At 41.1% G+C, this 140,917-nt stretch overlaps 3 protein-coding genes and 2 long non-coding RNA genes across 7 annotated transcripts; 2 read left to right on the plus strand and 3 right to left on the minus strand.

Moving 5' to 3' along the window:
• The first annotated feature begins 2,009 nt into the window (after positions 1–2,009).
• TMEM200C (transmembrane protein 200C) lies at positions 2,010–6,176 on the plus strand. The gene has a single exon (XM_015620044.3). It carries the CDS (start codon positions 2,089–2,091, stop codon positions 3,727–3,729), a length of 1,641 nt encoding a protein of 546 aa, XP_015475530.1. The 5' UTR covers positions 2,010–2,088; the 3' UTR covers positions 3,730–6,176.
• A 12,102-nt stretch (positions 6,177–18,278) lies between these two features.
• LOC117243936 (A-kinase anchor protein 7-like) lies at positions 18,279–32,036 on the minus strand. Its single transcript, XM_033512219.1, has 4 exons — positions 31,904–32,036; positions 28,799–28,956; positions 24,127–24,239; positions 18,279–19,463 (listed from the first exon to the last, which is right to left on the minus strand). Exons 1-4 carry the CDS (start codon positions 31,954–31,956, stop codon positions 18,897–18,899), a joined length of 891 nt encoding a protein of 296 aa, XP_033368110.1. The 5' UTR covers positions 31,957–32,036; the 3' UTR covers positions 18,279–18,896.
• Positions 32,037–36,614: 4,578 nt separating this feature from the next.
• On the minus strand, positions 36,615–51,633 carry LOC117245489 (chromatin modification-related protein eaf-1-like). Its single transcript, XM_033519663.1, has 2 exons — positions 51,575–51,633; positions 36,615–38,355 (listed from the first exon to the last, which is right to left on the minus strand). The coding sequence occupies exon 2, from the start codon at positions 38,268–38,270 to the stop codon at positions 37,182–37,184; it is 1,089 nt and encodes a 362-aa protein (XP_033375554.1). The 5' UTR covers positions 38,271–38,355; positions 51,575–51,633; the 3' UTR covers positions 36,615–37,181.
• Positions 51,634–51,890: 257 nt separating this feature from the next.
• LOC117245491 lies at positions 51,891–65,287 on the plus strand. Of its 3 annotated transcripts, none has more exons than XR_004500209.1 (3): positions 51,891–51,967; positions 58,525–58,665; positions 63,173–65,287. It is a non-coding gene; the product is annotated as an uncharacterized LOC117245491 (long non-coding RNA). The 3 variants fall into 3 exon arrangements; XR_004500211.1 differs by lacking the exon at positions 51,891–51,967 and adding an exon at positions 55,229–55,287; XR_004500212.1 differs by lacking the exon at positions 51,891–51,967 and adding an exon at positions 57,000–57,065.
• Positions 65,288–80,943: 15,656 nt separating this feature from the next.
• On the minus strand, positions 80,944–94,034 carry LOC107200923. Its single transcript, XR_004496059.1, has 3 exons — positions 93,177–94,034; positions 92,115–92,232; positions 80,944–90,536 (listed from the first exon to the last, which is right to left on the minus strand). It is a non-coding gene; the product is annotated as an uncharacterized LOC107200923 (long non-coding RNA).
• Positions 94,035–140,917: the final 46,883 nt, after the last annotated feature.

Here is a 140,917-nt window from a genome sequence, read left to right on the forward strand (position 1 = left end):
AGTGACCGCGGCACCCCCGGCTTGAGCGGCGGCTCCGTCCGTCCGTCCGTCCGGGGCTCGGCGCTGTGCCGGACCGGCCGGAGCCAGCGGCGCCCCAGCAGCCGGTGCCGGGCGTCCCGGCAGCCCGAGCCCGGTGAGTCCCGCCTGCGAGCCCGGGGACGGAGTTAAGCCGGGTCCTGTTAGGAGTGTTACAGAGGTGTTTGGGCTCTGCCGGGTTGGGTCGTGGTGCTTGCGGGACCGGCTGCCGGGGCTGAATGGGGGATCGCAGTCCGGCCGTGCGGGAGGGAGGTGGCTCCAGCCCCGCGGCTCCCGGCCGGAGGGTTTCGTGGCACCGCGGCCGCTGGCGGTGGCCGGCGGCCCGGCCGTGCCCTCCTTCGCCTGCCGAGCGCTGCTCTCGCCATCGCCGAAACTAAGTGCCGGGCGATGCCGGACTGGGAGCGTTCCTCGGAGCTGATGACCATCTGTTATCGCCGTGGAGAGGAGACGGGCAGCTGGCTAGTGGGGCAGCAGAGAATGAGATCAAAGAATCGGCAATTACAGCGAAGCATGCCCCGATAATTGCACTTTTGCATCAACAAAATGCGCTTTTTTTTTTTTTTTTTTTTCCTATTTTTAATAAATAGTTCAGGGATAGGAAAGAGAAATCTCTGTCCTTTGTTTTGAGCGTGCTATACCTCGGAGAGTAATTTAACAACGTCCTTGCTGACAACACCCATCTTTTTTTTCCTGGGAAAAATACAAACAGAGTAAATGGGACACAATATTACTGCATATGTGGCAATTCTGGCATTAGAACGGAAAAGAGATGAGATTTAAAGGCTGAACAGTCAAAGAGGAACAAGCAGGTTTTTTTTTTAGATGCTTACTTAATCGCCTTTCAGTGCAATTAATTGAACTTTGTGAGTCGTATTATATTCAGTGATGTCATCTTTTGCCCCGTCAAAGAAAAAATAATAGGATGCTAAGAAAGAGGAAAGGGGGAGGGGATCCTGCTTCTCAGTAGCATGAAGAAATAGGTTCCAAAAAGAATTGCACAGTGCAGAAATGCTCCTACACACTGTGTTGTTTAGCTCAGATCACGGGAACAGGGAGATGACTTCTGATGGTCCAGCAAGACAAAAGCCACAAATGCTCAGTGTTTAGTCCTCTGCCAATTTCTCTGCAAGCACTCGTTAGGGTTTCCCCGGGTGACTCATGGGGTTTCACTTCTCCTTTAATAGGATTTGACCTGCCATCTCTTACCTGCCAGCCATCTCCCCTTTCTGAGGGCAGGGGGGAGGGGGTTGTATTTGTCAGTGTTACATAACAGTTACCTGGAACATTGCACATGTTCCCAAACTAGGGATGCCTCTGGACCGCAGGCAAGAGATGAATTTCTAATATTGCAGATCAAGTGCAAATGGCTAGGAAAAAACTTTCACAAGGCACCACTTTGCAGTGTTTAAATGTTTCCTTTGTGCATTTCACAGCAATTCCTTTCCCACTCATTTAAGCAAGACAAGTAATACGTTTAACCCTCCCTCCAGTAATTTGTAAGTAGTGTAATGAAACAAATGGTATCTATAGATCAAATATACTGGCTCCCTGCTTTTATTTCTCTCATTGCCTCAAATCCTTCATGACATCACTAACCTGTCACTGTGCACTCTAACCCCAGAACATATCAAGGAGTGGGGCTTGGTATTCTCTGAGCTCTGGTGCTTTGCAAACTCCTTCTGAAATGAGCAAGATCTTTTTTTGGTTTGTTTACTCTAGTGGGTACTACTAGGTCTGTCATTTACCTGGAGTGTAAAGTAATTAGTTAGCTGTTTGGCAACAGCGTAGTGGGACACGTGACTGCTTTGATGCTGTTGGTCTGCATGTTTTTTGCTCTCACACAAGAGCTGTTTGGGCAAGGGAGATCTGCCTGTTGGTGTCACCTTCCATCCCACTTGTTCAGGGTTTTAATTACCAGGACTTTGAACGAGGAAGAGAAAGCAGAGACATCTCTTGTGCTGCAGGTCTGTACTTGGTTCTCATCTCCTTCTCTTCTCCCCTTCACTGCAGGAGCTGGAGTGGCCGTGGGGGGCAGTGTGCTGGTAGCCAGCCATGATTGCCACTGGAGGCCTCCTGAGGATCTCGGCCAGGAAACAGGACCCCTTGAAACCCCAGAGCCAACTCCCCAAACGCAAACGCAAGGCCAAAAAGAAGCGCAAAAATGACGTGGTGGTGGTGAAAGGCAAGCTCAAGCTGTGCTCCCTCTCAGGGTTCATTGCCCTCTGTGGCATCCTGGTACTGCTGGTGGGCATCGCCTTGGCTGTGGTGGGCTACTGGCCAAAACCCAGCCAGGTGTACAGAGAAAGCAGCTTTGGCAAGGGCCGGCACCCAGCACCACAGGGTGGCACCCACACGAACCGCTCCCAGAGCCAGGGAAGGGTGCAAGCAAGGATCCACCTGGAGTCTCCCCCTGGAGCCAATGCCTCCACCACTGCTACCACCGGTGGGTCCGCCCCTGCTTCCTCATCCCCCCAGGCCTCAGCTGGTTTCCTTTTCCGTCTTTTCTCCAGCTACTTGCATTCAGACAAGCTGAAGGTGCTGGGCCCTCTGATCATGGGTATCGGCATCTTCCTCTTCATCTGCGCCAATGCGGTGCTGCATGAAAACCGTGACAAGAAGACCAAGATCATCAACCTGCGTGACCTCTACTCCACCGTCATTGACGCCCATAGCCTGCGGGCCAAGGATGGAGGCACCCCGGCCTCAGCCCCTCTCAATGGCTTTGTCAACTACGTGCAATCCCGGGGCCTGGAGCTAAAGCCTGGTGGGGAAGGCCTGGGTGCTGCAGCCATGCTGGCCAAGAGCTCCTGGCCACCAGGACTGGGTGTCTCCCTTTCCCCACCGGATCTGGTGTCCTCACCGCAGCGCTCCTCTTTCTGCGCCCCACCACAGCCGCCCAGCCTGGCTGAGGCTGTGTACAGCATCTGCCAGGAGCGTGCTGCCCTTGCTGGCCACCCTGTCACCAGCCCACCCTGCAGCCCACCGGGGAGCTGCGAGAGGTGCAGCACGGCCAGCTCCATCATCGGCTCTTCACTGAGCACCTTCACCCTCCTGCCCTTGGGGCCAAGCAGTGGAGGCGGAGGCTGGCAGAGGCCACCTGGTGAACGGGGAGCCCAGGAGATCCCACGGGGGGAGTTTGAACTGAGCCTAACTGACCTCAGCAGCGGCTACATCAAGGGAAGCTGTGGGACAACGAGGCAAAAAGTGGTTCTCAGGCGGCAGAGCACCAGCTGCTTGCCTGATGCCAGGCGTCCCCTTTCCCCTGAGCCACCTCGGTCACCAGCTGTCAGGAGGGTCTTAGAATCCAGCCTCTTGGTAAAGGCATCTCCTAGTGACTCCAGACCTCTAGATCTGGGGGGATCACCCCCTTCAGCTCCTCCTGCCATCACCAGGACGGACTCCCAGAGCTCCCAGTCCGAGCCTTCCAGCAGCAATAAGGGCTACAGCCACTTGGAGGAGGCAGGCACCTCCTTGGAGTCAGTTGCCAATACCGCAGCCAGTAAAATTCAGGACTGTGAGGAGGCACCAGTTGAGCAGATGGACCCCCTCAAGGCTACCAGCAGAGAACAAACAGGGGAGCAATCCCAGGAAACTCAAAGACAGTATACAAATAAAGAGAAACTCTTTATGATTTCTAGGTCACATGCTGCATTAGGGCTGGAGGATGGGGAACTGGAGAGTACGGGCATCTAAATAAAACAGAGACGGCAGGAGGACACCTTGCATCCCTCCACACCTACCCTGCTTCTTCATCTCCTTGTGGACTTAGGAAACCAATCAATATCCAAAGAGCTGCACTATGTTACCCTTGAAAATTGAATTCCATAGATCCTGTAGATGACTTCAGGAAGAAAAAAAGAAAATCCTTTCTGTCTAATTGTGATTGTATGTTTCATGCAAGCCAAATTGTATTAAATATCCAGAGTCCAGCAAGTTCTTTGGATCAGATTAATACAATTTTGGATGGTATAGCTGTGCACTTTACTGTTTTGATTTTTAAGTGCCCCTTCTTCTCCTCTGATTTCTTTCTTGCTGATTTGCCACTAACTGCTTGAAAGCTGCAGGCACCTTTTTAAGCTCAAAAGCAACGTGGTCTTCAGAAAGAAAGTAGAGCTCTCTCTTTGTTTTGGTTCAATTACTAAAACATTTGTAAGGCCTTAAGGATGATGTACCTTGACAAAGAATGAGTTTGTTTAAATTCTGGGAAAAAAATGACAGCTTAGAAGAGACTGGAGCAGAACAGAGCTCTGATGATTTAGTTAAAACCATTACATTCCTGAATCCAAAATACATATTACTACATGATACTTTATCAAAGTATTATTACACATGTATTGACTAATAGCATTAAAAGATGTTTTTTAATAAAATATTTACAAACAAAACTTACAAAAAATTCCTTTATTTTGGTAAGTAATTACAGATATCAAAAATCGTTTCATTTTATACTGTGAAAGAGTATAGAAATGCTATGAAGTCAAAGGCTTGCTTATACTTTTAAGGAGGTAATTAATAATTTATGTGAAATTTCAAAATAAATACTGGTTCAGTCCTTGAGAAACCACACTGTAATTCAACCAGCAGATTCTGTCTCCATTTCTGACAGTTCTCTGTGACAGACAGCCTAAGAAATGTGAGATTTTGACATGCTAAGGGGAAAAAAAAATTAAACGTTTGATCTTCTATTCAGATTAGGTATTTTGTGAGATTAATCTTGAACTGCATCATCTTCTTTCTGTATTTTTCAGTTCCCTTATAACTGTTGCATTAAGTCTTTCTGCTGTTGAGGTCCCTATTTGTGAATGCATGTGCATAAGCTTAATTTTAAAGCATAATGAAAGCCCTTTCAGTCTCAGAGCAGTTGGCTGTGCTGAAGTCAGCAGCAGTTTCTCAATGAGTTCAGCATGATGAGGATTTCTTCCTTCATGAGGAAAAGCATCAGGTTTCCTGAAGCCTAGAGAATACCTTGTCTGTAGGCAGAGTTTTGGTAAATTGTTGAGCTGTTTCATTTTTGTAGCTGCAGCATGACAGGCACTCATGTTTTGTCAAAACAGCTTTATGCACTCAGTAGATTTTGTCAATACTTCTGATTTTAAATATGGATGTGGCATTTCTCCACTATGGGAAGAAAAATCTACATTAAACAAACACAATGTGTAGGCAGACAGAAATCTTTCTGTTGCAATTAAAATTTTTCTTGTGATTCCATGTTTTAAAGTGCTTAGCTACATATTTACTTACAGTACATTGTGACATGGACTATAACTATCTCTAAATACAATTGCATTTAGTAAGCCTGCAAAATTCTATAATAAATAAGGCTAATTTAAAAGAAAAGAAGAAAAGAAAAAAATAATTTTCCATTTAAGTGTCTTGAGACTGGAGAAACAGAAGGTGCTTGTGCTTGTTCTCTTGAGCAACAGAGACATCCAGGTGGTAATGTTTTTCCTCCTGTCATTGGCAACCAGTGCACTGACAGAACATCACTGTGGCATTTTTTGCTGTTAAACTGCGATCACACAGCTGGCAAAAATCTGCTGTGAAGCTGCCTGGATTGGCATGGGATTGGATTAGGCACCACAGGAAGTGGTGAGCAGGTGGCTCAGCTGGTGCTGGCATTTTTATGGATCTTTCAGTTCTCCACAGGCATGTGCTTCTGCTCCTTCTCCTGTGACTTCCAGCAAGATTTATGAGATACATGTGAGTAGAATTACCTGGTACTGATGCAGATTCTAGTTATTGACAGAGCTGAAGGCATCCTGTTTGTTATTTTCCACGCTAAAACCTTCCATGGAGGTGCAAGGGAAAAGGCAAGTTGTGTGCTACTTACCGGGGCATGGAATCTTCATGAAGGTGTGACAGGGGTTTGTTTTATTCTGAGAATGGGAAACATGCTTTTTAAAATATTAGTAAATATTTCTTCTCTCATCTGAAGTGTGCTCTGGGGAAAAAAAAAAAAAAAAAAAGAAAAAAAAAAGCAACTTTTAAAAGCTTCTGGTTACTCCTTAGATTGATTTAAATCAGAGCAGGCTAGTAATTATTCTGATGATTAATTTACTGCAAAGTCTTTTGAATGACAAAATTATAACAGTTTGTGTTTAATAAGTAAAATTATAGCTTGTTCCTGTGTTGCTAAAAAAAATTTGAAACGTGAATTTTGTCAGTTGAGCTGGATTTTTAATAACAGCAGCAAGAAGTGATTTTCTAGCATATAAATTAATAAGCAGAGAAAGTTGCCTCTCTGTCTTTGCAAATCCTTATTTTTGCAGATTTATTACTTAAAACTATTTGTTGAGCAATTTGTACAGAGGTGGAGTTGGAGTCAGAGAGCACTGTTTCAAATTCAAGCTAGGCAAGTTAGTCCAACACCTCAATGCTGGAAACCCACAGAGATTCAACCCCTGTGCAGCCTCTCTGCCTGCTGTTAGTACAAGCAGCTGGTAGAGAGCTGAGCTTTTCCTGGTGCTACCCACAGGCAATGAGGGTGGTGGGGTTTGTGCTTTGACTGGCTCTACAGTCTCTCTGAGCTGTCCCTGACTGCTTCCCAGGACTGCCAGGCTGCCTCTTGGCCATCATTTGCACATCCTGCCACCGGGTGTTTGTGCATCTTCCTCTAATCCAGTCTCTTCTAGCCTTCCTCTCTGGTGTCCTGCCACCTAGTGCTTCCTCCACAGCCCTTGACAAGCACCAGGAACTGCTTCTACTCGCCAGTATACAGCTGCCTGCAGGTTGCAGGAAGAGATGGGCTGTCACACAGGTTTATTAAGAAGTAATTAATTAATTAAAATTAACTGGTTTAGAAAAATTGTTAGTGTTTATTAAGAAGGCATCATTAGTCCCTATATTTGAGAAGTATTGTCTCTGAAGATATGTTAAGATGGCATACTTAGCCATACATTTCTGCTAGAGAAAATTCAGATTTTGGTTTAGAAATGTGTGCTTTAGTCTGATTTGGGTTTTTTAGCATAGAAGTGCTATGATATTTACATAAGATTTCCAGAGGAAAGTTGATTTCTGTCTGAACCCTGAGAATACCCCCGTACCTAGGAGGGAGGCTGTGTATGTTCAATATGACTGTTGTTGCTGTTTGGAACAGTCTGAGGACAGGCAAATGCCCTAATTGTACTTCAGTCATGCTGCTGTTTGTTACAAAATCCTCAGGACTCTGGAGAAGCTGCTGACGTGATCATACTGTAACCCAGTTCTGGCTCAGTTTTCACTGGCTAGCAAAGTATTTAGAATCCTTGCATTAACCTGGCTTGCTTGGCTGAATTGATTTGCTGAACTCTTCAGCTGTTGACATATCAGCTGATCTACTGCAAAAGTCTGTAACTCAGACTTATTAACCTGTATTGTTTAGATACATTTTAAGAGCTTTTCAAGGACTGATGCTGTCCAACACCGAGCAATAGCTCACTTAGAAACATCAAATTAAGTAACTGTTGACATAATTTGGGGTCTGCAATCTGAAATACAGATGTTATGGATTGTTGTAATTTTTTGTCACAGCCAAAACAGTTTACACAGAAGTAGCAATATGACTGCAATTAAACAACAGTTTTATTACAAGTAATGGAAGTGACAGAATGATAAATCTTACTGGGTTTCAGTTGGAAGAACAACAACCTTTGATAACGCTTAACAGTTTTTCTCTCTATACAAAACCCACACAAAATACTATGCTCACTGCTAGCTGACTTGTAACATCTTAGTAGAGAATAAAAGTACAGATGGGGGGTGGGGGTGCACTTTTTAACTCTAGGAAAAAAAAATTTCTATCACCTCTCCAAGACTGTCAGTATCAATAATGTCATGCTTTAGCCAGGTCACTCACTTACTGGTTTTAAGTTTGGGCTTACAAATAGTGAGTAAGATTTACAGCATGTGCAGGTACAATCTGAGAGGATAAACAGGTTATCACAGCCACAGGAAAAAAGTCTTTCATAGAAGAGTATACCATTGTTGTTTCATTTTAGAAGCCAGAATTTCTAGTTACCATTTTTAGAAGCTCCAAAACAGAAAAGTCTAAGTGAGGACACTAGAAATTTTCTTGTAGCATTTAGCTTTCACTCCAAACATGGAGACAGAAGGAACCCTGGAGATCTGACAGAGGCATACACAATCAGGTAAAATGGCATTGAAGTTTGGATGGGAAAATTATGCTTCTAGAAAGGATCTGACTGGATTGCAGGATAATTCAGGAAATAGAGGAACATGGCATGTGATTTTCTACTAGTAAGTCTCTTACCTGCATTTGAGTTAGACAGAGGTAATGAAGCCAAAATACTACTTTTAAAGGGATTTTTTTCCATTGTTATTCTTTTTAAATTACATCGCAATGAGACAGAAAACTTATTTGGGGGCAGTATGAAAAGAGATGCAAACTAAACAAAAGTCAAAAATCACTGTTAATAACTCAGTCTGTGAGGTTTCCTTCACCTTCATCTGCACAAAGAAGTTTCAGTCTATGGTTTCTGAGTATTGTTTTTCTTTTTTCCTTTCTCGTCTCCCACCATTTCTCCAGGCTGGGATTACAAAAAAACACTGGTATTCACTTTATTTAACAGTTTTGCTGAAACACAGTTCTATTGTTTTTATGGTAGCAGAGTTACCTGAGTATATGACAAGCTATACATACACATAGCTCAAACTGGAAGATAAAAATTGGTAGAGAGGGTTTGGTTTTAAATAAGCAGCCTGTTCGACACTAAACTTCATAGCTGGAGTTAAAAATAGCAAGTAAAAAGTGAATGTTCAGCATTCAAATTTCACCATCACATCAGATGATTTAATACCATCACACAGCCTCAGACTGCATTTTGTTCATCAGTCATAAGATTTGGCATGATCCTGCCTGACCTGCTTGAGAGCAGGCTGAGACGATGCCATACAGCTCCCATTTTGTTGCCAAAATCTAGATCAGCTCTATCTAAGGGAGCAGGACTTCAGAACATGTCTGTCAGTTCTGGCAAGTCTTGCAGCTGCTGAAGACTTGGCAGAAAGGTGGCTTGGTAAAGGGTGCAGTGCAGCTCCCTTCTCACCTTGGAGCAGCAAAGAAACCTGTGGCAGGCAGGGTCTCACAGAAAACTCCTTGCAAAGGCACATGAAAGTCACCAGAGCCAGCTCCATAGGGCTAAATCCCTAATGAGATGATACTTTGCTACACCATAGACTAGCCTTCCTCTCTCATTCCTGGAGTATACTTTAGGTCTCCCTGGGAGGTATAGCAGTTTTTTAATTCACTGACTTTACAGTCATTTTAAAGAAATGCAGTTTGGTCTCAGAGCCTAATAGAAACTACTATTTAAAATGCTTATAGAGTCCCCATTAAATTAGTATCAGATGACCTCTTAATGTACTTCTCTCTATCATGCCTTGTGTACCAAGCACAAGTATCTTCCTCTGTGAAAACAAGACAGAGATACAGCCACAGACAAAGTGTGCAAAGATCAGATTTTTGTTTTCTTTAAATGGAGACAAGTATAGGCACCAGTATGCAATGATGATGCTGTTCAGGTATCTGCCTCTGAAAGATGTTTCCAAACCATGCAAGTAGCCTGCTGTGAAACAGAACCTTGAACACATCCTCCAACAGGAGATCCATCCTTCAGCTTTAACAGAGCCTCTTTCTGCATGTGAGGCACTGGAGTGCTAGTTTAGTTCACTGTCTTTCAGACTCATCACATCCAGTATTACACAAAATAACTAGCAAGACCTCCCTGCAGTATATTTAAGGGCATAAATGACACTAGGCAGCTGATAACATTCTATTTCAAATGAGAAACTTAAAATGAGAGCAGGTAAGGTCTGGCACTGCTTATTACCTTATTGTGGTAACACAGCATAAGATGATGATAGTAGCAGCTCTTCAGGTTTCAGAAACAAAGCTGTCTGCTGGCACTACTAACATAATTCACACTACAGGCTACCTCAAGGCTTGAAAATGCAAACAGAACAGTTCCTGTCCTCATGTCTGTCTTTGCAATGTGTCTGGAGCAGCAGCACTGAAACAAGGATGAGTGAGTGCTGAGGCTGCATCTCTCACCATAAGCAGGCTGTGGAAGGAAGTAATTTCTTTTAGACCATTCAACCAGAGTTGGTGCAGTCACCTTAATGAAGCACTTCCACTCTTTAGAGTACTGCTTGCGCCCAATGTGCCAAGGAAAGGTGAGGGTGCCTTCCTAGCAATGTTCTCTGCAGGGATGTATTGCCTCCTCCCTGGCACACAGAGAGGAAAACCTGAACAGAAGCTGTAGCATAGTTCTGGGATCAGTGAGCTTCTAATGCTGCAGCAGTGTTGTGTGTTGGTAGCCATTTGGCTGGTACATGCTTGTCACTGACAGTCTTGGAAGAGAGAAAAGGGTTGAAAAATGAGCTATGGAAGGTCAGTGGCTTCTAGCCATCAAAAGTACAGGTTGCATCATCTCTGATGCCACCAAGAAGGCAGTATTGACGATGGCAAGCACAGAAACAAGTCCCTGAGTTTCTATTGTACTTGTCCTTGCAGTTTTGGGTTGTCAAATGTGGGCAAGAAGAGGAACCACAAAATGTTGCAGTTCTACTAGGACAGGTGAATAGCATTTGGCTGCACCTATGGCTGCCTCTGAGTTCACTCACGACACTCTCCATAAAAGCTCTCTGCACTTCACTGGCCAATGCAGTCCTCATCTCAAATAAACATTTTAGGCTGCCTAATGATTCACCAAAAGGTTGAATTCTCATATAGGCAACAGATTTCTCAACAGCAATGTTTTCTGGCCAAGAGATTGGGTAAGTATCTGTCATGGCTCAACACCTGCTGGCAACTAAGTACCTTACAAAATGTTCTGCAAAATGTCTTGGCTTAGTTTAGAGCTCTAGATAAATCTCAATAATAAGTCTGCAATTTAGGCAGATATACTCAGGTAACTCTGCCACTATAAAAATAATAGACATATGTGCTTCAGCAAAATTGATAAAGTGAACACAAGTGTCTTGTTTAATCCCAGCCTGAGGAAATGGTGGGAGATAAGAATCAGGTTTGGATCGACAACAGATACTTTATTTAGAATTGCCACCCTAAAATTCAGTTTCTTGTTAGAAATGAAATTTTCACACCATCAGTTCATACATTCCAATATACTTTTGTAAATTCAAGATGTCAAAACATTAGGGAATTAAAGCATAAGTTATTCAAATTATTTTAAAATGAGTGTTTCCTGTGAGCAGTTGGAATGCTTAAAAAGTGCAGGGAAAATAAAGATGCCTCCCTAAATATCTTTAGATGTTCACAAGACATTTATATTTTAACATGAAAACAGAATACATGTGGCAATGTGGGGGATGGAGAAGCTTTTTTGTTAGCAGGAGATTCAAAAGTGAGTAATATATCCATTTAAAACACATGCTGATAAACATTCCATACTATGATGCTGGATTGTTTAATCTCTTTTGTTTTCCTTCCAATGACATGAGATGATAGACTATTTATATAACACATAGTAAATGGAAGCAATATCCAGTATGGAGTCTTCTCTTGAAAAATCTGTGTTTGATCAGCCTAGGGAGTGGGTAGTTTTCATGACTTTGAAACAGTAAGTGATGCACTAGTTTTACTCTCTTAAAATATAGAAGCATCATCAAGTCTCGGTCTATCAAGGAGAGTTCTGAGAATTGCTCTGTTTCTCCTCTGTCAAGGGCTACAACTTAATCAGCTTTTGTTTAATTGAATAATTCTGTTATGGTAGTGAGTGTAAGTAATTGTTACACATGCTTGAATCTGCATCAACTGCAGCAACATAACATAAATAAATCAGCATGGTTATGCTCATTGAAAAGACATTACTTCTACATAGCCCAGAGAACAGCCAAATGCTAAAAACTGAAGTTCTGGTGCAACACATGGGGTAACATATGCACTCAGAGCAAAACAGGTGTCCTAGATGGGGATGGCAATGAGGAAATAGCTGATTTCAGTGCAGCAGGATTTAAAACCACAGACCTGGTAATCTGAGCTGGTTGAAATGGGATGTTAGATTGAACCTGCTACAAGTTGCCAAAAAAAAAAAATTAAAAGGAGAAAAAAAACAAGTAGTAACTGAAGGCAATGTCAAGGACCCCACCTACAGCCCATGAAAGCTGCTCAAAAGGAGAGAGAAACTCTTCTTATCAGTACCTCATCATAAGTCAAGCACAGGGGAAAGGGCCCAACTTAAGGCAGGAGTTATTCCCAAGGAAGGACATCCTTAGTGCCAACTTGCTGTTTCCAGGCCCCAAATTACTGTTAGTATGTCCTGAGTGGATGTTCTCCCTCCAGGGGCTGGTGGAACATTTCCTACAATTGCAGGCTGCAGCAGAGCCCCTCCCTTAGCCAGTGAGGAGCAGGGACACTGGTGACAGCAGCAGCCTTGGCATGGCAGCTCCCCCTGCAGAGGAGCCCAGCATCCTCAGGAACAGGAGCATGGAAGAACCATTACATAAAAATAAAATAGTTTCAGTTAAAGGATTAAATGATTTAAGGAAGGGACTTTCAAGCACATCCAGTTTCAACCCTTTTTCTGTGGGCAGGGACACTTCCACTAGACCAGATTGCTCAGGGCCCCATCCATCTTGGCACTGGACACTTCCAGGGATGAGGCATGGACAAGTGGTGGCTGATATGCTTACATGTCCAAGGTTAGAGCCAGCCTGACACAGGACAGCCCAAGACACTAAATCCTGCAATTTGCTGCTGCTTCTCTGAGTCATCTGAGTAAATTAGAGACTACAGGGAGAACTTGTGCCCCTTCTGCCTGATCTTAAACAGCCAGCATCTGCAAAGGAAAGTGTAAGTGCTGCTCTGTGAGACCCTGATGTACACTTGATGCTACATTTACTGCAGTCGTATTTTGTGCTGGCTCTGCTTTCCATTTGCAGTAAGTCAGCAATACACTTCCTCAGTTATTCCAAGCAGGATTACAGCAGCTCAGAGACTTCAGGGTGGCTCAGTGCCCCCACTGCAAGAGGGGCTCTGCAAACCAGAGCAGCAGACTGACAGCTGCCAAGGCGAGCTAGCCCAGAGCCCTTACCAGCCCAAAGGGGTGACAGTGGGCAACATGTTCCAGCTGGGAAATGCAGCCAAGCACAGAAGAATCATGGAAGACTCAGAAGTGTATTTATCCACGTTAGAAGTGAATTTATCCATGCCCAACTGGATAAATGCATCAGAAGAAGAATAAGCTAAGAGTAGAATAGAAAATAAACAGTGACAGAAAAAGCAGTGCTAAAAAAGGTGGTCTAGTGATGCAGCAGTGAATCAACTTAGCAAATTCTACTTAAAGCAAAACTCAAGATTCATTTGGGTTTTGACTGATAATATATTAGCATCATAATGTATTTTATTTATAACTCACTTTGTAAAGGGTTTCATAACAGTACCTAAAGGGTTTCAATTATCCAGGCTGAAATTATATTGCTTCAATATAATTTTATTTCAATTATGTTTTATTTGTTTCAATATAATTTGATTATTTCTGCAAATAATTATTTCTGGGGTTTTTATGTGTGAAATTAGTAGATGGAGTAATTTCAGTATCAGATTCAGAGGCTAGTTAGTGGGTTTTTTTAAAGCAAATCAAGAGCAAAAAGATCTTTTTCATGAAGTTAAAGGTGAGAGAAGAAAATATTTCTGTCAGCAGAGCTGCTAAATCTCCCAGAGTCCCCTTGGCCTCCTTGTCTGGCCAAGGTCCCTCTTGGGGCTGGATTTCCCACCACCTGAGACAAGGAAATAGCATCCCCTGGGATAAGACTCCAGAATCCATAGGTGCATAAATTTTATACAGACAGAAGAATTAATTATTCTGTGAGGCAGCACGTTCACATCAGAGTGCTGTACTTGGAGGCAAAGCCTTAAAAAAGATATGATTGTGCAGAAGAATCTCTGCACTTCTCTATTTAATTTATTTCAGCAAACAGTATTCCCAGTAACTCTCAATAACAACCTTTATCATGCAGAAAACTGGGGGTTTGATTTGGTCTCAGCAGCATTAGATAAGACCTCAGTGTCACTGATGGCACTTCCTCCACTGCAGTCTGAGGGAGATTTAACCTCAAGTCAACTCAATTCTGAAAAACACCTATGGAGCACATGGCATCCTAAGCTTAGGCCTCTACCCAAAGGGAATTCATGAAAAGAAAAATCCTCTACAGATCTTTGACTCCAGTTCACTACTGACAAGCACTTGAGAAGACTGTTTGACTTGTCCCCTTCTAACATCTCATAAACATTACAAGTGTATTAGAAACTCAGTGTGATCACTCTAACACACTTACTTGCCACTATTTAATTCTTATTCAGTAATACTGTTTTCTTACTCAACAGCATAAAGGTGGAAATAGGCACCTACCAGCAAATAAATAAATAGCAGTTTATATCCCTCTTTGCTGAAAATGCAGCATCTGTCCCATATTGGTGCTCATCTCTCTTTTTTACATTAAAAAAACTGAAGGTTCAAAGGGTAGCAAAACAGCCAGGAAGCAATTTACTGGTTTGTTTTTTGGTTTGTTTTTTTTTTTTTCATTTCAAAGACAGAATTATCTAAGTGCTATGTCCAGTCTAAAACCAGGATTTGTTTTTCCACCTCTGATCCAAGTGCTGACACCCCACATCTTGCAACCTGGATAAAAATAATTTTGAATAAAATTTCTAAAAGAAGGTTTTAATGTTTTCAAGCACTTTTCAGATTAGAAGAAAATCAAAAGTCACAATGAAAAAGAAAGACCTTTGGGGGGACATTCAATACTTTTTTTTTAAAAAATATATTTTTAATTTTTTTTTTTTTTCATGAGTCAGAAAAGTATGCTCCCATGCAATATATGGTCTTTTTTAGACTTTATTTATGAGATTTGCTTCATGTTTCTGCTGCACAGGTCAGTGACCAAAAGCCATGTTTGGAAGCCAGCTTCAGAGGTGTTAAGGCAACACAGTGCTTGGATTTAAGCCCATCTGGGAATGGTTTTGAGAATAAAACACATACAGCTACACTAACTTTCCTAGGATTTATGGGCCCCCAGACATGTTCTTCTCAATAGCCACTTCTCCAAAGAAGGTATTTACCAACATTTGTAGCTTTTTCAACAGGAATACTTATTGAATTTGTCTTTCATTCCAACAACTACTTTTAGTTCCAAGACAATATGATGAGAAATGAATGGAAGATTTCCTAACAGAGAAAATGCATAGCTTTCTCTGATCTCCAAAGTGCCATAAAACAAGCTTCTCTCCTGGCTCAGCCTGCAGCTTTGCAGCTGAGGGTTAGGGTGACATTGCAAGGAGTGTGGGCCTGTGCAAAAATCTGCTTCAAGTTTTGTGCCAATTGAATAGAAGATTTGGTAAAGGATTTTTTTTTGCCTTTGTGTTGGTGTTTTTTACATAAGAGTTCATGTCAAACAACAGCAAGTGGTGGTAAATGTTTTAAACTGGGGGATTATTCCTTCTACCTGCACACAAAGAAACAATGTAGGACTTCTGCCTCAGTGATACACTACACCATAGAAACTGTGGCTAACAACAGCAGAAAAAAGCAAATTAAAATTCTTCAAGGAGGTGCAGTTTACTACTCACTCCCCATATAACTTCCTGCTCCTAGTTGAGGGATCAGGCAAGATGGTTTTAGGGCTTCTGCCTGAAGCTGTCACCTTCCTGCTGGCTCTGCTGCTCCAGCTGAAGAGGCTGGCATCTTCCTGACATGAAATGTAGGTAAACAAGGAGGTGTCTCTGCTTTCTTCTGCAGGTGTGCAATGTACAAGACTACAGAAAGGGAAAGCCAGCTGAACTAACCAATATAATTTGCATTTGTTTTAACACAGAGACATACAGCTCTTGCTTAGTTGCGTCTGACCTGCAAAATATGTAACATCCAGGAAAAAACTGACCCATGGGATGTTTAGTGCCTACCACTGACCATGGTATTCATGATGAGGTATTTATAGAACATTATTTCCATTGGCTTTGGCATCCTGTTTATTAGAATAGCTCATTTAACGAGCATCCAGTTAAAACCAGCCGAGATACAGGGAGATGCTGTAGTCAAAGCCACCTCTCAACTTGCTTGGAAAGTACTTATTGCAGTGCAATTCATCATTGAATACTTACACAAAAAGTCACAATGGGTAATATTTATTGTAAGTTCTCCCCAACCCCAATGTAGTATCATTACTTCAATAACTCAAGTTACATTCAACTAAATTCAATTACAAGATAGTAGTAGGTTACATTTCTACATAAACTATTCATCCTTATAAAGAAAATTACTCAAAGGAAAAAACAGGCAAGTTACAGACCATAAATAGGAAAAAAAAACAACATAGGAAAAGAATAGCAAAGGCAAGGATCATAAAGAGTGAATCAAACTACCTTCTGAATCTGAATTTCACAGTGTAATTTCCCTACAGTAGTCATAAAGAAGGACAATTAATCTTCAGCAGTATAAAGATATTTTCTTTTCAGAAACTCACTCTCTCCCTCTTATTTTACATTATGTCTAATAATCAAACTTTTAAATTAATTTGAATAAAGACATACCAGGGAACAAAACTCTTGGCTAAAGCAGAGCACTAATAAAATTTAAAACTTAATACTTTTTATATTCTCCACCACAAAGCTGAAAATAATGTTCTTATTATTTGAACAGCATTACAAAAGCTTATTTTAACTTGATTGTCATTAGAGACTAAACAGATGAATTTGGTAGATATTTGGTTTCAAGTACTATTCTGAATTGTCAAGATTAATCACAATGATACAACTTAAGTATATATTTTTACTTAATGTCCCAAAACAAGTTATTCTACTCCCAAGATAAGTGAAATTAATTACCCTACTATCATTATAATAACCTTAAAACAGAATTAAACTAAATTGGAACTTGAACAGACTAAGTCCCCAAATGTTTACGAGTGCAGGTTCACCATGCTTTTGCTACACTCCAGCGCCATCTGTCTATAAAAAGATAATTAACATTTTCAATAAGAAATACAGCATGTTGTAAAGTGTATTTGGTTCTGGGCCATTGAATCCACTTCTGTTCTTACAATGAATGATGCTGCTAATCCTTTTCTGAATTGGGAAAAAAAAAACAACCAAAACCACAAACCAAGAAAAAAACAAAAAACAAAACCAGTGTCCTCAGTGTATATTTGAGGAAAGTTTTCCTGAAAAAAAAAAAGGAAGCATCCAGAATGCCTTGATATAGGGATATTCCCTGAGGTGTCACTCTTAAGTCCTCCTCAAAATAACCTTGAAGTCTTCCTCTAACAATTTAGCTGCCTTTTGAAGACCCCAGAGAAGCTGGGAATAGCTACTCTGGAATTTGTATTTAGAAGACCATTTGGGGACAGCCTTTTCAAAGTCCACAATCTTCAGTGGAGGGACATAAAAATAAATGCTCTGCCAAGCACTGCAACACAAGGGATCTGACACAGACCCCAGTGTGAGGACAAAGCAGGTTCATTAAATGCAGAGCCTTCCCTTTCCTCCTGCACAGTGGCTGGCTGGGGAGGGTTGTTTCCCCCCACTCCCTGTGAAAATTGTACAAATGCAGCTCTTTGTTTTTTCAAAAGTTTGGTAACAAGTTTTAAACGAGCCTGATGTTAATTTAACGGAGTGCATATCCCGGCCATTCTGCCTAAACGTGTATTCCCACACGCCTCGTAGGGAAGCAGAACACCGTATGCTTGATGCTACTACACTTTTTGCGTGTGTGTATGTGTGTGGAAGAGGGGCTACTTCTTGATCACACACACTCTTTTTTAAATGCACGCTTTTTTTTTTTACTTCCACGGAAAAAAAAATAATACAAAGAAAGAAAAATAAAATAGCTTTTAAAATACAAAGTATCCCTTTTCAATGGGCATTTAGAGTAGAATAAGGGAAGCAAGAGGTTTTCCAGGTGCCCGACGGAGCCCTGTCGGTCCCTGCGCGGCACATGTGGCTCTCCAGCGGTGCCATCTGCTGGTGCCGCTGCCGCGGGGCTCCGCCGCCAGCCGGGCCGGGAGCGCAGCGGGCACAGCCCCGCTGGGGCTCGGCCAGCAAAGGGCAAGGCCAGGAAACGCCAGCCCCGGCCAAAACCTCGGCTTAGAAAAGCGCTCTTGTCCCTTGTGTCCTCCTCGAGGCATTTTGTAAAGACAATTCTTTAGATAAAGGAGAGGAAGAGGAAAACAAAGGAAAGCATTTGGTGCCATACGTAATTTTCTTCCAAAAAAAAAAAAAAAAGCTATTTCCATAAGTCAGGCAAAATAATTTTATCATTAAGTAGCTACTAGGTCAAAGGAAAGCATGTGCTTCATAATAGTGTGCTAACAGCTAACACCATCTACCTGTTACAGACATGCAATGAATGATTGTGTTGCAATCATGGCTTTCACAAAGGAGAGCAGATGTAGGGAATTAAGCAAGGAGAGGTGTCTCTAGGCAGTAATCAAAGAGAAGGCAGTCAGGCAAAGGATAAAAGCTGAGGGTGCAGGCCCAGGGCAGGGGGTGAAGCAGGGCAGAAAGAAGCTCAACCAAGGTAGCAATGTGCACCAAGGCATCTGGCAACAGCATTTGTATCAATGGGCAACTGCTGAAGGGTCTGATTCTGTAAACCACAGCTCACTTTGCAGTACAATGCTCACAATACACTGATGGTATAGGTTTTGGACTAGGCATTTCACCATTACAATATTCAGTCATGTTCCCCTCAGATTTTGCTCTACTTTTTTTATCAGACTCCAAAAAAGATAGTCTCCTGATAAAGATGAATTCACCATCCCCACCCTTCTGACCTCAGCCCAGTGCAGGTCAGCCCCACTGTACCCCTCTGCCTTCTCCACCCTCACCAAGTTCACCAAGGACTGCAACAACTTTATCCCAAACTTGTCTGACCAGGTGCATATTCTGTTGCTTCAGTTTTTCGCAAACTACCATCTGCTATCTTTGCTTTTTCTTGTTCCACTTCCAAGCTTTTCAACACATCTGAACTTGCTGGCAGCAGACCAAGTACTGACTTCGAGCAGATATCTCCAGCTGTAGGAAAAGTTCCATCTGTAGCTTCAGGCTGTCCCTTTGCCTCATTGATTTCTTTTTCTTTAATTGCAATTGAGGCCTCAGCAACAATTTCAGATGGTTTATCATCAGCTACTACTGTTGAGGCAAGCTTACAGCTTGCAGCAGTTGCTCCTATTTCAGCCTTCACTACATTGTTTGTGAGGTCTTCACTGCCTGTTTCTCCCACATCTTCTGTCTGCATTTCTTGTTCTTTGCTCTCTTCTGTATCTCTGGAGCCCACATAGATTGAACACTCACAATAATAGTAACCAGATTCCTGCTTCTTCTTACGCATGGCACAGAGATCAATTCGACTGACAGCCTCTGTGCCAAAGTGGCTCTCTTCATATTCCTTATACAGATCCGTACAAATTTTCCTGAAGCCCTATTTATTGAAAGAGCAATATGACATTGTATGTCTAATGTATGTGTACAATTACACATGCAGTTTAGGAAGGTGTGTCAAGTATTATCTTAACAAAACCCAGCAAAAAAAATACCCACCCTCACCTCACCCCTGATAACAGCATCAACTTCATGTGGCAGTATTTAAGTTGATGCTGAGAAAAGCCAGCCAGTACAAATTAAAGTTATAGGAAGCTTGGCTTTTGCCAAATCCTCCATCTACCCCACCCTCCTCAAGAATAAAGACATGCCAAAGAACAAAATCATGTCAATTTAACCAACTGTTGTTTAAATGCATCCACCTAGTTTTAGTTAGATACTTCAGGCAAGTTCACAGTCACCATATATAATTATTCTCACCATATATAATTATTCTGAATTGCCTTTAGGAGGGATTGCTTGATTTCACCTAGAGTTTACTTTGCTCAGTTTCAGCTTACAGGTGCCTTAACAGACTGAAAAGTTGACCCTTTTCCTTGGTGCTTATACTCTACAACAGTAATTAAATTGTGTGCTAAAGATGGGTTAGAAATACAGTTCATGCACCTTCATCCCTGTGAGCGAAGTAGTATTCAAAATAAATTTAATTCAGTGACTTACTGGGAAAACAAGCTCATTTCAGCAAGCCAGAAAAGAAAAAGAAAACCTCAGCAGCACTTAGATATCTACCAAGCACTGTCAGTATCTCAATGGCCAAATGCTACAACAGTCACAGCACACAAATGAAAGGGTGAGCTCCTAGAGATGTGTTTTCAAATGCTGACACATTCTTTTCAGATGAAGAAAAGTAACTTCTCTTGCTGTTAGCAAAGCATATGCTTAGAAATCATTGCAATATATGACTGTCAGGACCAAAAAGCAGCAGTTCCTCAAAGTGATTCCTTTGCTCTTCTTCTCTCCCTCAACAATTTTGGGCACAGTAGCACTAGCTGCCCTGAATGGGTGTCACCAGGGATGGGTGAGCAACCTGACAATTCCATGGTTCCTGGGTCTTTAATTCAAGCAGCAACAGGCTGCCAATTTATAGAAGGGGCTGCCACAAAGCATTTAGCCTATAGCAGACCACATATGCTAGGGGCACATATGGAGATGTAATGAAGGACAGATGAACCATTAAGCAACAGATAATAGTCCCACCTTCTCTTAGCCTAATGAGTATGTGAGCTAACAAGGCTCCAAGGAGCTCCTTGCAGCACATTGCCTCAAAGAACTCTCAATCAGTTTGTTCAGACCTGCTCCCAAACACCAGAGAAAGAACAAAAAAGAAAGCATTTTTACAAGATTTTTTCCTCATAATGAGAGACTTATTAGCAGGTGGATATGTACAGTTCACAGCATGGAGATTGTGGGAGGACAGCCAGTGCCACCTGGATAAAAGCAGATATAAATAGCTTCATAACCAAATACATCAAACCATTTGGCACTGCTGCCCAAGGCAACTAAAACACTTGAAAGTTTAAATAAACCACCAGCGCACTTTTCCTGTGCCCCAGAGACACCCATGTGTCAGTCAGAGCCAGGCTGATCAGGAGCCAGCAGCTACATGTCACCTAAATGCCACGAGGTTCTAGTTCTGCTGAAATGCAGAGAAACACTGCGCATGGGCTGTTTTCTAGGTAATTTGGGAGGATAATGGAAACTTGAGTAAGGTCACATCATTGAAGATAACTTATCAAGCAGCCAGAAGAGGGCAGGATTAGGACTGCCCTTCCATTAAAAAGCACCAAATATTTTAATACAAGTATGTGGCTTGTTAATACTTTTTAAATAACACATACGCTCTCTTACAACCCAGGGTAGACCACAGCTACTTCCAGACCTGCACTGAATCTTAGTGAATCTACTTAAAAACAGCATAAAAGGAAACAAACATTTTCCACTTTAGCACAGAGGCACTTGATCCACAGCTTTGCTCTGGCAGAGGTGAGACCAGGCAGTGCCCAGCACAAAAGGCTAACAGCCCACACTGCAACAGTTCTTTGTCTGTGTGCTAGAGAGGGCTCTTACTACAAGTAATGACATGGATTCTCTTAAGAGGTGAACTGTTTCCCTTTTGGCTCATTGGAAAGGTAGATGTCAAAAACACCTGAAGAACCCATATTTTTTATTTATTCCAGGGTCACTCCACCCATTTTGAACCTGATCTTCAAACAGCACATACTACTCCTTTGGTAGCTATTCAGAATAAAAAGCACACAGTCCAAGAGCTCTCCGGCCCTTTGGGATATTTAAACACACAACCAATGCCAAAGATGCACAGCTTCTCAGGGTGAAAGTTTACAGTTGTATTAGTTTTAAAGAGAACCAGCTCCTCTTCCCCTACAAATGAGAACAAGGTCTGCAGCTACACCACTGGTATCATCACATACCTCTCATTAGCAAAGTATTCTTGAGATACTTAGCAATTACCTCTCAAGCTTCATATAAGAAGCACTTCAACTGTGTGAAATATTAAAACAGTACCCTTCCTACAGGGAAACAGTTATTTATGGTATAAAGAAAGTAATTACAGCCAGTAGATGGCATCATAATAACTTAAGTGATATTTTGTCTTACTCATACTTCAGCATCTTCTAATATTTAGGAAGGCTGATTTTTCTCCTGTACTTAGGAATGGGATATATAAAAGTAATCAGTTTCCTCCATTTATTTGTATTATATTTTGAAAGAAATGCAGTAAGCTGACAGTGTCAATCTCATCTCCAAACACATAAACAGTAATCTTCCAGTCTCGTCTTTGAAATAATGTCTTATGTCTAGGGTTGTTTTGTCTTACTAACTTTAGGGAGATTTGTACATGGATTTACAGAGTTCACATGCCCCTAATAATCAACTCAACATATGGCCCTACACCAGTTTCAGAGTCCTGGCCTGAAAAATAATATTTTAGGAGCAAAGATTTTATTGTGAAAACAGATTTGCACTGAAACAAGTAACACTTGGTAAACAAGGGAAGAGCAGTGAATATCAACTAGCTGAAGTCCAGGAGGGTTTTTGTCACTGTTTCCTGTGAGATCAGCATAAAGAAGGCTGGTGAATTATTGGCTGACTGAACAGGTGGATTGAAAATTGGTTGAGCAGCCAGTTCCATATGGCAGTGATTGGTGGCACAAGGTCTAGTTGGAGGCTGTTAACTAGAGATGTATCCAAGGGACCAATACTGGGTCCAGTACTGTTTAGCGTCTTTAGTGATGATCTATATATTGGGGCAGAATGCACCCTCAACAACTTAACTAATAACAAACTGGGAGGAGTGCCTGATTTGCTAGAGGGTACTGCCAACCAGAGGTATCTCAATAGGCTGGAGAAATGGACTGACAGAACTCACGAGGCTGAACAAGAAGCACAAAGGTCAGCCATAGGGGGCAAGTATGAACCCAGGCACGAGTACAGCCTGACAGCTGACTGTGAAAGAGTTTTGCAGAAAAAGGACCTGGAGGTCCTGGTGGATACCAGGTTGACCATTAGCCTGTAGTTTCTCCTTGCTACAAAGGCAGCCAGTGGTATCCTGGGCTGCATTAGGAGGCATGCTGCCAGTAGATGGAAAGATAATTCCCCTCTGCTCAACACTGGTGAAGCCACACCAGGAATACTGCATCCACTTCTGGGCACACCACATGATATTCTAACGTTCAAAGAACTATACACTTGCATATTTATATACATATACGCAAGGAGATGGCACAAATACATATACATAAATCATGTTATGTGAGATTAAGCTATATTTAGTGCTAGAGATCAAAAGAGAAGAGCATGCAGGAAATTACAATTCTATTTTTTAATTTTAAATTTCATAGTAAGAGGAAGTGTGAAAATACTCCAGACAAGAGTCAACAGTAATTCCTACGTGCCTTCTCTATAGTTTCCTTTTGCATTAGACATTGCAGATGCATCTGCTCGTGAAAATCCCTATAGGCAGTATAAAAGAAAGAGCCTCCAGCACAGAACTATCAGTCCTAGCCAACTTTGATTTTATCATGTATACAAAAGGCTAATATCAAGTCAATATTAAGTACTTGAACAAGGTCATTTTCTTCAGCTATTATAGCTTTTTCTGTTTTTCTTTCTGCATGTTCCTCTAGTGTTTCAGGTTTGCCATATATTGACCTCATAAATACAAGTATTATTCCTGGAAACAAGCAGGACAGTATTCCACTGGGAAATGAGCAATCTAATCAGTTGTTTTTTACTTTATTTGTGATCAATGCCATACGATGCTACAGTGAAAGTTAGAAAAGAACGTCACACATTTCTAGTATTAATCAAGACACCAGCCTGACTTCCAACAGGACATTAATCTTGTTCTAAGGTAAATATTACTCAGAATACAAATATTGCTCAGAAGCCATCCTCCCCTATGGAAGCAACTTGATATTGCTTTTGTGCAGATGTGACCAGCCACAATGGAAGGGAAGCAGTCTGTACTCCACAAGAGAGCCATATACAGTATTAGCAATAGACTCCATTTCTTCCAGTCAGCTATGAACAAGCACAACTGCATTGACCAGGCTATATCCAAACTTGGTTAAATAAGAGAAGTTATATTGTTCTTTGGTTGCAATGATTATTGCTTAGATCCCTAGGATCTCATTGAAAGGAAAGTAATCCCAGGAAAAATATTTTTAAATCCAGTTACTTACCCTTCTTCTCAACCTTGATGCTTTTGAGAGCTTCAAGAAAGTTAGATGTGGTTTAAAGTCCTTGCTTCCTGAAATGTCGAGATTCATTTCAATAAAGCATTCTTCTACAGCTGCTGGAAAAAGATAATATAAGAAAAATTAGTTACAGTGGGGAGGTAGGGAAAAAATAGTTACAGGAAGGCTAGACAAAAAGTCACTATCCCTGTCTTGAGCAAGACAGTTAACACAGACCCCATGTAACCAGTTGCTGCACGATCACAGGCAACAGAAAAATTTGTGAAAAGTACTCAAAATGAATGCTCTGCATGACATACAGACATATGTTGTAAACCTGAGACTGGATCAGAAAAACTGAAGTTTTTCTGTGTTTGCAATGCAATTCCTTCTGAATTCACAAATCCCCTATCAAATGGTGAGAAGAAAGTATTTGTCCATGGCAGCCCTGCCAGGAGCAAGATGCAGCCACCACCAGTGGCAACAGCTAGGGTCTGTGGCAGAACAGATTATCCCCAGCTATTGCAAACAGCAATGCGAGAAGCACAGGGCTTCCAGGAAAAAAAAGTGTGGCTAGATTCCCCAAACAAATAGAACTCCACAGCACTTAACGCAATTCAGGAGGGGACACCACACAAACATAATACTCCTTCCCCAGATACAAATGTGATACAAAGCTTTTATGATGGCATTGGATTAAAAACTTCAGTCACATTTATAAAGCCATAAGGTTTTATCCTTCAAAAGGAAAAAGTGTCTGTGAGTAACTCCAGGATTTACATTCTTCAAGGCCTTTTAGCTAAGGATTTTCATGACAAGTTGAATCAAGCTGAACTGTTCCTGGTTTTCATGAACTTTGGGGATGCAGAGTCTCAAGGTAAGATTTGCATGAGGCAGATCCCTACAAGTCTGGCAAAACCAGAAGACAATGTCTTGTTCAAGAGTTAAGCTTAAACAGTAAGTAACTCCAAAATTACACTTAAAGCCTTGGCTAAGGCTGGAGTACTCCCCAGCAATTTCTTACTGACAGATCTTTATACCTTGTTTATATAAAGCAGAAAAAAATAGGGTGGGGGGGAGGAAATCAACATTTTAAAATAGAAACCTGCAGCATTTGTGGCTCTTCCAGTAATATCCCCCTGTCTTGACACCTGTCTTTGTTCTGCTTAATTTCTTAGGCACTGAAAGAAGGAGGCTCAATGTTGAAACTGTGTAAAAACCAGCATATTACATACCTGATGAGGGCCTTTTTTAAAATTCCCCTGCTTCCATTTTATTTTTCCACCTATCAAAGTTTAACTACATGTGTGCTCACTAGTTTGTCATACGCATTTGTAATCAAGGCCAGGTCTCTGGCTTGGATTTTAGCTAATTAGTAGTTTAAAATGTTTCTTCTCAGTATTTATGAAGGAACAGCAGCAGGGGCTGTCTGATCACTTTGCCAAGGCAACTGTTTGTTATATTTTCCATCTGGAAAACTCAAAGAATAGGATCCAGTTGTCCAAAAAAGCATCTAATGCACTTTTAGATGCCCTACAGGATGTCCACCTAGCCCCCAGCTGCTGCTGCAGAAGGTACAGCCTGGCTGTAGGTCCAGTGTGAGTGCTGCAAATACTTTAGGATATCTGAAAATGGTCCTAGGTGATTATGGTTAGGTATCAAACAACCCCTATAATGCCCCTGGTACTTTGTAAAATACAACACATTAACATGAAGAATTTATGCATATTAAGTCTTTTTGTTCACTTAACAGTTAGTCAAAGCACAGCAATCCCCAGAGAATAAAAACAGAAGAGTGTCTAAGCTCCTTCTAGAAAATAAAAAGCCCTTCCCCATGTATCATCCAGCATATAACCTCCCCTAGCTGCATGAAAAGAAACCAGGTAGATATTAACCTAAGAAAGAAAAACTGAAAATAACACCTCCTCTTGGTTACCACCCAGCACCAAGTCTACAGAACAGCAGGAAAGGGTTCTGACTTAAAGGTGAGGGTCTTACTGCCATGGGTAGATTTTCATCAGAAAAGTAGATGATGGAAGAAATGTCAAGGCCAGCAATCTTCTTCAAGAAGTCAGTATAAGAACAAGGCTCCTGAATGGTGTGTCCTGCCCATGAAAGTTTGGCACTCAATTTTGCAGACACTGTCTTCTCCAGCTCATTTGAAAAATATCCTACAAAAGTTCCAAGACATCTTAAGCAGTATCTTTTCTCCAAAGTGGATCTTTAGGTCACTAGGAGCAAGATAAACCCAGTAGCGCTCAGTAATTGCTGTTCATTGATCTAGAGATAGATCCAACTCTCCACTTTGAAACTGAAGTCCATGATGTAGGACCAAAAGCATATGGAGGGCCAGTCACCTGGCTAATGTCAGGAGCACTTCAGGGGCTAAAAGATTTCATTAGAGCAGGCAGAACTCAAACTTGCTGACAAACTATCAATAAGGGCATGATGAGGCAGAGACAGCTGTCAGAAGTGTCTTGACCTTTCCTAGACAAATCATTGGCCCATCATGCTGCTCAGAAAGACCACATTTAAAATTCACACCTAGCTCATGACAACCAAAAATATTGAGTAAAAGGTAAGGAAAAATTCCCTATTCATTGTAAAACAATTAATTCAATTGCTTTGCTGAGAGAGGGGGAGACAAAAACCCATCTCTTTGGAGATGTCATGAAAGGATAGACTTTGATACATATTTGCATAATTCCCAGACTCATTAAGTTCTAGAAATGGTCAGAAGTTATGCAGAATAGAACAACACTGGAAGCTACAACTCTCTGAATTGCAAAATCATTGGTAATGGAGTTAACAGCTTGAAAAATGTCAGCTTGTCTCCAAGTCAAGGAATTATTTCAGGCAATCAGTCAACAATCATATTGCATTAAAAGCACAAGTGCTGGCAGAATATTCCCAGGGTTTGCAATCAAGATTTTTCTCCTCCAACTAATTAAGGGGTTCAGATCAGAAGCTGAAGATGCAGGTTATCCAGGCAGAGAACATGAAGGATCTGCCACCCACTACTGCAATGGCTTTTAGAGCTAATGCAGGTCCAAGATGATATTTAAAGAGCATCAATAGCACACATTCTGCAGAACCAAAATTAAACATTTCTGATGGTGATAAAATAGAATGATAAATATTGCCCTTGTATGGTATGACTCATTGGGAACAAAATTCTCAGTTAAGCAAGACAATGAGTCGAGGGAAAACCAACCACTTTCAGATGAGGACTGAGGTATTAATTTCTGTATCTTTTAGGATTGATGAGAGAGCCAAGGCAGTGCTGTCAAAACAGTCAAATCCAGTATCAAAAGAGTCAATCAGTCCCATATTTCAATAGTACTGAATTGTATATATGCTGTAGACAGGCATGTACCAAATAAAATCTTATAGGAAACTGCATCATCTGCCTTCTACTTTGCTATCTTCCAGACAAGATTATTTCCACTTAAAGCCTTGAGAAGAAGCCTTTCATGTATGGACAAGTTGGTTGAGGCTGTAATGCTAATAAATAGGGACAATATCAGAGTACTTTCAAAAAAAAGCACAGCTGTTTTGGGTCAAAATTAGCTTTGAGATGGATGGAACAATAAGAGAAGCAAAGGCCAGAGTCAAGCAAGAGGTAATGGATAGTGAAGTGGCTAATTTTACATAGCTGAGGCAAAGAAGCTGTTCATAAGAGGCATCCCCTGTCTAGTTATAACACTGACTACTTAAGAGGTAAAACAAACAGGAGGATAAGAGGGCAGAACTATTATATCAAAGCTGAGAACTGGAGGAGGTTGGAAACAGCATCAACAAAAAGAAAAACAGACTGTTCTGAGAATCATTCTTTGAAGTTTACACATTGTATTGCATGCCTTTTTAAGAAGCATTAGTTAAACTATCCTTCCTTTTTGTTTAGTATGAAAATGGCAAGGAAAAATAATGTATATTGATTCTCTTCTCTCAGCAGAAGCCCAGAACACATTAGGTTCTGCATTGCAGGCTAAAGCAGGTCCTAAAAGCAGAATTGGACAAGGAGGAAGAGGAGAGTATCATGCCCTTCTGAAACTGTACTCAGATGCAGGTAAGCAGATCAAAGGTCTGAAACATCAAAAAAACCCATCAGTGCTTTGGGAAATTAGAGCAGAGGACAAGCTCTTCTTACACTTCTGTTTCATCTTCTACAGTTGAAGCAGAACATAGATTTGCTGGTGCTACACACATGCAGAAAAATACTGATTTTTGTCACCTCCCATCCCAGAGGTACTTCTGATTTCATGCATACTCCAGTTTAAAGAAGGTTCTTGTATACTCGAGCTGAGGCCAGCACTTAATAGGCTTTCAGATTATTAGAGTGAGCAGAGTCTCAGCTAGAGGTGTCACTGAACACTGTGCACACCTCAGGCCTGTGAGATTCCAGCTGCAGGGCAGGTTAAGTTAGCCTTGCTATGTGATCTTTACATGAATGTCTGTGCATCTCACCTGTCCCATATTAGTTCAGACAACCTATTTTAGGCCTAATGCTCTGCAGGAAGCCAGTTGTTGGCTTCATATTTAACAATTAAGAGAGAAGAGATGAGGGGAAAGGCAGCACATCAGTCAGGCACCACAGCTTGGGCCAGTGCTTGCAGGAACAGACTGACTCTACAAACTGGTTTATCATGAGCGCTAGAGAATGAGGCTTTGTACTTACCTGCAATTCTGTTAAGCATTTCCTGGTCTTCTTCCAACATTTTCACATACAGCACTTGGTTATTAAACTCTCCAATCCCATGGAATGTCAAATTAAGGTCTTTACCCTGCAAGATGTCTTCCACTTTAGCCTTGCTTAGCTTCAGTGCCAAGACAGCCCTTAAAAATAATCAATACAAAAATGCTGAAAGTATTATGGTTTTTTACATACAGAAGCATTGTTTTATTTTTAATACCAGCCAATATACCCAATTTTGACTATTCTGCAGTACTATGCAAAGTATTACAGGCACACTGTATTTCATTGCTAATTCTTTTGTAATAGTTAGAAGATTTCAAATACACTACATCTTTCACTTCAACCTTAGCTTATATATTAGAAGTGAATTTTGTTAGTAAACATTCAAAATACTAACATTCCAGAAAAGCTACAAGTATATGCTACTGAAGAGTCAAGAGGGATAAAACTGATCTTATATTTGTGTTATGTAGTTTAAAAACTTTATCACTGTAATTTTCAGCTGGTTGACTAACTTTAATCTTAAACTGTAACAAATTCATTCTCCCACCTGAAGCACAATTAACATTTTTTCCATTATATCCTCCTATTCCAGGCTAGGTAACAAAACATTGAAGTGATGGTTATGTTCTCAGCTCTGCATCCCATGTTAATAAAGTTTAGATATGCACCTTGCACAGAAATCTCAAAAAAGCAAATTACCCAAAGACATTAATACTTCAAATTAAAACATTTTTTTTAAAGACACAGAAAAAGTATAACAGATTTCTAAATGTAGACACAAGAATTCTAGCAACTTAATACCTGCTGAGGTTTTACACATGCCCTTCTTCCTGGTGTCTCCTGTCAGTCTTCAAACAGAGTTTGACCAGAAGCCTTCTACTAAGACTTCCTACTGCTAACAAACTGCAGCACAACTAAGGACTGAAGGACACCATCCCAAAGGTTACTGGGTCTTCTACAGTCACATTTATCATCACACCTAACACAAGTTTTGACTGCATTCATTCCACTCTAAAACTTACTCTGTGTAACATCCAAACAGAAACCAGGCAGTAAAATCCATACAGCACAAACTAATGCCCTTTGGAAAGGGTGTTTAATGCATAAAGAGGCCACTTCACCCAACATGATAAACAGTCCCCACTACTACATTGGAGTTATTTCAGGTAAAGAGCAGCTTCTTTCAAAGACTCATCAAGACTCAGCAGATCAAGATATAGCAAGGACAGGACTTGTTGGAAAGAGATTAAATTCTTTCAGAGGATTTTGATTTTCCCACCTCAAACATTGCTAAACTAGGCCTTCATTTAAGTTAATAATGTCTAAGCAAAGATTAAATACTGCTAAGACAACTTCTCCCATCAACTGGTTTCTATTGGAAGGAACCTTAAATATCATCTAGTTCCAACCTTCCTGCCATAGCTGGGGGAACCTTCCTGTAGACCAGGGTACTCAAAGCCCCATCCAGACTGCTTGAGTACTTCTAGGGATGGGTCATCCACATCTCTCTGTTCAGGGCCTCACTGTAATAAAGAATTTCTCACCAGCATCTAATCTAAACCTGCCTTTTTTCAGCTTGAAACCATTCCCCCTTGTCCTATGTCAACATAAAAAGTTCTGTTCCAGCTTCTGCCCTGAGAAGATGCCTCCCTCACACTGTAAAGGGCTGGGCCAGCTTCACCAGCAGTGCTTTATCACTCAGAAGTGAGAAATAGTCAGGTTTTCATATGACAGCACAGAGCAGTAGCCACTGAACTACAGCCTCATTTAGAAGACCTCTGGAGGTAGGTAAAGGATACAGGATGAAAAGCATTTGGCAAGACAGATCTGCTTTTCATTAGGTATGTCCATTATTTTTACATTACAGACACACATCCACTCTTAAGTTCATTAACACTACTTAGCTCCACTCACCTCCCTAACCAATTGATTCCCATTTTGATTGCTTCTCTCAACTAACTTCCTATCCTCTTGGACATCAGCCTGCCCAGTCAGCAGCACTGGCACAGCATTTTATTACTGAATTGCTGTACACTGCCTTCTGCACATCTCCTTAGCCCATATAACACTCCTATTTTTTTCTCCTCAGACCCTCCAAAAAAGTCCCTGGAATGAAAAATAAGGCAGGTGATTTTAAAATAAGAGACATACAAGCCTGTCACATGCATCTTAATCATGCTTAACTGGTGCTGCCTGTATGGGCAGAAGAGGCTTTTTCTAGTCATGTTGGGTTTTTTGGCACCTTTCTGCTAGGCATTCTGCTTTACACCCAAGCAGATCCTGTGTGACACTCATATGGTGTTGAGGCCTGTTTTTCATTCCCGTGCTGATATGTGCCAGGGCTCCTGCAGAAAGGGCTGTTCTCACCAGGTTCCCACCTCTACCACATGATGCCTTCCCAGGCACATAAGGGCCTTTCCTTTCTGCCTCCTTATGTCAAGGAGTTCCAGGTTTCCCAGGGTGGTGCAGTAAGATAAGGCTTAGAGAAAAAACTCCAGCAGACTGGCATTATTTTCTGGACCTATCAATTCTAGCCTTCTTGACCACAGAGTAGCTTTCTTTAGTCATCTGTCAATAGCTCCATCTTAATACAAAGCACCCCAGCAGCAGCCCTCAGCTTGAATTCAACAGGAGAGCAGCTTGAGAAGGAGCTCGGCAATTTTTTTTTGTTTTGTTTTCTTCTGAATGCAATACATCTTAACAGCTAACATCTTCCAGCTGATAAAAGTATGGCTGATCAGAAAAGCTGTGGTTTCTCAAAAGACAGCAGCTCAGGGAACCTTACATCTGCTGAGCTAATTTGTGGTAGCAACACAGTAAGGAAGCAGTAATACTATTTACAGCCAAACTACTTTTCCTCTTCACCCTACGGCAGATAAGAAAATTTCAATCTCTGATGCATCACAGATAGCTTTTGTAAAGATCTTTCCCCACAGGTACTGAAAGCAAGCCAGAAACTGATCAAAAAAAAGCTTAAGAGAAATTGTGTGTAGGCTCTAATAAAACATAATGATTCACAATAGCAGCAGTAAGGCTACCACATACAGAAAAATTAGCTGCTCTTGAACTTGGCAGCATTCTTACTTTTTCACTTCTTCCTCTGTTCCCAGATGAGCTACTATTATAGTAAGGTGCATAGTTTGAACAGGAAGAAGAGCTCTTGACAGGTCAGGTTCTTTAGAGAATATGAGTTCTTGAACATCTTCAATTCTGTCCAAAATCTGCAGTGGAGTAAACAGGAAACAAATTTTCATTTTGGAATGTCTACACATTCAAAAAATTCAAAATGCTGACACTTTACACACCCCAAAACGCAACTCAATGCTTAAGCCAGGAATCCACAAAGCCACCTTCCTCTCCTCCTCATCCACCCCAGTTTTATCATATAGTAACTTTCAGTTTTATACTTAATTTTTCAGGAATTGATTTATCTGTTTTCCTTTTTTAAAGCCTACAGGCTAAATTCATAGCTCTCCTGTGAGACAGAAGCCCTAGATCTTAAAGTAGGTGTGAATCTGACCCTAATCATATTAGATTAAAGCTCACAGCACTGTGTAAATATTAATGGGATCTTCATGCAGTTGTCAGTTGTTAATAGACTGTGGAAATTGAATAGCATTTCCATAATTAATCTTATACCATTTTCTGATTACAAGTTTGATCACAGATTAAACTGATATCTCATCCTAAAAGGAAAATGTAGCAGAAAAGAAAGTAGATCGACTGAATAAACACACTGTTTTCTGAGCTAGTGTTTCCCAGAACTGTGTGGTCAGTTTCTGGCTCTTGTGGATCTGTGTCTTGACACAATTGACTCCAAAGATTTTTATTTTTTTTTTTTCAATATGTGCTGTTAAGGTTTATAAGCCAGTCATGGGAACAGGCAGGAGAGAGAAGAATTCATTCATACAGGTACTAAGTACCTGGTGGAAGCCCAAGTTACAGGGAAATCATTTATAGATTTTCAGATTATTTCACTGAGAAAAACACTGCCTTACATGCCTAGGTGTTCACACATGTTAGAGCTCCCCTTTATTCTTACACAGATCGAAACAGCTGGGTCAATATGCTTTTGTTTTGCAATCTTTGTCCATTAAGCCCAGCCATCATTGTGCAGCCCAGTAAATAGTCCCACAACCTGCACATCAGAAGAGATTAGCATAACAAGTTCCCAATAAACATGAGGATAAAAGCCACACACAGTTAAAATAACCATTTGAAGATACAAACTCCCTGAATTCACCAGCCCTTATGTACGTTTGTCACCATGAAAAACACATCACTGACTCTTACATTAAGTTAATTCCTACTGCAACTGAAGCACAATTTGTTGCAGCCTGATATTTACAGCATGTGTTTAGATTGTGAAAACATTGAGCAGGAATAAAGCCATCAAGCTGTCTGACCACACAAGCTACAACCTTTGCTTCAACAGACTAGGCTAAGTATTAACAGTAATTCTACAAAAGAGCCTCCTGTTGTTCTCTCTTAGCCAGTCTTTCCAAAAACATCCTTCAAATAAAGATCCTTTTGCATTTCAGTTTGAGGCTTAGACATCTGGGAAACTGAGCTTGAGTGAAATTCTCTCAACACAGAAATTTAACTATCACAGAGCAGTGTTAAGGTAGTTTCTTACCTCTTCCTCTTATCTTCACACATGATTCTTCACAACTTCCTGGTCCTACTCCCATGGGAGCAGCCTACCCTATCACTACCCTTTATTTTTTTTTTTGGTGCATCAGTCTTTAGCACTTTTCTGTCAATGCTCTGTAATTGCTGGGATAGCTGGGGGCTGAGAAGTGAGGGGCAAGAAGGAAGCACTTAAAATGGAGTACTAAAAGCCTGAGACCATAACATTCTTAGATTCAATCGAGTACAAGCCTGGTGTCCAGCCTCCAGGAGCCCTGCTTTGACACAAAGGAAAAAGGGCTGTGCACCCACCAGGACTGGAATAGGGTTTTTCCTTTGTCCTCTTGAAAGGCAGAAAAATGTTGACAGCCCTAGGCCCTGACATCTGGAGAGCTCTTTTAAATAATTAAGGCAAAATAATTATTCCCAAAACACTAACAACATCTTTAAAACCCTTCTGCAGTAGACAATGTCTACAGAGTAGCAGACAACTGAATTGTATGGTCAGCGAGGTCAAGAATCTCTGCTTTAGAGGTAAAAGCATCTAAATTTCAAAACACTACTATATGTGCACATACATGTGTGTATATCCACACAAATTTGGCCACAAGGTCGAGGGAGGTGATTCCACCCCTCCACTCCATTTGGTGAGACCCCACCTGTAGTGCTGCATCAAGCTCTGGGTGCTGCCCATCGAGCTCTGGGGTCCCCAGCACAGAAAAGACATGGACTTGATGGGAAGAGCCATGGGGAGATACACCAAGATTTCTAGAAGGGATAGAGCACCTGTTCTGTGAGGAAAGGCTGAGACAACTCTGTTTGTTCAGCCTGGAAAAGAAAGGGCTTCAGAGTAATCTGATTGCTGTCTTTCAGGACCTGAAGCAAGACTACAAGGAAGATGGAGAGGCACTTCTTAGAAGAGCATAGAGTGACAGTACAATGAAAAAGTGTATTCAAACTGGAAGAGAGTAGGTTTAGATTAGATATTATGGAAGAATTACTGATTGTGAGGGTGGTGAAGTGCTGGAGCAGATTGCCCAGAGGTTGTGGATGCCCTACTCCTGGAAGTATTCACAGCCAGGCTGAATGGAGCACTGAGAAACTTGGTCTAGTGGAAGCTGTCTTTGCCTGTGGCAGAGGGGTTGGAACTAGATGACTTTTAAGATCCCTTTGAACTCAAACCATTCTGTGATTTCTTTACTCACGCTCTTTACATATACCTGCCAACCTCATAGCACTGCATTCTTCAGTATTTCTTTCAAGGCATCACACAGGACTGCCTCAGGTCACTGCCACCCTTAAGGATAGCACTTAAAAGGAACACAAATTAGAAATATTGTGGGCAGAACATCCAAACAGGAATGTCAGAGCTGCCAGATTACCAGAGCTGGTGTGAGTGCAGGGCAACCTGTAAGACCAGAATTGAGAGAAGAAAAAAAGAAGGGAAATATATTCATTGGGCAGCACAGGATGTGGTCTCAGGCTATATATTAAGACACTCAAATATCATTAAAATAGCAGAATAAGTTAAGCATTCATGACCCTTCAAGCTGTTCCATGATCTCATGCCTCAGATGGCAGGAAACTTTCCAGTTTCCAGCTTAGATTTATTCTTTGCCCACTTCATACCCATTTGTTCATCTGCCAGCATTGTCTTCAGCTTACAAAGTTATTTTCCCTTCCTGGCATTTATCTTCCTGATGTGCTCTGCACTTTTGTTCACCTCTCAAAAGCCAGTCATATGTAGGAATCACTAAAGTTATATGAGGCCATCCTCCAGATAACCTTCAAAGATCATTCTGCTGAGCACAAAGCCAGAGCAAATAATTGCCTACCAAGAGGAAGGCACCTTTGACGCCTCCCTCTAACACATGCATAAGTGTTTTTACACTTAGGTAAAAACAAAAACCGAGAAGCCTGCCAAAGCAAGCTACTGTACCACAACTTCTTGTCACACTGGAGAAAAAAAAAAAAGTTCTGTACAACAGATGCATCAATCCTACTTAACTATTGCCTTTCAGCAGCATGCCAGACACTGCATGAATGCTTAAGCTAGGGGAAAAAAGGAATCAAGTTATATATTGCAACAAGCAATATCTGTTTGGTTCATTGGAAAATGCACCATAAACTACTAGCAGAAGCTGATAGTAGGATGTTGCATTTTCACTCTGTTCATGCAAGTTAATATTCAGGTTTTGCCTTTTACATTTTCTTTATAGGAAAAGATAGCAAGATACATATATACAATATAAATAATAATTTACAAAATTTTTGTACTGTTTCCCTGTTCTGCCCATGCTAGTTGGACACAATTTCTGAATTCAAATTAACACTTTCTCCTGCCTGTCTCTGCCAGGTGGAATTGTCTGCTCATTGTCTTGGCATCTCAAGGCTTTCCTTTCTCTTCATAATATATTTGAGTGCATAGTCATCTGCTGCCCCTACATAAAGGGCATGGGGCATGTCCCACCTCACAATGCTGCTGTTCCACAATGCTGGAAACAGAATCCCATTTAAGCTGACTTGGGATAACAACAGATACTGGGACAAAGTGAGAGCTCTGCCTGCTTTTTCATACCTTGAGCAGCTGCAAACAAAACATTGCCATCAGCAGGTCACAGCTGTCTGTGAGAGGTTAAAAATTAAAAAAAAACAACCCTCCATAAAGGCACTGACAGTACTGCCTTGGAAATAAGACACTCCATAGTCTTTCAGAAATCTTTGCATGAGCTTCAAAATTCATAGCAGCAGAATGGGAATAAGAAGTTCAAGGTAAGCCAGTATCTTCCCAATTTCTTTGCAAGTACTAAGTTGTGCAGAAGTTATGTAAGGCTTATTTGCAGCCCTTAACTAGTAAATAAAGGGTGAAATCTGTCTCTCCAGCTACTGTATCATTTTTGATATTTACTTCTATGGATCATAAGGCAGGGCCTGTAGCAGCCAAACCCTGAAAGACTGTATGAGATACTTCAGAAGCAGCACTTATTGTTGTGGTAACTGGAATGCTTTAGATTCCCCACAAAGCCTCTAGAAAAGAATGTCTATTTGTATTTCCACTGTTTGCTGCACTTTGGTTTAACATTATGGAGGTTAAATGATCTGTTGCTTTTTCCAACACTGCTTAAACATGAGAGTCACAGAATATAGCACACCTTGAAGTATGAGCATATAGACTGCACGTATGGGTTCTTGAAATTAACCATCTCTCTAGGATCTCAGGGCAACTTTATTGGCTAAAAGACAAAGAAAAAACAGATCAATTCTCTATAACCTTCTGCAGAGGAGAAGGAAATTCTCATTCTCCATTGTGAACTTCAGTGGAAAAGGAGATGAACAAACAAATCAATATCCTTGTACTGAATACAGCCCTAAGAAAATGTAGGGTGGTACAACACAAAATGATGAAAGCCAGTCTTGTATTTGAAAAATATTACAGAATTGGAGATACTAGTAATGAGAGACACCTCCTTAGACCATATAGAAAGGGCAGTGGCAATCATGGAAGTGATTAATTTCTTTCCTAGCAGTAGCTGAAACATGGATATGTATAAACACAGCTCTAGCCACAAAAACAAAGCACAGTACCTAAGGGCTGCTATGAGGAAGTTAACTCCATCCCAGACACAACAAACCATTTGGGGTAAGCAGGCAGAATTTGATCACTCTTGGCTTGTTACAATCCTTGCCATCAAGATAAGAAATTAAACCTAAGGTTTTTAGTAGAACAGCTACTTCAAAGTACCTTATCATCTGTTATTGGAATAGCAACAAAATAATTTGGAGCCTGTCTTGGACGTTTCTTAGGCAGTTCTTGTCCTAGGTATTCCTTCTGGTCTTCTTCAATCCCTCTGGGGTTTTCTTGGATATTACCTTGCTTCTGTCTCATCTCTGTACTTCTTTGGTCTTCCTTTTGCAGAGGCAGGTCTGCTTTTAGCTGCTCCTGCTCTTGGTTCTGGTGCTGCAGCTGTTCCTCTGTCACCATCCTATTCAGGTCTGCTTTGGCTCCAGCCTGCATGTCATGCAGTTCCACCACTTCTGTTCTTTCCTCTTGGCTCTGGTCTGGCTGGGCTTTTTCCACTTTTCCTCCTTGATCCTCTTTTTGGCTCAGAACCCCCTGTGGCACCAGTTCCACCACAGCAAGCTCTCTCCCACCTTCAGATCTTCTCTGTCCCTGATTTTTCTGAGGGGTCCACTGTTCTCCATTATCTAGCACTCCCTCACCTTGGTTCTGGAAGCAAGTTATCACTTCTGGGTCACAGCCCAACTGCAGCTGCACCGTGACCTTGATGCCAGCAGAGCCTTGTCCCTGCTCCTGGGGCTGCACCTGCACAGTAACTTGTGGGAGAGATGGCCCTGGACCCCCCTGCTGTAACTGCACCTGCACAGTCACTGGTGGGGCCTCCCATCTCAGGCTTGGCCTCTGGGGCTGCACCTGCACAGTCACCTCTGGGGAGTCCCACCCCTGGCTCATGTTCTGGGGCTGCACCTTGACAGTCACTTTTGGGAGCTCCCACCCTGAGTCTGCTGGCTGTGCTCCCATGTTTGGGGCCATGCCTCCTTGGACTGGCTGGCTCTGTGGGTGCACATGGATATCATTCCTTCCCTGTGGCTCTTGAGCAGTGGGCAGTAGCTGTGCTGCTGAGGGATGGTGTCCTTGTTCCAGCTGTACTGGTGAACGGAGTTGCTGAGTTCCTTCTGGGCTTTCATTCACCTGAATGTGTTCCTGGACCACCCCTTGAGGCTGAGCTCCATCTGGGTTTCCATCTACCTGAACCACCTCTTGATCCTGACTCCCATGCAACTCCTGTTTTATCACCATCATCCTGTAACACCAAAGCTTTCTTCTTCTAGGCTGGGGATTCTCCGAGATACTCCTCTTTGGGTCTTGAGGTACTTTTAAAAAGGAACTGGGGGGGAAAAAAAGAAAAAAGCCTAACAGTTATCAAAAATATTTCTTGCAGTAGTTCAGTCTGGGTTCAGCTCTGCAGTTGGACTCAGTACAAGGGAGCTTCAACCCAGTCATCAAACAGCTCAGGCTAAAAACCTCTGGAGAGCCTGGCTGAAGATTGAACTGTAGCTTCTAGTCACTATACTGTGCTCTTATCTTCTGCTCTTGCCCTGATTAGGTCTCCCATGCTTTAAAGCACAAGTACACCATTTCACAGCATGCAGCACCACAGAGACAGAGACCTTATCAAGGGACTGCAGGTGTGTTGCCTAGAGGTAGTTACTCACAGAGACTGAGAATAACCTGAGCCAGACTCAGAAGCTGAACACATACAGAAACAAGATTGCCTGTGAACCTCTGGTCTGTAACTGCAGCACGTCACCATCCAATCATACCTGCACATACTTCTTTTCTTCTTTCCTAAGTATATATTACAGTTGTTTCTACAGCAAACTCCTGCCACATCTTCATTTGTCTTAACATCTCCCATTCATCCCCTCATTCCCCTTTCCTTTTCAGTAAAATTGCAGAGGGAGATCCATCCCTATCCATGCTGTTTAGATGGAAGCAGTCAAGGCACTGAGAGAAAAGGGATTTTCTTTTTTCCCCTCCTCAATTCAGAGGTTAATTCCACAGAATCCCAAAAAAACAAGAACATTTCGTAGTTGATCAATGCAGCTCAATTGCACTCAACAGAAACAGCACTTTTTGGAGAGGATATCTAAGCAGATAAATTTACAGACCAAACAGGATTCATCTGTATGAGAAAAAAATATTTCACACCCCAGGTTATGACTGGCCTTGACTAAGTCCTTCCAAGTCATGGCAATATTGAGGGCTTTTTCCCCCAAAGCTATAAGAGGTAGGCAGATATTTTTTATAAATCTTCTCTCCAAGACAACCAAAATGTTTGTTCAAATTTTGCAGGAAAACTAGATCCCTTCCCACCCCCACAAAGCCCACAACCATGAAAAAAGTAAAAAATTAAATAGAAAAAGTGTAAAAAAATTGACACACAACCTACATGTTTTAATATTGGGCAATCCGAGAAAGTTAGTACAGTATCTTATTAAAAAAAAACCAACAAAACAAAAACAAACAAAAAAACAACAAATGCAAATTATTTTTGTAGTGGGGTAAAGATGAAAAGCTTAAGAAACTCATGTTGAATTCATATGAAGGTTTTTATACGTTCTCTCCAGAATTCAGATGTTGGTACTTTGTTCCATAGTAGTTTTTGAAAGGATATTCAAATGCTTGCATATATTTCACATGCAATTTCACCAATCAGATAGCTACATTTCTTATATTCTATTCTACTTTAAGATTTTTGTTGACTATTTCAAATCAAAGACTTAAAGAAACTACTAAAGGTTTTTGAAATGTAAGAAGCCAAGTGCTTATGGAAGTAGACCAATCTTATCTCTCTGGAGGCAAAGCACTGTGGTCATGAACTAGCTATAAAATCAGCTACTACCCATGGTGTTTGGGTCAGGACTCCTAAAGACCATTTTGCCCTCTGGAAGAGTGTTTAATCAGGGGTATGAAGAATCCCTGATCAGCTCAATGATCCTTAATACAGATACAATCTAACATAGTACTTCATCCTGAAACAGCACAAAACTTCCAAATACCTCTCTGACATCAGCTCTGACAAAAACAAGCTCTGCCCTTACTTTCATGTCTTCAGTGTCCAAGTGAGGAAGTAGAAGGAAAGAACAATGTGGAAGTCTCCCAGAGAACCCCTTTCAACCATGTAACTGCTGTAAAACACACCTTGATTTTCTTAAGTACTTGTAATAGCACAGCATCTCCTGAGACACCATTACACTCCCCTGCCTTCCTCACAGTCAAGGTACTTGAGAAAGCAAGCCATTTTTCTCTTTCAGAAGTCATTTAATTAAGCTTCAAACCACTGCAAGCCTTGGTAAGTACCTATAACAATAGTTCAGTCAGCTCCAGAGAATGCAGCATCTAAATTCTTTGTAAACAAGTAGGTGAGTCAGAAAGTTTCATGTGCCTAGAGTGACAGGATTCATGCCACTGAAACATCATAAACCCCACTGCAATATTTGTCTTATTAGCAGTGTGTAGCTGAAACATAATAGAAGTTTAAAAAAAAAAAACAAACCCTCTCTTGCACTCAGCCCAAGCTGCTCTGTGAAAAATCATTAAAACAGGTAACAATTTGTAACAAGTTGCCCTGGTGGTGGACATCTGTTGTTGGCTTTGTTAGGCATCCCCCCCAAAGTACCATTGAAAACCATACTGTCTTTCTTGCATTTGTGCCTGCACAGTAACCTTCAGTAGGGATTCCACAGACTGTCATCAGCCTAGCAAAGACAATGCAAAAGCTGAGGTTGAGAATAGAAGAATCACATAGAAAGAAGCATCAATGCCCTTTACAAGATAATCGACTGTTTTTATGGTTTTCAATACATAGCATCAAGGGAGTCTCATCAATTTCACACAGTTCTTTCCCTACACTATTTTGCTTTTAAGCCTGTATTGCTTCATTTGTGCACATCTCCCACAAAACTTTGATTAGATAATCCCACCACCTACAAAGAGCTAGAGATGCAGCTGTTACCCAGCCATCCCTACAACTATTTGAAAGTCCTTGTGTGGCTGTCATCAAATTGATAATTAAGAGCTCAGATGTTTTATGCCTCAACTTAGTACACCCTAAACTCAGAGGTTAATGAGGTGGCAGCATCTTGGTCTTTGAAACACCTCAGCACCTGTATGAAATAAAAAGTCTCTGGAAATCCTGAGTGCTAGAAGCATCCCAGAGAGCCCCAGGCTTTTGCCAAGCCTTCCCTCCACCTGCTATTCAGAGCCCTGCCATGTCATTTAGCCCAGGTGACAGCATCAAATACTCGTCCACCCACAGCAAGGTCCAGTGCAAGTTGGGCAGCCAAGGGCTGAAGACTGCAGTCTATACAAATAAGAAAGATTCCTGCTCCTGTAGCTCAGAAATATGCTCTTAGGAGGTCCTGAAAAAGGCAGGAAGACCACCCACCTGCATCCAAAACATCTAAACCTCAAAAAAAGCTCTTGCTTCAAATAAATAGTTTGTTCCATTTTCAGCCTTTTGACAGGCAGAACTAATGCAGACCCTTTTACCCCAGCCAGCAGCTCTGCAACAACACACAAGCTCCAAAGGCAAGCTCCCCCCATCCTCAGTCCCATGCCAAAGGCTGGGAACAGATAGTAACTCTGCCTTAAACCTTGATCAAAAGTGTCCAGGAACATGCAAGAAAAAGTTGACCTGTCCCCTGAAGATGTAGGCAGCATTTTTCCCAAGGGCCTGTTTTTTCTGCTTCAGACCTCAGTCTGATACTCCTCACCTCCTCAATCTCAGAAGCATCAAATGCCCAATGTGGATGGCAACAGAAAAATCAGCTCTGCTGCTCTTAAGTTTAATTCTAGTGCAAAGCAATTCCCTTTGGCCCAGCTGGCTGCACTGCCAGCATTAAGCTCCCATACCACAGAGAAACCCTGGAAGCCAGGCAATATTCACTTCTACCCGGAAATAGATTTTTTGCTCCAAAGAAGTGCTGCAGGGAACTGCTGACTGGCTAGCATTGCCTCAGTGTCACTGAAGGATGATGTTGAAGTCTGCTTACATCCACTCTGATGTATGCAAAACAGCCTCTCTGCACAGAAAATAAGCCATGGGAAGAGTTTTTACACAGTTCTGCTTCATCAGATAGGTCAGAAACTCCTCAGCTGTGACAGTGACATGCAAGTTTGCTGGCATTGATCTGGGAAGCCCAAAAAGGTCTATTTATGGGCCTTGCTTTCTGCAAAAGTCTCTCCCTTGTCACTCAGCTGCTGGAGAGCATGATGCAGCTGCAGCTCAGTAGCTGAAGGGCAGATCTGCATCTCAGGTCCAGAGAGAATGCTTAAAATGAAGGAGATAAAGGGAAGATTTACCAGCTCCTGGCCAAGCATAGACACACATCTACTACAATAATTCACTTCTTGTGTTTTGCCCAAGATCTGAACGACTTCCTGGGCCTTTGGAACTCCCCCTGTTCCTCTTCCTGACGAAGCTAGCAATTTACTGAAGTAATCTGATGTACATGAAGCAAAAGGCACTTGAAGCAAACAACCTTTCCTGCAGCACCCAGGTCTTTTCTCTAAGCAATACTGCCCTCTGGCAACCCATGCCTAAAACATCCACCTCATCCTGCCATGCTAGAAGGCTGTAATTATACAGGTCACTTTCCTCAGTCTTATGATATATTTACATGGGTACCAGGCCTTATTTCTCCTCTCCTGTCCCACCAAAATAATTGCATGCTTTGCAGACTGGACATCTCAGATACCTGTTCTTCCTGCTAAGATGCCTTTTCAGCATTCAGCTATCACAATGTTAGAGGAGAAGAAACATGTCAAGGAACCTGCCACAAAAACTCTTAGAAACAACATTTCTATATGAAGTTGCATCCTTTAAGGCATCACAGTATGCCAAAATCTCTTCATTTTATTCCCTATCAAAACTAAATTAAGTTCGATCAAGAGAAAACACATAGAAATTTTTGGGGCTGAGTTTCTCCCTCTTACCAGTTTATTGTACCTTCATAAGTGGGAAATTTTTTTGCAGTTGATGAGAAATGGTAACAAGAAGAGGAAACAAGTTTCAGTACTCAGTAATCAGAAATCATCTGTAAAACATGGCTTGAGCCAGAGAACTGTTTTATTGAGATGTATTTGGTCCTGTCTCATTGTCCCTTTTGCTAGAGGTTTAATACAGGGCTAGGAAGAAGGGTAAAGGTGGGAGGGAATACAGAGCCACAGTTAATTAACCCAAAGTAGCAAATAGATGACATAAAAGAGTGTTCCATGGTCTGTACCTATACGTTTCCTCCAGTTTAAACCCAAACCCTTCAGATTGAAGTAAATACTTCAGTTGCCTTATTTGTTTGTAACATTAAGATTTAAAAGGCACGAAAGTTCCAGAATTTCTTGACATGTTCATTTATTAGCTCCATTTTCCCAGTATAAAAGCAGTAAAATCAGGCAACTCACACCTCTTAAAACTGATACTGTATTTGTCTATTTTTCTCTGATTAGTCACCAAAGTAACCAATGAACATTCCAAAAGCAGTATTCCAAGCTGCTATTTAGCAGTAGGCAACTAATTCCTTACCAGGGCTAAATTCAAGAAGTTTGTCCACCTACAAAGGGGAAGCCAAGGAAGATGGGTGGAGGGCAAAAATAGGAGAAATAGGAGCTCTGAAATGATCAATAGTTATGTTTGGTGGAAAGACATCAGAGGCAGAAACAACACCATTGATAGGAGCAACACATACTTTATAAAGCTGCTTTTTCCTTAGTGGCTCATTAGGATTCCACACTTTGTCAGACCACACTGAATGAATTGTTCCCAGAGTACAGATGAAAGATAAAAAAAAGGCTTGACTTATATTTAATGATCCACCATTACCATATCTGTATGTGGACAGAGTTTCAGCATTAACACACAGTATACACATAATAGTGACTACAGTGTCTCAGAGACCACCACTGCCTGGTGGAGAAGGAAAGCTGACACCACCATTCCTCTGAAGAGGAATGCAGTTATTACCTTTTCAATGACTGTGTGTAGCTTGCTTTATTAGCCATTGTTTAAAGCACTATAATTAGAAAAAGTGTTAGATATGCAAGATAAACCATCCTCCCTCGAATAATACATGCTCCCCTGTGAGTTATAATCATTACACATCGTGTTAAAGAGGTTTTGTAGAAGTTTCTTCACTGACTAGAACCATACAATCATTGTGCCACTTTCACATTGCAGCAAAAAACCAATACATCCATAAAATGTGCCCCAGTCATTGCTTTTCTTTATGAGGATCTCTGAGCAGCTATTAAACAGCAATTATCTTGGATGTTGTACTAATCTTTTAGGTGTAACAGAGGCAGATATTCTGTACATTGTCAGCTGGTTCAATTGTAATCCCTGCTGCCCTTATTCCCCTTAGCCCTAACTGAAGCAGAACTCTGGCTATAATTCATCAAGCCACATTAGTCTGCATTTCAAAGTGCATCTTTATACTACCTAAAATGAAACAAGTGTGTTACCCAAGATAAGCTTAAAATTATTTGCATAAGATAATCAGCACACTCTTAAGATTACTTTGATTTTTGGTAGGCATATCATTTATGTGAGCAAACATCATTCTTTAAAAAGGTAATATTCATCACTTCTGATACATCAAAAACTAAAATACTGTGACTAAAGTTATAATTAAAAAGGATGATGTTACAAACAATTAGCTCATCTCCAGCACATGTTGCAGGGATGTCCTGACTTCATTATTCCTTCACAAAGGCAGCACCAAAGACCCCATTAAACAGAGGTGGGAGGGCTAAACTCAAGACTGATTTGAAAAAACCCTGTTCTTGTAACCCTTCATTCTGGCAGAATCTCCAGGTCAAATCCTCCACACCTGGACACCCTGAGCTGCCACCAGTTCAGCCAAACCTGGCACTCCCATCACCCTTTGGCACCAGCACTTCTGAGGCACTCATGGACCAAGCGAACATCACACAGGAGAGACATTTCTTGCACGAGTGCTTCTGTCTTTATTGGAAAGCACTTTTGTGTGCAGAGCAGATTTGCAAAGCCTGCAGCTGTGGGTTTGTGACAGCATAGTCCAGGTATTGCCCCCTTACTCTATCACAATTTCTCATTGCACTTATACAGATTCCACTATCTCAGCAATATTTCACAGCTCAGAATAGTTAAAGTGTCTGCTTTCCAGCTATCAATTGAGGAGAATCTTTAATCCAAAATACAGTGCATTACATCATCTCATCTTCTGCTTATGATGGTCTCCTGCATTATCCAGCCAGAGCAACTGTCTGCAGCCTAAAGGATTTACCCAGTAAATTAATGGCTCTTCTTAAGTATCTCATATCCACTTAGAAACACAAATATGGATTATTTGTTCCATTAAAAAATTTATTCTACAGGCACACAAGAAGTCTGTCTTAAGTGATTGAGTATCCAACCTTGGAGAGACAGAACACTGTATCTGAACAGCTAAGCCCTCACAAATTTTAACTGATATACATATTTCCAAACCCTGCCTGAGCATCCAAGCCACTCACTGTCAGATCCTTAGTTCACACCTCCCGAAGCCTTTCTAATCAGAAAATTAAGCACTTTTCAGACAATAAGAGGATACAAAGAAGACATTATTTAGGACCAAAGGATACAGGCAGAAATCAATATAATCTGAGTACCTGTCAACTGTGCAGTAAGTGCTACAAGAGAAAGTGCTACAGAGCATCCAGTCCTCCTCCACCCACAGCAGCCTGGGCTGCAAGCAGGGCTAGAGGCAGGCACAGAGCTGCTAAAGGTCAGCATGCTCCCCTCCAAAGGAGTATAGTTATACTGTACTAAGGAACAGAAAAAGCATTGCTCAAGACCATTGAAAAAAACAAAACAAAAAACCCAAAACACCTCAACTTAGTTCTTTTTACTTGCTTGGATACTGGAAGTCATTTTAGGGAAATAAAACTGCAAATATCCTTTAAAAAACATCTGCCCTTTAAATAAAGAATAAGAAATTATTTTAATCTTGAGGTCAGTTATTAGAGATAAAACTGCCTAAAGGAACTAGCAAGTCACTGGTTTTGACACAAGGTATAATAGGTATATAATACTGTACTCAAAGTCGGTACCTATTGTATAAAATTATACAGAATTCACATTGGGAAAATTAAAACTTGTTCAAATACAAAAAGTATAAATTGGTAGCTTATATAGTTAATTTGTAAAGAAATATTTCACTTCTTTACTGAAGTGTTTCAAACTGTGCTTTCCACTCTTCTGTTGAAGAAACATAATATGTCCTTAACTGCAAACCTGAATATTTTTCAATAAGGACCTGTATTACATACACACCTCCTTAGGAAATTTTTAAGCATGTTGAATAAAAATGATCTTGTGTATTGCTGTATGTAAACAGAATGAACCATTGAGTCACAACTGGGATGATTTTTTTCTGCCATGTAAACACACTTCTGCAAAGTCATGCTCATCTTGCAGTTCACCCTGCACTGAGGGACTGCAGATCTAGCCAGACATGAAAAGGTAATGTGTTTTGGGTTTTCCTTTTCCCAGCCTCCCTATTTGTACCCTCAAAGGAGGGCTCTGGAAAATCAGTATATATGTACAGTCCAAGAAACTGCTTCTATTTCAATAAGTAGCTCACATTATGCATGCCTTCTGTCAGATGAACACAGATCCCTCTTCCAAAAACGATATAAAAGCATCTGAGCAGGGGGATGGGAATTGTGACGTAAGAGGCAGCCAGTGGAAAGACATATGGAGGCAGAGAAATCAGAAAGATATCAGCAGTTGGCAAATCTCCCCTAACATTTCACATTCATATGCTCACCACATTTAGGCACAAAGACAGTATCTAATACTCCAGCACCAGAAGAGAGGCTGTTTCCAGCATTCTCCAAAGAAGCACATTCCATTATAGACATAGCCCTGTGCAGCACAATAATCCTACATTGCTCATCTGAATTTTGTATTTAAGCCAGACATAGTGGCAACACACTGGACTGTAGTGAAATCACACAACACATTACTATTACACCATCATACAAGTATAAATTGTCAACTTATATTTATACATTGCCTTTGTGTCCTGGGAAATGAGCAGAGCAAAAAGCGTTAGTGATACTTGACTGTCATCAAGACATTTTCTTCTCAAATTGAAAAATAATTGAGTACAAAGAAAACTTTCCCCTGAAGCACCTTCCTGTATTCACTCTAGTAAGATGATACTAATAAAGTTCTCAACATTTTCTCTGTGTTTTAGTCTGTCTTATTTTAGGGTTTGTTTTAGTGGTTTGGGGGGATTTTGGTTGTTTGGGGGTTTGTTTTGTTGTCTTTGTGGTTTTTTGGTTTTTTTGAGAAGGATTGAGGATTTTTTCTTTTGTGTTTGCCTAGGGCTTTTTAGTGGGGTGGGAAAGGTGTGTGCAGGATAGTGTTGCAGGACATTTTCACCTACATTACTGCCATATTCCTAATGAATAGAGTCAAGAATTACTGCTTTCATGCCACAAAACACATACTGTAACATGCCTCTACCAAACATGCCTTGTGGTGCTTATGCCCTTTTACTTGGAGGAGAAATAAAAGTCATTTTCCTCAATGACAACAAAAGAGCTTAGAGCAACATACTCACAGATATCACTGTGAAAGCTGTACTTAGACTGGTAATTGTCAAAAAAACCCCACAAAAACAACAAAAGAGGCAAACCTGCTTTGTCCTAGTTTCTCTTTTAGCAAGATGTATTGAGCTGGAATGACCCCTGCATGTACACTAGGAAGTGACAACCCATAGCATCTGCACCAGTAATCTTGGGATGGGTTAGAGAGCTTGCAGCAGGACAGGGCAGAACACTACCTCTGACTGCCCCCACAACAACCTGCCACAAGGAAATGAAAGTTTGCTGCACAAATTTCATCTGGTACTGCACAAAGTTTTATTAAACTATACAATCTACCCAGACTTACGAGTCATAGGAGCAAACATTACTTTGGATAGAGCTCGATTCTGTACTTAGTTATCCAACTTAATGTTATCTGCTGCTGAAGGTCAGTAAATGCAGAGCTTTTCTCCTTTCTATCCCTCAAGATTTTTTTAAGAAACACATTGGGACATCCCAGGTAACAAGTCTTTGACAGTGAATTCCCAAATGTGACAGAAAAAAGCCAACCTCTCACGGCAGCCTATTAAACCTATTAACTAAACTCATGGGTAATTATCAGCCATAAAGGGTTGAGAGCTCTGTTGGTTGGACACGGACAGAATTTCTTAAGCATCCATTAAGAAGCTATTAAGACACACGCAGGCACTTGAGTACAGCAGGAACAAATTAAATGCTTTGATATATTTTGTGATTGTTGTCGAGTCTTCAAAGACACAGCAATCCTAAAAGATAACTTTTCCATCTTAATTTGCTAGGGTTCTCTCAGGGAGGAACAACAGCTCTAGGTATGTATTATGCAAACATTACTTACATGCTGTGGCTTGTGCAGCATGTCAGAACTATTGTAAGCAATTACTACCCTCATATTCAAACAAAATTAACATGGCACAAACATCGTAGAGATGTTGTAATTTTTTATGGCTGAAGTGCTCTTGTGCACTTGCAGGCAGGTCAGAGATGCTCAAAGAAGAGGCAGCTTTCTTTCAGGTCAGTTTATCTGCATTTCAAATGTGATGCCAACACACAAGAGACTAGCAGGAGCAGAAAAAGAAATGCAGAGCACTTGCTAGATGAGATACTCCAGGGAACAAATAAATGGGGATTTTTGAAATGTCAAGCTTGTTTCTGCAGAAGTTCTAACAAGGCTATTACTCAGATGCATTCACAGGAAAAGAAAATATTACCTAATGCTACAAGATAAGTAATTGTAATGTATTTGTGGAATGCATCTTCAGCATATATATAGGCTCACACTTTCTTTAGAAACTGCTTTGAGTTTTGTTCAGTTGCTGAAAAGAGAAACCACACTTTACTTAATTAACTGCTCAAACAATCTATAAAGAAGGTATTTGCAGGAGCTATTTTGTCTTTATTATGGATTTTTAGGAAGCAGTAATTCACCTTTCTATATCAAGAAGGAGGCAGAAGAGAGTACATAAAGCTATAAATACTATTAATTGCAGCAGAGTAAGGCACAATATCATTAAGAGTTATGGAAACTGTCCCATCTTCTTTATTCCTTTTGCATCTGACTATCACGTTTAAGAGAAAGAGTAATTGAACCATTCCATCAAAACCCTGGTGTGGATTAAACCCTTGCCAAGAATGAGCTAGCATTGATTACATATAAGAGCTAGCAGTTTTAGAGGCACAGAATAATCCCAGAACCTCAGAAACTGGGCCTTGAATGAGCAGACAGCTGTGCCACCAGCATGAAGGAGACAAAAGCATATGATCAGTAGCTTCAGAAGCAATTCAAGTAGATCAAGAGGAGACATCAACTGTAGTTGATCTATTTAAATTCATGAGATCATATTTGGAAACATGGAAGAGAGCTGCAGGAATAATACATCTCTTTGAATTAACTCTTGCAGAAAATTTATCTTTTGATGGTCTGTCTTAACATCTCAAGGCAGACTGACACCATTAGATGCAACGTCAATAAAAGGAATAAAGAACACAAAAACTAATGATTAATAAAGGAGCTCTGAAAAAAAACCATTCTGGGTTGGGAGAGGGCTTTTTTTTAGAATGAAACACTATGGCAACAAGAATCTTTAGTTACAGCTTGTATACATATATATATACACACACACTGTATGTGTGTATACATACATACATTTTTGTAACCTAAACATGCATTTACTTACACAGGCTGCTAATATGTGTCAACATAAGAGTATAAATCAAATCACTCCTTCACTGTGTATACCCTTTACACTGCATATCCATAACTTCCTTTCAGCACTAAAAGGATCCCACAAGCAGGGAAAGATTATCTAACAGAGAACAGCAAGGACTTATCCCTGTTAGCAGCCTGCAGAGGACCCACAAATCCACTCTGCAGATCAGAGCCAGCAACTTAAGGAAGCAATTTTCCCCTCACAATATCCCCCTTTTGGCTTCCCAGATTAAGATATCACCCAAGGCCATGCTCTTATTAAAGCAGTTAGAAAGCCTAAAGAAAGTCACAGCAGACTTGCTGCATAGCTAAGTGGAAGAGAGGCAAATTGGATTTAAGACAGTTATTCCATAGGTGAAAAAGAACAACAGCCACAGACAGGCTCTTGGTGCTGCAAGACAGAACAGGCAGAACATGGTCAGCAGGGGACAAGGGCAAAGTGATCATCACTTTTCATTGCATCTTGCCCAAGGAGAGCTCCCCAGCCCCTCAGCGATGTTGTAGAGCCACAAGACATCCTTCCAGAGGGGAGGAAATGCTCCCAGCTCAGGCTACCATCCCTCAGGCACACTACTAAGCACTCCCAGGGCAAGGTAGACCTGCATTACAGGGCTCATCTGCACTTCTGGAGCAAACAAAACAGGAGATTTACACTTCAAAGCTACTGACCTGGCATTGTTCCAATAAACACCAAGTTCCTATTCAAGCTGTTACCAAAATCACATGCTAGACCCAAAGGACAACCTTAAGGCTGAGAGAAACTTTACTATCCTATTTCTCTGAGGAGCATCATGACAGCAAATGCTAAAAGCATAAACAAAAATAATATACACCAGTTACAAAGAAGTGGGACACTTTTGTCATTAACTAGTCCCAGTGGTGAAACTGATTAGGCCTTATAGACACTTGATAACCACCTCAGATTTAGGTTATCATTCAAGCTGCGTGTCTTTGAAGGCCTATTAAAGGCAACGACAGAATAGCTCAGCACACTAAGTAGCTATATCTTACAAGGTCAGGTTTCTAAAATCATGCATTAACTGGCAATTTGATGCCTTGGGTCAGTTTACTTCAAGGACAAATATTAGTAAAATAAAATGAAAAAAAACAAATAAAAGTAAAAATAAATCATTTTTTATGGTCATTCCCCCTCCTAAAGAATGGGATAAAGATTCAGTTCAAGTAGACTTGAGCTTTGTTTCTCCTTAGTTTTCTAGTCACTTTAGCATCACAAATAGACATAGGCAAAAAAAAAAAACCCTAAGAAATTATTTAAAATAGGATACACATAAACAATTCATAACTCAAATTTATAGCAGACTGTTACGTCCTGCTACATAAGCCAACACTAATGGACAGTACTACAATAATTTTATACCTCAAAGAACACATTTCAAAGGGAGATCCCCTTAGAAGTAAAAACAGTATTAAGTCATGAGGTAGAATACAGAACCATCATAAAAAGCCCCAACACAAACCTGCTGAGCAATTAGATTTTTCTGCCCATAATAGCTACATTTTTACCCTCACTAATATCAAATTAACTGAGACCACACCATCCCCTGTCCTCTCTCCCAGCCCACAAAGTCCCATTACCCCTATTTCCCAGCACATCATCAGAAGCCATGACTTGCCATTTCTCAGTGCACAGCACATTTGCTTAAGCAAACAGAGCTCTTCAAACTGCCACGCTATAACCACAAAAAGAGTTACAACGTAAAATTTTGCCATCTATTAATTTACCTACCTGCTAATAACAGCACCAACAGCTTACATAGAAGTCCTTTAAAGTGCTTCAGTCAGCAACAACTATGACACTAGATGTAAATCTCCTTTCCTAAAACTTTCAGTGCTTATACACAGAACACAGAGAGTTCTGGGGTGGGTTTTTATACCAAATCCAATTCACATGACTGAGGCTTTCTCATGAGTGTGACTCATCTGCACCTGTGATGAATAAAGTGATTTAAGCTGAAGCTGAACTACTTACTGAACTTACAAGTTACTGCTTATCTGATAAAATTGGGAAGGCAGCAGGGCAAACATTGATATAGCAGAAATACCAAATGTTTTTTCAATAGATTTACTGCTTTGGCCTGTTTTCTTACACTGAATACCTAAGGATTTTGGACACTCTCAGGTAATTGTTAATGAATAAGTGACTAGAGCTCATTATGACCTACTTGTAGAAAAGCTTCTTCACCTTGCTATCTTTCTTTTTTATTGTTGCTCTGCATGTGCTTTGAAACTGGCTGAGAAGATGTTTGCTGTCTTGGTAGCACTTAGAGATGAAATTAAGGTGTGTGTGATAAATCTTTGTAGACAATGTAGTTTCTCTAGCATGTTGCTTTTGAAAGAAAGGATCTAATTGATTTGAGATGAGGCATTTCCAGCATTTTAAAATTAATAAATTGACTACTATTAAATACGTGCCCCTAAGCAAGCAGTACGACTGGATGAACATTGAGTGTTTAGGTAAAAATTCTTAGAAGAAAAGTTTGACCTTTGAGAAGGCAAGAAAGCTAAAGCAGCTGTTTGCAGCTTTCTGATACTACCAAATGTGCTTTTCTCAAATCATGCCTCAAAAGGAGAATGCAGATTACAGTGCAGATGCTACTGAGTCTTGCACTAAAATCTCTATTGATAACTCTCTTCCGAGTGTGTTAGGGCCCCTGCATTTTTTTAATCATAAAAAATTACGTTGCACATCATTGGGTCACGATAACTGATATCTTTACACAGTGTTGACAAGTATTTTATGCAAAACATTTCATTTGAGATTTTCTATGAACTGAAAGATGGATTGACCAGTAAAACAGGAAGACTCTAAAATCTTCTGACATAATATATCCAGAAAATGAGGCTATTTTCTTTCCCTAAGGAAGTCCAGTTATTGACAGTTGTGTCACTACTGTAGTTGTGGGCCCAGCTGATTTATGTAAGTCACAATTGGGTTGTTTTCTTCTTATCCTGATCCCTTCAGCAGCTTTTCCTCTGGTTGTGGAAGAGTCTGCACCACCATCCTTCAGCACCCTATTCCTTGCTGGAGACAAGGGATAAGGACTGGATGACCCATGTGATGTTCAGCACAGGCGCACTGCTGGTATAAACCCTACTCTGTGAATTAAATCTTGTGGGAGCAGATCCTTATGGAAGGAAACACTGGACCCTCATAGCTGGATCTGAGATGAAGCTCCTGCTGTTTGGAGTGTGGCTGGCATGACCTTATCCCTACCACTGTCCTAAGCCAGGGCACCCTCCCCTGGCTCCCTGTTGGGGCAGAGTGGGGAGCCCTGACCACCCTGGGCCCATCACAGGCTGTAGCTGTAATGGCTCATTGTACAAGTGGGAAGTATCACTTCTTCTGAGTGCTATCAAGGGTTATTCAGGTAGGTGTTTTCTTTAGAATTATTACTTTGTGAAGTTTGACTATAGTGTTTTTTATCAGTTTTGTAGACAAATGTGTATTTGAAGCGAGCAAAGGTCTATATCTGCCCCTAGTTCTGTCACAGCCCTGATAATTGGTCTCCTGTAGGAATACAGTAATGAAATTTGGTGCCTGCTGCATGGGCAGAAGGCACTCACAGTTTCAAGAGGCAAGAAGGGACAGCCTGGTGGGCAGTAAGAGGCAGTAATGTCCCATGACAAGTTTCTGTATCAGAAATAGCCAACAATTTTCAAACGCTCACAAGAAAGAAGAAACATATTCCAAAGCCTTGTATTAATTGTTTTTTATTTTACTCTTCTTTTGTCCCATGACAAACATATTCTTCATTTTGGACTAAATCTGCAATAAAATTTTTTATGGTTATCTAAATGGGTTGCTTCAGACTTTAATCACTCACCAAAGACTCGTCCTTTCCCTGTTGTGAATGCTGTCACTTGAACAGCTGACTCTATTACATTTTCAGAAAGGTAGTTTTTAAAAAAGGAACAGTGTTGGAATAAAGTGTTTCTATTTCTCTGTGGTTTAGTTTAAATTAACTATGCAGGGTGTCCTCCAGAAAACTATAATGATTAGCTGTTTTGTTGTGCTGTCTTGAAAATATCAGAATGCTCCTTGCCCAGAGAGACTGTTTTGGTAGGAATCCCTTGCTTTTGTGTGGAGATTGCATGACCTTTAAAGATTTGATATCCTTCTCTACCATTTACAAATGCTGTGGTGTACATTTAATCTCAGGGATGTTAACCTAACTAAACTTTGAAGTGTAAAAATCTTCTGTTTACAGACTGGTCTCTCCTCAAAGGAAATCTTTAAGTTTTTGCTCATTTGGTGCCTGAGCTAGCATTTTTCTGTCCAAACCAAGCCTCTGATGGGTTCTGGCTAGGATGACCTCAGCTCTTTTACTTAAGTGACTCCCAACTACTCATCTCACTCCTCCCACTGGGCCTGCAGAACAGCTGATGGCAGATGGGCAGTTAGCTGGGACTCACCAGTCTCTGCTCTGGACTGGGGATGGGCTTGATTGCTTCTCCACCAGCAGACACAGGGCAGGACATGTTTGGTGGCCTAAGCCTAGGGATTTCTGTGTGTAGAACATGCAGTTTTGGGCACAAATCTGGACTTTGGGCTGCAGCAGGTGCACAGCACAAACCAGACATTGCAATGTGCCCAGTGGAGCACATTGCAGGAATGGGGATGTTGATGATGAGTTTCCTATGTATTTTCCCACCAAGCACTTGTGCAGGCTGTGTGAAAGTGCTATCAAATTAGATGTCTCCTACCCATAGCTGGTCTTGATTCAAGCATCTGTGCAAGGACTAACAGAATTATTTTTCAATATTTTCTAGCTTCTGGAGGCGGTAAAGGCCTAAACAATAAAATACACTGGGGATGTATACAAAGCTAAAGTAATTGCCAAGAAACAGGGAAAAAAATTCCTAACCCTCATTCCTTCACTCAAAAGCATATTCATTTCTTAATTAGTCTTGTGAGATTATCCTTTAAAAAGCAGCTGGTTTGAAACTGCCAGCCAGTAATACCTGGTATCTTTTCCTTTCTACTGTGAGTCCATGCTCACAGTATTCTTAACAGCATATTCTCTTGGAGTGTATTTCTTTGCTTTGGCTAACTGGAGGGAAACATTCATATATTCATATATATATACATGTGTGTGTATATACATATATATACACGCACACACACAGACGTATATATGTACACACACACAGACGTATATATATATGAGATATGAAAGGTCCTTGAGGTCTGCCATCCAGGTAAAAAGAGTCAAAAATCACATAGGAGATCTAATAGTTAATTCTTCTTTAATGGTCTGTCTCTAGGAATATCATTCTCTGATTTTCTCCAGTTCCTAAAGAATAATTTGGCTGCCTGAGCAAGCTCAATTTTAGTGTGATTCCACAGCTGCAGAAACCCATTGATGTGTGGTAGTGAGCAAATCACTGCATTTTTTTCAGTGCTCAGCTGTTTAAAATATACTGAATGCAAAATCACTGGTAAGTTACAATGTGTTTTAATTACTCTAATTAAAGCTTCTGTAGTATGGCACAGTTCATGATATTTCATTGCAAATTATAGCTCATGTACCTACCATGGCAAGCAGGCGTTTTCCCTTATCTCTTTATTCAAAAACTAGGAAGAATGGGAAGAAACAAACTTTTCAAGCTAAATTGCAGACTAACTAGCTAAAGTCTTTTGACACATTTTTTAGCACCTCTACAATGAGACAAACATTTAAATTATGGGTCTGAAGAGCTTCATCTGATGGTAGGAGAATAAGAAATCCTTCCTTAGGCTTTCGTCTGCTTCTATTTTTACCAGGTTGACTACACCGTACAAAAGGGTGCACTTAATATTGCTCATCACACTGTGTACCATAACGTGCAGATTGCAAGTCTTTCTGCTGCAGACAGGAGCAAATCAAACTCATTAATGGCAAGTAGATGTTAAACTAGTTTGGGAAGTGTTAATTTCCATTAAGACTAAGACCAGCAGGGAGAGTCTTAGAAAATGTTTTTCTGACTTCACTGGATATATATTATGGATTTCCTGGGGTTCCTCTTCCATGTTTCCTGCTAAAGCTTGAATTGCTTTTTGTGTCTCAGTGTGGCCAAAGACAGGCCTGTGTAACTTAATGGTTTTTTTCAAAGAAGTTCCAAGTACATCTCAGCTGTGGTTTCCATCCAGCCTGGTCACAGTCACCCAAACTGGGTATGGACCTCCCTATTTCTGCTGGATTTGATCAAGTACAGCAATTGAGCAAAGCTGCCTGAAAGAGGCCTCACAGCCACAAGGGATACCGCCCTGAAAGGCAGAGGAACTTAAAAGAGCTGGTTGACCTTCCTAAGCAACCTTCTTAAAGGGTAAGAAGGCTCTGTTTCTGTGCTCAAGAAAATGAACGTGTGTCAGGACGCCAGCTTGGCTGAGGATGTAACTCCCAATGAGTTCAAGCCACAGGAGTTGGAGGCAGGGACAGATGATCCACAGACACTGCAGAGTTACTACCCAGTATTATTTCAGGGAGAAAGTTTGGAAGGCCAAGCACGACTGGATTTGACACCACACAGATATGAAGGCTAAGAAGACAACCTTCTCTAAGTACTTCAGCAGCAAAAGGAATACCAAGGAATATGGCACTTACTGCTGTCTAGGAGCAGACAAACTAATGGCAAAGGGCACTGATGAAGGTTTCATTATCAAGTTCCTCTACTCATTGCTCTTTATTAACAGGTTTTGATCTCAGGCCTCACAGCTTCTGCTCCTAGTAGCAGCACTTAGAAAATTGAGGGAGAGGAAATGAACATATATGTCCCCACTGTGACAGGGGAGAATTGAATTCAAGGATGGAACTGAAGAAGGTGGTCCATGTCATGCAAAATTGCAATTGGTGTTCAGGAGAGGTTTCTCATTACTGGGAAAAGAGGAATCTTATTTCCATTAAAAAAGAAAAAGAAAGAAAGAAAAAACAACAAAGAACCAGCTACAGAACCTGGCCAGCCTCACATCAGTAAGTAAGAACATTACAATGCAGGTCCTCACAGAAGTCCTGTCCAAGTACGTGACAATCTGAAAGTTTCTGGAAGCAACCAACACAGATTCATCATGAGCAAATAGAAATTGATTGACCTGATTTCATTCTGCAGCAAAAATGTGGGGCTCTGTCAATGAAGGGAGAACAGTGTACATTGCATACCTTTACTTTGGCTTTTACTTTGACAGGTTCTTCCACAATAAACTTGTAGGCAAACTGGGAAAACTGAGGATTCACTGGAAGGTAAACAAAAAATTGGCTGGGCTTTCTTGACTAACAACAGTAGTCATAGTCAGTCATTGAAAGGCTAGGCAGCCATGTACATGTAGTATTTCTCAGGTATCACACTCTATTGGTTATGATACCATTTGGGTTTTGCCTTTTTTTCTTTTATATGTTCTCTGTATTCTTCACACATATATTTATAACTCTGTCACCTACTGCAATAGTGGCTAGTTTTCCCAGTACTTTTCCATGGCCTTTCCCTAAACAGAAAGACAAAACAAATTCCAGAGCTCCAAGCCCTGGGAAGTCCAAGGCGCCTATCCTATCTTGGTTCTTCCTGGGAACCAAGGCTGAGAACAACTCTTCCAGATACATTTTCATGGATAAAGTGAATTAGTGCTGAAGGGGAGGCTCCAGAGAAGGGGCTTGACCTGGGGGGGAATTGCATCGCCACTTGTCCTCCTAATTGGTGCTTTTATTTATTATGCTAATTTTTCAAAACCTATAAAAATGTACTCACTTCTGGGGTGGGCTTTTGTGGATGTCTTTCCAGATCTGACTCTGGAGGCTTTCAAATAAAGATCCCCTTTTATATTGCCTCTTTACTAAAATTATCTCAAGTTCCGTTTCCTGGCTGAGAAACAGGCAACAGTTTTCTTGGATGAGAGGATGGAGTGTGCTTTTAGCAAATTAGTGGGTAATACAAAATTAGGGCCATAGCTGAAGGACTGAAATGAAAGACTCTTAAACTGAGTACCTTCTTCAAGCTATAGCAGTGGGCTGACAGCAAGCTCGTGATGCTCAGTCAAAACGAGCGTGGAGTCTTGTACCTGGGATGTATCTGGGATAATCCATCTCATGCATTGGGGCTGACTGGCTGTGGAGCAGCTCTGCTGGATGGCACCTGGAAATCCTGACAGACAAGCTTAACATGAGTCAGCCACGTGCTGTTGTGGTATGGGAACCATCTACACACATGCTTTGGGAGAGCATGTGCTTCTTCCTTTCCTCTTGGCACTTGTGAGACCACATCTGGAGAGCTGTGACCAGTTTTGGTCTCCCCAATACAAAGCAGTACATGAATGTGCTGGAGAGTGTCAAAAAGATGTCTGGAGCACAAGACATAGGAGAGGAGTAGGAACTGGATTTCTCAATCCTAAAAAGCAAAGGGCAAAGAGATTAAATTGCTGTCTACAGCCACACATGAGGGTGGTTACAGTGGAGATGAGGATTGATTTAGCAGTATATAGTGACAGGGCAACAGGATATGCTGCAGCCTTTGTAAACCTCAGTGGTCAAACTCTGGAGCAAGCTGCCCAGGAGTTCTGACCAGACTCCATTCTTGGAAAATGCTAAATATCAGGGTTTATTATTTCCTGTTGTAGTCCAAAAAAGCATTCAGAGCGTTTGCTGATGAACATCTATATAGCAAAACCTTTACTTGTTATGATAGTCTCTTCTCTCTTGTCTTTCTCAGGTGTGTTTAATCCCTTCATCCTTTCAACACCAGGTATTTTAAACTGCTTTTCCCTGGGTATCTTCTCTCTCCTTGGAATTGTATGCACTTGGTGGCTTCCAGAACTGGATCCTTTACTACTGATCCCAGGCACCACATGAGGTTAAAAAAAAAAAAAAAAGCCAACCTTATTCTTACAACTTAGGTATGATTCTTAGGTTGCAGGATACGAAAAGTTAGTTTGGTTTTTGTTAAAGTAACATCACAACATCAGCATGTAGGTAGTTAGGGATCAACAGTATGAGCTAGGTCAGCTTCTGTAGTGGTGGTGTTTGGCTGCATGGTTCATACTCTGTTTTTTTCATTTCCTCTCTCGCTCCCTGCAGTTTCATGTAATGAAATTAATTTTAAAATTTTCAGGCAGTTATATCTTGTTTTCAAAGGTGTCTGAGGCTCCCTTTCCAGAGTGCCCCAAATTGGCATTTGTTTCTTCTCTGAGATGGAATTTATTAACAGAAATATTGGATTGTGGCACTGTATTACCCACTACACCAAATCTGTAGCTAACTTCATATTCAATTGTATTAACAGACCTCTTCAGCACTGGGGGCAAATAACCAAGACCAAAAAAAGCCCCAGCATTTCTTGACACTATTAACTTGTTCTTCCTAGGTCTTAAAGTTAAGCTTTCTGGTTTGTTCCACACATTTCTTTTTCAGAGATGCATTCTGAACTTTTCCTGTTCTCAGACCTTCTTTGTCCTCAATGAATATTCAAAGAGAATTGTTTCAAGATTACTTTGGCTTATTTCCCTAGACTCCTTCCTGGAATTTCAGCTATCCTGACAATTAAAATACTTTTAACTCTTTATGAGTATTAAATATGTTCTTCCAGATTATGGCCTGTGTCTTAGTCTTCTGCTTAAAACTGCATTAAATATCTGGCCACAAATAACCCTAATTGCAGGTGAGATACAGATCCAAAGTACACACTCACTTTCACTAACACTTAAAAAAATGTCAACTTAAAAGCTACTGGTTTTGCAGATAACTGTTATTTATGTAAACACTTAAAACTGACTTGGTTCTCCTGAAGCCTTCTTCTTACCTTTTTTCTCCATACAATCTATATTAAATGTGTAATTGTATTTCTTTTTACTGACCTTTGCTTTTTCTGTTTCGCTTCAGAAATACCCTTCACTTCACATTGGTCAACGCCTAATTTCCACATTGATATTCAATTCAAACTGGACACTTCTTCACTGTTCCAGTACAGACATTCACTAAAGCCTTCTCCAGAAAGTAATCTGACATAATGGATATTTTACAAGCTTCATGTAGGCTGACATTACTGAAACTGTGCTATAGGTTGTTAAGGTAGAAATTATGCACTTGTTTTCAAAACAAAAGCTTGTTCTTAGAAGTGATCTTAATTTTTTAGGACAGAGATTTGGTCTAAATATTCATAACTGAGCCAGCTTCTGCAAGAAGAGTGACAAAGAAAAAATCATGGGCATCCTAAAGACTGAAATTACATATTTTTTAAATCAAACATTCTGATTAGATAGTAAATATGCAAAGGCTATAAACAGGTATTGTTTAGCAATGTATTACTTAAATGCAAATGTTCAGATGCTAGTATTTGCATTACACTTCTTTCTATCCCCTGAACAGGTGCAATATAATAGCTAAGGAGAAAAAACTGGTAGAAGGGAAGCAGTCTGTCCTTCATGGCTAGCTTAACATGAAGCAGAAGGAAATCGAGAAATAATCTTCATAGTTCTTATTGATCTCTTTATATTATTACAAGCTAGAAAGTCAAGCTATTTATTGACTGAACTTTGGATAGCCACCTCTGATTAGCTCAGCTTTCATGAGCAAACCTTACAGTTCAGTGAAAATGCTGCATACTGTCAGAAAGTGTAGGAAGATGTGAGGTTACAAAACAGATGTCATTTTTCTTCTTTACCAAATAAATTCAAAAATATTCAAGGTTAACCTTATCACAGTTGATGACAAAACAGAAGGTGTTGACATGCTTCTGAACTTATATTTTTTGCATTTTTATTGACAAATGATTTAAGATATTTGTCAAAGATCGACAAAATATAGACTCACAACAAGGGAAATATTCAAACTATAAGATTTTTTTCTGGATGAAATCCTACTTGCTTACTGAAGTCTCAGACCAAATGTAATGATGCTTCTACATTCATGTTGCCTTTGGCAAACATACCTGCAGAGTAGTACCACTTAAGTTCCACCCTGGCTTCCTCTTGTCACAGAGGTTTCTCCCTGGACAACTTTGAATTTGCAAGACTGGCAAGCTTGGATTCTTCACTGGCACATCAAAAAGGGCTGAGGGACCCTCTCTGGGGTGCTGTCCAGTGACATCGTTAGCACAGTCTTTAGGTTCAGACAGAGGACAATGCAGGCCTTGATGTCCCACATTCTGTAACTTCTCAGCAGTCTATACCAAATTCATGGAAAAAACATGCAAATATGAGACCAAGAAAATCTAGGGTCATGTGTGTTTCCAGACCTGTACCATGAAAGAAAACCTCTTATCTGAAGACCATTGGTCAGAAACTATTCTGTGCTCCCCATTCAGTGAAAACAGATCTCTAATACACCTTTGGTGATGTGTTCAGACAAGGCGGAAGTTTTCTTCAGGCTCCAGATCTAGAGGTAGGTGTAACCATGAACTTTTGAGCAAGACACATTAGCTAGGTGCCTGGTAACTTGGATTTTACTTGAAATAAAGATATACTCTCATTTTCAAGCTTCTTTCTAGAATAGGAAGGCTTCAAAATATTAAATCTCAATTCAACAGGTATGAGAATAGAGGAAAATTGAACTGACAAAAAAGTGGAGTAAAGTAAGAAAAAAAAAAGTGGAATGAAGACAACATACAAGTTAAAGTATTCTCAGGTGACAGGGATTAAGTCTTCTTTTAGAGTTCCATAATCAGACACTCATAATCTCACATACCCAGCTTTAGCTGCACAGAATAGACCCAGAAGTTAAAAGTTAAAGGCAGCTAATCCGTACTAGTTCTCTTCATGATGCTTTTCCACAGATGATCTGAAATACCAAGCAGCCACTGCATTCTTTGGATAACAAAAAACCACGATCGAGTCTAAAATCTAACCTTAATGACCAGTCATATTGACCCTATTGGATAAAAGATTAAGGCCTAGGGATTTTCTTTCTCCAGGGGATGCAGAGCACCCAGTTCCTTCCGCTGAAATGATCAGGCATGAGGGATAATGGCAGAATCACAACTTTTTTCCCCTCTTCCTTTGGCCCTGCAAAGAGAGTATTACTTCCAAAGCAAGCCCTCTCTTCTGAAAGAAATTAATTTCCAATTTATGTTGTATCAGTTGCAGTGCTAGAAAGCACTGGTTGGACTTTTGCTGGCATTTTCCTAAGCTTCTTAAAATCATCACGTCTGAAATCCAGAAGATAAATATTCGCAGGGGTTTTGGTTTTAAACTAGTCATTTTGGGGTGCTTTTTATGAGCAAACTTATAAAAGTTTGCTGCCTGGAATGAAATGCAAAGTAAGAGCATCTTGGATTAACAAACAGCCATTTTAAAAATAGCTGCTTTTAATTACTGAGCTCTAAATCAAAAAGTCAGTGCAACATCAAGGGGTGCTTTTCTTTATTGAATGTGAACACCATTTAAAAGTGAGATGTCTTCTAACCCTTTAATTTACACCTTCTAGGGATGGTTCTGAGTCATAGGTTTAATTTCTTCCTATTTTTTCCTCCATGGGTTGCAAAACACATTTCAAAGTCTCAAATAAATGAAGAGACCTGATCCAAAATTCCTTGGCAAACCTCCCTCCTATTGTGAGGAATATTGGCTGCCAAGAGTCCAAGACTGAACTCTGTAAGGATGGAGTTTTTCCAGCACTCCTGGGTCACTTCAAATATCTTTTGAAAATCTGGTCTTTGTATATCGGGTGGCTGAAGTGTTGCCATCTGTATTTTCCTACAGTAACATTCCTTTATCCTTAACACTGGGATAAATGTTGTCTTTTTTTTTTTTTTTTGTCATTTTGACATTTCAGAAAATTAGAAAAATGTTTGGTTTCTGTGTGCTCCTTGTGCCCAGAACAGAACCTCCATGTGCTCCAAACCCATACAGAAGAAAGGGACTTCATTAAATGTAGCCACCCCTGAGCTCTGGTGTTCCTCCTGAAAACGTAGTGGAAGACTATCATAATTATGTAAAACTTTTTACAAGGCTCATAGTGTTACTACCACAACACTGCTTCTGACATGAATGAGATCAGTTTCATTCACAAGAGAGATAAATTTCATTCAGGTATTTCTTACATCCTACTGATGACTTGTAGCTTCCAGTATGTGAGTTTTTTATCTTAGCTAATGGGAAAAGGATTTCTTGACTATGATATTTTCTGAAGCCAATTTACCCAAGAGGTGCAAAAGGCAAGCAGTTTGGTGGGTGATTGCTAATGTTCTGACAGTACATGGTGTGGTATGGGGGAACATTTATTAAACAAACAATGTTAACTTGACCTAAGAATGAAGTTTGATCTCTAACAGGAAGCCCTATCTAATGATTAAACCATGGAATTAGGCTGTTAGGACTATAGCTAATAAATGCTTATAACTGAGATTCTGCAATTCTTCATTCTAGACACATGCTGACCGCAACGAAATCCAAAGACCAAAGGGAGGTGATTTAAAGCCACTCACTGAGAAAAGAGCTGCTTCCAGCCAGCCCAAGGAAAGGATAAATACAAGGAAAGGCTGGACTTTGACCTCTTTTGAGGCTAGGTGCCTGAGGGAAGCATATGAGGTGATTCACAGCAGGGCAAGATTCACTGAACCAGAAGGGAGGTCTTAAGGAAGCTGACTCCACTTTTCTTAGCTCTGTGGTTTTCAGCTGAGAGCAGGCAGGCAACTTCTGCTTTTGGAGAGCTGTTTTGCCCTAGGCAATCACAGAAGAGTTGGAATGACACAGAGACCAGAGATAAGTGGGCATCCTCACCCCAACAGGGCTGTGATTTATAAAGTGAGACACTGCCCAGGAGAGTGGGCTTTGTTGGGAGAAGAGGGAAAAAGGAGGGTCGCTTCTTACCCCTTGACACAGCAGATTGATTTGTCTGAATGAATGAGACTACATAATGCTGCCACTCTTTCTCTCAGCTACCTGTAACACAGGCCTTTAAACATTAGAGAAGCCATGATCCTGCAGTGACTAGTAAGATTCTGAAAAACACTTAGCCCAAGAGGAATGAAGCACTGTCAGAGCACAATGTTTAATGTGTTCTGATCATTCTTTAAATATTTTTCTGTAGCCAAACATACTAGCTCTTAACATGAGCTACAATGATTACAGTAAAGCCAAGGAGAGAGCCTTGGAGTTTAACAAAACCAGCTTAAAATACACAAATTTGGTGAGTTTTTTGCAGTGGGTTTAGAAATAGCTGTCAGAATGTCCTTACAATTTGTGCTGTGGTGCTGCACAGTGAATTTGGTGCCACCATCAAACTTTAAATACTGACGCCTAGATATTTGAAGCAATTTAGGTAGTCAGTCCTATGAATATAGAGGAGGCTTGGGATGAGAGCCAGCTGCCTACGATCAGATGGACAGAGACCTTCCAGGTGCCTGATGGTACCCAAATAATCTGCACTTGGCAGGCAGACATGATGTGGTCCTGACAGGACCTGCAGGAATCCCATGCTCTGCTGGAGAGGCCTTTGAGGAGGATACACTATGGGACATCCAGGGAACTCTGAACATCCACGACAAGGCACTTAAACCACTTGGTCAGTTTTTGGAGCAGTGTTTGCTGTGCACACAGAGATGCCCTGTGGGCTCTATCTGCTCAGCCCTTGCTGAGGAGTTCCACACCCTGTGGGACAAGACCATTGTGGGGCAAGACCATTACAGTGGTAACGTGGATACAGACAATATCCATGTTGAAATGAGCTGTTTTCCAAGGGAGGAATATGTTTTTTCTATTCTGATCTGTGACACCTAAGTGAAAATTGAATCCTAAAATTGTATTTTATTATGTGTTGGTAAAGCACAGCAAAGATTTTCAATGCTTTATTAAAGGTTTTTAATATGCTTGATTGCATATATCCCAGCCAAAATCTTCTCTATCCTACATAGGTATTTATCTCAGCCAGCAGATTTTGTTTGCTCAGATCCAAATTAGAAAGTATTTAAAGCAGATAGCACATCTCTAAAAATATACTGAATTTACAATGAAGCTTTAACATTCTCTTGCTAAATTTCACACATCTGATTTGATTTCTGAAAAGAAAAGGTAAACACAGAAATTTTCTTCACTAGTTCTCATGGACTGCTTGCAACAATACAAGAAGAATATTTCCTGTTTTACTACCATGTATTTGAAGTAGAGAACAAATGCCCATTCCCTTTACAGGCAAGAAAGTCAAGTTTCCAACTGCAGTTAATGCCATGTTTTGTTCTATTTCTTGGTAATGTAAGTTCTTATGCAAATTGAATGTCTGCTGTTCAGACCCAGTTGAATACAACAGGGGAGGCTGGAACCAAATTGCTTCTGTCTGTCTTAACAGGACTTTTAAATAAAATCTACTTTACATAGCTACAAATCTTGCCAGGTTAAATTCTCACTTTAGCCGTGTTCACATTCTTGTTAATTTATTTTAACTGCAGCAGAGAAGGTTAGGGTAATGGGAAGAGCTGAAAGTGGAATGTTACAGTGAAACCTGCTGCCTGTATTTAGATAATATTCTTTCGAAGTGACAGACCATTAAACCTCTAAATTGTTTTATTTGTTATTAAAAAATGTCTTTGCTTAGTCTTTGAGTCCCAGGAACTAATGAAAGAAGCCTTAGAAGAAAGTCAGCAGATTCTGTAAAACTAATATTATGTGCAGAGCTTGTACAATACTATAACTTTTGACTTTGTAGAAAATGAAATAGTGCATCAAAAAATACAGGTTTTATAGTTTAAAAATTCAGGTTTAACAAATTGTTCTGGTCACTACTTTAAAAAATCTATCTCCACATTAAATATATTTGGTATCTTATACCAATTCTATTATGTTTTGTATTGAGCAACAGAATATAAAAAGGGTTTAAGTTTTAGTGTCAGACAGGTCAACCTTGATTTTTACCACAGAATTCAATATGAATGAAGTTTTGAAATATTCGGTTATCCAAAACTTTCAAGAAATTCTGCAAATCAGTTTATATGACATCTTCTCTTTTCTACCCCTTTTTTCTCTTCACCTGATACAGCCTGGTAGCTCTTCACTTCTTCTCCCTCTCTTGGTTGGTTCAACTACTGCAAATACTCAAACTAATTGTGAAGATAACAGGAATCACTGCAATAATAGGATACACATCTCCCAAGTTATGTGCTTGTAACCAAATGTTATATAGCACTCATCAGCTAAAGAGTTAAAGCTGTCATTATGCTTTTGTGCTTGAATACATTATGCTGTCATATCTGTGTAATTTTCCTGTGTATTTGTGGTGATGTCCCACTTGTTAAGAAATAAAACATTTTTCTACTTCTATGAACATTAATGTTTGGTGAGAGAGCCCAGGCTGTCCAAGTGTATTGGGGCTTTCACATTTCATACACAGTTCTGGCTTTTAAAAACTGCTAAGAACATACTCCTGGGCAAAAGTGAACCCTGAGCTATCCTAATGTCTGTACTTGGGAGTATGAGTGATTTCAGACAAGGAAAACAAAGGGTGACAATATGATAAAAGAAAATATATGCAGCAGTTTTTAAAAGGATTCTTAGTTCACTGCAGGAAGAAACTATTTAAAATACCTGTTCCAGGCTGCACAAGAAAATTTAAGCCATTATGTTAAAAGGAACCAAAAAAACCCTTCTTTTTTATTTCAAAATGGGAGAGATTTAGCTTTGTTTACAGTTCCAGAAATAGCTCAAATTTATAGGATAGTTTTAGTTGTAGCAATTCTTTTTAAAAGAGTCTGGCCCTAAAAATGTAACAAGTCAGTAAAGAAGTTGTTAGGAAATACGATTATCTTCATATTTAACACAGGATTCGGTTTGATGCATGCATTACACATTGGACTCAATTTCTTTCCTAGAACATGTGGTGTCTTTTACTATCCATCAAGGCAGATCTTGTAGTAGGAATGTAGTGTCTTGGCTAAGCATTGGCAAGGAATTTTTCAGGTAAAATACAAAATACCGTTGTTAAATATATATTTTATTTAATCTTCTGTCATGACACCTGAAGCTATGGATGTTAATGAAGCACCACAAATCAACAGAGTACATTGAAGGAAGAGAATTGGGTTTTGACCAATTTTTTTTTCCTTCTTTCTTTTTTTAAAATTTCCATACAGCATGAGTCATTTAAAGTTATGATGACTGAAAGACAAAAATTTCCATGTTTTTACACCCTAACTGAATGCTGATCTGGGGTATGATTCCTACAACTGGTACTTCAGTAGTCACTGGCTGAAATTTAATACAAAATTTTAGCAATATGTAAATATTTGAACAGGACCAAAAAACCAATACTATTCTAGAAATTTTGGGTATGACCTCTGAAGACCTTGTGGCCTGACCTCCCTGCTCAAGTGAAGATGCTCAGAGCCTGTTGCCCAGTGCTATGTCCCAATGGCCTTTGAAACTCCACAAATGGCTGGAAAGCCCACAACCTCCCTGGACAACCTGGGTCAGTGCTCACGGTAGAGAAGTGTTTCCTGCTGATCAGAGGGAATCTCCTGTGTTTCATGTTGTGCCCCTTGCCTCAGGTCCTCATCACTGGAAAGAGCCCAGCTCCATCTTCCTGGCACCCTCCCCTCAGGTGTTTGTAGACATTGATGAGGTTCCTCTGAGTTGAGTCTTTTCCAGGCTGAGGAACCCCAGCTCTCCCAGCCTTTCCTCAAAGGAGGGATGCTCCAATCCCTTCAACTCTGTGGCACTGTGCTGGACTCTCCAGTATGTTTATATTTCTCTTATACTGGGAAGTCCAGAGCTGGATCCAACACTCCTGCTGTGGCCTCACCAGCGCTGATCGCTTTGGCACAGACTCTGCAGCAGAAGCCTTTGATAGGCAGCTCTGGGGCAACTCAGGGACAGTCTGTCTTCTTATCATAAAGATCACTTACTGCTGTTTGAGGATTAGTAATGCCCAAATGCTCAGCCCAAGGGGTAGGAGGAGAAAACAAAGGGGCTGCAGATTTCAGCATTGATAGGACTGTCTTGTCAAAAACAAAATCCTCTCTTCCTTAGTTGTACTTGGATTTTTTTTAACATTCTGAAGTTATTATTCAACTTCAGAATGTTAAAAAAAATTATTCAGTTCAACCTGACCAGCCAGGTCTTCAAGAGGTTGGATTCCTTGTAGGCTTACCACAGAGCTGTCTGAACTGCTGAGGGTTTTTGGGTTTTTTTCCTTTTAAGTATGAAGCAACCGCTAGCTAATGCTGTGTGCCATTTTTTTAAATCTATATAGACTAACATACTAATTTGTATGAGATCCTTAATATTTTGCTATGTGAACCAATTTCATGAACCATGAAACCCGAGAGTCTGAAGACAGTCAAATTCACTTCCTCAGAGCAAAGTTTTGTTACTCAAACACATGTTCAAATACGTTACTGAATTTTAAAGGAGCATACAGTATATTGTCCCTGAGTTAACCCCTCACCAGAAAAACACAGGATGGAATTCTCAGTTAAGACAAGTTTCTACCAGCAGGATCCCCATATCCCACACTTGCGAAATTTTATCTTTTTTTCAGAGTTTGGAGCATTTAATAGGAGCATCCTGATCAAGAGTGGTGCCCCACTATTCTATCCTCCCATGAAAGGAGGACCTCCCCCACTGCCCTGGTTTTCCACAAAAGTGGCCACTGCGGAGTTGTATTGGATGGAAATCCCATTCCCCTGAGAGGACAAAGCCTTGGGGGAACTATCTCATGGTACCTGTAGCTGCTGAAGGCTGAGGCTGCCGTGCACCTGGTCCCCAGAGCTGCTCCACCAGCCAGCTCATTCAGCTGGGCATGCTGCTCACAGTGATAATGGCATTTAATCAGCTTCTGCAATTAGGCCCATGGAGATGTTCTGGAGTGTTGGGATCTTTTATTTCCCTCTAGGCACAGTATGGATAATTTGTTCTGTAAATTACATGGCAAAATGACCTGACCAAATTTCTGCCCACACTTTCCTTTTATGTAGCAGCAGACTGGATGCTACAACATTTGTTAGCACTCCAGTGAGCAGCCAGCACTGTTAGGTGCTCCACACACCACAAGAAGTGAAGTGGGCAATGCATCATATTTGCCCAGCTAATATTATGCTGAGAAAGAAATCATCCTTTCAGAGTTTTATTTTAATAGCCCAATTTCCCACCCCCCCTTGGAAAAGATAATCAGGCCATATAACCTTACTGCTCACAATGCAAGTAGCATGGAGCCTTTCCTGCATGAAAGCTGTGCCACTGTCTCTACATGTATCTTGGAATTAAAAACCCGACAAACTAATACCAGCCCAATAATTGGAACTGTATTTATCTCACCAATAACACCTTCTTTGTGATACACCATTTTCCTTTCCCCCTTGCAACTTCAGAAGCTTTGAAAAACATGTTCTTGAAATACCTCTGTGTGTGAAGCTTATTAAATTAGTCTGTTCCCTTCAGTATTAAAAAAAAAAAGTAGATTAAAACTCAAGTCATTTCATGGTCTGAAAAGAGTGTCAATAAAAGTGAAATAATGTTTGTACAGTTTAGTAAGGTGGGTTAACCTTTCTAAGAACATAGCAAATGCTTTGTGGAAAAAGAAATTACATTCACATGTCCTCTTGGCTTTGCAGAGGTAGTTTTCTAATGTATCATGAAAGAGCTGCAAATACATGTATTGAATAGCAAGTATGCTGATAGTTGCCCTGTGGCAGGTTTAAGAAAGGCGACAGCCAGAGTACAGAGCAGAATGGTTGCTGTGTCAGTTTTGACATCTGTTTTGGAAGAATTTTGTCTGTCTCTAAAGCAGTGTGATCCTCAGTGTACAGTCACTTTGGAAGTGTTAGCTAGTCCACGTTGTGCTGAGCACACTGATGCTTTGAAGTGTCAAAAGCTGCTCAAGATATTTTAGCAATATATAAGCCCATTTCCTTTGACAGAAGATTCAAGACAAGGCTGTGGGAGAGTGAAATTTCTTCTGGAAGATTACACCCATTTCTATATTAAGTGGCAGAAAATCTTCCAGTCGCTCTAGCCTTTGAAATTATGATCTAAATTCTGAATCTGCTTCCCCTTACTGGGTGGCTGAAGCTCAGTAATTGTATCCACTGAAACAAACTGACTGTAGAAGTAGATGAGGAAAGCTCTGGGCTTGAAAGAGCCTAGAAGAGTAACCAAAATGGGGAAGGCAGAGGAATGTGGTACAGCATGGAAAACTCCATGCAGTTTAATCATTTTCCTGCACACATTTGTTCTGTTCCCTGTAATAGCTTATTGTAATCTAAAATTCAGTTCATTATGAACATATTTTTTTTTTCCATTCTGTTAATTTGAAAGACTTTTACAATTAGAATTCTTAAACCAAACTCATTTAATGTTCAAAAAGACAGAATTGTGGCTAATTAAGATAACAGCAAATCAACCACATAAAACAATCACATGCTGTACTGAGTATGATTACAACAGCCAATGTATTGAGCACTGTGAGATATATCCTCTGTTGCTGACAGGGAAATATGCTGTGTTTTCTCTGATATTGCAACTCCACCATCCCCCCCCCACCCTTTGCTCAGGTAGCATTTATCCATTTTTTAAAATGCTGTCATCCTGCAGATTAGTTGCAGGCAACAAGGCTTTTCATAGTCTGGCTCTAATTCCCCATTATGATACAGCACTGTGCCTTAGGCATTGCACTGCAAGCAATAGCAAAGATTTACTTTCTACCAGTCAATGCTGCACAGGCACCCAAGTCAATCCCTCTATCGACACTGCCTGCTTAAACAGCTATGGATGGTTCATCAACCCCCCCTGTGCTAACAGAGAACAGCACACAGCTCTCATCATTACTTTTCTTCAGTTTTCTTTATCCTTCAGTTTTGTTTTCCTTACTGAAGATTTTAGCAGGCCAAAATGGAGCATAACTGGTTAATAGGCAAGGCAAAAAATGAGTTTGGAAACATGTTAATCAATTTGAGAGGAATTTTTAGGTACTGAAATAACTGATTAACATCCAAACTTGTGCATAGGCGGAGACACATATTATCAGCATCAAACTAGATGTCAATTTAAACCTGCTAGCTGAACTCAAGCTCCCCTTCAAGTAAATCTTGGGTTGTACAGACAGATATTCAAAAATAAAAAGCCTTGAATTATGTTGTTATAATAGGGATGACACTGAGAGTTCCTGGACTAAACTTATTCCAGTCAAGATTCCACCATTAACCTTAAAGCCCAAGATTAATCTCACTTTATATAAATTAAATGAGGATCTGGAGAGTCAGATAGAAGTGGTCAAGAGGGTCTACTTTTGTTTCAAGAGTGACCCTCATTTATGAGGTTGTGGATATAGACTGGAGCTGGCATAACATGAATAGTCACACTAAAGTGTGAATTTTTGGAGTGTCAGTGACCTTCGTATTTCAGACCATTGCTACTAGCACGGAAATAAAACAATGGAACAAGGATACAGCTCATCTCTTGGAGGATTTAGCAATGTTTTAGGATACTTTGGCTGCTGGCAGATGCTAACTAAGCTAGAATAGTAAATGTAAACTTCAATTACTCCCCTTTGTAGAGAGTGTTTTTCTGCCCAGCTGAACCAGGGCAAAAGCCAAAGCTCTGCTGAGGACATATAAGGCTCCTGTGCAAAGAATATCCATGTTCTCTTCTAAGAAGCAAAGCTAACTTTATTCTCACTTATAATGGACTTGTTCTGAAATTATGGGAGCATGAAAAAGAATTGCAAAATTCTCTTGCCAGTTTTGCTCACTTTCAGGGATTCTTGAGCTGTCAGAAGCGGACAGAAACTTATTGTTCATGAGAATCAGGCCCACTATTTATAACAGCACAGAATAACATTTGAAAACTGTTCAAGAATTAATAAATCTAGTGAAAAAAAAAGGGTAATCATTAATTAGATTTGGAATATGTCACACCAGACCAAAGACCTTTAATTAAAAATGAGTTTACAGGTTTCAGTTTTCCCTGTATGAAAAATCATACACTTTATTTTTATCTACAATTGTTCTTGGCAATCCATGCCATTCTGTAAATACTCTGGATTTTGTCCCAAAACCCTCCAGTAAATGACCTCATTAAAAATATAGCAGTATAGAATAAATTGGCAGAAAATGATTGCAGCTTCCAAAAGGCTTAATCTTTTAATATGCACAATTACTTAAGTAACTGGGGGCCAAACACAGATATAGGTGGAGAGTCTCTGCTACTTAATAGAAGTATTAGTATTTAATATCTATTTGTGTCTAGATTTAGTCTGGCTTACACTGTCAATTGGCTTAACAAAGGTACTGCTATGGCATTTTTTCCAAAGTGAGTGTTTAAAATCTGTGAGGGTAATCTGGGAAAACTCATTATTTTGTAGACATAGCCTTATTTTTGTAGCTACTTTTAGTCACCAGGATATGTCTGGACGTTTCTGAATCTCCCAGATTCAGAAACATATGAAACACCATTTGTACCAGAGGTCCCAGTTCACATCTCTCTACAGAAAACAGCAACAAAATCAGAGTTGATTTCATTCACATTTCTCAGCATGAGAATTTTGAACTAGAAATGTTACTATAAATAGCAACAACAAAAAAAAAGTAGATTTTTACTAAAAGCTAAGGACTAATTTTGCCTTAGAGTAGGATCACAATCATTCCTGTATTTCTGGTCTTCTGTTGCTTAGAGCACTGAGATATTACATCTTCAGTGCAAACTGCTCCAAATTAAGAAGTTGGGATAGCATTTAAAAATATTTTGTATCAAGTCAAGTACCTTCCGATATTTTTATAGGTATAAAGGAAAGGATTTTTTTTTAAAGACCATGATAAAAGCTTCATTTGGAAGATGTATGTTTGCACCTTCAAACAGAAGTGCCTATGATTCTGATTATGTGAAGCAATTTTTTTCTGCAATATTTATTCAGCGTTCTTGACAGTCACTTTGGCACCATCTCCTTCAGCATTCCCATTACAGCCAATTATTTTAGTATGACAGAGTAATACCCTGGAATCCCTTTGGCATGGAGATCTCCCTGGGTTTGGGGTCTGTTCTTGCTGCAAGCTGCTGATTTCATTAAGCAGGATGGACTAAAGGCTCCAATGCAGTCTTGCTGTTGCTGTCCATGGCAATCCCAAGGAAAACCCTGGGGGGCCCAGCTGCTAAAGCAGGAGCACCTGGTTTCCTGCCAGGGAGAGAGTGCATGGCTTCCTTCACACTCCAGCTTGGTGCTCTGGATTCAGCCTGGAGGGGTTGAAGTTGACAGCCCAGGTCCATGTGACTGCCTGCTTGTTCCAGCACCTTGTGCTGAAGGGACAGGCTGGATAGCTCCATGCTTGTTATCCAACATTCACTATGTGGTAGTGCTGGTTTTGGTGTGCACAAGTGCTGATGCCCTAGTCTCAAAGTGTGGTGGGTCAACTTTGGCTGCAAAGCCACGTTCTTCTCTCTCCTCAACAGTGAAGCAGGGAATGGATTAGTGCCAGGTGTGATGAAGCCAGGGCAGCAGCAGGTTTCTTCTTCAGTTGCATTTTTTTAATTTTCCCCTCAGACTCCTGTCACTCTTCTCACTTTATTAAAATTAAATCTGTTTAAAAATGTTTTTACTGTTAGTTGAGCTGAAAACTGAGCTGGGGCCTCAGAGTGCTTTAGTCAAGTTCATGCACAGTCATTTCTCTTTCTTCATTTTGTTTTTTTTTTAATGGGGCTCTTGTGTAATACGCTCTCCTTTCCTCCGCATAGAGCAATAATCCTCCATCACTCAAGGCAAGAACTACCCCCATTCTCCTTTCTCCACGTGAAATCCCATGCAGTATGGATATGCTTTAAAGTTTAAATGTCAGCACTCTTCCACAATGCCTATTGCTGATCAGGAATGGCAAGATGAGATCTTCATGAGTGCCAGACAGAAAGAGACAGCATACATTTGGTGTTTCTAAAAAGGGAGAATATGGCTGCAGGGTATCTGTCCTGTGATCATCTACGTGCCCTCCTACCCTCCCTGCCTCCCTCCCCTATCTCCCCAATTTTCCTAGTCCATGACAAAGGTGAATGAGCAACAAGCTTTTAGGCAGCAAAGGCAGGAAAGAAAGACGGAAGGCTTGGAGGGTGATGGATCTGGTGCTACTCCTTCAGAATCTGACTACCAAAAGTAATGGCCCACAGGGCATAGTCCCATCCCTTAGGATTTGCAGGGGAAAAAAAACCCCAGTCTTTCCACCTTGTGGAAGAAGGGTTTACCTTCACCTTCAGCAGTGATGTGCTGATCCATGCTGAGTGGCAGAGGGAGCCTTGGCTTAGGGACTCCTGGTAGAGTGTGAACATTACAGGTGGAGGACCACAGCTGGGGTCAGAGCAAGGGAGGTGTAGGTTGTCTCTATTCAAGCACACAGTTTTTAGGAAAGACACATGCCTTGTATGTGTATTGACTTTTTCATGGCATGTCCCAGGGGAGGTAGAGCCACAGCTGCTGTGCTGGGTGAGTGCCTGTCTGGATTGCATTTGCTCCACCACCTGTTGTAAGTGGGAAATCATATTGTCTATTGTAGAGCCAAAGACAGACTTCAATTGCAAGCAAATAAGCAAGAGCATGGCTGCAGCTCTGCTGGCTCTATTTTTACTAGCTTCAGCTCCATGAAGAGAATGCTCAGGGGAGAAGAGAGGACCTAAACCCTGGTAAAGAGACTTTTCAGTAAAAGCAGAAGAGGGAATTCAATGTTTGCCCATACAGGTAACAGATAAGGAAGTAAGTAAATAAATAAATAAATATAATAGCTCTCTTTTAATTATTTTCTTCTATCTCTATATAAGAGATATATCTGAAACCCTGTTTTAGTTCAGAGGATTGCAGCTTATTTCTAGACACTGAAATTTATACAGAAACCAACAGGTTTTCCTGTCTAAATAAAGTATGGGCAAAAAAGCTGCAAGCATACGGTAGCCTTAGAAATCTTATATGTTGCAGTGAAGATGGGAGAAAAACAGCTACTCTTGCTGAACACGTCACTGAATAATCCACTCCGTTACCATGATAGCCACACTGCTACCTTGAAAGAAATTGTGCTAGTGTTAATGTGGCATGATGGATGAAAAAAATAACCTTGGATCCACAAGGAGCTGGAGAAAGAACTAATCAATCATGTTCTGTTTCATTCTTTCTAAACAACTATAGTTGCTGATAACAGGTAAGTAAATAGAATTTATTATCCCAGTGGAGGAAAGCTGAATTAGTTGTCTGATGATAAGCTTCCACACCATGAGCAAATTGCCTGTTTGCAGACACTCCAAGCTCGAGGGAATGTGTAAGGTCAGAGGTATTCCTTCTGATGAAACAGTGCACTTTAAGTTTTAAAGGCTGTGCAGCTGGTGATCCTCACCCAGCCGGGATTCACAGGCTGCATTTTGGGGCCTCCCTCACTTGCAAACTTGGCTTGGCAGCACCAGTGCTCTTCATGTGGCCAGGCATTCCCTGCCCAGGAACCTAGGCTAAGGCTTCACAAATGCAGGACTCAAACCTTTCTGAGCAAATCTAATGCTCTATACACTGGGAAAAAAAAACAAAAAAACTTGTGCAAGCTGCCATATGGGGAATGAATCCGTTTGGCCTGGAGGAACAGGGCTTGGGTGCTCATGTGACTGATTGAGTGACTGTGGGTGTGAGTGTGAATGTGGGCTGGGGGAGTGTGTCTCAGCTCACATACTTGCCACTGGCCAGATCTGACAGCAGGTCCAAAGTTATGCAATCTTCACATCCTGAAAGTTTCGTGGAAATAAACTGTAATACAGGTCCAAAAGCCATTTTAGTGCTTCCTCCAAGGAGAAGGCTGCAATGTAATTACACCTCTTATATACATATATACCAGACAAAGTAAATAATGACCGGGTTGCTCACTTAAAAAAAAAAAAAATCACACCCACAGTGAAGATGAGGTAACTCACAAATTCAAAAATCTCTGTAGGAACTGTCACTACAAGAATATTATGAGTGATTACTTACTCATCAAGTTATTCCTCCCTTCTGCTTTTCCTCAGATAGTTCCCCTGTTAACCTACTACAACTCTATAAATACATTTAATTACTGTGGAGCAAAATAAAATGTCTGCTACAGAAATGTGTTTTACAAGAGGTGCAAAAAGTTGAAGACTCATTGCCCTATGTGTGGGATCAGGCAAAGGTCATGTGAATGAAATATAACATGATCACCTATTTAAACACTGTCTCACAGAGAGCACACACATGAACACTGTTCTGAGCCTCTGTTAACTTTGTATGCTTTTCTTAAATTTTGAGTGCTTTGCTCTGAAGTACTTTTTTCTTTTTGTCTCCTTAATAAAAAGGCTTGTTTTGATTTGTTCTGGAGGGCTTAATGATTTCTTCAAAAAACAGGCATGCAACATTTGAACTTCAGCATTAGCATTGTTTATACCCACAAGTACAACATAAACCTTGGCTTCCTGATCACTTTTGCTTCTGGAATAGTGGAGGGTTGTGCTAGACTGCAAGCCAGCCATTTGGAAATGAGGGAAGGTGAGATTCACAAGTTATTGGATTTCTTAGATATCGACCAGTAGCAGAAGGGTGGAGGTGCTCCTGGGGTCAGCCTGTTTTCCTGGAGGGCAGAATACCCCAGTGGCTACAGGCTGTCTGCTTCCATTATCTCCCTCTTCAATTTGCTCTTACCCACATAATTTGGTGTTTTATCCATCTATCTCTACCACACACCCCAGTGTCCCCAAGATTCATGCCATGTGCACTTTTTCTGCCTCTCCAGTCCTACTCTAGCCATCTTTTCCCTCTTTTCCAGCAAATGGATCCTCCCTCAGCCTTGACATTTCCTCAGATGCACCTCCTTCAACTCTCCTTCTTACCTTCGATCCCAGGCAGAGGTTTCTGCCCCTTCAGCTGGCAGGAGCCCCCACAGCAAGGTGATGAACTCCCTGCTTACAGGGTTTTGACTTGAACACAGCCACACCTGGCTGTGGAGTAAGCTGGCTGCAGGCAGCGTTTCAGAAGACAAGCTGCCTCCCCCAAAGCTGTGACAAGGACATTTAAACTAATAATTCATTTGTCAAGTGAGCCAAAAGAACTCACTGGTGAGGCCAGTCCCCTGCCCACAGGAGAAAAAGAGGATTATCATAATATTTCTTAAATGAACAGGAAAGTAGACTCTTTCCTCATCCCATCCACCAAAGTTGTTCTGTTGCAAAAACTCTTAAGGAGGGAAAACTCAGCTGGCGGAAGATGTATTTTTACGTGGGTTGCTGCCCCACAATTACTGCTCAAGGCAGCAAAACTGGCTGTCAGATGGAGTCTGTCAGTCTGTGTCATGGTGGGGGTAGCTTTCCGTTCTGCCTGGTGTAGCAAACCTCTGCCAGCAAGGGTAAAATTCTCTTGGAGAGGAAATAATGGCAAGCATTTACTCTGCTTCTGCCACAATGCTTTTGCAAAGAAAATGTTCTCCATTCAAATGCCCAGTGTACCTTCTAAGACACCTGGATAACCTCCCTTCCCTTGAAAGGGCGGTGTCCTGCCATATTTGCAGACCAGTATTTGCAGAGGTAATGCCTTGTGCAGCTATCTCACTAGAGGAGATCCAAGCTTGGCTGGAAGCAAGCCTTTTGTGATTCCCATCCTCACAGAGCCACATAATAGAAGAGGACTGTGATCCAAAAGCTAAGCTTTCATTAGCGCCAAAATAAAACTCATATATAAATAGAATGTGAACCAGGTCATTCTTGCCAATCCAAGTTTGTAGACAGTCTGAAATAATAGCTCTGAGCAGTATATAAACTGTTCCCATTCTTCTCAATGTGGTGCTAACTAGGAAATCTAATTATCACAATTTAAATGTCAGCATCATTAAATATTTTGCTACTGAATACTCTAACAGAAACATCCAGCTGATATGCTCTTATTGCATTCCCAAACCTTCTCCCATATTTTTCACCATATGCCAGATATACCACCTGTCCTCTGCCCAGCCACCAAAACCTTCAGATTTCTCCCTACAGTTTTTACTACAAAGTAATTTAGCATTGTCAATCTGACAGCCTAGGATGCATCTCAAAAAGCCTGGGAGAAGGTAAATAAAATTTGGTGTTGAAATGAAGACAGCAATCCTTTGCATGCAGTAATACTAATTTAATTGAATATAATACTGATTTTAAAATTCTTTTCTGCATTCACTTTGACACAGTAAGATGTTCATGATTGCGATCATCTGGATCTGATGGCATTTCAGACAGTCACATTCCAGTTTGGGGAGCTGGTAATAAAGATGTTGGCTAGAAGGATGAGGCAACACATAAGGGTAAATATTTGTCAGAAGAATAGTTGCTGCTGGTTCCTCAGTACAAGCACTTTTCACTGGTTGTTGCATATGCTGTGCCAGAGGCAATATTGAGCAAATGGCTGTTAAAAAGTTGCAAATAAAGTCGTAATTTATTTCACTATTCACCAAATCTATGTTGTTTTGGTTTATTTTTTTTTTATAAGAGCCTTTGTTGAAACACTTGCATCAAATGGTTAAAATAAAAATTGAACTTTCAGACTTACTCATGACAGAATCATAGAATCATTAAGGCTGGAAAAGACCTTCAATATCAGAGTCCAGCTGTTAATAGAACACTGCAAGCCCACCACTAAACCACATCCCCAAGTGCCCCATTTATACACCTTTTAAACACCTCCAGGGAGATGACCACCACTTCCCTGGGCAGCCTGTTCCAATGCCTGACAGCCCTTCTCATGAAAAAGTTTTTCTAAACCTCCTCTGGCACAATTTGAGGCCATTTCTTCTTTTCCTCTTGACTGGTATTTTGGAGAGGAGACTGACCACCACCTCATTACAGCTTCCTTTCTGTTAGTTGTAGAGAAAGACGAGGTCTCTCATGAGACTCCTTTTCTCCATCTCCCTCAGCCTCTTCTCATAGGACTTGTGCTCCAGATCCTTCCCCAGCTCCATTGCCCTTCTCTGGACATGCTCCAGCCCCTCACTGACCTTCCTGAACTGAAGGGCCCAGAACTGACACAGGAATTGAGGTGCAGCCTCACCAGTGTCGAGGGGGATGGTCACTGCCTTGGTCCTGGTGGCCACTATTGCTGATACAGGCCAGGATGGCACTGGCCTTCTTGGCCACCTGAGCACACACACAGGGGTTCATATTCAGCCACTGTCAAACAGCTCCCCAAGGTCCTTTTCCCCCAAGCTGCTTTCCAGCTACTCTGTCCCAGCCTGTAGTTCTGCAGGGGTGCAGGACCCAGCACTTGGTCTCAACAGAAGGGCAATGAATCTGGGGAAGGTGTGAGCACCCATCTTCATCCATGGGAAATCAGTTGCTCTGTAAGTATGTTGTAGGAAACAAACTCTTAACAAAAGTGTAGGTAGACAATATCCACAGCCTCCCCCTCGTCCACTAAGCAGGTCATCTTTTTATAGAAGGAGACTGGGTTAGGCAATCACAAACCCCTGCTGGCTGGGCCTGATCCCCTGGCTGTCCTGCATGTGTCATGGCATTCAAGATGGTCTGCTTGCTCCATGAGTTTCTGCAGCACTCAGATCAGACTGACAGACTGACAGAACTCTAGCAGCAAGCTTCTAATGACCTAGGGTTCATATGCTCAAAGTGTGGACAGAAATTATTATCATGAAATGCACATTCTATGCATGAAAAAATCAAGAGATGAAGAGATGGGTTGATGTAAAACTGCAGTAGTATGGCTCTGAGCTGCTGAAGAGGTTTTTACCTTGAAAACCCAATGGTCAGAAGTGCACAATTCTGGCTTTTCTGTCTGCTGCCTTGCCCAAAGGCTGCCCATGCACAGCAGCTCGTGTGCCAAAGCAAGTCCTGTGGCTGGAGCAGGCTGAGCTCCCACACAGCTCCTGAACATGTCTGTAGCCAGTAGGTGAATGGTTCTGCCCAGGACACAAGCTGGCATCTGTTCCAGGCAGATCTGATCCCAAACATATCACTGGTCAGTAAGACAGACAGATACAGCAGCAGTAGCCAAGGCTGCTTGAGGAAAGGCACTGACACCTAACTTTGGCTGCTGGCAGAGGAATGTGTCCATAGAACCGCAGCCTGAAGGATCTGTGAACAGAGCACCCATCCTCATGGGTCCTCCACTAATCACCACAGGTATCTCTCATGGCAAGCCATTACTTCCCTGAGTGGTTGCTATTGCTTCTCTGAGTGATGGCAATGTCCCTAAAATAACAAAATATATTATAGAATTTATCTCTGGAGATCATGGGTTTGAGGTAAGACTATGAGCTAGAGTTGCAGTCCTGATGAGAAAGGCTGTATATGAATTCCTGATGGCAAAACATATTTAATGTGAATCACACTAGACTTCATGGCTGGCAGCAGTTGATGACACTTTAGACTGATTCTCCAGTGTCTCTTGCATCAATAGATCTATAAACAACTGCTCCAGGAACTGTGCAAATGGAGCAAAATGAACAACCATGTCTCTGAACTTTCTTTCCAGATGTTCAGGTGAGATATGAGTTATAAAAAATGTCTCCTTGATGATGTCATCCTGGACAGGAAAATAAAAGAGAACTTCATATGTCAAGGCAGCCGTACTAACCACATTCTCTCTGTCCTTTAGATAATATCACTGCTGTCAAAATCAAATTAAATACTCATAGTTTTAAAACAGGAAACACGAGTGTTCTCTCAGAACAATCTCTAGGTGAGATTAAAATTACAGTTCCCTTTAAAATGTAGACCACTGCAGTCTGTGTTGTTGTTTCAAAGTTTTCCAACTCAACAATTTGCTCAAAAAAGGGAAGGCACAGTTTTCACTGGTACCCACTGTAGACTTCAAATAGATGCTAATTGTGATTTTGGAAACAACTAATCAATGAGCACATTAGCATAGGGATTTTGCCATATAACTGGCAAATAACTTCAATAATTCCCTCATTTGGTACTCCAAAGAGGTCCTCTATCAACTCAGGTTGATCAGCTCAATACCTCCCTTTCTCAACTTGGTGTCTCAACCAAAAAGTATAGTGTGGGCTACTGCTTGATTTGGGCTACCTCCAAGAGCTAATCAATAGTTCTTTGGGTGCAGATTTGCCATCACTTTTGGAATGATACACCAATGGAAAAAAAAAAAAAAAAAAAAAATAGAACATATGAAAATGAAACAACATACCTACTCAGAATACACTTGTCATCCTCTGAACATTCTTCTTTGGTTTAATTACACCAAAAAAAAAAAAAAAAAAAAAAAATAATAGACAGTCCACAGAGACCAAAGATTTCTGGTGAGGAACTTGGTGAGGAACCATGAGAGAACAATTCAGATGGAAACAGCATTGGATTTCTAATGGTATTTTGTTCTTCTTATGTCTTTTCATCTCTTTCCAGTCTGCTGATGCTCGGAGTGGAGAGTGTGTGGTCTCATTGCAGCCATCCAGAAGGAGAGAATTAGTGGTCTCTTCCATGACAAGATTAAAGAAAACAGACTTGTAAAATAAATAAAATTTAGTTGGATACGAGCATTGCCAGTGGGAATGAAAACCAACCCAAATTTTAAAGTACTATTTTAAAAGCTACCCATTCATAGAGGAAAAAATTAGAAAAATAACTAGATATTCTGTAGTGGGTCAGATCTTAAGCCTCTCTAGGGAGCAATAGTCTCCAGAGGTGAGTGGAATCTTAGCTCCCGGAGCAAGTCTGCAGCAGGATATGGAGCTCATCTGTGAGTCTCACAGGATGGTGCTGGCTGGAAGTGCAGTATTTCCAAGCAGGCAGTGCTTTCTTGTGTGCCATACTGCAAATACTTTTGCTGTTCTGATCTTACCAGACTGTGAAATATTTTCTTTCCTGCTCCTGGGGGATCTCACAAAGGAAAATTATAAGCAAACAAACAAAACCCTTCTCTTTGTTCCCATGTCCTTTGACTGTTCAGTGAAGTTCTCCTGTGAAGAAGAAGCTGAACTGGAGCTGAATGGACAAGCTGAGCTGAATAAATATCTTTTGATAAGCTGAGATCTCAGAAGTCCTCAGTGGTAGAAAATGCATTGATATAGATCCATCAAAGCATTTAAAAACTATGTCCAAGGCTCTTAGGTACTGGTGATATTTGACCTATAATGAAAGTAATTTACTTGGCATCATCCCTTCCAGAAAGAAAACACACTAATGGCTTATTATTTGATAAGTGATTTCAGTGGAAACATTTCTCATTCTTGAATAAGGTTTTCATCCATAAAGAGAGTATCAAATCAATGGTAAAGGTCTTTTCTAAAGTGAAAAAGAATTTGGAGACTCTATGTAAAGTCCTTCCCTTGGCTCAGATATTTTGTAGAAAGCGACATGATGAGGTTTCCACTTTGAAAACTATTTTGTCTGAAAACAGGAGAAAATTTTAACCAAGAAAGATCTTTTACCTGATATAGCTTTTACCCTAATAAATTATTTCTTCTTGCAAATGGTCTACTAATCAAAATAAAAAATGAATGTACTTTTTATTCTACCCATGTATGCTATTGTAATTTTACTTTGTTCAGCTACTATAAAAGGGAATTCTTTTTTTCCTCAATTGTCTTTCTTTCCATTTGAATAAATATATAAATAAAATATGTGATACAAAACACATACTGGAACATAAAAAGCTTAAATGAAGAAATTATAGGAATTAATATGGTTACTGCATTATTTATTTTGCAAGGAGCAAAAATATACTGTCCAGGAAGTAGCTGAGTCATATTCACCTCTGCCAACCTGAAAGCTGGAGACACCCAGAATTGAGTGTAGGCAGCTCTAAAGTTATCCCAGGTAACTGCAGTGCAGAGCTGGATGAGGTCAACTTTAGTGAAAGGAAAAATACATAATGTCTGGAAAAATGAGGGATGCAATGGCTATTTCTTGGTGTTTGAAGAAATACTTTTTTCCCTAAAACCCCATGTTTGTGTTTACCAGCAGTACCAAAATTCACTGGTGGAATATTTTACGAAAACATGGTTCTTAAGTAAGTATTGCAAAATTTTCAAAGAAAGGCATTTTGAAAAAAAGGAACAGTAGTATTTGTAATTGCTAGGGAACAGAAACCACTTAGGTACCTCACAGTATTTGCCTTAACTGCTAGTGGAGAGGATTCAGATGTATGAACTTTATCAATTCACTTTTCTTTCTTAACAAACGCTATTTTCTTATCATTTTTACATGGTTTAATTAATCAAGACTAGTGAGAATAGCCCTATTTCTATTCAGGAAAAAAAGAAAGATAAGAACCAACCACCAGAGTCATCATCATCCTGGTAAGAGTTACTCAGATGTGCTGTTTGCTTAATAACCGGAGAGGATAAAGTTTTCCATTTTACTGGAAGCATGCACTGTTTGGGAACATTCCTTATCTCTCTATGTCCTAAATACCAATGTGGAAATTGAGAAATGGCCCCTCCTATTACACCCATATGGGAGATGATCTGCAGCCTGCAGGATGCATTTGGTCGTGCCAAACAGTTCCCGCTACTCTTAAATCCTGAAGGATTATTGTTCAAAGGAAACTGGAGACATCCAAACCCATGTCTCACATCCTGGAAGTTTTAGAGTTTCCCACAGGATTAATTATTTACTGAGACCTAGTTTGGGTCTGGAGTACGGTGAGGGAAATTGCATTTGAGTCTGATAGCACAATATTCACCTCTCTCAAGTCTGAACTCGGCCATCGGTGTCTGCATCGGCCGCATCAGCCAGTCAGCAACTGGAACAAAATTTGAAATACTTTAGGAGCAATTGCTGATGGTTTTCTGCCTAGAAGCAAGATAAAACAGATTATATCTATAGTTCTGTGGCACTATTTTAATTCTGAAATGGTAACATTTTCTACACCAAAGTACAGTTAAACTGAGGGACAGATAAAAATGGATAATAAATTATCCTAGTTTATTGCATTGTCTTTTGATAGCATTTTCTAGAGATATGTTTGTAGGACTGAGGTTATAAATCCACAGTTTTAATTATAGATTCTGAAAGAAAGAAAGAATATTGAGTCTATGCTGTCAAATCTTTAATTCTGAGATGTTTCTCCCCTGTTAATAAACTGAAAGATTTTTTTTCCATTTTGCATTTCATTCATTACTACTTTCATTTTTCCAGAAAAAAAAAAAAACATTTCTGCAACAACAAAATATGTTGGAGAGTTGAAATTCTACTTACTTTTACTGCACCATCCTTCTTACTTCATGGTAAAGTTATGCCATAGGATTTTCTCTCTGTGTTGTGACTTACTTTAAAAAGGATAATGGACAGAAAAATCATGCAATTCTTAAAAATCTCTGATATTGATGTAGAATGATTTAATGCAATATAAATGGAAAGTTTCTGTGTAAGACTTCGAAAAAATTATCCTGTTTAGACTGCATGAGTCCAGTCACAAATGCATCTTCAATGCATTTAGCATCACAAATTCATCTTCAATGAGGAAAGTGCCTCAGCTGCTTGAATTCTCTCTTAGTCTTTATCTTTCATCACAATAACCTTTGGTACTCGGTACATATTAACCATTTTCCTTCTGTTTATTATAAATCTGAATTAAAATCTCAAATCCTGTTCAAATAACCTGCTTTATTAGCTTTATTGTAGGCATGAAATCTAGTCCACAATGCTCTAATAGAGGGGAGCACTTAATGGTTGTATATAAAAGTAATTTCATTCTTTTAAATGCTTTACTGAGCAAGGTGCTTGAGGATTAAAATCGCCCATAATGTTATCAAAAGAATGTAAAACATATTAAAAAAGTTTCATAAACAGCACAAAAATGTGCATGTTTCTGTTATCAAGATAAAAGGTAACAGAGTAAATGTGAACTGACAAGTTTGACTCAAATATTAACTTTGAAGGCACAATACAACCTCTGAAGTGGCACAGTCACAGGCTTATCAGAGAAATGGTGACACATCAACCACATAACTGATCCTCTTCCCAAACTGCTGATCACAGTTTTCAATGGCTCTCTAGTTTCCTGCACAGGTGTCGGGCTCTGCTCCATGCCAGGACAGATCATGGGGTCTCCACCAAAACCAGTGCCACACACCCCTTTACACTACCCATGACTCTGGCATATGGCATATATGAGTGGGATGGCAGGTGTGGCTGCAAGCAGTTTGGAATGGTTTTCTTAGAATATAAATTCATTTGTGAATAACAGACTGACAAAAGTCTTAACCACTGCAAGTAAGACAGCCTGCTAGATTACGTGTGTAAGTAATGGTGTAGTGGGACTGAATGCCATAAATTATCATAGAAAAAGTTATGGCTTTCACTAAAATAATACCTACATGGAGATGTATATTCATTTTTACTCTTTAAGGATTTTATATATTCTCTAGTCTGCATACAGGTAACACTTGGAAGTCAGAAAACATATGACGCTTCCTGCACTGCTAATATCCCAGAATACAAGCTCCCTGCTCTTTATCTGCTCTTTTCAGTTGCCTCACTGGAGTGATGACCGCAAGAAATAATCATTCAGTCTCACCCATAAATCCCACACTATTTACAGATAGGGTTTGGCTGTGTAGTTGGGCATTTTTTTATGCCTAGTCTCTACATTAATACCCATGCTAGAAGTCATAATTAAAACTAATTGCTGTCTTCTGTTGGGCCGAGACTCCGAAGTGGGCAAGCTGTATCCTTTGCTTACCGCTTCATTGTCTTTACAGCAACACTTGAAAAATAAGGCCCTCAGTTATGAAAAGCTATTTTCCTCCACTCATATGATTAAGAATGATGCTACAAGTGTTAAAGAATTACTGAACTTAGACATATCCATTCTGCTGCTTTTGCAGTTGTTTGCATTTGATTTCAGAGTGTGGAGTTAATAAATTGTATAAAAGCAGTTAAATATGTCAACATATTTGTAGTTATTGAGTCTAATTGATGCTATTCTGTATTTCTTTATGTATTACCTATTGTTTGCAGGAGCTGTTTCATCTTTCAGCTCATTTAAAGTATTTTGTTTTCTAAGTAGGGCCCTCATGAATGTTAATAATCTTATTTTTTTTTACTGTAATAAGTAAGAAGTTATTTGAGGTCCTATTTTAATCATTAGTTTTGATCCTTTTAGTTAAAATTGAAAACAAGATTAAAAACAGATTTCATGTTGATACTCTCCCAAGACAAACGTTATCACACTAAGGAATTACCATCTTCTCTCCTTCAGTCACTACTGTGAAAGGGCTGAACTGATTTTCTGGATTTTTTTAATGATATATGTACCACTTGTCTTGTGATAACTTTTGCAGCTGTCAGGAAGTTTAACCCTTCCTCTCCAGAATTTTAAATCCATGGTCTAATGAGGGATAATAGTATGGTCTAAAAACACATGTAAGTTCATTAGACAGTCTTGCTTGAAGCATTTTTTATTTTTGCATATAACATGCCCTGCAGATTATGAATCTTAAGTATGTGCAATGGCTCTTTTGCAATCAATCCATGATCCATGCTGCTAAATCACATACAATAATCAAAATGGTTTTAATAACAACTGTCACAGTAAGTGTCATTGATGAATGACATAGCCATAATATAAAGGCTTTCAGGAAGCACCTTTACAAATTTTCTGATCACCAGAATGTTTTCAGTTCGCTTGTCATCTTTATTTTTACAACTATAAAAGCTAAAGCTTTAAAAGAAAACAGTGAAAAGGCAGCTACACAAGCATGCTCTGCTCAATGTCTTCTAGGCTTCTGGCAGCTCAGATCAAAACAAGCCCAGCCTTACCTACAGCTGGATCTGGCCCTCCACATCCATCCTAGCCCACCTGTGTCAGCAGATTGAGTGCTCATCTGGCTGGAGGCTGTCCTTCGAGGGCCACCCAGCAGGAGATGTGGCCAGGAACTGCGAGAGGGAGAGCACAGACTTGGCAGAGCAGGGCAAGCCCCACAAATCTTCCGTGGAACTAACTCTGATTCCCAGCTACAGCAAAGTGCAGTTATAAGCCACTTCTACTGCATATTGTCAAGAAAAACAAAGAAAGGGAGAAAGAAAAGCAAAGGAGAAGAAAAAAATAAACCAAGGGAATCTGCAGCTTGCAAATGTTTTTAATATTTCAGTCTGTAGGCTCATCCCAAACTCCTGATGATCTGAATCCTTCTACCTCTCCTCCCCTCTCCCTACACGTCAAAGTTTACCTCCCACTTCCAAGAGCTATGTACCCTTCCCAACTCAGCCCTTGGCAAAAACCAGTGCACAAGAAGACAAAAATGGGGGAGCTGCCATGCTGTGCTTTGGGTATGAGTGCCTAGCATTGCAATGGGGTGGTAAAAGGCAGTGACCTATAGTGGATATGCCAAATAATATTCCAAATAAGCATTCATCTGTCTTTAACTATGAGGCACCTGTTCATTCAGAGGATTAAGGCATATGTTTGTATCCCTCTGCGTTGCTAGACTTCTTCTGTGAGAGTTGGCACAGAAATGCAGGCTAGAATTTTCACCTTCAGATTGGAGCTATTTTTGTTGTATCAGTGAAAAAGACCAAATTACAAACAGCCAGCTAAGAGTACAGAAGCATAATTTCCACCATCAAATTAAAAAAGGTTTAGTCAGACATGACAAAAAGCATTTTATGTGAGCTTCATGAACATGTTCAGAAGAAAGGATGGATTTTCAACGAACTGAAAAGGGACACATTAAAAGCAAATGTAATGAAGCTTTGCTGCTCTGGTATTGTATAGCATCCTGAAGGGATCTTTCATGTCACTGGGGTAGAGAGCAGTGCTTCTCTTGAAGCATTTCCCTAGACAGCCTCAGGAAATCAAGCTGTGACACACATCTGGATAGCTCTATACACAAATGGCATTGCATTTAGAGATGGAGTTGGCACAGAAAAAATCAGAGTCCATGCACCATTACGCATTTCTGCAAATTCTCAGTTCAACAAGAGCCATAAGCAGACTGAACAGCTTTGTCAGCAAGTGAATATTTTTCCATGCCACAGACCATCAGACAAAAAGCCTTACCTGGAGAACCATCTACAGGACAGCTGGCTAATATTTTACCATTTTGAAGAAGATATAAAATCACAAATCTTCAAAAAAGCACAGTAGGAAATGTGAAGCATGGCATGATCCACTGTTTTCACTAAAATAATAGGTGTGGAAGATTCAGAGAAATCAGAACAGCTATAAAATTTGTCAGACTGGAAGTATTTAAGCAGCTGAAAGGGTTATTCATACAAATTAGTTGTTGCTTTACTGTTTATCCCTAAAGGAAGAAAGGTTTCATAACTTTGTGGGAGAAGCTGTATTGCTCCAAGGCTGCAATACACATCTTTTTCAGTCTGTTTTGTGAGAGGAGTTCTAATTGACAGCGGGATGGGACTCTAGCCTGCTTTATGGAAGACTGATTTAAGTGCTGTAGGTTATATGGTGTTGCAGTTAGATAAGGCTGCTCCTTGCAGGAAGCCAAAGTTCACAGAGTTCAAGGGTTGCTTCAAGTCGACATTGTTTTTACAAGTTGGGGAAAATCTGTTTGTTAAAATAGAATTATTTTTTTTTCCACTGAAACACAGAAGCACAAGATAGTTAGAAGCTGTCTTCCTGTCTCTGAGATCTTTTTCTGGGCTTTTCATGGTTGGAAAGAAAAAAAAGTCATTTGTTCTTGGCTACCTTTCTGGGGCCACACACATATTCTGCCTGTCTGGTTGCCTGCTTGGTTTGTGCTTCTTTCCACCCACAAGCTAATGCAAAGCTTCAACCAAATCAATGCCCCGTTTCCTGGTTTTGCAACCAATTTCCAGTGAAATCCCTCTAGCCACATGGCTGAGCTTCCAATCCAGCCTTCCTATATTGTGTTGCACCTTGGGCGGTGTCTTGGCTTGTTTCAATTACCACCAAATAAATGAGGCTTTAATTCCTCTTTCATTTCATCTAAAAGAAAGACGATCAGCATGCCCTTCCACTTCAGTGTGGTCTGGGATTGTCCAGATTTCACACTTGCAGGCAGCCACCAGTTCTGTCCAAAAATACAATATGCCTCCTGCATATTCACGTCAACCAGACCAAGGACAGATGTTTCTCTGGTTTTACTGCACTTTTGGCCTGGACTGATGAGCCATTTTAAGGGAGAATGGCCAATCTGCAATACTGCCATCTCCTTCACTTTGACATAGTTTTCCAATTGAAAATCATCTAATTTGTTTTAATTTGAAACACGGGAGTGCATGTGTTCCATCCCAAACTTTGAAAAGAAGCATTTTCATTTCAAACTAAAGAATATACATACTTGGCAGCACTAACTGGGAGATCCATGTGGACTTATTTATTCTTCAGATTAACTCAGAAATAAATTTGATGGCAATGGATGAAAAAAATGCTCTTTATTTTACAAGCATAATATGGTTTTAATATGCTGGCATGTTGTTAATGATGCGTAACATATTTCCGTTCATCAAAGTCAGAAAATGGAATTGCAGTGGAGCCATTTGCTGTTTTCTCATTGAGCAGTAGGAAGAATGTGCTCTGTGCAGTATCTGAATTACTCACAGAATCACAGAAAGGCTGATGCTGGAAAGGACCTCTGGAGGTCACCTTGTCCAACCCCCTTGCTCTAGCAGGGACACCTACACCAGATTGCCCAAGGCCCTGTCCAGATGGCTTTTAAATATTTTCAAGGAGGGAGACTCCACAACCTTTCTGGGCAACATGTGCCAGTATTTGACTGCCATCACTGTAAAAAATGTTGGTTTTTTTTTTTTTTTGTTTTCAGGAATTCTTTGTGATTTAATTTGTGTCAGCTGCCTCTTGTGCTGGCACTGAGAATCACTGAAGAGGCCTGTCTGTCTCATCTTTATTCCTTCACATCAGGTATTGACATACATATGTAAGATGCCCTTTCTCTTCACCAGACTGAGCTCTCTGAGCCTCTCCTCCCACCTCAGAAACTCAGATGCATTAGTGATCTTTAGGGCCATTAGCCGGACCTCCCTGCAGTACATTTGTATCTTTCCTGTACTGGGGAGCCCAGAGCTGGACCCAGAACTCCAGCTGTGGCCTCACCAGTGCTGAGCAGAGGGCAAGGACCACTGTCCTTGACCTGCTGGCAACTCTCCTCATCATGCTGCCCAAGGTGCCGCTGACTGACCATCTTTGCGGCAAGGGCCAGTTGCTGCAATGAAGATCACATCACTGGCTGGTAATCAGCTGCTCATATATCAGAACCTCCAGGCCCTTCTCTGCTCATGCATCAGAACCTCCAGGCCCATTAGAACCTCCAGGGTGATCCAGCTGATCAGCTCCCAGCCTGTACTGGTGCTTGGGGTTGATCCTCCCTAGTTACAACACTTTGTTTTTTATTTTTATTGAAGTACATGAGATCCTTACCTGTCCATTTCTCCAGCCTGTCAGGGTCCCTCTGGGTGGCCACACAACCTTCTGTGGTACCTGCCTCTCCTCCCAACTTTGTCTCATCTGCAAAGTTGCATTCTGCCCCGTCATCCCAATCATTAATGAAGAGGTTACGGGGCGCTCCGGCACCAAACACTGAGCCCTTGTGTGCACTGCTAGGGACTTGTCCTCAACTGCCATTGACCACAGCACTCTGCATCTGGTCACTCAGACAGTTTTCAGTCCACCTTCCTGTCCTTTTGCCTAAAGTATATATTGACAGCTTATTTATGAGGGTTCTTAAAGGAAATAATGTCAAATGCCTTTATTACCTTGAAATGTTCCAGGATAAAGCAGTGTCCACTGCTCTGTCTTCATCCACTGAGCAGGTCACCTCATTGCAGAAATCTGTCAGTCCACTTAAAATGTCAAATAATGTATTTCTTGCTATTCTTTTTAGGGGTCAAGCTTTGGAGGCTGAAAAAGCAGCATTTCATGACATTATGACAAGATCATAATTCACAATATTTAAAGTCTTTTCTGTACAATTTGATATATATGTGCTATAGATTGTTATTATTATAAAATTAATTGAAATTATTCACTAAATTACAAGACAATCAATAAATAAAAGCTCAGGAGACATAGAAATGGCTTTTTCATTTGCAATTTTAAACCAGAAAATGACATTTTCTTATCAGCAATGAAAAATTGCTCTCCTGACATGGGCAAAGAATGATTCTAAAGTAAATTCCTTTGACTGAATGAAAATATGGTGTGGGTTGAATTTAAAATTTTAAACAGTATGATGTGGACATGCAATTATAGTCACAGATAGCAATAAACGACCAGTTACATCATCTGGTCAAGTCCCTTGCCAATGCTAAATTGAATTTTGCATGCAGTTCTTATTTTTTTTAGGCAGTTTGGACACATTCAGTAAATGTGATAAATACACTTCAAAATAAAAGTTATTTTGCAGTGTGTCAGAAGCCTGGAGAGAGAGGAAGAGAGAGAGGAAGAGAGAGAAAGACAAGTATCACTTCAAAGTACTCGCTGTTGATACATCAGGTTAGTCTCCTTTCAGCTTTACAAGAAAAAGCTGACAAGCTTTAAAGGAGGCCTCAGTGCACAAAGAAATCGATGGTAAAGTGCACATTGATTTCAATAAATCTCTTTCAGTCACCAAACCGTATATTAGCTGGGGAACGGATGCGGCCTCTTCCTGTCTTTCTGTCTTTAAACATCATGTGCTCTGATGATGGTGTAAAAATAAAGCTGGGGATAGCTCTAATCTCAGGTAATAATGGTCTCCAATTTGAAAGCAATCCTCAGGGACTGGCAAATTATAACAAACACTGCCCTGGCCCCTCTAACAAACCCCAATTTAAAATGACCAGGCAGGGACAAAGCTGCTTCTGTGGTGTAGAGTTTCCTTTACTGGAAACAATTTGAACAAGAGCTCTTGGATTTTGCCGTAAGCAGGTGAGTTGTCACACCAGGATAACTTTTCAGGAACCTATTGCCATGGCACAGCAGTGAGGATCAGTGCCATGGTGGAAGGTCTGCAGGATGCCCCTGGCGCCAGAGGATGCCAATAGCCAGTGCTGCTGGCTGATGTGCTAGTGATGGTGGGGGTGCAGGAAGGTCTTTCTGCAAAGAAAACACTCTTTGCACGGTATATTACTATAGTATTCATTGACACTTTAATGTGAACCTAAACCTGCTTGCAAATCTACACCTCTGGCCTCACCCTCGGAGCACAGATCTCAGGAAAATATTGGACTCCTCCTTCAGAGTATGAAGTTCAGCTGCTGCCAGCCCCTCTCCCACCACTTGATCTCACAGAGGTGTGTTAATAAGCAGTGGCAGATGAAGCATTATTAATTGGGTTCATTTAAAGTAAAAAAACCCAGCACTGCCACACAAATGATAGAGTGACCATAAAATTTTGTAAATATGAGGCCAGCCCACACTAGGAACTGCTGAAATGTGTGGAAATAATGATGCTCCCTCGTGCAAATGGCTCTTTAGAGTGATGCTGCAAATTCTTACCTTCATTCATCACCCTGTGCTCTGTGCTTCCCTGAGCCAGCCCCCTGGGACATCCTGCGTTCATATCATGGTCAGACATGAACATCCTCTCCGTCGCCAGGTTTCAACTTTTTATCACCTATTACCACAAGTTGTCATGTCAGGTTACTGTAAATCAGATTAACATTCCTCTAATGCAGACTTTGCAGGGAATACTTGGCAGGAGAACTTCAGAGAGGGGTGCTTAGGACGGTAATTTTAGTAAGGAGAGACTCCTATACAATGTGCTAAAAGCATTAACCACAATATAAGCAAAAAAAAAATAATAAATACTTAGAGCTGTTAAATCCTATTAAGTAACGATGTAACAAATGTATGTAAGCCACCTCCTGAAATGTGGCTTTGGAAATAGGAGCAGAAAGCACCAGAGGAGGGTCAGCGTGATTTATTTCTGTTTTACCTGCCCCAGAACACCCTCATTTCCTGATGAACACAATGACTTGGCACAACTTGAAGCCCAGCAAGTCAGATTTCTCTCAGCAGACATCCTGATCACTCCAATAGATATTTTAGGAACTCACCATTAGTTCCTTTAATTAATGCCTCTCCGACAGGGACTGGCGCGGCCTTTTCCCACATCAGCAGAACAAAACACGCTTCAGCCATTTTGTCCCAGGGCTGGGCGATCACTTATGAATTACCTGAAGCTAGTTCCCCTAAAGTCCCAGGTACCTGCTGCCACCCTAGAAAAGCACCAGCTTCCCCAAGAGCCTTCCCAAACATAGCACTCACTTTATAGCGCTTGATCTACACACGTGGCTCCTTCCTAGAGCCCACCTCGACCTTAGCAGAGATAAGAAACCCCTTATATTGTCAGGTGGGCTGTCAGCCCATTCTGCAGTAACCAGTGGAAGTCTGCGTGGCAGGACAAAGCCACTTTCCTGCTCACAGCATCACTGCTTGCCGCAGCCCTGCTCCTGCCGGGCAGCCCGGCCTCACCGTTCCCAGCTGGAGCCGTGTCTCTGCTGACATCACTGGATTCCTGCTGATGCATCAGCCGGGGTCGTGTCCCAACTCACTCACCTCGTCCTGTGCACCTCTTGCATATCAATTTGCAAAGCTGTAAAAGTCAATAGCTGTACATAGATCCACAGTTTAAAAAAAAATAAATAAAAAAATATATATAAAAAAAGCAGACGCCCAGGAAATTTGCTTGCCACACAACTCCCGTCAATAGCAGGATGTTCTCGCTGAGCCGACCTAAGCATAACTTATCACAGAAAATTATCTCATGTGCTGAACAAAAATTTCCCCATCGGAACTTCAACCTTTGCCACTGGCAGCTGGCACACGGTGCCCCGCCTCCCAAGAAGCTCTCCCCCACGGGTATCCTTTGAACTCTTAAGTCTACATGTGATGGATCTCAGCAATCGCTTGTGCTGTGGGCAAACTTCAGGCGGAGGTGCCGGCAGGGGCTGCTGGCCGCACGCCAAGGGATGCCACAGCCCCTCCTACCGCCGCCTTGCACCGCGGCCCATGGGACACAGCCCTGCCTTCCCTGCTGTCGAGCAGAGGGATTTGCTGGGCACTGCCTAGCCAGCAGGCTTTCTAAATGCAGCAATTCTGGCTGCCTCCCACGGCGGATAAGTCAGCCTCGGCGTGATTTACAGACCTTGGCAGGGTCAGGTATAATCTTGGTGTTAATGACTTAGGCATGACACCCAAAGCTCCTGGTCTGGGAACAGTCTTCCACTTGTCTGGGAGGACATCTCACTACCATTTTGCCAAAGACAAGTCAGCTGAGAGTGGTTCTGGTTCTTCCCCGGTAAGCTTTGCTCCAGGAAATTCTCACTTCTGTATGGGTAATCTCATCGCCTCCAAATGTGGCTGAAAATTTCCCGTCCTGAGACAGCTGTGTTCTCAGGAACTGGAACCTCACTTCCCCAGAATTTCAGAGTGGTTGCTCCCAGATCTAAGGGGGAATTTCCTTTATTTGGAAACTGCTTTTTCAGAGTCCCAGCAGTGCAGCTGCATTCTTGTTTCTGTCCCACAGCTCCCAAATGCTGTCCTTCTATGTGTCTAGAGTGCACTTGTGAAGGGGCTACCTATGACTTAAAGAGAAAAACAAAACAGTACGAAAAAGCCAGAAATTGCTGCAAGTTGTTGAGGGAAGCAGGCTGAAAGGACGAGGTGCTCAGGCTTGTTTTGTTTTGGGGGTTTTTTTGAGAGCAGTATTGCTCGGGAAGCCCGACCAACCCTATCCTCCAGCTGTTGCACAGAAGTTTGTGGTTTCCCTGGATCTGTCACGGACTACTCACCCTGTGACATCCTGCCTGAGCTGCCGCTGCCTGCTCGGGGCATTAGTGACCGTGTTCAGATGGTTCGGACCGGGCGGCAGTGCCTGCATCAAAGCCTCTCAGCGCCTGCTGCGGCAAAGAGCTCCGCTTAAGCCTAACAGCACAAACCATTGGCATAAAGTAACCTCACAAACCCGCTTTTAGTATTTGCCTTCTTCCCCCAGAAAAAAAAAAAAAAAAAAAAAGAAACAAAAAACCAAAAAGCAAACCAAAGCAGGCACCGTGGTGGGGTGGCAAGAGGGGCTGATGCCTCGCACGACCCCTCAGCTGCCCCGGCCGGAGCTCGGAGGGCAGGAGGGTCGGCAGCGCTGCCCACCGCGGGCGCTCCGGGCGGGCGGGCGGGCGGGCGGAGGCGGGGCGGCGGCGGCTCCAATGGGGAGGAGGGGGGCGGGCCGAGCCGTGCGGTGCCGAGCCGAGCCAAACCGAGCCGTGCCGGCTGCCGGAGTCTGACGGGCGCTGCAGGTGGGAGCCCGGCTCCGCGACGGCGCCTAACTTCGCCGGGCCGGGGCTGTCCGCGCCAGCCTTCTTTGTGGAGAGAAGCGGGAGCCGCGTCCCTCTGGCAGCGGCGGCGGAGAGCACCTCCCGGGACAGGCTCAGGTGAGGAGTCCCCGCTCCCCTCGCCTCTCCGGCCGCCCTTGCTGCCGCCCTGGCCTGGCTCCGTTCTGCGGAGCCCGCGGGTGGCGATGCGCAGCGGGACCGCCGAGCTGTCCTTGGCTTGAGGTCAGCGGGGAGGGCGGAGGGGCGTGCGCTGCCCCCGCGGGGCGCGCTGCCGCTGCGCATCGCTCCGCGCCGCTGCGCGGGGAGGGAGGGCTGGGGCGGCGGGACTGCGGCGAGGGGGCATCTCTTCTCTTCTTTCCATTCCCTCCTCCGCGCTTTTCCTCTTGGCTGTCCCGTGGTCGCAGCCGTCCCCTGCCGTGGGTCGTTCGGGGGTCCCCGCGCAGTGTTTGCCCCCGCTCCGGTGGCGGGGCGGACTTGCTGCCCGCGGTGCGGCGCGGGATGCGCGGCGCCAGGCGGTGCGGTGCGGGAATGCCGCAGGCGGGGTATGGCTGCTGCCGGACCCTGTCCCTCAGCCGCCCTTCCCGCCTTTCTGCCCTCCGCGGAGCGCAGCATCTCCCGCGGAAGATCCGCCTGGGCGCTGGGACGCGGGGGCGCCCGCAAAGTTACGGGCGGTGCGCGGCGGGGGTGGGTTGCGGGGGCGCGGAGGGGCCGCGCTGCGCAAGCCGGAGCGCGGCCGGGGGAGCATCCGCTGGTATGCCCAGTCGGTGTTGGTGGGGCGATGAAACCCCTTTTTGGGGTTTGGAGCCAGCCCTGATGAAGCCGCAAGGTTTTGCGAGCGGCGGGGTTGGTGCTGCTCTAGCGTTAAAAATGTTCAATAGTGGATATTAATGAGGTGTTCCCCACCTCCCCTCCCCCCCTTTTCCCTACCTTTTCGGATGTTTAAAAAAAACCACGAACTGTTCAGCTGCCGACATTTACATTTCTGTAGTAACAGCAATTCATTAGAAAAGTCATGCTAGCAGGAAAATTAGAAGTAGTAGTAATGGAGCCCGGGGGTGGCTGCAGATAGCGCCGAGGGACCGTAGCCCCCCCGCTCCTCGGCAGTGGACAGCGGTGTGGGGGAGCCGGGGGCGTTCGGGAGCCTGTGGGAATGCAGGGGGCTGGGAGCGCAGGGTGCAATGCAGAACTGGAAGCGCCGAAACTCTGCATTTTGTGCATAGTTCAGTGCTGGGTGGCCATTTTTCTAATCTTTTTCCTGTCAGGCTATTGGACCCCCCAAAATACTCATTTGGGACTTGAAAAAGCACCCCCTTAGGCTCCCCTACCCTTTTGTTAGGGCTATTTCCATGCCAAATACTTGTATTTTTGTATTCCAAACGGGTGATCCTTTATCCAGCTTTAAACCACGTTAAGATGTAGCTAACCATTTGCCAGGAGAATCTTTTTCCCCCCTTCTCTCTGGAGTTTACATGTTTGTTCCTCTGTTACTTCCAGGGAAGGATTTAGTCCCTAGTACGATGGCTGAAATGGTGGCACGCAATTCAGTGTGCTGCCAGACACGCTTACCTTCTTTCAGAGTTTGGGATAGGCTCAGGCAGTATTAAAACCTTGCTAAGAGGATACTGTTATACGGTTTCCTCCATTTTTGGGATCTTTTGGAAGCAGTCTAAAAATACTGTACCATCATTCCTCACACAGTAACTACAAGACTTTCAAAGAACTGTTCTTAGATATGCACCTATTCTTTTTTTCCCCCCCTTTTATAATTTTGCAAATTATCAGTCTTGATACTTAATAGGGAACTACTCCTGTATCCTTGTTCTTATAACTTGAAGGCATCAATATTGATTCTGAATTGAGCAGTTTTTAGCATCAAATCCTCCTTATTACACATAGTTGGGTATTTTAACTTGCTGAAGAGATACCCCCTAATGTTCCTAGAAGCACCCAACCTTTGCTAAGTGCCATAAATGTGTGCAGTTTGTGCAGACTTGTCATGAAAATGGCCTTTTCTTTGTTGTTTCCTTTTTTTTTTTAATTGGGAAACAGGTTACTACTATCTCAGTACTACTTCTGTCCTTCCTGCAGCGGCATTTATTTCAGCATATGAAGTTTCTTCAAGTCCCTTGCTCAAATATTGGTTGCACATTACTGCCCAGAACTAGCTTAGGAAGGCACTTTACTATCTCATGCAACCTTATCTGCCATTCCACAACTTCATAACAAACCCATTGGAACATGAAACGACCTTGGAAAGGTATCTTTCAATCTGACACGAAGCATTCTCTTAACGGGGAACAGCACTGCTCCACGAAGAGCTGATATTTTCAAATTGATGCTTCTAAACTGATTTTATTGGGTTTTTTTTTAAGAGGGAAGGGAGATGGGTGGAATATTGAATTGGAAAGGAAAATATTTTTTTAAAAACAAACCCACTCAGCTGAAGTTGAAGCACCACTCAGCTTTAGAAGGAGGTGTATTAAGAATGTACATATGATATTGACACTTAAGTCTAGGGTGAAAACAAGTCTTTAATTTTAATCAAAGGAAAACAGCATTTCCTCTGCCAGTTCTGATTTGCTCATTCATAAGATATTCAAAAGCCCAAATTATTAGTGGGACTAATTGAAAGCTAGTTGGGTGTGTCAAATGGAGAAAAGAAGTGATGAAGTCTGAAGGAAGCTTTACATTGAGTTGTATTGTTCTTGATATCATAATGTGATGCTTCTATATGGAAAATATTTCAGGACCTTTTCAGTCCCCAAAATGCTGCTCCTCTGGAAAGGCTGCAAGAGCACTTGAGAATCAGCAGCAGTCAAGGGGGAGTCTTGCAGCTGTCGGGGGAATGAATGGAGGGGGTGCCTGGCCAGTAAGCTAAATGGGACTTTGGCCCAGATGCTGGACTTGACACACATCAGGCCTTGCACAGGGGTGGTGAGTTCTTTCATGCCCGTGGTGTTCTTACCTCTCAGGAAGATGGTGCCTCCTGTAGAGCAGTGCTGAGTCCCAGCCTCGGGAGCTCAGGGTATGAGTGCCACCTGCTGGGTGATGAGCCACTTGATATCAATTATACATCATTTATACATATGCATATGTGCATTTGTGTTTACGTGCATATGCTATGTTTATGGACGTGTTTATTTGCATACACGTGTACAGCTTTTCCACAGACGTGTTCTTGGGTGAAACTGTGAAACTTGCTAAGACCTGAAGTTCTTCACCTTCTGAGAACTTAGCACAGCTTGTGTTTGGTGACACTCAAACAGAACTTGGGCTTTGTATTTCGAGGGTAAAGGGGAAATTCTCATGTTTAGTGCTGCCTTTGTTTTACTGAAGGCAAGTGGGAATTTCCAGCTGTATAGCTTATGGCTCATGGTGTGGTAAGCTTTCATAAGCACCTCAGCAGTCAGATAGCAGGCTGGTGAGGTAGACCTGAAATGGAGGCCCAACAAACCAAACTCAGCTCTGTCATGTATTGCTTAAGATGAAAAAAAAACAGTTGAAATCAGCAGTGCTATGAAGATTTTACATTTAACTCACATATGTCCAAAAGATTTATGATAGAAAATGGATAGGAAATACCACTTCTCATTTAAATCAACTAAAGAACTACAGAACTTGCAGAATATATCTGGACCTTTTTTTAAAAAAAGAAAAAAATGCATTTTTTGTATTCATCTCTAACATTTGCATAGAAGAGTATAACAATTTGATTCTGACCTAGAATTGCTACTGAAGGTGACACAATAAATCCAAATCTGACATCATTCCCAGTAATGACTTTCCAATTTCCACTAGCTTCCATCTCTCCTAGCCTGCTGGGACATTGACTGGAATGATGTTTAAACACCAGTTTGATTCAGCTGTATACAGAGTGATATCAGTTGCAGCACCAAGGCTTGTAGCTATTCTGTGTTGTACTGGCAGTATTAGGGAAAGATGCACAGCCCTGGGTATTGGGGCTTTGTTGGACAGCTGACCTCATTAAGGCTTTATTGCTTACTTATTTTGTGGTGTGCTGGTGCCAGATGAGTCTTTTTTACCTTGTCTGTGGATTAGGAGCGGGTCCAAGCTGAACTATAAAAGTTTTCAGGAAACTTTCAAATCCTTTCAGCTGGAAAACCTATATTGATGTACTCTTGTGATAAATGGATAAAACGCTTCACATGGTTTTGAAAGCGTATTCCACCACTTGAGATCTGTACTTTTGAGAGTGCATACAAGTCAGGAATGAGTTGATGGAGCAAAAAGCAAGTAGTGTAATTGCAGAGTTCATCTTGAAGTGTGATTCTAGTGAAAAAAAAGAAGGCACTTGCCATATCAAGAGGGATTACAAGATAGGCTTTTGAGGAAGGGGACCCAATAATAATGCATAACTCAAGTTCACTGTCCCCTAAAATGTTCACAGTTAATTTGATGCTTGACAAATTGTGATTTCAGTGTCTGGTGAAGAAGCAATTGACCCTAAAATTGCTGCCTGAAGCTGAACCAACGTTTTCAGTTTCATAACCAGTGTCATGCAAAAATAGTATGTGCAGAGGAACGGGGGAAATGCAGAATGTCCCTTTGGTCTTGCTCTTGTGTATCTCTCCTCCCACTGACCCAAGCAAGCAGTGTAGGCAGTGGATGCTGCTGGAATGCTCAAGGCAATTTACATCTCATTCTTTCATCCATCCCCTTATGGCATATTTTGACTTCCTTTTCCCCCCACAAACCTTTTGAACTGATAATGGAAATCTGCTCCTTATAATATGTCCAACAATCAGCTCTTGTTTTTACTCAGAAGGGTATTTACAGTATTGTCAACAGGCTGCTCTCCTGTCCCATCCCCACTCTAAATAAACCAGTTCAGCAGCTCTGCTGCACGAATTCTGCCAGCTCTGAGTCATCCATACATTTTTGTTTTGTTCCTTCCTTGTGTTTTTGCACACATTTCCCGCCATTCCCACCTACTCAACATCTGCTTTCATGTGACCTCTCGTATCCTGAGAACTTCATTAATGTTAAGTTTGCTCCATGCCATCATCAAAATCTCACTTTCCTTAATATGAAGTCCAGTGTCCAGTCAGGTGACTCAATGACCTTTACAGTTCTTGGGACTACCTTGGAGTTATGCCTGCTCCAGTAAAACTGTTCTCCCAGTAATCTCAGCTTCCCCTGCAGAGGTAAAGGACAGGTAATATCCTGAGGGTAATCTGTCACTACAGTCACACTGGCAGTAATGGTGCATGGTTGCAGCTCTGGGGAATGACTGGGGTACAGAAGACTGACAAAAAAAATCAGAAATGAAGGCAAATATTTTGCAATCTTTTTTCCCTTTCCTCTCCAATATTCTTCACATAGAGGCATTGGAAAGGCTCTTACTGTAAAAGGACTCCTACAAAAACAGCAATAAAAAAAATGTGGTTTGCTAGCAAAGTGGTAAATATGTGAGTAATCGTCTTCCTTTTTCTGCAGTCTTTCATGCTGTCTTATTAATGGGCCGTGAAGCCTGAGGAGGAGGTAACTCATCAGCCATTATCCATAGAGTAGGGGGGAGCTGCAAATTAGTTGCTTGTGCCATTTTTTGGGGGTTTTTTGGTTTTTTGGTTGGTTTTTTTTATTTTTGTTTTTGACACCAACAGAGAAATTTGCGTTCCTATGGAATAGTTGCTCCAGAGATCAAACAGAAACCACATCAGAGGCTGTGCTGGTGGCTCACTGTCCTCCTGAGTTACCTTGAGATTCATGGAGGTGAAAATGCTGCTCTGGCCTCAGGACCCTTTGCTGGGACCCAACAGAAGAACATTGAGTTGTGAGGATGACTGTTCCTGAGAACAGTTGGTTTGGAGAACTTGGATAGGTGAAACATGTGAACTGAGAGGATATATCCCAGTCTGTTGAAAGAGACTTTGTAATGGCCTTTGGCTTTTTGGCATCTTGTCAGCCTTGGCCTGGTGATCAATCTGATGGTCACAGAGCTGCTGGGAGAAGATGACAGCATTTCCTTCACTGCCTCCTTTCGTTCCACTGCAGGCTTCAGCACTCTCCTTGTCTGCTTGTCTATGCTCAGGACCTTGTGCACTTCCTGAACTTGCACATGCAATTGATTTCTCTTCTCAAAAGAAGAGCATGCCTTTGTCTGCCCTTACATACACACATGCAGTTTGTTTAGGTTAACCCACAGCAATTGGCATTTTGTACTGATCTCTTTGAAGCATTTCCTCTCCAAAGGAATAATAATGAAAAAAACCCCAACCAAACAGAAAAGAAAAAAAAAAAAAAAAACCCAAACGCTAAATTGGTCGGCTGTTTTGGAACAGTTGCCAAAAGAAATCAATGCTGAGCCTGGGAAAGCTGTAAAATTCTTTCTTGGGTTTTTATTAGTAGGAGAGAAGTGACACACACTGAGTTTGGTCACTCAGACACTGTTCAAAGTCCAAACTGAAAAAAAAGTTGTTTCAGCTTGGGTGTTCTTGATGGTTTGCAGATGTGTAACAGTGTGTAGATACTCAGCTGTGGGGGTAGGCTGCAGGCCCCCTTAATTGCAAAGAATAAATTACCAATCCCCCATCCTTGACTGAGGATTCTGAAACTGAGCAGTTGCTGTGGTGGCTTTGCCTTACTTTCTTGCCAAACGTTACATCTCCTCATCAACAATTTTGAAATGTCAGCAGTATAAGAGAAAATAATATACCTTTTTCTATTTGTGATATGCACACCTGTTACTGCCTGATAGGGGAAGTACAGCAGAAGGTTTGTTTTCTCTTAAAAATAATTTTCTCCCCCTTCCTTCTGAGGTTAGCCATGACAGATCTTTATTAGACAATAATTACTACTCCTTTATTAACATTGATATTGTGGGGTCTTTTATTTCTTTTTAGAGTAAATTGGAGGGCGGGGGGGGATTGTTTTTGTTCAGTCCATTTAATGAGTTACCTGAAACAGTTTTGTAATGCATTCTTAATAGGAAGCAGTAGTGTTGTGTTGTTCATTGAATCTCAAGAGGTGTTTTTTCTTCTTTTTCCTTTCATTTTCCTGCTGATGGCTATGATGTGCCGAAACCATGGACTTTACAAACTGGATGAATGGCTGCCTCCTGGAACATGGATAATTTTGGTGAGTCTGTAAAATGAGTTTCACTTACTTCTGCTTGCTTGGGAGAAAGAGGAAGAGTGCTATGTATTGGAAGTTGTTCTTGATGAAAACTGACTGTTTTTTCAGTGTTGGTTTTGTTAATGCAACAGACAAAGCTTACTAAATTTCAAGTTCTTTTTGATGAAGTTTGGGTTTTTTTCCTTATTCTGTTTCATCACTGGCAAAGGTGAAGGAATTAACATGCTCTGGATTAATTTGAAATAGTGTCATGTTATGAGATTGAGTGTTATTGCCTTTGTAATAACTTCTAAATTACTTTTCTGTAAGACATACTGTGAAGCAACAGCTTAGAACATTTTAATTTTTCTTTTCTGCCTTATTCAGTTGCTTCTGCAAATAGCTCAGACAGAAGATGATAAATTCATTGGATGGCTTTTTAGAAAAGCACTGCGTTGTTGTCCTTACTGTTCCTAATACTGGTGTTGCCTGTGGTGTGAACTTTTAAGAGATGATGTGTTGATGGTGTATTTGCATCAAATATTCTAGAAGAATTTTCCATGAAAAGGTCTTCCATCCCAAGCAGTCTCTGGTGAGATTTCTTTTTTTAAAAAAGAAAAAAAAAAAAGCACAAAGGTCTGCCAGGGTCATATTCTTTCCTTGTGTCCAGACACCTGACCTGCAGAATATTCTTCTGAGAGTTTCTGCTGTTGCTCCCTGAGGAGGAGGTTTTTGCACTTTGGGTTTTCAATAAAGGTGACTGGACAGCTGCAGGGAAAACATTAGCTTTGAATATATCAACCTGGGGATCTGCTCCAGGAGCATGGCTGGAGGTGGTAGTGTTTACCCAGTGTTGTCTGTAGGAGTAAAAAAGCTGCCTCTGAGCACTGAGGGGAGGTGGTTGGCAGCTTAGCAGCCTTGGGATTTATCTCTGAGCTATTTAGACCAAGCAGGAGTGACTCGTTACTACTAATAGGTTTAATTAGGGAAAACAACTTGCTTCACCTCTCACTTGTGTGGTGACAACCTCGCTTATGCACAGCCTTAAGTTTTGAGGGACAGGACAAATGTGATTTAGGAGTGGGGTTGGCTGCCTGTCCTATCCCAGAATGAGGCGAGTGTTCCTGGTGGGGTGATGGCCCTGTCCTGGGTATGGCGTGGGAGTGAGTGTAGGGCTGGCACTGGCTACTTGCTGACAGATTGTGGCTGAGTTTAGCTGCTCTTCACCCCTTCAGGGGGGAGGGGGAAGGTTGACATTGGCTCTCTCTCCCTCTCCTCCTCCTTTTTCAGTCTCTTGAGTGTGCATGGTCTGCGTCACCTGCATTCTTGAACTGGTGCAAAGAGCCTGAAACTAAAAGATGGGCATCAAACTTAAGAATTTCTTATCAGGTATAGATTTTGAGAAAATTTGAGATAAAGCCTGATAGTTTACTTTCAAGCATTTCTGAAGTGTTGTTGCTTAATCCTTTTTATTGATCCATAGCTTATGCCGGAAAGCTGTTGTCTCAGGGCAATTTCCAGAGTCCTGGAGGATAATGGCATTAATCACGTATCACGTGACCTTCCAGGCAAGATGAACATTTGTTGCGCTGCTGCATTTGCCTTCACTCTTAGTTCTGGTGAAGTCTTTTACTCCTCAGCTGTATGGCTTAAGAATGCAGCTCAGAAGCCTTCTGCATGACTGGTACACGGTAATTTGGTGACTGAGTAGCAGCAAGGTCTGTAAGGCAACTGCTGCTTTGGATTGCTGTCCTTTGATGTGCTAAGGAGCCCGAGAGAGCAATAGCTTCTGGGCCCAGGAAGCAATGCATATTTTCTGTGATGGACACACTGCTCAAAATTCTTTGAGTCTGAAAACTTGCAGACTGCATTCCTCATAGCTCTGCTCCAGCATGTATCTTGCTTTTTTGGCCTGTTTTGTAATCTGCATGAATAATTGGCTCTCATGTTGCACCTATATAAAGAGATGCTTCTTCGATATCTGGAAATGCAGTAATGAGTGCTGAAGTGCTGCCATCACCATGGCACATCAGGGAAAGTTTGATGTGATCACATGGGTGAGCTTTCCACCCAAGTTTTATTCTTAGATTTGTTTTTCACTTTCACTCTGATTTGGTTATATTTGAATTTTTGGCAAATGCTGTTAGCAAAGTTAAAATCTGAAACAGCAATCTAAATCACAGAGCAAAGTGTGCTTTGCATAAACAGATAAATAGCAGAGCTTAAAGTATAAGGAGTGCTTTCTTGTCACTGAAAGAGTGACATCATTGCAAGCTGTTCTCAGTGGTGGAAGGCCAAGAGAGAGTGGGTAACAGTTGAAATGAGAGAAGTTCACATTGGTTACAAGGGTAAAGTGTTTTCACTCTGAGGACAGACAGCTGGGTAGAGGCACAGGTTGCCTGGGAAGGCTGTGCTGTCTCCATCGTTGGGAGTTTTCAGGACCTGACTGAAAAAAGCCCTGAGCTGGATCTCACAGCTGACCCTACTTGGAGCAGAAGCCTGGACCAGAGGCCTCACGAGGTTCCTCCTAGCCTGAACTAATTTATGATCCATTAAAAAACACTAGAATTTAGAGAGCTCTTCATGCTGGGAAAAAGAGTAAAACTGGAAGGGTTTAGTGGCATGGCCACGGAGGGTGTGTGCAAGCTGGTGGTGGCTGCTGTAAGATGGAAAAGGGATGTAGCATCTGGCCAGGCTTGTTCTGGAGTGCTGTCTGGGGCTGTCTGTGAAGGTTTGTTGCTTTTGGTTTTTAATCTAGCAATTAAAACCTGATACTTACTGCTTCTGAAGGAGCTCTATGCTCTTTGTTTTATGCCAATGGTAACTGTATAACTAATCTCTAAAATTTTGGAAATAATTAGTTGACTTGTGTTTATATTGGTTAACACACCACTTACCTTGTGGGAAGAGATTTCAGAAGAAGCAAATTCTTCATATGGAAACCTTCCAGTCTTTCAAGGATTTTTTTGTTTAGTCAGTTGTTTGTTGGTTTTCTTTTCAGAGATTGATATGTGGCTATTTGCATTCCTTCAAAAATTGTGTGGGAGTGCAAATAGGAGGTGGCTGAAAATCTGTGGGTTGATCAGACTGAACGTGAGCCAGCTCCCCAGAGTGATGTGGGTGCTTATGGGTGGTTATGTGAAGCCAAACAGTGCTTCTGTAGAGGGAGAGAAAAGTGATCAAGGTACTGACACAACCTTGGAGGATGAAATAGGTGAACCTGTAAAGAGGAGTGTGGATGTGTCAGAGATGACCACAGTGCCTTTGGAGGACCAAAGCACTGCTGATGGTTTACACAACCCTCCAAGTGTGTTTTCTTCTGTGTTTCTTCTGTAAGAAGATGGCCTGCAACATTGGAGTTCATCTGGCAAACACTTGAAAGCAAACAGAGAATGACTGGTTTTGGTTTTTTGCTTGGTTTTTCTTTCTCCTAGAATGGTATTAGTTTAACTAATAGATTGATTTTCCTCCTTTGTGTTTGGAAGCAACACTGGTCATTGTGGAAAACAACAGTTAGTAACTCCAAATGGGATTTTATAAGTTTTTGCTTTTTTTTTGCACTTTTTAAACCCCTATTCCATCTGCTGCCACCCACATACTTAGTGAACTGTCATTCTTGCCAGTCGTGCCCCAGCTGTGATGGGATGTGGTCAGTGGGTGAGCTCACAGCAAGGCCAGAGTTTCATCCCTTTCATGTTCTGAGACTGAAAGCTGTCAGGATTATTGCTGTGAGAAACTGGAAGTTTTAGACTTTAGGCTTAACTTTACCTTGTCTGTAACCATTCTGCTCCATGTGTCTGCACAGTGTTTTCAGAGTTACACTTGTGTAATTGTAGTGGCTTTGTGTCCACTTTCCCTACAGCATCAGATACTACACTGCATAATTTGCCTTTTCTTTTAATTTCTTTTATACATATGCAAAGCCTTTGTATTTGTTCTTCTCTGTGTTTTTCCCATAGCTGGTTATTTTCAGCTGTTGCATGGATAATAGTGCTGATGAACAAGTATTTAGTCTGACACATAAAAGCATAGCCGTAAAGAAAATGAAGCAGGGAAAATTACAGTGGCAAAGGTTCCTGAATTATAGTTGTATAGGAAGATTGTGATAAGGAAGTAGCTAAACATTGCTATTTAGTCAAACCTACCACTGTGGCTGGTACTTCGATTGTCTCCTCCTTTTGCTGACATTTAATTTGTGTGGTTGGTGAGATATTCTTCCTGCTAATAAAGTCCCTGTTTTATTGAACCAGAAGCTTGTGGAAGTACATGGGTGTGTTCTCCCAGATGCTTTTAGGTCAAGAGTGAAACAATTGCTAATTATTTTCAGATTTACTTGTAAAGGAAATGTTAGGTGCTTGCTATTCGGTGCTTACCCACAGTTAGAAAAAATAAATAAAACCAAAACATGAATCAGTCTTCCCATCTGGGAGCAGATACGTGTCCAGTTTAGATACACTGGAAGGCAAACATAATGTAATAGGACTGAACCAGGATATTCAGAGACTGAAGTATCAATGTTTGAGGTGGCTGTGTGCTTGATACAGCTGCAAAGCCCATTTTTTTTATGGCTGCAGTATGTTTGCTCACGAGCCCCAGCTCTGACAAACAGAAGTGATCATCGTCCCGTACGTGCTCTTTGTGGGGTCGAGCAGTCACTTGTCAGTGTGATGGTGAGTACAAGCCATGATCTCCTAGCAGCAGGTCTCATGTTTGAAGAGCTTTGCTTGGTTTTAGAGCATCCCAGCAGCAATCTGCAAGACCCAAAGACCATCTTTCATCCACAAGGATGCGGGACCAAAGAAATGTTCTTGTAGGCTTTTCACAGAAGTAAGGAGTGAGTAGTTTCAAGGTAAAAGAAAACTTACACTGATCATCACAGATGCTGTATTTTCCCTTCTGGAAATAGCCATTGGGATCTCTGTTGGTGGCAGGTCATAACTTCCCTTTGTCTTGCCTCCCAGCCAGTTCATAAAATGCCCTAAGGCAAGCTGGGTTACTGTGGTTAATTTTGTTTGAACAGGACGGATCACTGTGAGCAAAAGGTAGTTTTCAGTGGTAAAGATAACTACCTTTGTGCTTATCTTAACTGTGATGAAGCTATTACCATAGGTTTGTTAGGAAAAGAATGAGGTGAGGGCAGTGGCCTGGACTGAGCAAAGGTTAAAACAATCAGTGATAACTCGGCTGTCAGCAGAATTACATTGCTGAGGATCAGGTCTCAGGCTTTGCACAACTTTATTGTCTGCTTGGCTTCCAGCTGTTCCTGCGAGCATGTCCTTCAACAAGCTAAGGAAGGGCCAAGGGTTGTCTGCCTGCAATTTCTACCTGCCCTTTGCATTGTGAGGCCAGTCCAGAGTGGGGCCAAAATACTGCAGAACTGGCAGTTGTTTGTGGCGGATCCTGAGATAAATGGATTTATCCAGTATCCATGAGGCTGCTCAGTTTGGATCTTGGCAACTTGGCTCTTTTTTTTTTTTTTTTTCCTTTTTCTTTCTCACCAGAATAGTTGTGCTGAGGTTTGGTGTTGTTGCGTCCTATTTTTAACACCAAAGCTCACTTATCTCTCGTTGAATGTGTGGTATGTTTCATTTGAGAGAGGCGGCATTTTATCAAATGTCACAAACGAGCCTTCTTGCTAGAGCTAATTCTAACCAACTGGAAAAGGATTCTTCCCATTTAATTTTCATTTACACGTGCAAAATTTTCATACAGTTGGAATCAGTACAGTTTATTGTCAAAATAAAGAGATGTCAGACCCAGCCATAGTTCTCTCAACCCAGCATTGTTTGTCATATGGCATTACAAAATTCTATGTGTGCCAAATTTATTTCAAGTATTGTGGGTCTTTTGCACCAAACCAATATATCTTAAAGGAATAAAAATTCCTTTGCAGTTGCCTGGTATTAAAGGCTGTCCATTTATGCAGAGATATGGTTGCTGGACAGTATATCTTTTTGCGTTAAGGACAGTCACTGCAGCTGTTTGAGTCCTGTCATGTTTATGCATGACCAGATATTGCAATAGGCAGTAAGAGTTTGCTGCAAGGAGAGCTTTCATTTTTCAGTCTTGGGAAGTGGGCTCCATCTAGTGTTTAATTTCAAGATTAGACTTCAGTTGCTTTTCTTAAATGCCCTTGCAGTGTGGATAAAGGACACAGAGGAGGAATTGTGATAGGCATTGCTTTTGCTGATGATTATCTAGAGTGAGACTTTTTCCAAGGCAGTCAGTATGGGAATGACAACCTGAAACACTGCATCTGTTTTACACGTGCACATGAAGCTAGAATAATTATTTTATGAAATAGCACATGGATAAAAAGAAATTAAACCAGCATGGCAATGATGTGATCCTGAAATATTTTGTGGTTAGTTCCTCTCACAGTGTTTGATGTGGCATGTTGGAAACCAGCCTGTTTGTCTATAAAAATCAAAATTAGAAAACTAATTGTGGGGTTCTTTTACAAAGTAATGAATTTTGAAATGTGTATTGGGTATTAATATCCAGTCAACAGGATATCTTTCAATATGCAATGCTTTTGTAAAGAAGCATGTGGGATTCCAACCTTTACTTTTATAATTTTCTCAGTATTTCAGTTTTTGTAATATTTAATCTTCTCTCAAATGCTACTTATTTTTTTTTTATTAAAAAGGATATTGCATTCTGAACTATTTTTAACTAAAATATAATAGTATTTGATAGTTAATCTATCATGTCTCCAGTGCCCTGATAATAAGTGCTGTGAAACAGAGACAAGAAATACCAATAAGATTATTTTTTTCTTGAAACTGCAACAACTTGATTTAAATACTTAAGACTAAATGCAGATTTATTTGCTACACTCCATACTGAAGAAGAAGGAACTCAGAATCTTGGTCAGGAGGGCACAACAGCAAACCTGCAGAGAAGAAAACCTGGGCTGTCTGAGGGCTGTATTCTTGTTAGTACAGTGGGGTTTTGTCCAGGTGTGATTTTTCCCACTCCTTAAAGGGACATTTGGGGCCACTTAAACAAGCTGAGCAGTCTGGCACTTCGTAGCACTTTGAGACTGATGGGGGAAGAGGCAGGTGGGCACCATGGCTGGGCTGAGAGTGATGCACGCCTGAGCCACCAGCCTGCACGGGGGTGTTGCAGTCCTCTGCCATTACCCAAAGACACGGTGGGGTTGTGAGCGTTGCCCTCATGTTGATTACGTTGAGGGCTGCAGAGCTGCCTGCCCTTGTGACGTGGAGGAGATCCCCCACACAAATCCCCAGACAGCTCTGGGCTCATTTTCTGCCAGTTGCCTGAGAAGTGCGGAGCAAGGGCTGGGATCCAGGCCTGAGTCACTGGCAAAGAGCCTGATGTTGTTACATCTGTAAAATATTTGGGGTCTGAGATTTCCAGTTGACACTTGTGAGCTGAGTGTGGACAAGGTTAACGGGAAATGTCTGGTGCCAGGAGGGAGTGGGGAGGTGGTGGTACCTTGGCCACATGAAAATGGGGAGCTGTTGTGGTGGGGTGCTGCCCATGTGGCTGCAGCGCTGGGGAAAGGATTGGGAACCATGGCTGAGGAGGACAGCCATGGAAATGGGATGTGGGTGGTGAAACCCCTGGGCATGGGGCACCACTGCCAAGCCCTGGAGCCTCCCAGTGTTGGCCTGTGCAGGTTTCACTTGGCTAAGGAAGGCAGCCAGAAGTTATGGGGTGGGACTTAAGTAGATATATATACTCACACTTTCTTGACCATTGATAATTTGTTGTTGTTGCTTTTGTTGGCTTTTTTTTTTTTTTTTTTTTTTAAGCTTTTGACACTCTGATGTACTTGGCAACCTCTAAACTTCCCCTGTAGGTGTAAACTTGGTCTCTCAACCTCACAAAAGACGATGACATTGGAGTAGACACGTGAATTTGTTTTACTATTAAATGCTGTCTTCTGTAGGAAAAGAAAAAAAACCAAATCAACATTTCTTTCTGTTGAATTTTTTAAAAATATAAAATACCACATTGTTAAATTCAGTTTCATTTTCCATGTTACTTAATATCACTCTTCTAGAAGTGAAGAACAATGAAAGCAACATGTTTGTGTCACTTGAGGCTTCTGAGTCTTATGGTAGCATGTAGATCACTACATATTTTGTGGATTTTGTGTTTATTAGTTACCTGTGTAGAAGCTGTGGTTATAATTCAATTTATAAACAAATGTTGGAAATATGTGTTTTCCTTAAACTGCTTTTTCACTTTAAACATAATGAAATCTGGGCCAAATCTAAACTGTCTGTGTAGCTTTAAAATATAAAGATTGCAGGCCAAACAAGCAAGGCAGTATTTTTTTTTTTAGCTGTCATCAACTAAAACACTGCACCACCCAGAAATGTCCTTTGCATGACTTCAATCTGAGGCTAAAATTGACCACGAAGGTCCTACAGGTAGCTTTTGTTGTCACCCACCAGGTAACAGAATGGGACACTTCACTCACACTGTTGCTTGGGATCTCTGAGGGGTGAGCAGTGAACCTCAGCTTGTCATGTTCGGCACTGCTGGGATCACAGTGGTGGTTTCTCATGGCCAGGGGAGATGGTTTGCTGCTGGCAGGGGAGAGAAGGTCCCAGAATAGTTGTCCTTGTCCTTCAACGTGGCCTCATGGCACAACTGCACCAGTACTTCCTGCCTGGGTCCAAGACTGTATAAGGTAAAGTTCTGTGTAGGAGGGAAAAACCTCAGAAGGGCTGGATTTAGTCCAGACACTGAGCAGCAGGCAACGTGGTGGTGGCACCAGGGGAAGCTTGTAAGTGTTGCTGCATCCACCAGGTCCCTCTGCTGAGTATTAAAGAGGCCAAAGGAACAAAGCAAATGCCAGATAGTCCCTCTGCTCTGCAAAATGGCAAAACTGAGGGTAATCTAGAAGAGAGATGCTCTTTACTTGGAGAGCTGTTGCAGAGTTTGTGATGGGAATTGAAAATGAAAGCAAAGTCTTGAGAGCATGAGGTGGGAAAGGTGGTTCTGGTGCATGAAAATCAGGTATGGAGCTTTCTGATCATTCCTGTTGCACTGGTACAGAAGTAAAGTGTTAAAATAGAGATGGAGTGGAAAAGAGCAGAAATAATTCATCATTTGAAGTACCGCAGGTCATGAAGATGATGTAATTATTCCTAACCTATTTAACCTGAAAGAAAAAGAAAGCTATAAATAAAAGGGTTGGGAGGAGGAGGAGAAAGTGTGTGACTATTAAGACGACTTAACTATTTTAGACTTGGTATCTCCCAGTAAAATTATGGAATAAAATACTTGGTCATCTACCTGCTCTTTTTTAAGGTAGAGGTAACAAATATGCAGTACACTGCAGAAGAAAATAGTTGGGGTTGACAGTTGGCATCAGCTAATTGATGTGTTGGGTAGTGTATTTTGAGAGAGAGAGAATACACAAATACATCAATTAACCAGATTAAGAGTGCTAAGATCCTTTATTTAGAGCAGAGTTATTTTTAAGGTGTGTAGATGTGGCACTTAGGGATGTGGTTTGGCAGAGGGTTTGGCAGCAGTAGGTTAGCAGTTGGACTCAGTGGTCTTTTCCAACATAAACCATTCTGCAATCAGCATTTCAGACTGTGGTGTGATCAGGTCCTGCCTGTTTATGTTCCTCAGCGTGGTGGGCACAGCACCTAGGTCACAGTAGATGTATGTTCACCTCTCTAGAACTTTTATCCTTTTCCCCACACAAACTTGAGCCTGCTGGCCTGGGAGCTGGACCCAGCTAGCACCTGGAGTTTTGCATTGGTTTTGGTTACCTGACTTGAACTCCTTTCTTTCTCTGCTGGGGATTGATGTCTTTGGTAGCTGCACAACCTCTTGGGTCTGTGCCATGACAGCATGTGACATTGGAAATTTATGAGCCAGAAATGTGCTGCTAAAAGGACATTAATTTAAACTGAAGGAAAAGAAATAGGGAAGGCAACTTTACTGTCCTGAGACTGAGAGGATTGGTTTCATGACCTAAACCATTGCTTTTATCATTAAATTTTCTTTTTAGTTGGGAAAGAGATGCTATCATCCTCTTTCTTAATGTGCCCATAAGAAACAATAGCAAACATCATTGTATTGTAGTTCTGTTCTCATGAGTTTGATATTGTGAAGTGTCTTGCTTTTGGTTTCTTCTATGCTTATAGGACATAAATCATTCCTGAAGGAAAGCTTGCTTTAATTTGTAGACATGAAATTTGTACAAATTTGCCAGTTACCACTGACGTCATTTCTTCTTTGCCCGATCTCATTCACCTGGCATTAAAATCATATTACTTTATCTCATTTAAAAATTGCTACAGCTAAAAGGGAAAACCTTTGCTTTAAGTGTTCTGTTGGCTTGATCTAATCTATGTCCTTAATGTCTGCTCTGGGATTGGATCCAGATCTTCAGTGCTGACAAGTGCCTTTTAACGTCATTTATTTATTATGGGGAAAACAATTTAAAAGCTTAGTTATTAAAGCCACTTTTTATAGGGGAAAGTAATGAAATTGCCCAGTCTGAAGGCAGAAGTTACACAACTTAATATTTAGTCTTAAATAGCATTTTTAAAGCCGAATACACACCAGTGAAATAATTCGAGGTTTATTTTGTTTCAAAACCCAAGCAGAGCACCTTCTAAAATGATACTTTGTAATACAATGGCCAAAAGTTGCTGCTCTGCTAGCGGTGCAGCTTGCAGGTTACAAGTAATCCAGGTTTTATTGGTTTGCTACGCCAGACTGCCTGTCCTTGCGGTAAACCCGTTTTACTCGAAGCCCAAGCAGGTTTGCAGCTATTCTCCATTAAAAAACAGGCATGAGGTTAATTGGAGCTATTTGGGAGCTGATTGCTGTGTAAATAGTGATATAAAACTAGATTGAACTGGAATATGCAATAGCATTTGCAATGGTTTTATCCTTCTTCTCAAATTTCTGCTTTGCTCTGAAGTTACAAGGGTGCAACGCATACCTAAAAGTTTTTGATCCTAAAAAAACTGGTACGTGTTCTAAATTTGTCAATTAAAACATACACATCCTAGCATATAAAAAAAAAAGTATAACTTTTTTTTTTTTTGAATGCACAATACAATGTTGAATTCCTGAAAGTTTGTTTCTCTTGATAATTTTGGTTAAGGGAAGAGTTGACAGCTAGTCAACTGGTGTGTAAAAGAAAGTGTTAGATTAATGTTGTAAAAGGAGTAGTTTCATTAATTCCAGAGATGATTTTATTTTTTGTTTCATTTGATGGCTTTCATGCTTTGATTTTCATTAGCATGCAAATATTTCTTCCTTGCTGTGCTCGGTGTTAAAAAAGATAAAATAAAGCAAAATACAAAGAGAAGCTATGAAGACAAATCTTTTTTCTTCCAAAGAAAAAAATGTAAATGTTATCTGTTCTAGGAGAAATAATTAAAAAAAAAAAAAGTATTCCTCTCCAGAAAAATGCAATAATCAGAGTTTTGAATATTTCAAGAACAATTTTGTTGTTACAGCAAAGTAGCTCAATCAGAGCAGGAAAAATACAATATTGATAAATGATGATGCCACCAAGTGAGATATTTCAGGTGGCAGTGTCACCAAAGTGTATTTATAGAGCTCCCAGGAGCTAATCAATGCTAAACTGTGCAGGAGTCGTAGCTTCCCTGGCTGGGCTTATTTTACCTGCTGTATTTCACGTGTTTATTTTTGAACAGAAGATAAACCATCACTTCTGGGATATTTGGAAATGAGAACTTTGACATCCATTATGAAATACACAGCTATTTCATTTTTCTGGATAATGGTTGGGGTGAAAAAAGCATAAGAAAACTTTGATTGGTTTAGATCATCTGATGGTGATCTAAGAAAAGAAAGGTTTCTTTCTTGAGGGAATCACTTCATTTCTTCCTGACCACTATTGAGTCCTAATATCTGTCATTTTATTGTTGAGAGGATACAGTCCTTTAACTTTTTTACAAAGGAAATGTGCATTGAAAGCTCAATGGCTGCACTGTATCTCAGATCAGCCTGTTCAATAACTTCTTGCATATGCTGTAGTAGGAATTCGATTGCTTCGCATATAAAGCTTGGTGTTGCTGATGTTACACTGGTACTACTCTGTACATTAATAAAATGACTTGCTGCAACATTTCCAGCTTAAAAAAAATAAAAATGGGAAAAAACCTGTTGCTTGAAGCCTGCTGGCAAGAAGGTAGGTGAGAGAAGGGTGTGTGCATTAAGAGGGATTGCAGCTTGAAGGTGAAGCAGAAGGTGCAGAGGCCATCACACAATTAAATTAGGCAGTGCTCATGGACATAGTCCACATTTGCTTAAGACAGAGTATGAGAGTGGACTCAATGTCAAAAGGCCCTCTTACATGCTTATGTGAATTTGTAACTCTTGGATTATTAGGGAGAAATTCTTTACTGTGAAAATGTTGAAGCACTGGAACAGGTTGCCCAGAGAAGCTGTTGATGGCCCATCCCTGGAAAGTGTTCAAGGCCAGGTTGGACAAAATTTTGAGCAACCTGGTCTAGTGGAAGGTGTCCCTGCCCATGGCAGGCAGGATTGAAAGTAGATGATCTTTAAGGTCCCTTCCAACCCAAACCATTCTGTGATTCTCTGATTATGTCTCAGGCTATCTTGAAAAAATATCGCTGCTAATATATTCTTATTGTTTGAAATAGGAAAGAAATATTTTAAACCACCTATTCTACTATTAGAAAAAGGAAATAATGAGACAGAAATTTGGAACCTTTTTTTTTGACAAATGCAGCCCCTCCTCCCAAAGCACACCTGTAACTCCTTGTTGGGGTTTGCCCTTGAAGTCTTGCCGTGGTTTTGCCTGACCTGTTGTTTTGTTACAACACTCAGATTCACTTTTTCCTCCCCATTGCATAGAGATTACTCCTTTGGATCTTCCCCATGCTTCATGACTAAGTGCTCCTGAACTCCACTTGCTTATGTGCATGGTGCCTCTCCACTGAGTCCAGCTGTTGCTGTGCTTCCATGCCCTCTTGTCACGCTGCAGGAAGCCCAGGTGCCCCTCACCAAGCTCTCCTGGCTCTGGCAGGGCCCTGTGCCACTTGGATCCCACCTCACTGCCAACCTCACCCCATTGCACCACCCCTTTGCTGGCCCTGCGCAGCTGCGTGGGGTCCTGTGCTGCCGAGGCTGGTGACTCTCTTTGCACAGACTCACAAGTGGCTGGATGGTTTCCCGTTCCTCCCTTGTATCCCACTTTTCCTAATTTAAATGCTGTGTTCGCATTTACCAGCTCTTTTCATTTCTCTCCTGCTCTGGTTTTTGTGGCCCTCCTAAAGCTGAGGCAGAGAGCTGCAGACCCACTGAAACTTTCTGACTGGGATCAGAATGGAAACACAAGGCCCAGGACCCCAGGAGCAGTGTTGGAAAGCTTGTTTCTGTTTGGATCCCTTACCAGGACAAATCTTTTGAACTGCATTAATGTTTTGAAAAATTAGTTTCCATTTAAAAGCCTTGCATTTTCTTATGGTTATAGGCGGAGAAGTGATTTGGAAGTGTCCCAGAAGTGGAGCCATTTGGCTTGCTGTTTCTATCTAGAGGGGTTACCAAAGACAGCTTTTGTTTTTAAACCTCTACAAAATGTTCCCTGCCCATAATTAATGTCTGATACCAACCTTTGATACGTACACAGTGTCTCACAGGGAGAAGAAAATCATTGCAATAAAGTTAACATTTCAGCTACTGATGTGTACTTTCGAAATGTTCATATTTACCTGAAGAAACTGTAATTATTTCATTTAAATGCTATTAGATTTGTTCTTTTGTCAGACACAAATGAATCCGTAGTTTTTTTGCTCATCACATTTATTCTGTAAATATTTATTTTTTATTATATCAAATCTTCTGAAGTTTTGAATAGGAATGCACTGAATTCCAGTAGCTTAACTATCTTTGTTTTCCTTTTTCCCATGCGATGTGTTAGATAAATGCTTCTTTCATCCATCATGGGGTACTATGTTTTGAACTAGGAATTGTGTTTTGGCCAGCAGCATAGACGTCTACTTGTGGATTGAATGAATACTGCTGGTGAAAACATTCTCCCCTTGCACTTCCTCAGGAGGTGCTGCTGCTTGCTCCTATGCTAGGAGATTTTACCTCCTGGAGATTTTCTTTCTAAACCATGGTTAAATGGCAGCCAGGAGATAGCCCAGGTTTTAATGTCCCCACTGAGGGAATGACACAAATGTGCTGTGGAGTGTGTGTGGCAGATAGTGCACCACCACTTTGACTCTTCAGGATAAGTTAATTCTCTCCTCCTCTGGTATCATGGTTTTAGCTTGGAGCTCTGCCAGTCCAGCAGAAGAGCATCCTTCTCTCAGCTCTTTCCTGCCATCACCATCTCATGTTCATGGTCCAGTTGTTCATGGTCCAGTTCCTTTTCTCCCTCTCTCTGCAGTACCTCAGCTTTCACTTGGACATTTCTTCCAGACTGACAGTTGATAAAATGCAAAGTAGCCCTCTTATCTTCTATGTGTCTTCTTTTTACCTATTAAACAATTTCTCTTGCCTGCTTCCTTTCTTTAGGTTCCTCTTTACCCCTGGTTTCTGTACAAAATACAGCCAGAAAAGGACTTGTATCAGCTGTCAAATTTTCAGACCGGTATCTCAAATTCATAAATGGCTCTTGTAAGCTTTTTATCTTCCTTAAAGCTCCCTTTTGTGGTGTCACTAAGAGAAAAGCCGTGACTGCTAATTATGGGCTTGCTGGGCATCCATGGGCTTCTCCTGCCTGCCCTGCTGTGTCCCAGGAACCAGATCTGGCTCCAGTCCCATGCCTCAGTTGCAATCTCTGCCTTGAAGCAGCAACTTCTGGATGCAACTGCTGTTCTTTCCTACAGTGACATACCTCCTCCTGATAATGAAAGCAATATACCATTAACAGGCTCTTGTAAAGGAGAGAAAAGCATTTTGCAGTTATTAATCAAATCCAAACATCCTTACTTCCACCAGCAGGAGGTTGGGCTTTTATATGGAGAGCTCTATTATCCTTTCTTCTGTACAGCAGAGATCTTTTCTGCACAAACTTTGCAGCTTCTTCCATGTGCTTTCCCCACCTGGGACAGTGTTCTTTGAGCCCAGTGGTGATGATTACTATTATTTTAGCATTATTATTAATTTTTGCTAGAACTTTGTGAGAGGTAAATTTCTCTCCATTTAGGGTAGGTTCTATCTGGTATGGAGCTGAAAGACATCCTGTCTTCTTCTGTGGGTCTCAGAAGGTAACAGTTCAACACAACCCATTGGTCAGAGCAGCAGCGGTTGATGGACAAACACTGTACCAGCACACATTATTAAAAACAAATTCAAAACCCAAGAATTCCCCCAAAATGTACTGTTGGTTTTACAAGTATCCCATCCTCAGAGATCCATAGGATCCTGGGTAATGTCTATGGCCTCTTGCCCAGCAGAGAACAATTTTCTCTCTAGATGACAATTGTCTGAGGACCATTGGAAGAGATTCCCCCTAGTTAAATACCTTCCTTCAGCATCTTCTCAGCGTTTTTCTGAGCTGCATATGGAATCAAAAGCAGCTGTATAAGCATTTATTTTTAATATTTTATGTGTGATGTCTCTTCTGCCAAATAAAGTGCATTATAGATGTTGAAGCCATTTTGGTTTGTTCTTTTGTCCTTCATGCTGTGTACTAGAATTAAGTGACTTCTATCAAGCTGGTTTGGAAGTTTCCATGTAAGACTGTGTATAGTAAATAATCAAGTTTAATAGGAATAGTTCTTCATTATACTGTGTAAAAATGATATCTTTAGATTAATATGCTTGAAAGCTATTAATACACTGTGCAAAAATAAGTAATTTTCTGATATATCAATTTGTTCACTTGCAAGCAGTTTCTATAAGTTGATGTTGAAATGTGTTTTCCTACCCAGCCTACACTGTGGCAAGACATGTATTGTCATGTACCAAGAGGAAATGTAAACAAATCATCAGTTCATAGAGCAAAAGTCCACTGATATTTTGATTTTAAATAGTGTTCCTTCTTTCTTTCTTTTTTTTTTTTTTTAGAAGTTTTTTTAAGGCAATGCATAGCAGAGAGATCAGGGTGTATCTTAATTGCTCCTGAATCCTTTTCCCTGCCCCAGATTTATAAAACACGTACACAGAGCTCACCAGACGCTTTGGCAATTACATCAATTACATGAGCAGAGGTGCTGCTCAGGTTTCTGCATTGCATTTGGCAGTGTCACCCTTGGTGGCTGCAGAGGAGAGGGTGGCTGGTGGTCAGTGGCCCTGGCTATCTTTGCTAAGGGATGGAGGGAGGAATGCTTTAGGAATGCCAAGTGAGTCCCAGGCGTTGGTGGCTTTGCAGGGGAAGGAAACTGCTTTTATTCAACTCTGCAAGCACTGCAGAGAGTTGTCAAAGTCTCTGAAGCTCAGTAAGTTGTTCTAAAACTATTTAACTCTTGAGTGTGAAAATTTGGTATAAATATAGCTATTCAGCTATAAAAAAAGAAGAAAAGGCAGTGATCTGTGTGCATTTTTTTCCTGAATTAGGTTTCCCATGATTAAGGGGTTTGTTCTCTTTCTTCATTTAGAAGTATTCCCCCACTCTCTTTGCAAGTGTAAATTGCTCTCCTGTAATGAGCTCAATGGACCTTCACTGATTTACAGAAGTAGAAAATAATTTGGCTCGTTATGCATTTGATGAGATATGATCTGTGGTTATCTTGGCATGGACAGATAGTAAAACATGAAGAACTAATAAAAAATGTCATATTCTCCAATACTGTGCTCTGGCTGTGTGTGTATACATGGATATATTATTGCATATGAGTGGAAGAAAAGTATCCATAAGTCAGCCCAGATGGAGACTTTTCTCTACTTCCTACTTCTGTTGTGAAACTCTGTTTTGTCAGTCAGGGTGGATATAGGCTCTTGTTTAATCTTGGGTTCAGAATATGTTCTGGCAAAGTGCAGCTGCTCTTTACACAGGCACAACTGGAGGATTTGATTGCGTTTTTTTTGTCTAAAGGAAACACAAATCCTAGTGAAGTCTTACAGTGGTACCAGGATGATGTTAAGAGTGGTTGTTTTGAGTCACAATCAGGATTTAAAATCAAACAAATCACTTAAAAATTGGTTGTTCCTGTAATTTGGCTGAGTAAGTAATCCATCACTCTTTGACATCCAGCTGGCTACAGGAAAGGCTCTTGCATTCCTGCAGGTTTGGTGCAGATCCTCAAAAACTTCTATTCTTTTGACAGCTCTGGTGAGTGCTTTTTGTTGCCTGGAACTCTTGAATCTTTAGGAAGAAGTTAAACATGCTCTCTTAATTTTACTTTTTCTCCAAAGAAAGTGTGTTGCAATGGTATTTTCCATGATATTGACACATATTCTGTCCCTGGTATTGAGAATTTTGGAAAGGGAAGTGAGAGTATAAGACAAAATTGATTGTGAGATGTCAGGAATATACTTTAAAAACACTAATACACTAATGTGAATTATGTGCAGGTCTTTTTCTGTGGTTTGTTTTAAGAGGTGAATAATTTTTGTTTCTCAAGTTTCTGCATCTCTCATATTCACAATATATGAATGTGAATATTGCTGAAAACCTAGAAAGTAAATTTGAAACAGCTCTGTTGCCGGCCAGCTGGTTATTGCAAGTTTTTTTCCAAGTACTTTGTAAAAATACTTTGTTTCCTTATATGCAAATGTTTTTCCCCTCTATAAAACGCTATCATGACTTAGATGATAATCTGGTTTATTCACATCTTGCATGTAGAATTTTCTGGACTGATTTTTTGCCTTATACAATGCATGTGGCATTTTTGCTAAGCACATTAAAAGGAATGGGAATAAAATGTCTAAAGGGATCACCTTGAGCTTATAACCTTCATTGTGATAGCATAAATATTCAAAGTGCTTTGAGTTTTTTACATTGTGGGTGCCACTGGTGAGTATGGGTTGGGTTATCTCTATTTTCAGTTATGGAAGAGTTCTTTACTAGGTTGGGTTTAGGTTTGATTTGTTTCAGGGGATTTTGAGGGGGAGGGAGGAAGGTAAGGACTGCGGATTTTTTTTTTAATAAAGAACTGTCATGCTTATAAGACTAGAATATTTTACACACTTTGTGGGTTAGGAAGCACTCAAGAGAACAAAGATGGTTTTGGCAAGGTGAAATAATTCTCCAGCCCCCTGGAGAGGTTTGGGGTTAAATTTCTAGGCTATGCTACCTTAAAATTATTCTTTTCCCTCTCTCAGGAGTGTTTGGGCTGATCAGTGAGGCCTCCCTGCTGTGAATCAGAGACATTCTCTGGTGACAGGAACCACAGATGAAATATCTGTGAGGGCATGGCAGCCCTTGGGGCTGCACGCTGTGAATGCTTCGTTTTGTTTATCCAGCAGCTGCTTTGGAGTGGGGCATAGCAGCGCTGGTGTCTGTGCGGAGAGCAGCTGCCTGGGCTGTGGCTGTACAAACCCCCTGTGCTCCAAATCCAAGAGTGACACATGAACTTCCTTAAATGCACTGTGTTTTCCATGATTTCATGGCTTCACCTGACGCCTCTTGTCTGCTGTCACCAAAACCTTCCTCATGATACTTGTGAGAAACACACATTTGCAAAAGTGGGTGAGGTCCTTGTTTGATGAGGTCAAACCAAGCTGAGGTGAAATCCAGCTGTGGGCTGCTCCTGGGCATCCTGAAGTAGGTGGGAGCCTCATGGACGGTCTGGTGCTTGCAGAGATTTTTTGTTTACACCATAAATTTCCATCATTGGGCGGGACTTTATTTTGCTGCATTTTGTACCAGTTTCAAAATAGAGTGGGAAAATAAGGGGGTTCTCTCTGCTTCCGCAAGTAGTGACAGCAAAGGTTTTCAGACTTGGTTTTCATTTTTATTATTACTTTTTATTCTACCTAAATACCTCATTCTTCTGCTAGTGATGGTGATGGGAGGGGTAAATGCAGATCAGCCAGGACAAATAAGCCCTTGGTAGGTTTTTGAGATTTGGTTTGGCTCTTTTGAGAGTATGCTTCGCCTCCACACAGATTTCATTCGCTGGTGTTGCAGGTCCAGGAGTGGAAAACCTTGTGTCAGGTTCTGTAGGATACTTGTAACTAACCTGAGCCAGCATCCTGGTGCAGCCCCTGTGTCCCCGGTACTGTGCTCCGGTAGTGCCCAAGCACAGCAGTGATAGCAGCCTGAAGCAGGAAGGATTTGGGGTGCTGTAGGGGTGTTGTTTGGCATATTCTCTGAGTGGTGTTCACAGGGATGAAGCTTCAGTACCTTCCCTGATGTCACATATGACTGCGGCAGCAAAGAGTTCTTGGATAAGGTTCCCTAAGCGTAGTGCTTTTGTAACCTGAGCCTGTTTCTTTGAATTATTCTCTGAAGCTACCCAAAAGCAAATGCAAATCTTTTTAATCTTTGGTAATAAGTAATGTGATCCAAAATATCATGTGTTAATTTGGTGGCTGCATTTCTTCTTGTTCCTGAAAACTTCCCACACCAAGGCTGTGCACAGAGCATGGTCTGGAAGTTCATCGGCCAGTTTTGGTACCTACAGCTTAAAACTGTCATGGAGCTGCTCATCTCAAGTACAGCAGAAGACAAAACCTGATCATATATGAGAACATGCAGAAAAATATTAGGAAGTGAATAAACTATGTTAAAATTTTTTAATGGCTTTTTCCGGACCATGGCCTTTATGATGCCTAAAGCTGTTATTTTCAAAATCTTTTACTGGAATCTGTTGGGGTTTTTTTTTAATTTTATTTTACATGTCTATAATTTCATGCTATTTAAGATTTCACAAATGAATATGCTCCGCTTCTGTGTAAAAATTTATTAAGCTCCAGATGTGATTTCATTCTCTCCAGAGGTAAATTTAAACCTAGTAATTCTCTACAGGCTTTGAATCAGTCATTCTTCTTTTCTTTTCCTTAATACCTAGCTGATGAATTACAAAAGTAATTCAAACTTTGTTTTCCAGTTCTTTTCCTTTTCTGCTGGCAGCTGGCAGCCCTTTTGCTGTGATGCATATCAAATCACATCTCACTGAGGCTCCTCACAAACAGGAGCACAAAGCTCTCACATTGCCATGTTCCTTGGGGTTTACACCTTTGGGCTGAGAATATGAAGTCATTGAGAACTGATGATCTGAGAAGCCATAGAAAATTTTGATTTTGCTATTTTAAAAAAATGAATTCCCACCACCCCTGGCTATTGCTTAGAAAGTCATTATTCCATTGCTGTTCTTTATGCCATTTGCACAACCTTTCAGAATAATTTGCTTTAGAAAATTGTGCAGTGAAAGAGTCTTGACAAAACCAGATTGAAGGCTCAGATAACAAATGCTGAAATTGTAATGCTCCTACAGCTAATGGAATGTAATTTAACAAGTCAGTTCAATAATTTGCCTCTAAACTTCAGAGTAACATTTCTTTCAGTGACTGTCAAATTTAAGATACCCCAAGCCTCGAAGATAAAGCAAAGACCATGTTTGTAGCCCGTTTACACTGGGAGCCAGACTGCCAAGGTGGAGCCGTGCCAGCTTGGGACAGATGAGAAACTGGCTCCCTACAGAGAGCATCAGATCTGTGTTTTTTGCATTTAGTTTTTGACCCTGACATTCAATCCAGTAACCACAAGTGGAGCTGCTAGCAAACAGCAACTTTTCATTTTTGTTCTACATTGGAAACGAGTGTCAAGTAAAAATTGTGAAGTTCATGTGCTGTTGTAGCAGCCTTTCTCACACCATTCTAGCAGAGGGTGAGATACCAAATGCAGTCACACCAAAAACCCCCTAGGAATGTAGCACATGGTGCTTTAGTAGTTTGGGAAAGGGCAGAGGATGATGAGGAAGCAAAGCTGGCCACAGCAGGGATACTGTTAAAGTATTTTGTCAGACAAGCAGCACAACTGCAGTGCCCTTGGTGTGGGAGGTGATTACATCCCAGCTGAGATCACCATCAGTTGTTTGGTGTGGGGCCATACGCTAGACCTTGGGAGAAGCCAGTCAGATCACTTACTGGGTCAATTAAATATTGTAGGAACATAGCACATTACCATTAGTGCATGGCTGCAGTGGCAATGGATGAATTTGCATGAACTTTACACCTGAGAAACAATTCATTCTCCGTTGTAGGCAAAGTGTAATTAAACAAGAATCTCAGAGGGATGAATCAGCTAAACCTATTCCTTTCTCCAGCTTCCTGCTTTTTCTTCAACTTTTGTTCTAATATTAATTTGATTCTTTCAGAGACAGACATTTTAATTTATTAAGTAGACCCTAAAGGTTGATAATATGCTGCCAATGTTTTTAACAATATGTTCCTTAAAAAATTCATCCATCAGCTTCATGATCTTCTCAGAGAGGGGAAAAAGAAACCTGTCAATTCTGCATCCTTCATCATGTTCCCCAATAGATCCATCATTTCTTCTTGTTGCACATCTGTACCTCCTTGTTTGTGTTGATTTTTTTGGTCTGCCTTCAGATGAGGGTAGTTAATATATCCAGAAGTGATGATGGAAGAAATATATCCTATTCCTTCTGTGGGAAGTGGTTTGGGGGACCTTTTTCTAATGAAGGCTTCATGAACCTGCAGAGTTTGCCCTGCACTAATGGGGCTGCCTTTGAGAGCAGTGGGCACTGAGGGGTTCCCTGACTGAGCAGGAGTGTCTCAATCCTAGGCTCGTTCACCAGCTGTTAAGAGGTGTGCTAGGATCCAGGTGGGGATGAGCAGCCCTGCCAGGTGACTTCATGCTCCAAAGACTTTTCCCTTGGTGAGTGTGATTCCCATTCACTGTTACAATGCCATGCAAAGGACTGGAGTTTTTAGTCACAAAAAATTGCACTAGTGGATGGAGAGGGAAGCCTGTGAAGCTCAGCAAAGAAAAATGCAGAGAACTGCCCTTAGAAGGGAGTAAGCAGTGGCTGGGGGGTGGCTGCCTCAGTAGCAGGACTACAGGAAAGGACCTATGAGTCCTTTTGGTGGACAAGCTGAGTGTAAGTCAACAATGAAGGGCAACAACAGAATCTCAGACCATAAAATCATTTACATTGGAAAAGACCCTTTAGATTATTAAGTTCAGCCATAAACATAATACTGCCAAGTCTTCCATTAAGCCATGTTCATGGTTAAAAAAGAGCACAGATAGAATGTCAAGAGAAGTCCTCCTTAGTCAGCAAAAGACAGGTTATATCTGGAGTCCTGTGCCCAGTTTTGGGTCCTGCTCCCATGGAAGAAAGGCTTTAATTTTTAGAATGAAGATTATGTAGATAGCAAGGAGGTTGAACAATGAAATGAAGGACCAAGAGAGGTGGAAAGTGTGGCTTTATGTATCCCAGAGAAAAAAATAATCAAAATTTAAAAATGTATACATTTTTAAATATTTTTAATATAAAATCACTTATTTTTCAGTCTAGTTTATAAATCAGGTGGATCAGCCTCAACCTAAAAGTGTACAGCAGCTGAAGGATTTCCTGCTAGGTGTAAAATAACCAAATTTCATGGTAAAGATGATCAAACATCAATATACGTTGCCCAGAGAATATTCAGTCTTCATTCTTGAAGACATTCAGAACATGGCAGAACAAATGCTTGAGCAGTCTGATCTTTGAAGTTAACCTTGCTTTCAGCAAGGAGATAGGACTTAATGATTTTGAGGCCTCTTCCAATCTTAATTATTTGATGATTCAATTCAAATCCTATGCTTTTTGAACTATTTTGATTTTTTTATCAGACTGCTAGTCAGGTGTTTCTCATGGAAAGTGTTTTTTAACCCATAATTACTCCTAATTTGAAATATTTCAGCTAACTCTTTTATCCAAAACGAGTGTATGCCTCACCTGGAGGGAAAGAGAGGGGATTTGGTTTTTTTTCCCAAGCCAAAATTATCTTAACCTTGTTTTCAGGAATTAAAGGATAATATATTATTTTACCTGTATTAGGACTCTTTTTCTGTTCTTTCTCAAAGGTTCTGTTGTTCTTGTGCTTCCAGGCAAAGTCTATTAGTTTGGCAGGCTGCATGGCTTTTTGGCAAGGCCTTACTGAGTGAAGTGCTGCACAAAAAGTTTATTTGCAATGAGGATTTGAGTTCAAGTTGGTAAAACTAGGGATGGGTGGAAGCCTCAGAGTAGAATGATGTGATGAAGATCAGAAAGTGGGGGAAATGAAGGAAGCAGGGCAAAAACAAGACAGGGGAAGGGACTAGAGAGTGATATCTTTGCTTTGTCCTAGGTAGGACTTGTTCAGTGGTGTGCTCAAAAGCTGGCCAGCCTCCTGTTTATATTTTGCAGAAGGGCTGTGATAAATAGAGCAAGGCCATGGGGGTGATGAACTATCAGGCTAGACTGGACTGATCCATTCAGTCCTGTCCATTAACCTGAAGTTCCCTAGTAAGGCTTTGTCAATTATCTGAATTTTCTCCTTTCTGAGATTTGAGCTGTGATTTGAGAATCTCAGTACAAAAACGACGAGCTGCAGCTGAAAAGTATTGGGATAGTGCTAGAAGATACCACGTGATGCACATGATGTTGCCTGGGTGGCACAAGTTGGGCATCCCTAATTGATGGAGGCTTTTGACATTAATGTGTGTGGGTCAGTCCCCTGTGTAGAAAATGTGGCTGGAAAGATGGTGATTATCAGTATTGATGGCTATTCTTGCAGAGCTCGTTTATCAGTGTTAAGCACCACAGGAAAGCAGGTGAGGAAATTGATAACTCTGTCTTCATGACTCAATTCCTTAAATACTCTTTACCTTTTCCACTGGATAAGACAGCAGTTCCTTCCTGGCAAAAAAAAAAAAAAAAAAAGAGGAAGGTTGAACACAGCACATCAGTAAAAGGCATCTTAAGTCTGGCATTTCTAAATATTGGCTTGTATAATGCTAATGTGTTCTGGTGGGTAATTTTACCTAAAAAATTGTGTTCCTATTAGTTTTGTCTATTTTCTGTTGTTAAGCATTGGCCCAAATGATTCCTCTGAAGCTTCTCAGTCTGCTTGCATTACTCAGCATTGCTGATGTAAAAGGAGAAGTCCGAGTTGTCCTGTCCCGTTCTCTTGAAGAACAGGTAAAATTGTCTTTCAGAGGCTGAGTGGACTGTTCTGCTGCATGGCTTTCCAACAGTTCTTTAACCTCACTGATAGTGAATACATTTTTCTTCTGAATTTTGGCTCCTGCTTGTGATACTGTTGGAGCCTTTATTTTTAGAGTTGCTATCTTTTCTCCTGCTGCCATATCTGTCTGCTGAGTGTTGCACTCCTGCCAAGTTACACTTGCTCTAGACACAACATAAACACAATTACATGTAAGAAATGTGAAATTGCTGGGATTCACTGTGAAAAGGAGATTTAGTTTCAAAATAATTTCACTTTAGTACTGTTTCTAGTCTTAATTCTGGCTATCTAAAGCAAGGGTTACCTGTTGTTGATGTGTAAAAGTTATAGTGTGCTTTAGCTCTTTTCACTGCCTGGAGTTCTGAGATGCTACAAGAGAAGAATTAATAAACTGGCTTCATGTGAATCAGTGGGAAAAAAAAGTTGTTTTCGTACTGACATCTGAAAGGGATCATTAAAACTGTGAAATAAATTGGGTGTGAGGGGAAAAAAAAGAAAATGCAGGAGAAAAAGATTTTATCTTTCTTAAAAAGATTTCCCTAGTAGTAAATGGTACTAAGGACAGAAAAGATTTTATTCATTGTTCTCTGAGGTCTTTCTTCATTCCAAGTTGAATAGTTCTCTGATTATTAAGGCTATAGGAAGCCTTAATAATACAAGGAATAATACAGGAATCAATTATTTAATTAATTAAGGAATTAATTAAGGAATAATAATTTCCTTAATAATACAAGGAAAATTTGGCCATGTTTTGAGAAAATAAAGTATTTATGCTTGAAGATGCATTACTTTGATGCTAAGAAAAGAAAGAGAAAAACAACAACCACAAACAACCACAAACAACTTTGACTCACATTAGTTCAGAAAATGCCTGTTTTTAGTTAGCTCTGAAGAGTAAAACTTTAAGGCTAAACTTGTGTAATGTGCATTACTTGAACATGGCTTTGATGACTTTTTTTCAAACTTGTGCCAGAGTCACAGAAACAGAACTGAACTGGTAATTTGGATGAGTCCTGGTCTCCAATCCAGTGCTGGTGCAGAAGGATGTAGCTGCACATCACAGCTATTATCACAACAGAGACCCATTGAAAACAAATTTTTCTTAGGATCTAGGGTAGATGTTATGCAAACACATATGCAGTTGATTAAAAAATTAAAAAAATGAGACTCTCACTGAGAGACACAGAAGTAGTTGAATATAAAATGTTAATTTTATTCTTGCTGTTCTTCTGTATGATGTAGGACTATGATATCTGGTGAGACTAAAAAGGGTTTGATTCCCCCTTATCTAGATAGTTTTCTGCAGCTGGGAAATAAAAGATTTCAACAAGCAATGATGAAGGGAAGGAATTGCATTAAGTAATTGCAAAGCAAGGCATGGATGAGCCCTAGTACAGATGACAAGGCTCTTGGGGAGGCTGCACAGTTCATGGGTGAAGTTTTCTCTAGGACTCTTTAGATTAAAACAATCTTTAGAGAATATGCCCCAAACTACTTCCATCCTGAGCTGGGAGCCCAAGAAAATGTTATACTACCCTTGACCACACATGGAGCAGCGTCTTGCAATGATTTAAAACAAGAAAAAAAAAAAAAAAAATGGATTCTGTGGCCATTCCTGTGAACCTGTGAATACTGGCAATGTTTCTGCTGGCTGAATAACTTTCAGGCTAATTTCTGAAGTTCCTGGCAGAGCAGTCCTGGAGCTGTGAGGACTGTGTCTTCCTCTTCACTCAGAGGCTGGTGGCAGCTCATGCCTTGCCTGTGCTCAGCCAGACATCGTGCAGAAAGGATGTTCTCTGTGCCTTCTCTCTGTGGTGGGGAAGAAAAAAATTAGCTTGGGAAAGAGGGATACTCCAGACCATGTGTTTTTAAAGTTCTCCTCCACAGGGGAGGATTGGTGTGGCAGGATTGGTGAAAACCCGGCTATTCTATGTCTGCTCGCTGCATGCCGAGATAAGATAAAGTTGTGAAATGGAGCAACCTATTCAAAAATATTCTTCACTGTTAGAGAAAAACATGGGTATGAAGGAGAGAAAGACAGGGCTGTGATGTGGGCTGGTCATGCTCTTGTAGCACCCATTTAAATTCCCATTTATATTTTCCTAATACTCTCGTCTCCTTTTTGCCTCAGAGCTATTTTAATTGAATTTTCTTGTTCTGCCTGCCATTTAGCTGCGAGCTGCCCTGACTAAAACCAGTTCCAATGCAATAACAAACCAAGCTGTTTCACTAAATTTCCGGCATTAAAAGCAGCTGACCTTCATGTGCTGCGGGAGGAGAGGGGGAGGTTCTAGCAGGTCTGATGCTGAGAGGTGCACGCAGAATCAACTGCACACATAACTCGGGTGAGAAATTATTGTAATTGCACTGTCTGTCCATATTAAACACAGTAGCTGTCTTTTTTCGTGCAAGCGTGTTTGTGTAATTTTCCAATATTGTCTGCATTTGAATTGAATTATCAAATGGGCTGAAATAGCAGGCTAGAATTCTTTTGGGATGAGTGTATATTTTGTAATAATTAGTTCATTGCTAAGCATAATGTAGCTTTTTCTCTTGAATGTACTCTTCATTTATCTAGAAAAAAATCTCTACAAATACAGCATTGCTACTTTTGGATAAAACACAAATAAAGGAATTGAGTCAAATTTGTACAGCTATTGTAATCTGTCTAATTTGTGAAACAGAGCAGTCAGACAATGCAATGTTTCTCTCTGACACTGTATTTCTGTTGATTCTGTTGGGCTGGCCACCAGGAATATCAGACTGCACAGGGCAGGGACACCCTTGCATCATTAAAATGATGTGTTTTCCCATCCTTTTCAATGGTGAGGGCTTCACCCACTGAACTGTTGAGATTAGACCTCTTTGTTGCTGGGAGAAGTATCATGTTTGCTTATGCAATGCAACTGTGGCAGATAGTATGGATAGAACAGACTTTTTTTTTTTTTTCCCCCACCTGTGCTGTATTTGCAGTACTCCTGACAGCCTGTTTAAGGCTGTTGTTGAGTGAGTGATAAGATTTTCAAACAGAGGTTTAGAAATCTCTGTTGTTTCTCAGTGGCTTGGTTGGAAAAGAATGTGTTGAGATAAGGCCTGTCAGTACAGCCGACGCGTAACCCATGTGCAAACAAGCAGAGAGGCGGCTTATTTGTGTGGTTTATAATGCTGCTTTAATTCTTAATTTTATAAACAACCCAACTGTTCAGGCGGAGAAGCTGACTTGTGAAATCCGATATAGCTATTGGCTGCTGCCAGAGAGCAGAGTATGCATTGGGAAATGGTGTGGAGGAAGCAGGGCCGCTTCTGACTGACCCCTCCTTTCCTCTTGACAATGTGCTCGGAGTCAGTGCAGCCTTCAAATCAGATTTGAAGCCTGTTTGTTTAAGCAGATTGCTTGCTCTGATTCTGGACTTGAAAATCATAGATTCATTAAGATTGGGAAACACCTCTAAGACCATCAGGTCCAGCCAATAATCCAACTCTGCCAGATCTATCGCTAAACCATGTCCCTAAGTCCTACGTCTATGTGCTTTTTTAAACTCTTGCAGGGATGGTGATTCCACAACTTCATTGGACAGCCTGTTCCAGTGCTTGTCATCTTTTTCAGTTGCAAAATTTTTCCTAATACTGTTCTATTGCTTAGAATAACTTGAGGATAGCACTTGATCAAATTACTTACTAGAAAACATAGTAAGTGTTAGAACAGGTGGATACATTCTCAGTGTAATAGTGAACACTTTGACAAAATGTCTTGGTTTGTTTTCTTCTCTCATTCTCATAGCCATGATTAGTTTGATTTTCTTCTATGTTAGAAAGTAAACTCTATCAGAGTACAGTGAAGACTACAAAAAGTAAGGAAAATTATAGTCTGCTGAGGTACAAGAAGCCTGGATAAGAGCAGGTCCAAATACAGGCTGTCCACTAAGGAATCTGAGATATACAATGCTACTATTAACTAAAACATTTTAAAAACTTTTCTTTGTTGTGATTTAAGAAATATCACATGACTCAGCATGATTCATGCCACCTCTCCCTTCCATATTTAATTTTTTTCATTTGAGTAGCTGCTACAACACTTGGCTTCACTTCCACGAGTTACTTTACTGCTCTTTGGAACCATAAGGTTTAAGCAAAGTGAACATGCACAGATGTGGATGGGAGGAAAAAGAGGGAATTGAAATTATCAAAAAGACCTGGTGTATTTTTATTTCCCCAAGTATATGTGTATAAAGAGAGCCTGGTGTAGAAACAAATATAGGAACATCGGAAATTTGTGAAAGAGAATATACAATGCAGTTGAAAATGATATTTTTGCTAAACTGCAATGCTTTCAAAATACTTTCTCTGGTAAAAATTTCAGGCTGGTTTTAGTCTGCTCCACTTGTTAGTATTTTCACCTCATCTGTTCTGCAGAACTAGCTTTCTCAGGTCAGAGAAATTGGTCCTTCGTAACAAACCAGGTTGGTCACATCCCAGTACTTAAGATATAGTCTTCCTGAGATGGGATCCTGGCATCCTCTGGGACCATGCTCAGGTACCCAGGATGCTGGCTGTGTTCTTCACCTCTCCAGCTCCCCAATCCTGAGGGCAGGGGTTGTGGAGATGAGTTCCCACTGCAGGTCTCCAGAAGGTGGAGGCGCTCCCTGGGCTTGTGCAAGCTCAGCACTGGCTGCATGGTTACAAGTAGCTGTTGTTTCTCTCTTTCACTCCACTTCAAACGTGGCATTTTTGTGCAGGGTTGTTCTCCATATGGAAAGCTCTCAAATATTTGTGAATGCCTAAGTATAGCTATAACTGCTTTCTGTGGGCTAAGTAAATTGTAACGAAAATATTCCTTATTCTTTAACTTAGTAAGTCTTACACTGCTGTAGACATTTCAAAAATGTCTCTATTTTTCATAGCTTTCTTTTTCTTTTGTATATAAGCAAAAATAACTGAACTTTTCCTTACACAATGCGTTTTATAGGTTTCAGGCACTGAAAGAGGTAACAAGAAGTGGTTAAGAACAGTTGCTGTACTCATGGTAGAGCTGAGGGTATTAAGGACTTCAAAGATAAGAAAGTAAAATGTAACATGCTACATTATCTTACCATAATAGCTCAGTTTTTATGTACATAATGCATTGTAACTGCTGTTTTATGGCAAGTTTTTCAGATGCTGTAATTGCCTGGTGAACATTGCTTTGCTACATTCATTGACTGATGAATTCTATACAAACTTTAGACACATCACATAATGGGATGTCTGGAAAGTTGCAACGTGAACATTTTATTTGATTAGCCTAAATAAAATTGATAAATTATAGGGAACATAATTTTAGCTTTAAAGAGCCTTTGAAGAGGGTAAGTGAATAAAACATCCACATCTATGATGCAGCTTTTGCAAGAGACTTTATAATGCACGTGCATTTCAAGTTCACAGTCAATTGCAGAAAAACAAAATTTTGCTTTGCTTTGTAAATTCATCATTGGTGAGTTTAACTTCAGAAGTCCTTACTTTAATCATCATAGTGGACATATGTCAGGGTATTTGATTTCATAGATGTTGTGGAGTATAGAAAATTTATTTCTCTCAAAGGCTAGACCTTCTGTCATGTTATTCCAAGAACTGTTCATTAAAAGTTAGGGTTTAAAAATATTATTATTGTTTTTATTATCATTATTATTTTCTACTCATTAAAATAGGGGAAAGGAAAACAAACCAAAAATGTACCAGTGAGGAATTCACTGATGACATGAGAGCATTTTCTTTTTGAGGATAATTTGAGAGTACTACACAAAAATGATCTTGCTTTCTGAAGGGGTTTGGCACTCTTGCACCCCAAGAAATGCATCACCACAATTGTGGCGGATACTAAGGCTGAGCTCTCCAAGAACAAGTCACTCTATCTCCTGCCTTTTTACTCGAGTGGAACATGAGAACAAGAGCTCATGTTTCATCATTCGTCTGCATAATCACTTTCAGGTTCCTTCAAAGCGTGGCAGAATCCCCCACAAAGGGAAATAAAGCAAGACTTGGTGTTGCTTAATGCGAAGCAGAGGGTGGCTGGCGCAGGCAGACATGGAGGCTCTGCACCACAAGACAGCCACAGCATCTTCGATGCTACGCATTCAAATCCACCCTGTGCAGTGGTACGACAAATAAAGACTGGTGGTCTTTATTTATGTATAAATATAGCCCTGGTGGTCTAGGATGGATGGTCTAGAGGAGCGAAGCTTGCCTCTCTCTCTAAGGGATGTATTTTGTTTTGGTGTGAGCTCGGTCCTGTGAGGCCCTAGCAGGCAGGTATCCCGTCTGGTTAATCACAGCGTATGTTGTGATAGACGGTCAGCGTGAGCACTGCTGCCTGTCAGCATGCACACAGCCAGGGCATATGCTCCTTCCTGCCTTGCAGAAAGATCCAGAGGGGTGCTCGGAGCACTGGGCTTGGAGGGGTAACAATGGAGTGTAGAGGACAAGGAGCAGAAATAAAACCTTATGAATGCAACCTTTCCCATACTTCATTTTCATCCTCCCAATTTTTCTCCCCAAAATGTGAAAGGAAGAGAGGAGAGAAACCCATTGAAGTAATCTGAACCCTCTGAAGGCAGTTTTATGAGTTCATTTATCTGGCTTTCTTGTTTTCCTTTGTAACTTCTTTCTTCTGCTAAAAATAACTCTTAGACTATAAATTAGCTGCTGTACAAATAGCAGTAAAATGGCCTAAACCTCCAGGAACAGACTTAATAACAAAGTCAGAATTGGAGGGGTTTGGGACATTTTATTACAAACTAATTGAATTGTAGAATTTTTTTGCACTTGCAAAGGCAATGAAAGTGCACTGCATATCGTATAAATGTAATTTTTTGTATCAATGTCACTGTATTTTAGCTTTGAGAAAACCTTCAGGTTTCATTATCTCTTACCCTGCCTGTCTTGTAAGGAGAAAACAATGTCTTAAACTGGAAATACTCCTTTTCCAGCCTTATTGCCCTTGTCTGGCACCTCAAACATCAGCAATGTCTGGTTACTTCAGTTGAGAAAGGATGTTCATGTCACATGTTAACAGGTGCAATGGCAATTGCAGATTTGGTCAGATGGGTCAAGATACCAAAGTGCAGAGTGATGCAATCCATCACCACGGTCTCATCAGAGTAGAGCAGGCAAGCTGGGAAATTGAGGACCACCTGACACTATTGGCATGATTTTATCTTGAAACTGAGATTCCAGTCCCACTTTTTCTATTTGTTACTTCGTTTTGAGAGAGGACCTACATTAAAATCCTGAAAAGTGCAAATGCTTGGCTGCACTGACTGGTGTGTTAAAGAGGGCCTTAGAAATAATTCGGCTAAAGTTTGAGCAAAATTAGTTCAAATGTGGAGAAGACTGTAGCCTGGAGCTCTTTAGTTCACAGGATCTTTGTAAATACATTATTTTAATTAGGTATTTGAAACCACTGATGTGCTTGACTTTAATTGTCACCAGTGGTACTGTGTCAGCCCTCAGGTACACTGAAGGGATGCTTGCTTATTCCTGGATTTGGGTAAGGAATGGAAAAGCAGTGTGTGCTTTGTGTGGTTTTGCCCAGGAAATAGATTTTTCAACCTGAGTATTTGTTGAGATTTTAATTTTGAAACTTTAGAAACTTCAGCACACAAATTGTTTGGGATTTGTTTTGTTTTGTTTTGTTTTTTTAAGGGGATGACAAAAAATTACTACATTTACTTTTCTATGAAGAACAAATTGTGCACCCAAAAATTTTCTGGGAAAGCAGCAGAGCATCTCTTCTTCTAAATGCAGAATCCTTATGTAAGCTTGTGCCTTCCTATCAGCCTATTTTTCTGAGTAACTTTTTTAAAGCAGGCGAGCTGGCCTGATGCTTAATGTATCGAGGATGTTGCTTGGCAACTCTGGGCCGTGCATGCGTTTCTGTGGGAGCAGCTGGACAGATGTTTGCACACAGGCTGACTGGGAGCAGCGCCTGGTGGCGACCAAGTAAACCCAGTCCTAAAATTGTTTCAAGGGATGTGTGATAAATTAAACATTTGCACTGTGAGAGGCTGTTCATGATACTTGTTATTTGGAAAGTGTAAAAAGCTTTTCAAAAGGTGAGAGGCTGAGATGCCTTTCTAACTATTTTTCAGTGCCTAGGGGACAGACACATACCATTTGTCATTTGGGTGAATGAAATTTCTTTTGTTTAAAGCTGTGAGTTGAAGATGATGGTTTGTTTTGGTGTTGCCTTTCCCCACCCCCCGACTGTACCAGCGTCATTTTCATGCTATTGAGAGGATTTACCCTTCAGAGATACCAAGGTAGAGATCACAGGGCTGTTTTGCAGGTCTGTGTCCAGTTAGCAATTGGCTGCATTTCAATTAGAAGGAAAACAGTGGAGTGTGACCCTCTGCTCCTTTCTATCCTGATACACAATTTGCTGGGTACACACAAGGCATCTAAGGTATGCCACTGTATTTGCCAAGAGAAAAACACAGGAATCCTGGATTGGTAAGGAATCTCTGATTTTTCCCTGTGAGTACTGATAGTGAGAGTGAGATGCAGAGGGAGTAAGCTGTTGAAGCAGAAGGAAGGAATGAATGTCTCTTCACTACCTTCGTTTTTACTGGCAGTGTCCCATGAGTTGAATGTGAGACTTAAACTGTAATCTGAATCAGATCATGTTTTAATGCATTTTGGAAGTGTCTGAGCAGCTATAAACGTCAGGTGGAGGAGCTCCTGGCTGTGTGCAGAGGCTGTTTGCTGGAGGTGGGCTGCTCCCTCTGAACCCCAGTCAGGTTGGGGCTGAAGGATGGGGGTATAATTTTGGTTTTTGGTTGCTCACAGAAATAAAGGCTGATGCCCAACATCATCATCTGATGCCAGCACAGGCTGGCATAGCCCCCGACAGAGGCAGTGGTGTGATATTGCTGTCATTTCCACTGCTCATGTCACACCACACCACCCACTGCTCAGTCTTGTATTGATGAGATCTCACAGGGAATCATAGTGAGGAATTGATCAAGTTTATTATTTCCCCTCCATTTTCAGTTCTAACTCGAAAAGGTTTGCCTGCCTGCTTCTTCCCACAGCCTTAGTAAATATTTGTGGTGGCTTAGTGAAAGGGGCAGGAGCAGGATGGAGGTGGGAAGGAGCAGCTGGGAAATCGTGGGATTGATGGAGACATTTTTCCTGTTGGTATTGCAGATGTCTAACTGGGAGAATGTATCAAACTGGGCCAGGGACAAGGCTGACATCTGGCTTGGTGGGCTTGGAGCCACTGGGCACAGCCCCAGGTCTTTGTTTTGTGAAGAGCAGCCACTTCTGCTGTAAAGTTTTGTGCAAGGAAAGATGTAAGAGCAAGACAAGGCAGCATACTGGGAACAACTGTGCACTAGAGACAGAGAAATTACAGTCCATAAATTGGGGTTTTGCTTTGTTGTTGTTTTATTCAAGAGGTATATTTGATAGATTAAAAACACGAGCCCTTCTCCTTTCTGTGAGTTTACTTATTGTTGTCCAGTCTGGGTTTTTATACTCTTCTGTCTCTCTGAGAGAATAAAAATGGAGAGAGCCTGACAGGAAAAATAGTCAGCGAACCTAAAGTTCTTGTTTAGACATGCCAGGTTAGAAATATTTTAATTGTAAAGAATCCTTGAGCCTAAAGCAATCCTTCAACCATTGAAGAAAGCAACCTGGGACCTCTTAGCATACCAGACAATAAAGGATAAATGTAGTATGAAAAAGGACAAATGTGTTCTGTTTTGACCAGGCCTTCTTATCTTTTCCCAATAACATTTGAGTATGATGATAAACATAAACATGCATTGTACTTTAAAGAACCTACTACTGCTTCCTTTAATTGCTATTAACCTTCATTAAGATGAGAATTGAACTGTGTTGGGTGCTATGCAAGCACTCATTAAAGTGCCTTCCCTCCCTGGTAAATCTTGCAGCTAACGAAGACAAATTATATAAAAGCAGTTGGGGGCTATGCCTATTAACCTGGCCACTGCAAGTCATTTTATTATAGGTGTCATGAGGAAGAGAAATCTCAAATGGGATTTGCAGAATGCAGTTATGATTTAGGATGGCATTTCTATTTCTGATAGTAGTCCATAAATATGAGCACTGATTCTTCTTTGACTCAGTGAGACTCTAGCTTATGCTTAACATAAACTTCAGCTTAAATCCTTCTCTGAATTAGAGGAAAATACAGAGAAGAGCTAAAAATAGTTTTATAACTAAAATGAAAGACTGGGTTTAATGGTATGGAAAAGCATGAAGGAAGCAACCCAGTAAAGGAGAATAGTTTTATTGACCTCCCTAGAGATGGTTGCCATCTGGGAAGCTTTTGGTCCTAGAATTGCCAATGGAAAATGAAAGTTATCCTTGCCTCCCTTATTATTGGGCTGTTCAAAATAGCACACAACAGAAAAGAAAGACACAGGAACCCTACTGAAATGAAAATAAATATTTACTAATTGCATATTGTATTGTCGGTTTCCTCTAGTCGGTGTATATTAAATCAGAGTACAGTTAAACCTTATTAATGACTATGAATAAATGAAATAAATCAAAATTTAAAACCTTAACTGAGATTAAAAGCTTCAGTTTATTATCCTCTCTGAAAGCTAACTCTGGTGTGTTTTGGTCACGGCCTCAGGTACATCCCAAAGAATCACAAATCCATAAAATGTAGCTACCTTTGGTTCATAATGGGGGCTGGAGAAGTGCAGCAGGAGGTAATCCTTGATAATCCAGTTAATTCTATCAGTCAGAAAGTAGCCACAGATATGACAGTGGCAAAAGGCAGTGCTGAATTAATTGCAGTAAATCTTCTATAGGCAGGATTTCAGTTGCAAAGCACCAGGGCCAAATTTACTTATTGTTCCTTCAGTAGTCTTAAAATGAGGTAGATTTGGCAGAGTGACTGGCAGAGGGAGAATTACAGATAACAGACCAAATAAATCTCTTCACTGAGGTCAATAAACCAGTGTCAAGAAGGAATCTGACCTGCTGTGTCACTGAGTTCTACTAAACAATATCTCATCTAAAGGTTCACTACTGACATATTTGAAGGCAATGGTAATATTGGCCAATTAGTTGGCATTATGTTTGTAGTGAGTGAAGACAGAAATAGAAGATATGGTTTGATTTCTAAACCTTACCTTCATCTGTTCACAGTGATCATTCTTAATGATGAGAATTTTGTTCCATTGCCATGCAGAAAGTTAAGCTGCATGAGTCATGGACAGAATGGTTTGCTTTAATAAGTGGAAGTGGATACGGTAATAATAAAAAAAAAAGAAAAAACAAAATCAGTTTGACTCCAAACCCATCTGCCCGTCTAGACAGATAGTGCCAAGCTCCTGTCTGCTAAAAAGTATCTTCTTAATAATGCTGTATTAATGCTAGTACTTTTATAGTACTTGCCATTTTTCAAAGTGCTGTGCCCAGCTAATTCATCACTGGCTGGACTTGAGATGGCTTTTTGCTGAGTTTGATAGCATTTTTGTGTCTTGCTTTTCTGTTGTGTGCTATTTTGAATGCCATGTCCAATCAATTAGGGAATCACAAGAATATTTTAGGCATCAGTTCCCAGAGCTGGGCAATAATCCTTGTCCCTGTTCTTCCAGGGTTGCCTATTCATCTTTTCCTGGCAGAGACCATGTGTCTCCCTATTCCTCTCCCCTATAAAAAAGGTCCTTATAGTGGCCAAATGCTTTGCACAGGCCTGTTTTCCTTACAACTGTTTTCCTCTGAGTGGAACCCCATGGAGAAGAGGTGTGTGTGTGTGTGTTGGCACCTTTTCCTTCGCCAGCTCTAATTTACCTGCTTTCAGCTAGCCAGAGGCTGTGTTTGCTGTTATTCTTCCCTGGCTTTTTCTTCCTCCCTTTGAAGGGCAACACAAGCAAGTTGCAAGTGTTCACCAAAGGGGAGAAACTGGAACAGCAAAAGGAGTGGATGGGTAGAGAAGAGAATGGAAGGCAGAACTTTAAACCTATTTTACCCCCTTCCTCAGCTATGTGTCATTCTCCTGAGTGACTCTGACTCTTGCTCATAGTTGGGTCCTGCCATCTCAATACAGAAAGTGGAGAAAATATGGGGAAGGTATATGGCACAAGGGGAAGGATACTGCTTTGCAGGGAAGATGAAGACATACCTCTGTAAGGGCTGAGGAGGAACAGATGTTGGGAAATCCCTGGCCAGGAGGTATGGTGCTAAGGAGAGAGGGGGAGAATGGGCCAGCTGGATATGAGAAGAGGGGATGGTGTAGCAGGAACAGGCTGGGAGAGGCGTTCTGCAGTCACTGAAATGGAGAGGTGTGGGGGTAGTGGCACACAGAGAGCTTGTGTCTAGAGCAGCAGGGAGCAGGGGCTTCCAAGGCTGTGCTTTCAGAGTGACTGCCAGTATGTGGCATCCTGCATCCCACCCAAGCCAGTGCTGTTTTTAAACAAGCACAATGTAGGAGTTGAGGACTCCTCCATGGCAGGCAGCAGGTGCTGTGTGACTTGTTGCCAGCAGGGCCTTATGTGGAGGTGAGAAGGGACTGCCCTGGGCTGCAGCAAGCCTGATGTGTTGGGAGTTGAGATGAATGGAACTCAAATGGAACCATTTGGTCCTGGCATCTAGGTCTGAAGCACCACCTCCAGAAGGAAAAGAAAATAGCAAAAAAAAAGTTATTGTCCCATAGCAAGGCAGGAGGTAGTCTCTTCTCATGCTACCTGGACTTGTCATCCTGTGTCTTCCTTTTGTGTAAATGGACACTGTGTTAATTCCAGTGAAGTGCAGGGGGTTTATTCACATTTCCCACCTTTGTAAGAAGAGTATGGATTCAGGCTTGCTGTAAGTGACAGAAAAAACATTTTAAAAAAATAATCTAGAACTGCTGATTCATGGGAACCTAAACTTCCTTGGACCTTCCTTCTGACAAAAGTCATGACAAGTTGGGCAACAAACCCACTTTGGGATTAGAAATTAACCCTTGTAAATGGAAAAAAAAAAACCTAAAAAAACCCCTGCGTGTTGAGAGCTCTGAAACTTAGGCCCATATTGGTAGCCCAGAGGTATCAGCTCCCTTTAGTCTATTGTGAAGATTTCCTGTTTGTAGGAGCAGCCTGTTAATACCACTTGATGCTTTGAGGTTAAATCAATGTGCTGGAAGCCTTCTGGAGCCTCAGATGAAAGATGTCATTATGTATGCAGAATATCCACAAAAGGGATCACAGAGAATAGTGTAACTGTGGGGCAGATCTGCCTACAGTACTGCTCAAGGACAACATGGGTGGCTGGGGAGCACTAAAACCCCTGTGATGTGTCTGCTTAAAAGTGATGTCAACACCTTCCTCTGTAATGGGCAGCGCAAGAGCTGCCAAGGGTCGAGCTGGTAAATTCTTGCTTGTTTTCTCACAAATATTTCTCAAGTCTCCTAGCTTGTTTTAGAGACTCAATTTGATTCAGAGCAACTCAGTCCTTTTCTTAGTTTCCTCTTGTTTTGTTTTTTTTAAGGTTTTTTTTGTTTGTTTGTTTCAAATCAACTCTAATGTGCGTCTTAGCTGTCAAGTCCATTCCCTTGTGATTTGTGATGCCTTCCAGAGCTCCTGGTAGAAAAGAGTATACAAGTCTTGTTATTTTAACTGTGTGACCGAAGGTATGCCCTCTCTTAGTTGATGGCATGCATTTTCCTTTTGAACTCTCCTTCCTTCTCAGGCACATTACGGGGTGCCAGATCTGCTCAACGGCACTCTTGCATAGCAGGTGAAGAGGGCAGTGTGTGTCTGGCTACGATTCCACGTCAAATACAGAACAGCACAGATTTGCAGATCTGAGAAATGGTATGCTTCTGACTACTGTCAAAACCTCCTTCTTAAATCCCCCAGAGATGCTGCTAATTAAAAGAGCTGTTCCCTACCCCTCCCTCTGCCCTGAGTATAATTTGGATCTCATAAGTTTTGGAAGCTCTCAAAGTGCCCTTATCTAAAGAGAGATTAAGTCTCATTTATCCACTTTGCTGTACCAGGATTGAAGGTGCAGCATCAGACCCTGTCGATCTGTCACTCCTCTGCAGCCAAGCAATCACTGCCTTTACTGTGGTCACTTCCTCCTCTGGAAAAGAGCAAGTTCAGCTGCTTCTGGTTCCCCAGAGAAGCAAATGAGCAGTGCCTCTGAGTGCAGTGATGCAGCAGAGTCTCAAACCCAGCAGCCACTCCTGTGTGTGCAGAGGGGAGATATAAGTCAGTTTTGTGCTCTAAGAGGAGTTATGTATTTACCACATTGGAATGGTGCAAGTAGGACTGCTTTTGTATGCACTACGAATTTTTGATGCTTTCTGACATGTGGCATGTTGTGGTACAAACTTGAAAGTCATTTTTGGTTTTACATTATCCCTTTTGGACCAGGATCTGATGAGCAACAGGACCTATATTATTTTTTTTTTTTTCATTTTGGCAATCTTCTTAAGGGAAATACGGTTCATATTTTAAGAGCATGTAATTTGTCACTGAAAATGAAAATTGAAAAGGCTGATAACATGCCCCCTACCCCCCATCAAAACCCCCATGTGTAATTCAAAGCCAGACCTTGCCAGCTCACAGCTTGCTGCTTTTAAGTTGACGGGGAGCTTCCCCATCGCGGGGGTTTGCCTGCAGCTGCAGCAGCTAAACTCATCTCCCTAGAGAGATGGATTCATTTAGTTGAGCCAAAAAGCGGCCAGATCCCTCCGGACACAGGTGGGGATCCCTGTGCTGGGTGGCGGGGGCTCTATGCTGTGCCCAGGGAGGAGAGGAGGCGGGGGAGGGCTGCCCTCCACGAACCTGCTGGCATCCAGCTTTTGCCGCTCTC

Source organism: Parus major, chromosome 2 (genome assembly GCF_001522545.3).
Source record: "Parus major isolate Abel chromosome 2, Parus_major1.1, whole genome shotgun sequence".
In the NCBI taxonomy this organism is placed as follows: Eukaryota; Metazoa; Chordata; class Aves; order Passeriformes; family Paridae; genus Parus; species Parus major.

What these genes read in the sequence shown, in the direction of transcription:
- LOC117243936 (XM_033512219.1), bottom strand. Translation starts at nt 31,956, where the DNA reads ATGCACCTTACTATAATAGTAGCTCATCTGGGAACAGAGGAAGAAGTG. An exon ending in ACAGAGGAAGAAGTGAAAAA is followed by an intron (nt 28,957 to 31,903) that starts GTAAGAATGCTG and finishes ATTATTTTTAAG; the next exon opens with GGCTGTCTTGGCACTGAAGC. An exon ending in CATCAAGGTTGAGAAGAAGG is followed by an intron (nt 19,464 to 24,126) that starts GTAAGTAACTGG and finishes TTCAATAAATAG; the next exon opens with GGCTTCAGGAAAATTTGTAC.
- TMEM200C (XM_015620044.3), top strand. Translation starts at nt 2,089, where the DNA reads ATGATTGCCACTGGAGGCCTCCTGAGGATCTCGGCCAGGAAACAGGAC.
- LOC117245489 (XM_033519663.1), bottom strand. Translation starts at nt 38,270, where the DNA reads ATGATGGTGATAAAACAGGAGTTGCATGGGAGTCAGGATCAAGAGGTG.